Raw genomic sequence first — 144179 nt, 5'->3', positions numbered from 1 at the left:
GTCCAAAACCTACTTTTGCGAACTAGTCCCTGGTTTTTCGCCCGATCGGAACCAAACTAGTCTAGGCCTATTCTCTGGACTCTCTAGATCAATAATTATCGAAAAAAAGTTGAAATTTTGCATTTGGGTGGCTGTAACAGGGTAATTTAAAAAAGGGGCGGGGCAAAATACTCTCAAAAGCCTATAAATCCTAAACGAAAAGTCAAAACTTCACAAAAATTGATGAGCATATGTGTCATAACATGGTGAAGAAGCATGCAAAGTTTCATGGAGATCGGACCATAGGTGGCGCTATAACTGTCAAAAAGGTCTCATTATTATTAGGTGTTCAAGCACGAAGTGCTCAAAACCTATTGTAATTGCTATTTGAAAAAAAAAAAAATCCCCTAAAACGCATCGTGCAGCCCAAACCGTAAGGCCTAGAGACTTGAAACTCGGCCAGATGGTAGGCCACACTTTTGGGGAGAACCTATCAGAGTATGACCCCGATTGGCCCATAGGTGGCGCTACAGCAACCAAAAGTACTAAATTGCTCATAACCCATCGACCGTTGGTCCTAGCCTCAAGCTTTTTACACCACTGTGATCCTTGGCTCAAGACAGACAGAATGTATATCTCCAATTTCGATTTAGGCAAGACAAAATTTCAGCTATGTCGAATTTTGTCCAAAACCTACTTTTGCGAACTAGTCCCTGGTTTTTCGCCCGATCGGAACCAAACTAGTCTAGGCCTATTCTCTGGACTCTCTAGATCAATAATTATCGAAAAAAAGTTGAAATTTTGCATTTGGGTGGCTGTAACAGGGTAATTTAAAAAAGGGGCGGGGCAAAATACTCTCAAAAGCCTATAAATCCTAAACGAAAAGTCAAAACTTCACAAAAATTGATGAGCATATGTGTCATAACATGGTGAAGAAGCATGCAATGTTTCATGTACCCCTTTTCCACAAAAGCGTTTTGAGAGCCGGTTCGGAGCCGGTGCCTGCGCGCGAACCAGTTCTTTGTGTTTCGACAGCCAAAGAACCGGTTCTCGGCCAGGAAAACTGGTTCCAAAGCGGCACCAAGTCTTTGCTGGACTAGAACCAGAGAACCGTTCTTTTACCACGTCATGCTTACGTCGGGGGCTGGGGGCGGGTTTAGATGTGTCCTAAACATCTTTTCTGACCGCAAAGCCAGGAGAAACATTTGCAGAAACACGATGTAGTCCGCCATTGTAATTGTTATGCTTGAAGTTGGCGCAAGCGTTTCTAGCTTTTTTTAAAAAATTTTTATTGAAAACATTATGTAAGAAAAGAAGAAAACAGTCACAAAATAGAACAAATAAACGGAGAGAAAAAAAAGACAAGACAGGTGTACATAACTAATCAGAAAGATTACATATCAAAGGAAAAGATTAAAAGACTTACATATTTCAATTGTTTTTAAAGCCTTCTTGGTTCACGAGTTAGAGATAATCCCAAAGTAATGTTGTACTTGCAAGCGTTTCTAGCTGCGACGTACACAGTGACGTAACGACGTCGTTCGCTGGGCGCTCTAGAAGTGGAAAAACAAACAGGTTCTGAGGAGGTTCGCAAGTTGAACCAACTCCGAACCAACTTTGAACCAGCACCAGTTCCGAACCCGTTCTTTTTTGGTGGAAAAGGGGTAATGGAGATCGGGCCATAGGTGGCGCTATAACTGTCAAAAAGGTCTCATTATTATTAGGTGTTCAAGCACGAAGTGCTCAAAACCTATTGTAATTGCTATTTGAAAAAAAATGTTTTCCCTAAAACGCATCGTGCAGCCCAAACCGTAAGGCCTAGAGACTTGAAACTCGGCCAGATGGTAGGCCACACTTTTGGGGAGAACCTATCAGAGTATGACCCCGATTGGCCCATAGGTGGCGCTACAGCAACCAAAAGTACTAAATTGCTCATAACCCATCGATCGTTGGTCCTAGCCTCAAGCTTTTTACACCACTGTGATCCTTGGCTCAAGACGGACAAAATGTATATCTCCAATTTCGATTTAGGCAAGACAAATTTTCAGCTATGTCGAATTTTGTCCAAAACCTACTTTTGCGAACTAGTCCCTGGTTTTTCGCCCGATCGGAACCAAACTAGTCTAGGCCTATTTTCTGGACTCTCTAGATCAATAATTATCGAAAAAAAGTTGAAATTTTGCATTTGGGTGGCTGTAACAGGGTCATTTAAAAAAGGGGCGGGGCAAAATACTCTCAAAAGCCTATAAATCCTAAACGAAAAGTCAAAACTTCACAAAAATTGATGAGCATATGTGTCATAACATGGTGAAGAAGCATGCAAAGTTTCATGGAGATCGGACCATAGGTGGCGCTTGAACTGTCAAAAAGGTCTCATTATTATTAGGTGTTCAAGCACGAAGTGCTCAAAACCTATTGTAATTGCTATTTGAAAAAAAAAAACTCCCCTAAAACGCATCGTGCAGCCCAAACCGTAAGGCCTAGAGACTTGAAACTCGGCCAGATGGTAGGCCACACTTTTGGGGAGAACCTATCAGAGTATGACCCCGATTGGCCCATAGGTGGCGCTACAGCAACCAAAATTACTAAATTGCTCATAACCCATCGACCGTTGGTCCGAGCCTCAAGCTTTTTACACCACTGTGATCCTTGGCTCAAGACGGACAAAATGTATATCTCCAATTTCGATTTAGGCAAGACAAATTTTCAGCTATGTCGAATTTTGTCCAAAACCTACTTTTGCGAACTAGTCCCTGGTTTTTCGCCCGATCGGAACCAAACTAGTCTAGGCCTATTCTCTGTACTCTCTAGATCAATAATTATCGAAAAAAAGTTGAAAGTTTGCATTTGGGTGGCTGTAACAGGGTAATTTAAAAAAGGGGCGGGGCAAAATACTCTCAAAAGCCTATAAATCCTAAACGAAAAGTCAAAACTTCACAAAAATTGATGAGCATATGTGTCATAACATGGTGAAGAAGCATGCAAAGTTTCATGGAGATCGGACCATAGGTGGCGCTATAACTGTCAAAAAGGTCTCATTATTATTAGGTGTTCAAGCACGAAGTGCTCAAAACCTATTGTAATTGCTATTTGAAAAAAAAAAACTCCCCTAAAACGCATCGTGCAGCCCAAACCGTAAGGCCTAGAGACTTGAAACTCGGCCAGATGGTAGGCCACACTTTTGGGGAGAACCTATCAGAGTATGACCCCGATTGGCCCATAGGTGGCGCTACAGCAACCAAAATTACTAAATTGCTCATAACCCATCGACCGTTGGTCCGAGCCTCAAGCTTTTTACACCACTGTGATCCTTGGCTCAAGACGGACAAAATGTATATCTCCAATTTCGATTTAGGCAAGACAAATTTTCAGCTATGTCGAATTTTGTCCAAAACCTACTTTTACGAACTAGTCCCTGGTTTTTCGCCCGATCGGAACCAAACTAGTCTAGGCCTATTCCCTGTACTCTCTAGATCAATAATTATCGAAAAAAAGTTGAAATTTTGCATTTGGGTGGCTGTAACAGGGTCATTTAAAAAAGGGGCGGGGCAAAATACTCTCAAAAGCCTATAAATCCTAAACGAAAAGTCAAAACTTCACAAAAATTGATGAGCATATGTGTCATAACATGGTGAAGAAGCATGCAAAGTTTCATGGAGATCGGACCATAGGTGGCGCTATAACTGTCAAAAAGGTCTCATTATTATTAGGTGTTCAAGCACGAAGTGCTCAAAACCTATTGTAATTGCTATTTGAAAAAAAAAAACTCCCCTAAAACGCATCGTGCAGCCCAAACCGTAAGGCCTAGAGACTTGAAACTCGGCCAGATGGTAGGCCACACTTTTGGGGAGAACCTATCAGAGTATGACCCCGATTGGCCCATAGGTGGCGCTACAGCAACCAAAATTACTAAATTGCTCATAACCCATCGACCGTTGGTCCGAGCCTCAAGCTTTTTACACCACTGTGATCCTTGGCTCAAGACGGACAGAATGTATATCTATAGGCAAGACAAATTTTCAGCTATGTCGAATTTTGTCCAAAACCTACTTTTGCGAACTAGTGTCAGTCAGGGCCAGAAAGAACGATAGGATTCAAGTGCAATGAACAACTGTTTATTCACAAAAGAATAGAAGTAGTAGGATCAGAAGGAAGTCTCAGTCTCTGGCAGGACACTGGCAACGCAGGGACGCAGATGGGCAGACTCAGGCAATCCAGGCAGGAACAAAGGCGATCCGGGCAAACGATCAGGCAGGAGAAACTGGACGAGAGACACAGGTAAATCCAGAGAGCCTCGACAACGATCTGACAAAGACAGGACAAACTCACACACAATAAATAGAGTGCCGTGATGAGAAACAGCTGACGCTGATCCGCTCATCCGCTCGTCAGCCTCAATCACAAGCCACGCCTATCAATCCACACACAACCATACTCACAGCGCGAGGGCGAGACAGTGAATCCATGAACCGTGACAGTACCCCTCCTCCTAGGAGCGCCTCCTGGCGCTCCCAGAGGAACCTACCTGTTGATTGTAATCATCAATAAGGGAATGATCCAGGATGTCTCTAGCCGGAACCCAACTTCTCTCCTCCGGACCGTAACCTTCCCAGTCCACCAGGTACTGAAATCCGCGTCCCCTCCGTCTTGTGTCCAAAATACGACGAACCGAATAGACTGGTTCCCCATCTACGAGGCGTGGCGGGGGGGGGGGGAACTGGGGCAGGCGGATTAATACGAGAATGAAATACAGGTTTCAATTTGGACACATGGAAAACGGAATGAACCCTCCTGTACGCCGGAGGAAGTTTGAGGCGGACTGCCACAGGGCTAAGAATCTTTGTGACAGAGAACGGGCCAATAAATTTGGGAGCTAGTTTATTACTGACGGAGCGGAGAGGAATGTTTTTAGAAGAAAGCCACACTTTTTGACCAACGACGTATTCGGCAGGCTTCAGTCGGTGGCGATCGGCCTGAGCCTTGGTGCGCGCTCCCACTCGGAGGAGAGTCTCACGGGCTCTTCTCCAAGTGCGGCGGCACCTTTGGACGAAGGCGTGAGCAGAGGGGACCGCGACTTCGGACTCCAGACCAGGAAAAATGGGTGGCTGGTAACCTATACTACACTGAAATGGAGAGAGACCCGTGGATGAGACTGGTAACGAGTTGTGAGCGTACTCAACCCAAGAGATCTGTTGGCTCCAGGAGGAAGGATTCTGGGACACCAAACATCGTAATACCCTTTCAAGATCTTGGTTGGCTCGCTCCGCTTGACCGTTAGTCTGGGGATGGAACCCAGAAGACAAACTGACACTCGCCCCCAACAATCTACAAAACTCTCTCCAAAATTTGGATATAAATTGGGGCCCTCTGTCGGAAACCACGTCTATCGGGAGGCCATGAATGCGAAAGACGTGATTAACCACAGCAACCGCTGTCTCCTTAGCTGAAGGTAATTTGGGTAAGGGAATGAAATGTGCCGCCTTCGAGAACCGGTCCACTACCGTCAAAATGACCGTATTACCCTGAGAAGGTGGAAAACCCGTAACAAAGTCAAGTGCGATGTGGGACCAGGGTCTCGAAGGGACAGGCAGCGGTTGGAGCAACCCATCTGGAGGACGATTGGAAGTCTTGCCACGAGCACAAACCGAGCAAGCCAAAACAAATTCCCGGATATCGCGAGCCATCACGGGCCACCAGAATCGTTGCTTAACCAAAAAACTGGTACGATTAACCCCTGGATGACAAGCCACATTGGAACCATGACCCCACCGTATAACGTCTGACCGGACCCCCTCCGGCACAAATAACCGACCCGGTGGACACTCGGGCGGAGGTGTTACCCCTTCTAAGGCCGTGCGGACCTTCGACTCGACCTCCCATGTGAGTGTAGAGACAACGAGTCTCTCAGGAAGAATGCATCGGGAGTAGCTGGGCGTTCGGATCGGTCAAAAATACGAGACAACGCATCGGGCTTGATGTTCTTAGAACCCGGACGGTACGATAGTAAAAAATCAAAACGACCGAAAAAAAGTGCCCACCGAGCTTGCCTGGAGTTCAGTCGTTTAGCGGATCTGATGTACTCAAGGTTCTTGTGATCGGTCCAAACGATAAAAGGGTTCCCCCGCACCCTCTAACCAGTGGCGCCACTCCTCCAATGCTAATTTGACTGCCAACAACTCTCTGTTACCAATATCATAATTACTTTCGGCAGTCGATAAGCGATGAGAAAAAAACGCGCAAGGGTGCATCTTGTCGTCCGAGGGAGAACGCTGGGATAGAACTGCACCTACCCCCACCTCCGACGCATCAACCTCCACCACAAACTGACGTGAAGGATCAGGGGCTACGAGAATGGGAGCTGAAACGAAGCGGCTCTTGAGGTTGGTAAATGCCGCTTCAGCAGCATTAGACCACCTGAACGTCGTTCTGGTGGAGGTTAAGGCGGTCAGAGGAGCGGCTAGTTGACTGAAATTACGAATGAAACGTCGGTAAAAATTGGCGAATCCCAGAAACCTCTGCAGGGCCTTGCGGGAATCTGGAATTGGCCAATCTACCACAGCCTTAACCTTGTCAGGATCCATGCGTATTCCCTCGGACGAGACGATGTACCCCAAAAATGATACCGACTGTGCATGGAACGCGCACTTCTCCGCCTTGACAAAAAGCCCATTCTCTAACAGCCTCTGGAGTACTCGTCTGACGTGTTGAACGTGTTCCTGGAGAGACGAAGAAAATATCAATATGTCATCCAGGTAATCATAATTGAACTGATCGACCATGTCTCTCAACACGTCATTGACGAGTGCTTGGAAGACGGCGGGGGAGTTGGACAGGCCGAACGGCATAACCAAGTATTCAAAATGCCCCCTGGGGGTATTAAATGCCGTCTTCCACTCATCCCCCCTTCTTATCCGGACCAAGTGGTAAGCGTTGCGCAGATCCAATTTAGTGAAAAGAGACGCTCCCTGCAATCGCTCGAAAGCTGAAGACATCAACGGCAAAGGATAAGTATTCTTTACCGTGATATTGTTCAGCCCCCGATAGTCAATACATGGTCGCAGAGAGCCATCCTTCTTACCCACAAAAAAAACAACCTGCGCCCGCGGGAGATGAAGAAGGACGGATGATCCCGGATGTCAGAGAATCAGAAATATATTTCTCCATGACCTCCCTCTCAGGTACGGAGAGCGAGTATAACTTGTCCTTAGGCGGAGACGTACCTGGCATTAAATCTATAGCACAGTCATAGGGACGATGTGGAGGAAGAGAAGCAGCCCGAGACTTACTGAACACTTCCTTCAGGTCGAGATACTCCGGGGGCACGTTAGACAGATTCACCGACTCCTCCTGCAACAAAGAACCAGAGACAGACGGACACGCAGACACAAGACAAGAGGCATAACAATGACTACTCCAAACCGACACAGAATTCTGACCCCACTCGATCTTAGGTTGATGCCGTACTAGCCACGGATGACCCAAAACCACAGGTGCAAAAGGAGAGTTAGTGAGTAAAAAGGAAGTTCTCTCGGTGTGGTTACCAGAGGTAATGATAGTAAGGACACCGGTCTCCTCAGTAATCCCAGGAAGTATCTGTCCGTTCAGGGCGTTAACGGTGATGCGGTGCTGGAGTCTAACGATGGGAATCTGGAGAAGTCTGGCCAGAGCATAGTCCATCAGATTGCCCTCCGCTCCAGAATCCACCAGGGCCTGGCAGGGGTGGGCCTGGTCTGCCCATTGCAGTCTTACCGGGAGGAGAGTCGCTGACGAGGATTTAATACCTGAAAGCCCACCCGACAGTAACCTCCGTTCTACTGTCGGGCTGGGTCTTTTACCAGACAGTTGACGAGAAAGTGTCCAGCCTTGCCACAATAAATGCACAAACCTCTAGCTCTCCGACGTTCCTTCTCCTCCCGGGAAAGCCGAGCTCGACCAATCTGCATGGGTTCTTGATCGAATGAGTGACTGACCGTGTTCTCCTCTCTGGCGCTGGTGAATTCAGGAAATTCCGGAACCAAACCCCGACGTGAACGATTACCTCCTTGTTGAAGACGTGCGTCCACTCGTAATGCCAAGCTGATAAGTTCATCGAGACTCCTTGGTAACTCTAGGGTGTAAATTTCTCTTTGAACACGGTCAGCCAACCCATGCAGGAATACGTCCCACTGCGCCTCCTCGTTCCAGTGACACTCGGCCGCCAGGGTGCGGAATTCGATGGAATAGTCCGACACGGTTTTGTTGTCTTGACGCAGCTCAGTGAGTCTACGCGCTGCCTCGCGGCCCACGATCGCGCGGTCAAACACTCGTCTCATCTCGTCCGCGAGTGCCTGGAACGAAGAACAGCAGTGATGTTGATTCTCCCACACCGCCGTTCCCCATTGAGCCGCGCGTCCGGACAACAGTGTCATCACTAAGGCCACCTTAGATTGTTCAGTGACGAAGGTAAGAGGCTGAAGAGAGAAAAAAATAGAGCATTTCGTTAGAAAGGCTCTACACAGATTGGGCTCACCCGCATATCTCTCAGGGGTAGGGATGCGCGGCTCGTGCAGATGGAAGTTCGGAGGGTCCTGGGGAACGGTCGGCGGGGGTGGCGCAGGGGACGCTCTCATTTGTTGGATTTGAGTGGTGAGCTCGGACACCTGCGTTACCAGTGCTTGCATGGCACGACCAGTAGCCGTTGCTTGTTCGTCTTGACGATCCATCCGTGCAGCACTGCTCATGAGGAAATTCTGTAGCTCCGTTGTACTTGCTGAATCCATAGTGGTCAGATCGTTCTGTCAGTCAGGGCCAGAAAGAACGATAGGATTCAAGTGCAATGAACAACTGTTTATTCACAAAAGAATAGAAGTAGTAGGATCAGAAGGAAGTCTCAGTCTCTGGCAGGACACTGGCAACGCAGGGACGCAGATGGGCAGACTCAGGCAATCCAGGCAGGAACAAAGGCGATCCGGGCAAACGATCAGGCAGGAGAAACTGGACGAGAGACACAGGTAAATCCAGAGAGCCTCGACAACGATCTGACAAAGACAGGACAAACTCACACACAATAAATAGGGTGCCGTGATGAGAAACAGCTGACGCTGATCCGCTCATCCGCTCGTCAGCCTCAATCACAAGCCAGGCCTATCAATCCACACACAACCATACTCACAGCGCGAGGGCGAGACAGTGAATCCATGAACCGTGACAACTAGTCCCTGGTTTTTCGCCCGATCGGAACCAAACTAGTCTAGGCCTATTCTCTGGACTCTCTAGATCAATAATTATCGAAAAAAAGTTGAAATTTTGCATTTGGGTGGCTGTAACAGGGTCATTTAAAAAAGGGGCGGGGCAAAATACTCTCAAAAGCCTATAAATCCTAAACGAAAAGTCAAAACTTCACAAAAATTGATGAGCATATGTGTCATAACATGGTGAAGAAGCATGCAAAGTTTCATGGAGATCGGACCATAGGTGGCGCTATAACTGTCAAAAAGGTCTCATTATTATTAGGTGTTCAAGCACGAAGTGCTCAAAACCTATTGTAATTGCTATTTGAAAAAAAATGTTTTCCCTAAAACGCATCGTGCAGCCCAAACCGTAAGGCCTAGAGACTTGAAACTCGGCCAGATGGTAGGCCACACTTTTGGGGAGAACCTATCAGAGTATGACCCTGATTGGCCCATAGGTGGCGCTACAGCAACCAAAAGTACTAAATTGCTCATAACCCATCGACCGTTGGTCCTTGCCTCAAGCTTTTTACACCACTGTGATCCTTGGCTCAAGACGGACAGAATGTATATCTCCAATTTCGATTTAGGCAAGACAAATTTTCAGCTATGTCGAATTTTGTCCAAAACCTACTTTTGCGAACTAGTCCCTGGTTTTTCGCCCGATCGGAACCAAACTAGTCTAGGCCTATTCTCTGGACTCTCTAGATCAATAATTATCGAAAAAAAGTTGAAATTTTGCATTTGGGTGGCTGTAACAGGGTCATTTAAAAAAGGGGCGGGGCAAAATACTCTCAAAAGCCTATAAATCCTAAACGAAAAGTCAAAACTTCACAAAAATTGATGAGCATATGTGTCATAACATGGTGAAGAAGCATGCAAAGTTTCATGGAGATCGGACCATAGGTGGCGCTATAACTGTCAAAAAGGTCTCATTATTATTAGGTGTTCAAGCACGAAGTGCTCAAAACCTATTGTAATTGCTATTTGAAAAAAAAAAAATCCCCTAAAACGCATCGTGCAGCCCAAACCGTAAGGCCTAGAGACTTGAAACTCGGCCAGATGGTAGGCCACACTTTTGGGGAGAACCTATCAGAATATGACCCCGATTGGCCCATAGGTGGCGCTACAGCAACCAAAAGTACTAAATTGCTCATAACCCATCGACCGTTGGTCCTAGCCTCAATATTATTACACCACTGTGAGCCTTGGCTCAAGACGGACAAAATGTATATCTCCAATTTTGATGTAGGCAAGAAAAACTTTCAGCTATGTCGAATTTTGTCCAAAACCTACTTTTGCGAACTAGTCCCTGGTTTTTCGCCCGATCGGAACCAAACCAGTCTAGGCCTATTCTCTGGACTCTCTAGATCAATAATTATCGAAAAAAAGTTGAAATTTTGCATTTGGGTGGCTGTAACAGGGTCATTTAAAAAAGGGGCGGGGCAAAATACTCTCAAAAGCCTATAAATCCTAAACGAAAAGTCAAAACTTCACAAAAATTGATGAGCATATGTGTCATAACATGGTGAAGAAGCATGCAAAGTTTTATGGAGATCGGACCATAGGTGGCGCTATAACTGTCAAAAAGGTCTCATTATTATTAGGTGTTCAAGCACGAAGTGCTCAAAACCTATTGTAATTGCTATTTGAAAAAAAAAAATGCCCCTAAAACGCATCGTGCAGCCCAAACCGTAAAGCCTAGAGACTTGAAACTCGGCCAGATGGTAGGCCACACTTTTGGGGAGAACCTATCAGAGTATGACCCCGATTGGCCCATAGATGGCGCTACAGCAACCAAAATTACTAAATTGCTCATAACCCATCGACCGTTGGTCCGAGCCTCAAGCTTTTTATACCACTGTGATCCTTGGCTCAAGACGGACAAAATGTATATCTCCAATTTCGATTTATGCAAGACAAATTTTCAGCTATGTCGAATTTTGTCCAAAACCTACTTTTGCGAACTAGTCCCTGGTTTTTCGCCCGATCGGAACCAAACTAGTCTAGGCCTATTCTCTGGACTCTCTAGATCAATAATTATCGAAAAAAAGTTGAAATTTTGCATTTGGGTGGCTGTAACAGGGTCATTTAAAAAAGGGGCGGGGCAAAATACTCTCAAAAGCCTATAAATCCTAAACGAAAAGTCAAAACTTCACAAAAATTGATGAGCATATGTGTCATAACATGGTGAAGAAGCATGCAAAGTTTCATGGAGATCGGACCATAGGTGGCGCTATAACTGTCAAAAAGGTCTCATTATTATTAGGTGTTCAAGCACGAAGTGCTCAAAACCTATTGTAATTGCTATTTGAAAAAAAATGTTTTCCCTAAAACGCACCGTGCAGCCCAAACCGTAAGGCCTAGAGACTTGAAACTCGGCCAGATGGTACGCCACACTTTTGGGGAGAACCTATCAGAGTATGACCCCGATTGGCCCATAGGTGGCGCTACAGCAACCAAAAGTACTACATTGCTCATAACCCATCGACCGTTGGTCCTAGCCTCAAGCTTTTTACACCACTGTGATCCTTGGCTCAAGACGGACAAAATGTATATCTCCAATTTCGATTTAGGCAAGACACATTTTCAGCTATGTCGAATTTTGTCCAAAACCTACTTTTGCGAACTAGTCCCTGGTTTTTCGCCCGATCGGAACCAAACTAGTCTAGGCCTATTTTCTGGACTCTCTAGATCAATAATTATCGAAAAAAAGTTGAAATTTTGCATTTGGGTGGCTGTAACAGGGTCATTTAAAAAAGGGGCGGGGCAAAATACTCTCAAAAGCCTATAAATCCTAAACGAAAAGTCAAACTTCACAAAAATTGATGAGCATATGTGTCATAACATGGTGAAGAAGCATGCAAAGTTTCATGGAGATCGGACCATAGGTGGCGCTATAACTGTCAAAAAGGTCTCATTATTATTAGGTGTTCAAGCACGAAGTGCTCAAAACCTATTGTAATTGCTATTTGAAAAAAAAAAACTCCCCTAAAACGCATCGTGCAGCCCAAACCGTAAGGCCTAGAGACTTGAAACTCGGCCAGATGGTAGGCCACACTTTTGGGGAGAACCTATCAGAGTATGACCCCGATTGGCCCATAGGTGGCGCTACAGCAACCAAAATTACTAAATTGCTCATAACCCATCGACCGTTGGTCCGAGCCTCAAGCTTTTTATACCACTGTGATCCTTGGCTCAAGACGGACAAAATGTATATCTCCAATTTCGATGTATGCAAGACAAATTTTCAGCTATGTCGAATTTTGTCCAAAACCTACTTTTGCGAACTAGTCCCTGGTTTTTCGCCCGATCGGAACCAAACTAGTCTAGGCCTATTCTCTGGACTCTCTAGATCAATAATTATCGAAAAAAAGTTGAAATTCTGCATTTGGGTGGCTGTAACAGGGTCATTTAAAAAAGGAGCGGGGCAAAATACTCTCAAAAGCCTATAAATCCTAAACGAAAAGTCAAAACTTCACAAAAATTGATGAGCATATGTGTCATAACATGGTGAAGAAGCATGCAAAGTTTCATGGAGATCGGACCATAGGTGGCGCTATAACTGTCAAAAAGGTCTCATTATTATTAGGTGTTCAAGCACGAAGTGCTCAAAACCTATTGTAATTGCTATTTGAAAAAAAATGTTTTCCCTAAAACGCATCGTGCAGCCCAAACCGTAAGGCCTAGAGACTTGAAACTCGGCCAGATGGTAGGCCACACTTTTGGGGAGAACCTATCAGAGTATGACCCCGATTGGCCCATAGGTGGCGCTACAGCAACCAAAAGTACTAAATTGCTCATAACCCATCGACCGTTGGTCCTAGCCTCAAGCTTTTTACACCACTGTGATCCTTGGCTCAAGACGGACAAAATGTATATCTCCAATTTCGATTTAGGCAAGACACATTTTCAGCTATGTCGAATTTTGTCCAAAACCTACTTTTGCGAACTAGTCCCTGGTTTTTCGCCCGATCGGAACCAAACTAGTCTAGGCCTATTTTCTGGACTCTCTAGATCAATAATTATCGAAAAAAAGTTGAAATTTTGCATTTGGGTGGCTGTAACAGGGTAATTTAAAAAAGGGGCGGGGTAAAATACTCTCAAAAGCCCATAAATCCTAAACGAAAAGTCAAACTTCACAAAAATTGATGAGCATATGTGTCATAACATGGTGAAGAAGCATGCAAAGTTTCATGGAGATCGAACCATAGGTGGCGCTATAACTGTCAAAAAGGTCTCATTATTATTAGGTGTTCAAGCACAAAGTGCTCAAAACCTATTGTAATTGCTATTTGAAAAAAAATGTTTTCCCTAAAACGCATCGTGCAGCCCAAACCGTAAGGCCTAGAGACTTGAAACTCGGCCAGATGGTAGGCCACACTTTTGGGGAGAACCTATCAGAGTATGACCCCGATTGGCCCATAGGTGGCGCTACAGCAACCAAAAGTACTAAATTGCTCATAACCCATCGACCGTTGGTCCGAGCCTCAAGCTTTTTATACCACTGTGATCCTTGGCTCAAGACGGACAAAATGTATATCTCCAATTTCGATGTATGCAAGACAAATTTTCAGCTATGTCGAATTTTGTCCAAAACCTACTTTTGCGAACTAGTCCCTGGTTTTTCGCCCGATCGGAACCAAACTAGTCTAGGCCTATTCTCTGGACTCTCTAGATCAATAATTATCGAAAAAAAGTTGAAATTCTGCATTTGGGTGGCTGTAACAGGGTCATTTAAAAAAGGAGCGGGGCAAAATACTCTCAAAAGCCTATAAATCCTAAACGAAAAGTCAAAACTTCACAAAAATTGATGAGCATATGTGTCATAACATGGTGAAGAAGCATGCAAAGTTTCATGGAGATCGGACCATAGGTGGCGCTATAACTGTCAAAAAGGTCTCATTATTATTAGGTGTTCAAGCACGAAGTGCTCAAAACCTATTGTAATTGCTATTTGAAAAAAAATGTTTTCCCTAAAACGCATCGTGCAGCCCAAACCGTAAGGCCTAGAGACTTGAAACTCGGCCAGATGGTAGGCCACACTTTTGGGGAGAACCTATCAGAGTATGACCCCGATTGGCCCATAGGTGGCGCTACAGCAACCAAAAGTACTAAATTGCTCATAACCCATCGACCGTTGGTCCTAGCCTCAAGCTTTTTACACCACTGTGATCCTTGGCTCAAGACGGACAAAATGTATATCTCCAATTTCGATTTAGGCAAGACACATTTTCAGCTATGTCGAATTTTGTCCAAAACCTACTTTTGCGAACTAGTCCCTGGTTTTTCGCCCGATCGGAACCAAACTAGTCTAGGCCTATTTTCTGGACTCTCTAGATCAATAATTATCGAAAAAAAGTTGAAATTTTGCATTTGGGTGGCTGTAACAGGGTAATTTAAAAAAGGGGCGGGGTAAAATACTCTCAAAAGCCCATAAATCCTAAACGAAAAGTCAAACTTCACAAAAATTGATGAGCATATGTGTCATAACATGGTGAAGAAGCATGCAAAGTTTCATGGAGATCGAACCATAGGTGGCGCTATAACTGTCAAAAAGGTCTCATTATTATTAGGTGTTCAAGCACAAAGTGCTCAAAACCTATTGTAATTGCTATTTGAAAAAAAATGTTTTCCCTAAAACGCATCGTGCAGCCCAAACCGTAAGGCCTAGAGACTTGAAACTCGGCCAGATGGTAGGCCACACTTTTGGGGAGAACCTATCAGAGTATGACCCCGATTGGCCCATAGGTGGCGCTACAGCAACCAAAAGTACTAAATTGCTCATAACCCATCGACCGTTGGTCCGAGCCTCAAGCTTTTTACACCACTGTGATCCTTGGCTCAAGACGGACAGAATGTATATCTATAGGCAAGACAAATTTTCAGCTATGTCGAATTTTGTCCAAAACCTACTTTTGCGAACTAGTGTCAGTCAGGGCCAGAAAGAACGATAGGATTCAAGTGCAATGAACAACTGTTTATTCACAAAAGAATAGAAGTAGTAGGATCAGAAGGAAGTCTCAGTCTCTGGCAGGACACTGGCAACGCAGGGACGCAGATGGGCAGACTCAGGCAATCCAGGCAGGAACAAAGGCGATCCGGGCAAACGATCAGGCAGGAGAAACTGGACGAGAGACACAGGTAAATCCAGAGAGCCTCGACAACGATCTGACAAAGACAGGACAAACTCACACACAATAAATAGAGTGCCGTGATGAGAAACAGCTGACGCTGATCCGCTCATCCGCTCGTCAGCCTCAATCACAAGCCACGCCTATCAATCCACACACAACCATACTCACAGCGCGAGGGCGAGACAGTGAATCCATGAACCGTGACAGTACCCCTCCTCCTAGGAGCGCCTCCTGGCGCTCCCAGAGGAACCTACCTGTTGATTGTAATCATCAATAAGGGAATGATCCAGGATGTCTCTAGCCGGAACCCAACTTCTCTCCTCCGGACCGTAACCTTCCCAGTCCACCAGGTACTGAAATCCGCGTCCCCTCCGTCTTGTGTCCAAAATACGACGAACCGAATAGACTGGTTCCCCATCTACGAGGCGTGGCGGGGGGGGGAACTGGGGCAGGCGGATTAATACGAGAATGAAATACAGGTTTCAATTTGGACACATGGAAAACGGAATGAACCCTCCTGTACGCCGGAGGAAGTTTGAGGCGGACTGCCACAGGGCTAAGAATCTTTGTGACAGAGAACGGGCCAATAAATTTGGGAGCTAGTTTATTACTGACGGAGCGGAGAGGAATGTTTTTAGAAGAAAGCCACACTTTTTGACCAACGACGTATTCGGCAGGCTTCAGTCGGTGGCGATCGGCCTGAGCCTTGGTGCGCGCTCCCACTCGGAGGAGAGTCTCACGGGCTCTTCTCCAAGTGCGGCGGCACCTTTGGACGAAGGCGTGAGCAGAGGGGACCGCGACTTCGGACTCCAGACCAGGAAAAATGGGTGGCTGGTAGACTATACTACACTGAAATGGAGAGAGACCTGTGGATGAGACTGGTAACGAGTTGTGAGCGTACTCAACCCAAGAGATCTGTTGGCTCCAGGAGGAAGGATTCTGGGACACCAAACATCGTAATACCCTTTCAAGATCTTGGTTGGCTCGCTCCGCTTGACCGTTAGTCTGGGGATGGAACCCAGAAGACAAACTGACACTCGCCCCCAACAATCTACAAAACTCTCTCCAAAATTTGGATCTAAATTGGGGCCCTCTGTCGGAAACCACGTCTATCGGGAGGCCATGAATGCGAAAGACGTGATTAACCACAGCAACCGCTGTCTCCTTAGCTGAAGGTAATTTGGGTAAGGGAATGAAATGTGCCGCCTTCGAGAACCGGTCCACTACCGTCAAAATGACCGTATTACCCTGAGAAGGTGGAAAACCCGTAACAAAGTCAAGTGCGATGTGGGACCAGGGTCTCGAAGGGACAGGCAGCGGTTGGAGCAACCCATCTGGAGGACGATTGGAAGTCTTGCCACGAGCACAAACCGAGCAAGCCAAAACAAATTCCCGGATATCGCGAGCCATCACGGGCCACCAGAATCGTTGCTTAACCAAAAAACTGGTACGATTAACCCCTGGATGACAAGCCACATTGGAACCATGACCCCACCGTATAACGTCTGACCGGACCCCCTCCGGCACAAATAACCGACCCGGTGGACACTCGGGCGGAGGTGTTACCCCTTCTAAGGCCGTGCGGACCTTCGACTCGACCTCCCATGTGAGTGTAGAGACAACGAGTCTCTCAGGAAGAATGCATCGGGAGTAGCTGGGCGTTCGGATCGGTCAAAAATACGAGACAACGCATCGGGCTTGATGTTCTTAGAACCCGGACGGTACGATAGTAAAAAATCAAAACGACCGAAAAAAAGTGCCCACCGAGCTTGCCTGGAGTTCAGTCGTTTAGCGGATCTGATGTACTCAAGGTTCTTGTGATCGGTCCAAACGATAAAAGGGTTCCCCCGCACCCTCTAACCAGTGGCGCCACTCCTCCAATGCTAATTTGACTGCCAAAACTCTCTGTTACCAATATCATAATTACTTTCGGCAGTCGATAAGCGATGAGAAAAAAACGCGCAAGGGTGAATCTTGTCGTCCGAGGGAGAACGCTGGGATAGAACTGCACCTACCCCCACCTCCGACGCATCAACCTCCACCACAAACTGACGTGAAGGATCAGGGGCTACGAGAATGGGAGCTGAAACGAAGCGGCTCTTGAGGTTGGTAAATGCCGCTTCAGCAGCATTAGACCACCTGAACGTCGTTCTGGTGGAGGTTAAGGCGGTCAGAGGAGCGGCTAGTTGACTGAAATTACGAATGAAACGTCGGTAAAAATTGGCGAATCCCAGAAACCTCTGCAGGGCCTTGCGGGAATCTGGAATTGGCCAATCTACCACAGCCTTAACCTTGTCAGGATCCATGCGTATTCCCTCGGACGAGACGATGTACCCCAAAAATGGAACCGACTGTGCATGGAACGCGCACTTCTCCGCCTTGACAAAAAGCCCATTCTCTAACAGCCTCTGGAGTACTCGTCTGACGTGTTGAACGTGTTCCTGGAGAGACGAAGAAAATATCAATATGTCATCCAGGTAAACATAAATGAACTGATCGACCATGTCTCTCAACACGTCATTGACGAGTGCTTGGAAGACGGCGGGGGAGTTGGACAGGCCGAACGGCATAACCAAGTATTCAAAATGCCCCCTGGGGGTATTAAATGCCGTCTTCCACTCATCCCCCCTTCTTATCCGGACCAAATGGTAAGCGTTGCGCAGATCCAATTTAGTGAAAAGAGACGCTCCCTGCAATCGCTCGAAAGCTGAAGACATCAACGGCAAAGGATAAGTATTCTTTACCGTGATATTGTTCAGCCCCCGATAGTCAATACATGGTCGCAGAGAGCCATCCTTCTTACCCACAAAAAAAAAAAACCTGCGCCCGCGGGAGATGAAGAAGGACGGATGATCCCGGATGTCAGAGAATCAGAAATATATTTCTCCATGACCTCCCTCTCAGGTACGGAGAGCGAGTATAACTTGCCCTTAGGCGGAGACGGACCTGGCATTAAATCTATAGCACAGTCATAGGGACGATGTGGAGGAAGAGAAGCAGCCCGAGACTTACTGAACACTTCCTTCAGGTCGAGATACTCCGGGGGCACGTTAGACAGATTCACCGACTCCTCCTGCAACAAAGAACCAGAGACAGACGGACACGCAGACACAAGACAAGAGGCATAACAATGACTACTCCAAACCGACACAGAATTCTGACCCCACTCGATCTTAGGTTGATGCCGTACTAGCCACGGATGACCCAAAACCACAGGTGCAAAAGGAGAGTTAGTGAGTAAAAAGGAAGTTCTCTCGGTGTGGTTACCAGAGGTAATGATAGTAAGGACACCGGTCTCCTCAGTAATCCCAGGAAGTATATGTCCGTTCAGGGCGTTAACGGTGATGCGGTGCTGGAGTCTAACGATGGGAATCTGGAGAAGTCTGGCCAGAGCATAGTCCATCAGATTGCCCTCCGCTCCAGAATCCACCAGGGCCTGGCAGGGGTGGGCCTGGTCTGCCCATTGCAGTCTTACCGGGAGGAGAGTCGCTGACGAGGATTTAATACCTGAAAGCCCACCCGACAGTAACCTCCGTTCTACTGTCGGGCTGGGTCTTTTACCAGACAGTTGACGAGAAAGTGTCCAGCCTTGCCACAATAAATGCACAAACCTCTAGCTCTCCGACGTTCCTTCTCCTCCCGGGAAAGCCGAGCTCGACCAATCTGCATGGGTTCTTGATCGAATGAGTGACTGACCGTGTTCTCCTCTCTGGCGCTGGTGAATTCAGGAAATTCCGGAACCAAACCCCGACGTGAACGATTACCTCCTTGTTGAAGACGTGCGTCCACTCGTAATGCCAAGCTGATAAGTTCATCGAGACTCCTCGGTAACTCTAGGGTGTAAATTTCTCTTTGAACACGGTCAGCCAACCCATGCAGGAATACGTCCCACTGCGCCTCCTCGTTCCAGTGACACTCGGCCGCCAGGGTGCGGAATTCGATGGAATAGTCCGACACGGTTTTGTTGTCTTGACGCAGCTCAGTGAGTCTACGCGCTGCCTCGCGGCCCACGATCGCGCGGTCAAACACTCGTCTCATCTCGTCCGCGAGTGCCTGGAACGAAGAACAGCAGTGATGTTGATTCTCCCACACCGCCGTTCCCCATTGAGCCGCGCGTCCGGACAACAGTGTCATCACTAAGGCCACCTTAGATTGTTCAGTGACGAAGGTAAGAGGCTGAAGAGAGAAAAATAGAGCATTTCGTTAAAAAGGCTCTACACAGATTGGGCTCACCCGCATATCTCTCAGGGGTAGGGATGCGCGGGTCGTGCAGATGGAAGTTCGGAGGGTCCTGGGGAACGGTCGGCGGGGGTGGCGCAGGGGACGCTCTCATTTGATGGATTTGAGTGGTGAGCTCGGACACCTGCGTTACCAGTGCTTGCATGGCACGACCAGTAGCCGTCTCTTGTTCGTCTTGACGATCCATCCGTGCAGCACTGCTCATGAGGAAATTCTGTAGCTCCGTTGTACTTGCTGAATCCATAGTGGTCAGATCGTTCTGTCAGTCAGGGCCAGAAAGAACGATAGGATTCAAGTGCAATGAACAACTGTTTATTCACAAAAGAATAGAAGTAGTAGGATCAGAAGGAAGTCTCAGTCTCTGGCAGGACACTGGCAACGCAGGGACGCAGATGGGCAGACTCAGGCAATCCAGGCAGGAACAAAGGCGATCCGGGCAAACGATCAGGCAGGAGAAACTGGACGAGAGACACAGGTAAATCCAGAGAGCCTCGACAACGATCTGACAAAGACAGGACAAACTCACACACAATAAATAGGGTGCCGTGATGAGAAACAGCTGACACTGATCCGCTCATCCGCTCGTCAGCCTCAATCACAAGCCAGGCCTATCAATCCACACACAACCATACTCACAGCGCGAGGGCGAGACAGTGAATCCATGAACCGTGACAACTAGTCCCTGGTTTTTCGCCCGATCGGAACCAAACTAGTCTAGGCCTATTCTCTGGACTCTCTAGATCAATAATTATCGAAAAAAAGTTGAAATTTTGCATTTGGGTGGCTGTAACAGGGTCATTTAAAAAAGGGGCGGGGCAAAATACTCTCAAAAGCCTATAAATCCTAAACGAAAAGTCAAAACTTCACAAAAATTGATGAGCATATGTGTCATAACATGGTGAAGAAGCATGCAAAGTTTCATGGAGATCGGACCATAGGTGGCGCTATAACTGTCAAAAAGGTCTCATTATTATTAGGTGTTCAAGCACGAAGTGCTCAAAACCTATTGTAATTGCTATTTGAAAAAAAATGTTTTCCCTAAAACGCATCGTGCAGCCCAAACCGTAAGGCCTAGAGACTTGAAACTCGGCCAGATGATAGGCCACACTTTTGGGGAGAACCTATCAGAGTATGACCCCGATTGGCCCATAGGTGGCGCTACAGCAACCAAAAGTACTAAATTGCTCATAACCCATCGACCGTTGGTCCTAGCCTCAAGCTTTTTACACCACTGTGATCCTTGGCTCAAGACGGACAGAATGTATATCTCCAATTTCGATTTAGGCAAGAAAAATTTTCAGCTATGTCGAATTTTGTCCAAAACCTACTTTTGCGAACTAGTCCCTGGTTTTTCGCCCGATCGGAACCAAACTAGTCTAGGCCTATTCTCTGGACTCTCTAGATCAATAATTATCGAAAAAAAGTTGAAATTTTGCATTTGGGTGGCTGTAACAGGGTCATTTAAAAAAGGGGCGGGGCAAAATACTCTCAAAAGCCTATAAATCCTAAACGAAAAGTCAAAACTTCACAAAAATTGATGAGCATATGTGTCATAACATGGTGAAGAAGCATGCAAAGTTTCATGGAGATCGGACCATAGGTGGCGCTATAACTGTCAAAAAGGTCTCATTATTATTAGGTGTTCAAGCACGAAGTGCTCAAAACCTATTGTAATTGCTATTTGAAAAAAAAAATGCCCCTAAAACGCATCGTGCAGCCCAAACCGTAAGGCCTAGAGACTTGAAACTCGGCCAGATGGTAGGCCACACTTTTGGGGAGAACCTATCAGAGTATGACCCCGATTGGCCCATAGGTGGCGCTACAGCAACCAAAATTACTAAATTGCTCATAACCCATCGACCGTTGGTCCGAGCCTCAAGCTTTTTATACCACTGTGATCCTTGGCTCAAGACGGACAAAATGTATATCTCCAATTTCGATTTATGCAAGACAAATTTTCAGCTATGTCGAATTTTGTCCAAAACCTACTTTTGCGAACTAGTCCCTGGTTTTTCGCCCGATCGGAACCAAACTAGTCTAGGCCTATTCTCTGGACTCTCTAGATCAATAATTATCGAAAAAAAGTTGAAATTTTGCATTTGGGTGGCTGTAACAGGGTCATTTAAAAAAGGGGCGGGGCAAAATACTCTCAAAAGCCTATAAATCCTAAACGAAAAGTCAAACTTCACAAAAATTGATGAGCATATGTGTCATAACATGGTGAAGAAGCATGCAAAGTTTCATGGAGATCGGACCATAGGTGGCGCTATAACTGTCAAAAAGGTCTCATTATTATTAGGTGTTCAAGCACGAAGTGCTCAAAACCTATTGTAATTGCTATTTGAAAATAAAAAATGCCCCTAAAACGCATCGTGCAGCCCAAACCGTAAGGCCTAGAGACTTGAAACTCGGCCAGATGGTAGGCCACACTTTTGGGGAGAACCTATCAGAGTATGACCCCGATTGGCCCATAGGTGGCGCTACAGCAACCAAAATTACTAAATTGCTCATAACCCATCGACCGTTGGTCCGAGCCTCAAGCTTTTTATACCACTGTGATCCTTGGCTCAAGACGGACAAAATGTATATCTCCAATTTCGATTTATGCAAGACAAATTTTCAGCTATGTCGAATTTTGTCCAAACCTACTTTTGCGAACTAGTCCCTGGTTTTTCGCCCGATCGGAACCAAACTAGTCTAGGCCTATTCTCTGGACTCTCTAGATCAATAATTATCGAAAAAAAGTTGAAATTTTGCATTTGGGTGGCTGTAACAGGGTCATTTAAAAAAGGGGCGGGGCAAAATACTCTCAAAAGCCTATAAATCCTAAACGAAAAGTCAAAACTTCACAAAAATTGATGAGCATATGTGTCATAACATGGTGAAGAAGCATGCAAAGTTTCATGGAGATCGGACCATAGGTGGCGCTATAACTGTCAAAAAGGTCTCATTATTATTAGGTGTTCAAGCACGAAGTGCTCAAAACCTATTGTAATTGCTATTTGAAAAAAAATGTTTTCCCTAAAACGCATCGTGCAGCCCAAACCGTAAGGCCTAGAGACTTGAAACTCGGCCAGATGGTAGGCCACACTTTTGGGGAGAACCTATCAGAGTATGACCCCGATTGGCCCATAGGTGGCGCTACAGCAACCAAAAGTACTAAATTGCTCATAACCCATCGACCGTTGGTCCTAGCCTCAAGCTTTTTACACCACTGTGATCCTTGGCTCAAGACGGACAAAATGTATATCTCCAATTTCGATTTAGGCAAGACACATTTTCAGCTATGTCGAATTTTGTCCAAAACCTACTTTTGCGAACTAGTCCCTGGTTTTTCGCCCGATCGGAACCAAACTAGTCTAGGCCTATTTTCTGGACTCTCTAGATCAATAATTATCGAAAAAAAAGTTGAAATTTTGCATTTGGGTGGCTGTAACAGGGTCATTTAAAAAAGGGGCGGGGTAAAATACTCTCAAAAGCCCATAAATCCTAAACGAAAAGTCAAACTTCACAAAAATTGATGAGCATATGTGTCATAACATGGTGAAGAAGCATGCAAAGTTTCATGGAGATCGAACCATAGGTGGCGCTATAACTGTCAAAAAGGTCTCATTATTATTAGGTGTTCAAGCACAAAGTGCTCAAAACCTATTGTAATTGCTATTTGAAAAAAAATGTTTTCCCTAAAACGCATCGTGCAGCCCAAACCGTAAGGCCTAGAGACTTGAAACTCGGCCAGATGGTAGGCCACACTTTTGGGGAGAACCTATCAGAGTATGACCCAGATTGGCCCATAGGTGGCGCTACAGCAACCAAAAGTACTAAATTGCTCATAACCCATCGACCGTTGGTCCTAGCCTCAAGCTTTTTACACCACTGTGATCCTTGGCTCAAGACGGACAAAATGTATATCTCCAATTTCGATTTAGGCAAGACACATTTTCAGCTATGTCGAATTTTGTCCAAAACCTACTTTTGCGAACTAGTCCCTGGTTTTTCGCCCGATCGGAACCAAACTAGTCTAGGCCTATTTTCTGGACTCTCTAGATCAATAATTATCGAAAAAAAGTTGAAATTTTGCATTTGGGTGGCTGTAACAGGGTCATTTAAAAAAGGGGCGGGGTAAAATACTCTCAAAAGCCCATAAATCCTAAACGAAAAGTCAAACTTCACAAAAATTGATGAGCATATGTGTCATAACATGGTGAAGAAGCATGCAAAGTTTCATGGAGATCGAACCATAGGTGGCGCTATAACTGTCAAAAAGGTCTCATTATTATTAGGTGTTCAAGCACAAAGTGCTCAAAACCTATTGTAATTGCTATTTGAAAAAAAAAAAATCCCCTAAAACGCATCGTGCAGCCCAAACCGTAAGGCCTAGAGACTTGAAACTCGGCCAGATGGTAGGCCACACTTTTGGGGAGAACCTATCAGAGTATGACCCCGATTGGCCCATAGGTGGCGCTACAGCAACCAAAAGTACTAAATTGCTCACAACCCATCGACCGTTGGTCCTAGCCTCAATATTTTTACACCACTGTGAGCCTTGGCTCAAGACGGACAAAATGTATATCTCCAATTTCGATGTAGGCAAGAAAAACTTTCAGCTATGTCGAATTTTGTCCAAAACCTACTTTTGCGAACTAGTCCCTGGTTTTTCGCCCGATCGGAACCAAACCAGTCTAGGCCTATTCTCTGGACTCTCTAGATCAATAATTATCGAAAAAAAGTTGAAATTTTGCATTTGGGTGGCTGTAACAGGGTCATTTAAAAAAGGGGCGGGGCAAAATACTCTCAAAAGCCTATAAATCCTAAACGAAAAGTCAAAACTTCACAAAAATTGATGAGCATATGTGTCATAACATGGTGAAGAAGCATGCAAAGTTTCATGGAGATCGGACCATAGGTGGCGCTATAACTGTCAAAAAGGTCTCATTATTATTAGGTGTTCAAGCACGAAGTGCTCAAAACCTATTGTAATTGCTATTTGAAAAAAAAAATGCCCCTAAAACGCATCGTGCAGCCCAAACCGTAAGGCCTAGAGACTTGAAACTCGGCCAGATGGTAGGCCACACTTTTGGGGAGAACCTATCAGAGTATGACCCCGATTGGCCCATAGGTGGCGCTACAGCAACCAAAATTACTAAATTGCTCATAACCCATCGACTGTTGGTCCGAGCCTCAAGCTTTTTATACCACTGTGATCCTTGGCTCAAGACGGACAAAATGTATATCTCCAATTTCGATTTATGCAAGACAAATTTTCAGCTATGTCGAATTTTGTCCAAAACCTACTTTTGCGAACTAGTCCCTGGTTTTTCGCCCGATCGGAACCAAACTAGTCTAGGCCTATTCTCTGGACTCTCTAGATCAATAATTATCGAAAAAAAGTTGAAATTTTGCATTTGGGTGGCTGTAACAGGGTCATTTAAAAAAGGGGCGGGGCAAAATACTCTCAAAAGCCTATAAATCCTAAACGAAAAGTCAAACTTTACAAAAATTGATGAGCATATGTGTCATAACATGGTGAAGAAGCATGCAAAGTTTCATGGAGATCGGACCATAGGTGGCGCTATAACTGTCAAAAAGGTCTCATTATTATTAGGTGTTCAAGCACGAAGTGCTCAAAACCTATTGTAATTGCTATTTGAAAATAAAAAATGCCCCTAAAACGCATCGTGCAGCCCAAACCGTAAGGCCTAGAGACTTGAAACTCGGCCAGATGGTAGGCCACACTTTTGGGGAGAACCTATCAGAGTATGACCCCGATTGGCCCATAGGTGGCGCTACAGCAACCAAAATTACTAAATTGCTCATAACCCATCGACCGTTGGTCCGAGCCTCAAGCTTTTTATACCACTGTGATCCTTGGCTCAAGACGGACAAAATGTATATCTCCAATTTCGATTTATGCAAGACAAATTTTCAGCTATGTCGAATTTTGTCCAAAACCTACTTTTGCGAACTAGTCCCTGGTTTTTCGCCCGATCGGAACCAAACTAGTCTAGGCCTATTCTCTGGACTCTCTAGATCAATAATTATCGAAAAAAAGTTGAAATTTTGCATTTGGGTGGCTGTAACAGGGTCATTTAAAAAAGGGGCGGGGCAAAATACTCTCAAAAGCCTATAAATCCTAAACGAAAAGTCAAAACTTCACAAAAATTGATGAGCATATGTGTCATAACATGGTGAAGAAGCATGCAAAGTTTCATGGAGATCGGACCATAGGTGGCGCTATAACTGTCAAAAAGGTCTCATTATTATTAGGTGTTCAAGCACGAAGTGCTCAAAACCTATTGTAATTGCTATTTGAAAAAAAATGTTTTCCCTAAAACGCATCGTGCAGCCCAAACCGTAAGGCCTAGAGACTTGAAACTCGGCCAGATGGTAGGCCACACTTTTGGGGAGAACCTATCAGAGTATGACCCCGATTGGCCCATAGGTGGCGCTACAGCAACCAAAAGTACTAAATTGCTCATAACCCATCGACCGTTGGTCCTAGCCTCAAGCTTTTTACACCACTGTGATCCTTGGCTCAAGACGGACAAAATGTATATCTCCAATTTCGATTTAGGCAAGACACATTTTCAGCTATGTCGAATTTTGTCCAAAACCTACTTTTGCGAACTAGTCCCTGGTTTTTCGCCCGATCGGAACCAAACTAGTCTAGGCCTATTTTCTGGACTCTCTAGATCAATAATTATCGAAAAAAAAGTTGAAATTTTGCATTTGGGTGGCTGTAACAGGGTCATTTAAAAAAGGGGCGGGGTAAAATACTCTCAAAAGCCCATAAATCCTAAACGAAAAGTCAAACTTCACAAAAATTGATGAGCATATGTGTCATAACATGGTGAAGAAGCATGCAAAGTTTCATGGAGATCGAACCATAGGTGGCGCTATAACTGTCAAAAAGGTCTCATTATTATTAGGTGTTCAAGCACAAAGTGCTCAAAACCTATTGTAATTGCTATTTGAAAAAAAATGTTTTCCCTAAAACGCATCGTGCAGCCCAAACCGTAAGGCCTAGAGACTTGAAACTCGGCCAGATGGTAGGCCACACTTTTGGGGAGAACCTATCAGAGTATGACCCAGATTGGCCCATAGGTGGCGCTACAGCAACCAAAAGTACTAAATTGCTCATAACCCATCGACCGTTGGTCCTAGCCTCAAGCTTTTTACACCACTGTGATCCTTGGCTCAAGACGGACAAAATGTATATCTCCAATTTCGATTTAGGCAAGACACATTTTCAGCTATGTCGAATTTTGTCCAAAACCTACTTTTGCGAACTAGTCCCTGGTTTTTCGCCCGATCGGAACCAAACTAGTCTAGGCCTATTTTCTGGACTCTCTAGATCAATAATTATCGAAAAAAAGTTGAAATTTTGCATTTGGGTGGCTGTAACAGGGTCATTTAAAAAAGGGGCGGGGTAAAATACTCTCAAAAGCCCATAAATCCTAAACGAAAAGTCAAACTTCACAAAAATTGATGAGCATATGTGTCATAACATGGTGAAGAAGCATGCAAAGTTTCATGGAGATCGAACCATAGGTGGCGCTATAACTGTCAAAAAGGTCTCATTATTATTAGGTGTTCAAGCACAAAGTGCTCAAAACCTATTGTAATTGCTATTTGAAAAAAAAAAAATCCCCTAAAACGCATCGTGCAGCCCAAACCGTAAGGCCTAGAGACTTGAAACTCGGCCAGATGGTAGGCCACACTTTTGGGGAGAACCTATCAGAGTATGACCCCGATTGGCCCATAGGTGGCGCTACAGCAACCAAAAGTACTAAATTGCTCACAACCCATCGACCGTTGGTCCTAGCCTCAATATTTTTACACCACTGTGAGCCTTGGCTCAAGACGGACAAAATGTATATCTCCAATTTCGATGTAGGCAAGAAAAACTTTCAGCTATGTCGAATTTTGTCCAAAACCTACTTTTGCGAACTAGTCCCTGGTTTTTCGCCCGATCGGAACCAAACCAGTCTAGGCCTATTCTCTGGACTCTCTAGATCAATAATTATCGAAAAAAAGTTGAAATTTTGCATTTGGGTGGCTGTAACAGGGTCATTTAAAAAAGGGGCGGGGCAAAATACTCTCAAAAGCCTATAAATCCTAAACGAAAAGTCAAAACTTCACAAAAATTGATGAGCTTATGTGTCATAACATGGTGAAGAAGCATGCAAAGTTTCATGGAGATCGGACCATAGGTGGCGCTATAACTGTCAAAAAGGTCTCATTATTATTAGGTGTTCAAGCACGAAGTGCTCAAAACCTATTGTAATTGCTATTTGAAAAAAAAAATGCCCCTAAAACGCATCGTGCAGCCCAAACCGTAAAGCCTAGAGACTTGAAACTCGGCCAGATGGTAGGCCACACTTTTGGGGAGAACCTATCAGAGTATGACCCTGATTGGCCCATAGGTGGCGCTACAGCAACCAAAAGTACTAAATTGCTCATAACCCATCGACCGTTGGTCCTAGCCTCAAGCTTTTTACACCACTGTGATCCTTGGCTCAAGACGGACAAAATGTATATCTCCAATTTCGATTTAGGCAAGACACATTTTCAGCTATGTCGAATTTTGTCCAAAACCTACTTTTGCGAACTAGTCCCTGGCTTTTCGCCCGATCGGAACCAAACTAGTCTAGGCCTATTTTCTGGACTCTCTAGATCAATAATTATCGAAAAAAAGTGGAAATTTTGCATTTGGGTGGCTGTAACAGGGTCATTTAAAAAAGGGGCGGGGTAAAATACTCTCAAAAGCCCATAAATCCTAAACGAAAAGTCAAACTTCACAAAAATTGATGAGCATATGTGTCATAACATGGTGAAGAAGCATGCAAAGTTTCATGGAGATCGAACCATAGGTGGCGCTATAACTGTCAAAAAGGTCTCATTATTATTAGGTGTTCAAGCACAAAGTGCTCAAAACCTATTGTAATTGCTATTTGAAAAAAAATGTTTTCCCTAAAACGCATCGTGCAGCCCAAACCGTAAGGCCTAGAGACTTGAAACTCGGCCAGATGGTAGGCCACACTTTTGGGGAGAACCTATCAGAGTATGACCCCGATTGGCCCATAGGTGGCGCTACAGCAACCAAAAGTACTAAATTGCTCATAACCCATCGACCGTTGGTCCTAGCCTCAAGCTTTTTACACCACTGTGATCCTTGGCTCAAGACGGACAAAATGTATATCTCCAATTTCGATTTAGGCAAGACACATTTTCAGCTATGTCGAATTTTGTCCAAAACCTACTTTTGCGAACTAGTCCCTGGTTTTTCGCCCGATCGGAACCAAACTAGTCTAGGCCTATTTTCTGGACTCTCTAGATCAATAATTATCGAAAAAAAGTTGAAATTTTGCATTTGGGTGGCTGTAACAGGGTCATTTAAAAAAGGGGCGGGGTAAAATACTCTCAAAAGCCCATAAATCCTAAACGAAAAGTCAAACTTCACAAAAATTGATGAGCATATGTGTCATAACATGGTGAAGAAGCATGCAAAGTTTCATGGAGATCGAACCATAGGTGGCGCTATAACTGTCAAAAAGGTCTCATTATTATTAGGTGTTCAAGCACAAAGTGCTCAAAACCTATTGTAATTGCTATTTGAAAAAAAAAAATCCCCTAAAACGCATCGTGCAGCCCAAACCGTAAGGCCTAGAGACTTGAAACTCGGCCAGATGGTAGGCCACACTTTTGGGGAGAACCTATCAGAGTATGACCCTGATTGGCCCATAGGTGGCGCTACAGCAACCAAAAGTACTAAATTGCTCATAACCCATCGACCGTTGGTCCTAGCCTCAAGCTTTTTACACCACTGTGATCCTTGGCTCAAGACGGACAAAATGTATATCTCCAATTTCGATTTAGGCAAGACACATTTTCAGCTATGTCGAATTTTGTCCAAAACCTACTTTTGCGAACTAGTCCCTGGCTTTTCGCCCGATCGGAACCAAACTAGTCTAGGCCTATTTTCTGGACTCTCTAGATCAATAATTATCGAAAAAAAGTGGAAATTTTGCATTTGGGTGGCTGTAACAGGGTCATTTAAAAAAGGGGCGGGGTAAAATACTCTCAAAAGCCCATAAATCCTAAACGAAAAGTCAAACTTCACAAAAATTGATGAGCATATGTGTCATAACATGGTGAAGAAGCATGCAAAGTTTCATGGAGATCGAACCATAGGTGGCGCTATAACTGTCAAAAAGGTCTCATTATTATTAGGTGTTCAAGCACAAAGTGCTCAAAACCTATTGTAATTGCTATTTGAAAAAAAATGTTTTCCCTAAAACGCATCGTGCAGCCCAAACCGTAAGGCCTAGAGACTTGAAACTCGGCCAGATGGTAGGCCACACTTTTGGGGAGAACCTATCAGAGTATGACCCCGATTGGCCCATAGGTGGCGCTACAGCAACCAAAAGTACTAAATTGCTCATAACCCATCGACCGTTGGTCCTAGCCTCAAGCTTTTTACACCACTGTGATCCTTGGCTCAAGACGGACAAAATGTATATCTCCAATTTCGATTTAGGCAAGACACATTTTCAGCTATGTCGAATTTTGTCCAAAACCTACTTTTGCGAACTAGTCCCTGGTTTTTCGCCCGATCGGAACCAAACTAGTCTAGGCCTATTTTCTGGACTCTCTAGATCAATAATTATCGAAAAAAAGTTGAAATTTTGCATTTGGGTGGCTGTAACAGGGTCATTTAAAAAAGGGGCGGGGTAAAATACTCTCAAAAGCCCATAAATCCTAAACGAAAAGTCAAACTTCACAAAAATTGATGAGCATATGTGTCATAACATGGTGAAGAAGCATGCAAAGTTTCATGGAGATCGAACCATAGGTGGCGCTATAACTGTCAAAAAGGTCTCATTATTATTAGGTGTTCAAGCACAAAGTGCTCAAAACCTATTGTAATTGCTATTTGAAAAAAAAAAATCCCCTAAAACGCATCGTGCAGCCCAAACCGTAAGGCCTAGAGACTTGAAACTCGGCCAGATGGTAGGCCACACTTTTGGGGAGAACCTATCAGAGTATGACCCCGATTGGCCCATAGGTGGCGCTACAGCAACCAAAAGTACTAAATTGCTCACAACCCATCGACCGTTGGTCCTAGCCTCAATATTTTTACACCACTGTGAGCCTTGGCTCAAGACGGACAAAATGTATATCTCCAATTTCGATGTAGGCAAGAAAAACTTTCAGCTATGTCGAATTTTGTCCAAAACCTACTTTTGCGAACTAGTCCCTGGTTTTTCGCCCGATCGGAACCAAACCAGTCTAGGCCTATTCTCTGGACTCTCTAGATCAATAATTATCGAAAAAAAGTTGAAATTTTGCATTTGGGTGGCTGTAACAGGGTCATTTAAAAAAGGGGCGGGGCAAAATACTCTCAAAAGCCTATAAATCCTAAACGAAAAGTCAAAACTTCACAAAAATTGATGAGCTTATGTGTCATAACATGGTGAAGAAGCATGCAAAGTTTCATGGAGATCGGACCATAGGTGGCGCTATAACTGTCAAAAAGGTCTCATTATTATTAGGTGTTCAAGCACGAAGTGCTCAAAACCTATTGTAATTGCTATTTGAAAAAAAAAATGCCCCTAAAACGCATCGTGCAGCCCAAACCGTAAAGCCTAGAGACTTGAAACTCGGCCAGATGGTAGGCCACACTTTTGGGGAGAACCTATCAGAGTATGACCCCGATTGGCCCATAGGTGGCGCTACAGCAACCAAAATTACTAAATTGCTCATAACCCATCGACCGTTGGTCCGAGCCTCCAGCTTTTTATACCACTGTGATCCTTGGCTCAAGACGGACAAAATGTATATCTCCAATTTCGATTTAGGCAAGACACATTTTCAGCTATGTCGAATTTTGTCCAAAACCTACTTTTGCGAACTAGTCCCTGGTTTTTCGCCCGATCGGAACCAAACTAGTCTAGGCCTATTTTCTGGACTCTCTAGATCAATAATTATCGAAAAAAAGTTGAAATTTTGCATTTGGGTGGCTGTAACAGGGTCATTTAAAAAAGGGCGGGGCAAAATACTCTCAAAAGCCTATAAATCCTAAACGAAAAGTCAAAACTTCACAAAAATTGATGAGCATATGTGTCATAACATGGTGAAGAAGCATGCAAAGTTTCATGGAGATCGGACCATAGGTGGCGCTATAACTGTCAAAAAGGTCTCATTATTATTAGGTGTTCAAGCACGAAGTGCTCAAAACCTATTGTAATTGCTATTTGAAAAAAAATGTTTTCCCTAAAACGCATCGTGCAGCCCAAACCGTAAGGCCTAGAGACTTGAAACTCGGCCAGATGGTAGGCCACACTTTTGGGGAGAACCTATCAGAGTATGACCCCGATTGGCCCATAGGTGGCGCTACAGCAACCAAAAGTACTAAATTGCTCATAACCCATCGTTCGTTGGTCCTAGCCTCAAGCTTTTTACACCACTGTGATCCTTGGCTCAAGACGGACAAAATGTATATCTCCAATTTCGATTTAGGCAAGACACATTTTCAGCTATGTCGAATTTTGTCCAAAACCTACTTTTGCGAACTAGTCCCTGGTTTTTCGCCCGATCGGAACCAAACTAGTCTAGGCCTATTTTCTGGACTCTCTAGATCAATAATTATCGAAAAAAAGTTAAAATTTTGCATTTGGGTGGCTGTAACAGGGTCATTTAAAAAAGGGGCGGGGCAAAATACTCTCAAAAGCCTATAAATCCTAAACGAAAAGTCAAAACTTCACAAAAATTGATGAGCATATGTGTCATAACATGGTGAAGAAGCATGCAAAGTTTCATGGAGATCGGACCATAGGTGGCGCTATAACTGTCAAAAAGGTCTCATTATTATTAGGTGTTCAAGCACGAAGTGCTCAAAACCTATTGTAATTGCTATTTGAAAAAAAATGTTTTCCCTAAAACGCATCGTGCAGCCCAAACCGTAAGGCCTAGAGACTTGAAACTCGGCCAGATGGTAGGCCACACTTTTGGGGAGAACCTATCAGAGTATGACCCCGATTGGCCCATAGGTGGCGCTACAGCAACCAAAAGTACTAAATTGCTCATAACCCATCGACCGTTGGTCCTAGCCTCAAGCTTTTTACACCACTGTGATCCTTGGCTCAAGACGGACAAAATGTATATCTCCAATTTCGATTTAGGCAAGACAAATTTTCAGCTATGTCGAATTTTGTCCAAAACCTACTTTTGCGAACTAGTCCTTGGTTTTTCGCCCGATCGGAACCAAACTAATCTAGGCCTATTCTCTGGACTCTCTAGATCAACAATTATCGAAAAAAAGTTGAAATTTTGCATTTGGGTGGCTGTAACCAAAATGCAAAATTTTAAATTTAAAAAAGGGGCGGGGTAAAATACTCTCAAAAGCCCATAAATCCTAAACGAAAAGTCAAACTTCACAAAAATTGATGAGCATATGTGTCATAACATGGTGAAGAAGCATGCAAAGTTTCATGGAGATCGAACCATAGGTGGCGCTATAACTGTCAAAAAGGTCTCATTATTATTAGGTGTTCATGCACGAAGTGCTGAAAACCTATTGTAATTGCTATTTGAAAAAAAAAATCCCCATAAAACGCATCGTGCAGCCCAAACCGTATGGCTCAGAGACTTGAAACTCAGCCAGATGGTAGGCCTCAATTTGGGGACAACCTATCAGAGTAGAACCCCAATTGTCCCATAAGTGGCGCTACAGCAAGCAAAAGTACTAAATTGCTGTTAACTCCTCGACCGTTGGTCCTAGCCTCAAGCTTTTTACACCACTGTGAGCCTTGGCTCAAGACGGACAAAATGTATATCTCCAATTTTGATTTAGGCAAGAAAATGTTTCCGCTATGTTGGATTTTGTCCAAAACCTACTTTTGCAAACTAGTCCCTGGTTTTTCGCCCGATCGGAACCAAACCAGTCTAGGCCTATTCTCGGGACTCTCTAGATCAATAATTATCGAAAAAATGTTGAAATTTTGCAATTGGGTGGCTGTAACAGGGTCATTTAGAAAAGGGGCGTGCCAAAATACAGTCAAAAGCCTATAAATCATAAATAAAAACTCAGAACTTCACAAAAAATGATGAGCATATGTGTCATAACATGGTGAAGAAGCATGCAAAGTTTCATGGAGATCGGACCATAGGTGGCGCTATAACTGTCAAAAAGGTCTCATTATTATTAGGTGTTCAAGCACGAAGTGCTCAAAACCTATTGTAATTGCTATTTGAAAAAAAAAAAGCCCCTAAAACGCATCGTGCAGCCCAAACCGTAAGGCCTAGAGACTTGAAACTCGGCCAGATGGTAGGCCACACTTTTGGGGAGAACCTATCAGAGTATGACCCCGATTGGCCCATAGGTGGCGCTACAGCAACCAAAATTACTAAATTGCTCATAACCCATCGACCGTTGGTCCGAGCCTCAAGTTTTTTATACCACTGTGATCCTTGGCTCAAGACGGACAAAATGTATATCTCCAATTTCGATTTATGCAAGACAAATTTTCAGCTATGTCGAATTTTGTCCAAAACCTACTTTTGCGAACTAGTCCCTGGTTTTTTGCCCGATCGGAACCAAACTAGTCTAGGCCTATTCTCTGGACTCTCTAGATCAATAATTATCGAAAAAAAGTTGAAATTTTGCATTTGGGTGGCTGTAACAGGGTCATTTAAAAAAGGGGCGGGGCAAAATACTCTCAAAAGCCTATAAATCCTAAACGAAAAGTCAAAACTTCACAAAAATTGATGAGCATATGTGTCATAACATGGTGAAGAAGCATGCAAAGTTTCATGGAGATCGGACCATAGGTGGCGCTATAACTGTCAAAAAGGTCTCATTATTATTAGGTGTTCAAGCACAAAGTGCTCAAAACCTATTGTAATTGCTATTTGAAAAAAAATGTTTTCCCTAAAACACATCGTGCAGCCCAAACCGTAAGGCCTAGAGACTTGAAACTCGGCCAGATGGTAGGCCACACTTTTGGGGAGAACCTATCAGAGTATGACCCCGATTGGCCCATAGGTGGCGCTACAGCAACCAAAAGTACTAAATTGCTCATAACCCATCGACCGTTGGTCCTAGCCTCAAGCTTTTTACACCACTGTGATCCTTGGCTCAAGACGGACAAAATGTATATCTCCAATTTCGATTTAGGCAAGACACATTTTCAGCTATGTCGAATTTTGTCCAAAACCTACTTTTGCGAACTAGTCCCTGGTTTTTCGCCCGATCGGAACCAAACTAGTCTAGGCCTATTTTCTGGACTCTCTAGATCAATAATTATCGAAAAAAAGTTGAAATTTTGCATTTGGGTGGCTGTAACAGGGTCATTTAAAAAAGGGGCGGGGTAAAATACTCTCAAAAGCCCATAAATCCTAAACGAAAAGTCAAACTTCACAAAAATTGATGAGCATATGTGTCATAACATGGTGAAGAAGCATGCAAAGTTTCATGGAGATCGAACCATAGGTGGCGCTATAACTGTCAAAAAGGTCTCATTATTATTAGGTGTTCAAGCACAAAGTGCTCAAAACCTATTGTAATTGCTATTTGAAAAAAAATGTTTTCCCTAAAACGCATCGTGCAGCCCAAACCGTAAGGCCTAGAGACTTGAAACTCGGCCAGATGGTAGGCCACACTTTTGGGGAGAACCTATCAGAGTATGACCCCGATTGGCCCATAGGTGGCGCTACAGCAACCAAAAGTACTAAATTGCTCACAACCCATCGACCGTTGGTCCTAGCCTCAATATTTTTACATCACTGTGAGCCTTGGCTCAAGACGGACAAAATGTATATCTCCAATTTCGATGTAGGCAAGAAAAACTTTCAGCTATGTCGAATTTTGTCCAAAACCTACTTTTGCGAACTAGTCCCTGGTTTTTCGCCCGATCGGAACCAAACCAGTCTAGGCCTATTCTCTGGACTCTCTAGATCAATAATTATCGAAAAAAAGTTGAAATTTTGCATTTGGGTGGCTGTAACAGGGTCATTTAAAAAAGGGGCGGGGCAAAATACTCTCAAAAGCCTATAAATCCTAAACGAAAAGTCAAAACTTCACAAAAATTGATGAGCTTATGTGTCATAACATGGTGAAGAAGCATGCAAAGTTTCATGGAGATCGGACCATAGGTGGCGCTATAACTGTCAAAAAGGTCTCATTATTATTAGGTGTTCAAGCACGAAGTGCTCAAAACCTATTGTAATTGCTATTTGAAAAAAAAAATGCCCCTAAAACGCATCGTGCAGCCCAAACCGTAAAGCCTAGAGACTTGAAACTCGGCCAGATGGTAGGCCACACTTTTGGGGAGAACCTATCAGAGTATGACCCCGATTGGCCCATAGGTGGCGCTACAGCAACCAAAATTACTAAATTGCTCATAACCCATCGACCGTTGGTCCGAGCCTCCAGCTTTTTATACCACTGTGATCCTTGGCTCAAGACGGACAAAATGTATATCTCCAATTTCGATTTAGGCAAGACACATTTTCAGCTATGTCGAATTTTGTCCAAAACCTACTTTTGCGAACTAGTCCCTGGTTTTTCGCCCGATCGGAACCAAACTAGTCTAGGCCTATTTTCTGGACTCTCTAGATCAATAATTATCGAAAAAAAGTTGAAATTTTGCATTTGGGTGGCTGTAACAGGGTCATTTAAAAAAGGGCGGGGCAAAATACTCTCAAAAGCCTATAAATCCTAAACGAAAAGTCAAAACTTCACAAAAATTGATGAGCATATGTGTCATAACATGGTGAAGAAGCATGCAAAGTTTCATGGAGATCGCACCATAGGTGGCGCTATAACTGTCAAAAAGGTCTCATTATTATTAGGTGTTCAAGCACGAAGTGCTCAAAACCTATTGTAATTGCTATTTGAAAAAAAATGTTTTCCCTAAAACGCATCGTGCAGCCCAAACCGTAAGGCCTAGAGACTTGAAACTCGGCCAGATGGTAGGCCACACTTTTGGGGAGAACCTATCAGAGTATGACCCCGATTGGCCCATAGGTGGCGCTACAGCAACCAAAAGTACTAAATTGCTCATAACCCATCGTTCGTTGGTCCTAGCCTCAAGCTTTTTACACCACTGTGATCCTTGGCTCAAGACGGACAAAATGTATATCTCCAATTTCGATTTAGGCAAGACACATTTTCAGCTATGTCGAATTTTGTCCAAAACCTACTTTTGCGAACTAGTCCCTGGTTTTTCGCCCGATCGGAACCAAACTAGTCTAGGCCTATTTTCTGGACTCTCTAGATCAATAATTATCGAAAAAAAGTTAAAATTTTGCATTTGGGTGGCTGTAACAGGGTCATTTAAAAAAGGGGCGGGGCAAAATACTCTCAAAAGCCTATAAATCCTAAACGAAAAGTCAAAACTTCACAAAAATTGATGAGCATATGTGTCATAACATGGTGAAGAAGCATGCAAAGTTTCATGGAGATCGGACCATAGGTGGCGCTATAACTGTCAAAAAGGTCTCATTATTATTAGGTGTTCAAGCACGAAGTGCTCAAAACCTATTGTAATTGCTATTTGAAAAAAAATGTTTTCCCTAAAACGCATCGTGCAGCCCAAACCGTAAGGCCTAGAGACTTGAAACTCGGCCAGATGGTAGGCCACACTTTTGGGGAGAACCTATCAGAGTATGACCCCGATTGGCCCATAGGTGGCGCTACAGCAACCAAAAGTACTAAATTGCTCATAACCCATCGACCGTTGGTCCTAGCCTCAAGCTTTTTACACCACTGTGATCCTTGGCTCAAGACGGACAAAATGTATATCTCCAATTTCGATTTAGGCAAGACAAATTTTCAGCTATGTCGAATTTTGTCCAAAACCTACTTTTGCGAACTAGTCCTTGGTTTTTCGCCCGATCGGAACCAAACTAATCTAGGCCTATTCTCTGGACTCTCTAGATCAACAATTATCGAAAAAAAGTTGAAATTTTGCATTTGGGTGGCTGTAACCAAAATGCAAAATTTTAAATTTAAAAAAGGGGCGGGGTAAAATACTCTCAAAAGCCCATAAATCCTAAACGAAAAGTCAAACTTCACAAAAATTGATGAGCATATGTGTCATAACATGGTGAAGAAGCATGCAAAGTTTCATGGAGATCGAACCATAGGTGGCGCTATAACTGTCAAAAAGGTCTCATTATTATTAGGTGTTCATGCACGAAGTGCTGAAAACCTATTGTAATTGCTATTTGAAAAAAAAAATCCCCATAAAACGCATCGTGCAGCCCAAACCGTATGGCTCAGAGACTTGAAACTCAGCCAGATGGTAGGCCTCAATTTGGGGACAACCTATCAGAGTAGAACCCCAATTGTCCCATAAGTGGCGCTACAGCAAGCAAAAGTACTAAATTGCTGTTAACTCCTCGACCGTTGGTCCTAGCCTCAAGCTTTTTACACCACTGTGAGCCTTGGCTCAAGACGGACAAAATGTATATCTCCAATTTTGATTTAGGCAAGAAAATGTTTCCGCTATGTTGGATTTTGTCCAAAACCTACTTTTGCAAACTAGTCCCTGGTTTTTCGCCCGATCGGAACCAAACCAGTCTAGGCCTATTCTCGGGACTCTCTAGATCAATAATTATCGAAAAAATGTTGAAATTTTGCAATTGGGTGGCTGTAACAGGGTCATTTAGAAAAGGGGCGTGCCAAAATACAGTCAAAAGCCTATAAATCATAAATAAAAACTCAGAACTTCACAAAAAATGATGAGCATATGTGTCATAACATGGTGAAGAAGCATGCAAAGTTTCATGGAGATCGGACCATAGGTGGCGCTATAACTGTCAAAAAGGTCTCATTATTATTAGGTGTTCAAGCACGAAGTGCTCAAAACCTATTGTAATTGCTATTTGAAAAAAAAAAAGCCCCTAAAACGCATCGTGCAGCCCAAACCGTAAGGCCTAGAGACTTGAAACTCGGCCAGATGGTAGGCCACACTTTTGGGGAGAACCTATCAGAGTATGACCCCGATTGGCCCATAGGTGGCGCTACAGCAACCAAAAGTACTAAATTGCTCATAACCCATCGACCGTTGGTCCTAGCCTCAAGCTTTTTACACCACTGTGATCCTTGGCTCAAGACGGACAAAATGTATATCTCCAATTTCGATTTAGGCAAGACACATTTTCAGCTATGTCGAATTTTGTCCAAAACCTACTTTTGCGAACTAGTCCCTGGTTTTTCGCCCGATCGGAACCAAACTAGTCTAGGCCTATTTTCTGGACTCTCTAGATCAATAATTATCGAAAAAAAGTTGAAATTTTGCATTTGGGTGGCTGTAACAGGGTCATTTAAAAAAGGGGCGGGGCAAAATACTCTCAAAAGCCTATAAATCCTAAACGAAAAGTCAAAACTTCACAAAAATTGATGAGCATATGTGTCATAACATGGTGAAGAAGCATGCAAAGTTTCATGGAGATCGGACCATAGGTGGCGCTTGAACTGTCAAAAAGGTCTCATTATTATTAGGTGTTCAAGCACGAAGTGCTCAAAACCTATTGTAATTGCTATTTGAAAAAAAATGTTTTCCCTAAAACGCATCGTGCAGCCCAAACCGTCAGGCCTAGAGACTTGAAACTCGGCCAGATGGTACGCCACACTTTTGGGGAGAACCTATCAGAGTATGACCCCGATTGGCCCATAGGTGGCGCTACAGCAACCAAAAGTACTAAATTGCTCATAACCCATCGACCGTTGGTCCTAGCCTCAAGCTTTTTACACCACTGTGATCCTTGGCTCAAGACGGACAAAATGTATATCTCCAATTTCGATTTAGGCAAGACACATTTTCAGCTATGTCGAATTTTGTCCAAAACCTACTTTTGCGAACTAGTCCCTGGTTTTTCGCCCGATCGGAACCAAACTAGTCTAGGCCTATTTTCTGGACTCTCTAGATCAATAATTATCGAAAAAAAGTTGAAATTTTGCATTTGGGTGGCTGTAACAGGGTCATTTAAAAAAGGGGCGGGGCAAAATACTCTCAAAAGCCTATAAATCCTAAACGAAAAGTCAAAACTTCACAAAAATTGATGAGCATATGTGTCATAACATGGTGAAGAAGCATGCAAAGTTTCATGGAGATCGGACAATAGGTGGCGCTATAACTGTCAAAAAGGTCTCATTATTATTAGGTGTTCAAGCATGAAGTGCTCAAAACCTATTGTAATTGCTATTTGAAAAAAAATGTTTTCCCTAAAACGCATCGTGCAGCCCAAACCGTAAGGCCTAGAGACTTGAAACTCGGCCAGATGGTAGGCCACACTTTTGGGGAGAACCTATCAGAGTATGACCCCGATTGGCCCATAGGTGGCGCTACAGCAACCAAAAGTACTAAATTGCTCATAACCCATCGACCGTTGGTCCTAGCCTCAAGCTTTTTACACCACTGTGATCCTTGGCTCAAGACGGACAAAATGTATATCTCCAATTTCGATTTAGGCAAGACAAATTTTCAGCTATGTCGAATTTTGTCCAAAACCTACTTTTGCGAACTAGTCCTTGGTTTTTCGCCCGATCGGAACCAAACTAGTCTAGGCCTATCCTCTGGACTCTCTAGATCAACAATTATCGAAAAAAAGTTGAAATTTTGCATTTGGGTGGCTGTAACCAAAATGCAAAATTTTAAATTTAAAAAAGGGGCGGGGTAAAATACTCTCAAAAGCCCATAAATCCTAAACGAAAAGTCAAACTTCACAAAAATTGATGAGCATATGTGTCATAACATGGTGAAGAAGCATGCAAAGTTTCATGGAGATCGAACCATAGGTGGCGCTATAACTGTCAAAAAGGTCTCATTATTATTAGGTGTTCATGCACGAAGTGCTGAAAACCTATTGTAATTGCTATTTGAAAAAAAAAATCCCCATAAAACGCATCGTGCAGCCCAAACCGTATGGCTCAGAGACTTGAAACTCAGCCAGATGGTAGGCCTCAATTTGGGGAGAACCTATCAGAGTAGGACCCCAATTGGCCCATAAGTGGCGCTACAGCAACCAAAAGTACTAAATTGCTGTTAACTCCTCGACCGTTGGTCCTAGCCTCAAGCTTTTTACACCACTGTGAGCCTTGGCTCAAGACGGACAAAATGTATATCTCCAATTTTGATTTAGGCAAGAAAATGTTTCCGCTATGTTGGATTTTGTCCAAAACCTACTTTTGCAAACTAGTCCCTGGTTTTTCTCCCGATCGGAACCAAACCAGTCTAGGCCTATTCTCGGGACTCTCTAGATCAATAATTATCGATATATGTATTATTTTATGTGTAAAAACCGGGAAGAAGCATGCAAAGTTTCCTGGAGATCGGACCATAGGTGGCGCTATAACTGTCAAAAAGGTCTCATTATTATTAGGTGTTCAAGCACGAAGTGCTGCAAACGTATTGTAATTGCTATTTAAAAAAAAAAAAATCCCCCTAAAACACATCGTGCAGCCCAAACCGTAAGGCCTAGAGACTTGAATCTCGGCCAGATGGTAGGCCACACTTTTGGGGAGAACTTATCAGAGTATGACCCCGATTGGCCCATAGGTGGCGCTACAGCAACCAAAATTACTAAATTGCTCATAACCCATCGACCGTTGGTCCTAGCCTCAATGTGGTCCTAGCCTCAAATTTTTTTACACCACTTTGATCCTTGGCTCAAGACGGACGAAATGTATATCTCCAATTTCGATTTAGGCAAGAAAAATTCAGGGTCATTTAGAAAATGGGCGTGTCAAAATACACTCAAATGCCTATAAATCATAAATAAAAAATCAGAACTTCACAAAAATTGGTGAGCAGATGTCTCATAACATGGTGAAGAACCATGCAAAGTTTCATGGAGATCGGACCTTAGGTGGCGCTATAACTGTTAAAAAGCATCAAAACCATGTATTTCCTATGGTAAATTGCCTGTATTAGCTGTAAATGGTCTTTTCAATCTATGATCATATAATGTTCATATCATAATGTTTAAAACCATCATAAATCATTATAGAATGTGGCATATAATGGTAAATCATCCTATAACATGGTAAATCAAGGTAAACTAAGATAAATCATGGTAAACTATGGTGAATCATGCTAGAATCATATTAAATCATACTACAATGTGTTCAATTGTGGTAAACCACACTAGAGCAGTGTAAATCATGGTGAATCATACTAGAACTTGGTATATCATGGTAAACTATGGTAAAGCATGCTAGATTCATGGTAAATCATACTGGAACGTGGTAAATCATGAAAAATCACACTAAAATTTGGTATATCATGGTAAATCATGCTAAAACAAGGTCTATTCCATCTATGATGTCAATGGTTAAATGCTTGCTACATGAAACTTAATGTCTTTTGATGCTTTTGAGCTTAACTGCCTTAACTGCCTTAACTGCTTGAACACCGCTAAATGCTGCTTGCAGCTTTAATATTTATTTGTATTAGGTACATCCGTGCCTCAATGTTAAAAAAACTGAATGTGTGTGAAACCATAGTAAAAAAAAACAATTGGCGTTTTTCTATTTGAAAGTTAAGCTAATAATAATGATATTGCATTCTATACGGCCTGATTATGTCATTTTGTATAGTTACATAGACTGCCTCCAGTTTTCCTCAACCTGACTAATTAAGAGGCGATATTTGACCGGCATATCATCAAAATGTCTGTAAAACGAAACCTCTGCCGGTCACTTTGACCGGCACCATTTTTTTCTAGCGGAAACTCTGGCCTGCCACGTGATGTGCTATAGACCTTCAATTAGTTAATCATATTTATATCAGGTTCAAAGTAGTAGGCCTACAATAGTTCCAAAGTGGTATTTGTAGTAGAAGCATAGTAAAAACAACACTTTACTATACTTTTTACCTCAGTAACCTTAGTTTTACTTTGTTGGCTGTAGTAAAGGACAGTATTAAAAAACTTACCATGCTTTTACCACATTATTAGTAGTTTTAATGTGATATTTGTTGTAAACGCACAGCAACCACAACACTTAGCCTACCATGCTTTTACCACAGTAACTTTAGTTGTACCGTGATATTTGTTGTAAATGCATAGTAACCACAACACTTACCATGTTTTAATGCTTAATAATGTAAAATCCAATATTTGTTAGGTAAATCAGTACTTTTTCCTTTAAATAATCCTATAGTGGCCTATGTTATACATAATGATATTTTCTTTTCTCTTTTTTCAACTGAAAAAAAATCAACTTTCTGACTCAGTCAGCCCATTATTGTTTTAGGAGAAGTAAACGGAGGAGATGGAAAGCCACAAAGGCAAATATTCGCAATGTATGTGTTGGTTTTAATCCTTAATCAAACATTTTATCAAGTATTTGTTGTTTCTTAAAGGGCATCTTGCAGGTAAAAAAAATCTAAATAATACATAACCTTGTATGAAAATACCATATGAGAAGTTAATGCAGAATTTAAAATGTTTTAAAACGACATAAGGGCACCAATTTAGCAAATAAAGTGAGCGTTTTTTTGACTGCTCGTAAAAACAGCTTTTTTTTAGCATCGCGTCATTTTACGTCACGAGAGGGAGTTGTATGTGTGCTCTGCGTCAGCTCAGTGCAGAGTAGGTTGGTTATTTAGTAAGAGCGGTCGTGAGTCAGTGTTTTCGGCAGTTTTTGTATTTTAATTTATTATCGTCATGGTAAATTATTGTGTTTGGGGAGGTTGCAAAAACTCCTGCCTGTCAGGACATCGAGTCCACAGGTTTCTTAACAAAAAAAATGGCGATGCTATCTATCTTTCGTGCCAGGGTGCGGTTTTTGCAGGTGAGGAGACAGAATTTCTCTTCCGCATCGGCTTCGAAAAACACGGTCGTATGTAGTGTTCACTTTAAATCGGAGGATTATCATCCCGGCAATATTATGGAGTTCAACATAGGATGCCGAAGCAAGAACTGCCTCGCATTTCCCACACATGCACCTATGGAACAAAAACTATCTATACTATAAATCTAAACTATAAAAATATCTCTCTGTCTCTCAATGAGAAACCGCTAAATTTAACGTTAGTCTGGACGGATATTAATGAGCATGACATACGCCTGATCAGCTACACATTTCCATGTTATACAATTTAAAAAAGTCATTGCCAAAGAGCTGCATGTACACACAAATCGGATCTGAACAGTTGCTATTAACTGATATACGATGGTAATAATCTGTACAATACTGTGAGCACAGTGTATATCGTTAGCGAACGTGCATATATCTATAAGCTAATACTGGTCTCTCACCAAGACACCTGCCCTGTTCTCCACTGGTTCTCCTCACACACACCTCAGTGTGTCTCCTCTGACCGTTCCTCTGTCTAACATTAATCCTGGCCTGTCCCTGCTCTCTTGGCAGCATAACAGGCTCATAATTGTATGGCTGTGGTCTGTCATACGAGTAAGTATGAACAATTTCCTCAGCGTCCGAAATGTCATTGCGATCCATTGTTTTCATGTTGTTTGAATAGACCGCTCTCCAGACCGTTACATCATGCCCGTCACGCCCATTTTCAAATGCGGATGTAATATTTTCTCACAAAAACGACTGGAGAAGCCAATGTAGCGTATGTATAAGTATATTTTAAAGAAAATCTAGTTCCTACATTATTTTTCTATACATTGACTCGTTGGGTCCTCTAACCTGCAAGATGCCCTTTAAATCATTTTGTACAAAACCCATAGCCCAATCAGTACGAAGATAGTCTCAAAGTCTTAATAATTCACAAGATTTAACAAGTTTTCAAATTTATTCGATAATAGTACGTATGTGATCCTGGACCACAAAACCAGTCACAAGTCGCACAGGTATATATGTGGCAATAGTGGGGGCCCCCAAGGGGTTGCTGTAGCAATGTTCAGGGAAGAAGGAGGCGGGAACCGGCGAACAATAAAATAAACTTTATTTAAAATAAAACAAACAAACCAAAATACCGCCAGCAGCCCCTCGCGGACGGCTGCTGGCTACCGAATATAAATATAACTGCCAGCAGCCCCTCTCGGATGACTGCTGGCTAAAGTAAAATACAAATACAAAAACAAAGCACAACACAACTAAAATACAGGCCTGTTCCTCTCTCGATCATCTACGTCGTCGCTCCTCCTTTATGCTTCCTCTCCTCCGTGGGAGATGCGAGACCAGTGTGCTACACAGGTGTTGCTCATTAGCAATCGCACCACCGGCCTCGCGCCGTTCTCTCACGTCCCTCGGCCGTCCTTCGCCACATACCCCCATCGCCCCTCACAGGCCGGGGGGTACCCACGAGCCTGTGCCTACTCCCCCCCCGGTGGCGATCCCTGGGGGGTATGGACCGACAAGCCAAGGGAAACGGAGACGGAAGCATGAGGAGCGACAGATCGAGAGAAAAAAAAAAAAAAAAATACTTGGTCCGGTTCCCACAACGTGCTGACATCGGGTACCCCACCAGCTGGGCGATCTCCTCTGCGGTGCCTGCCGATGACGCTGGGTAGCCCTCGGTGGACGGTTCGACGCTCCTCCGCCGCCCGGTGGACGGCGACGGCTCCTTGGGCTCTAGGGCACATGGTAGGAGTCCCCCGCTCTCTGCTCCTCCCCTTTTCCTGGTGGACGGCAGCAGGCTCCGGCCCACGGCGAGCGGCGGCGACTCCCCCGCTCCCTCCCGGACGGCAGCCGCCCCTCCAACTCCCAGGCGTCCGGAAGCGAGCTCGACCGTCCCCCCGGCAACACAATCCAGCGCACCGCCTCGAGCGTCCATGGCCGCGAGTCCCCCGCTCCCTGCTCCTCCCCTACCCGGCGGATGGCAGCAGGCTCCGGCCCACGGCGAGCGGCGGCGGCGACTCGCGCACCATGCTCGATGGCACCGCGGATTCCCCACAGCGGCGAGGACTCTCTGACAGCGCGTTCCTCCCTCTTCCCGGGCTTCTGCACCAGTGTAGCAATGTTCAGGGAAGAAGGAGGCGGGAACCGGCAAACAATCAAAGAAACTTTATTTAAAATAAAACAAATAAACCAAAATACCGCCAGCAGCCCCTGGCGGACGACTGCTGGCTACCGAAAATAAATATAACTGCCAGCAGCCCCTCGCGGACAACTGCTGGCTAAAGTAAAATACAAATACAAAAACAAAACACAACACAACTAAAATACAGGCCTGTTCCTCTCTCGATCATCAACGTCGTCGCTCCTCCTTTATGCTTCCGCTCCTCCGTGAGAGATGCGAGTCCGGTGTGCTACACAGGTGTTGCTCATTAGCAATTGCACCACCAGCCTCGCGCCGTTCTCTCACGTCCCTCGGCCGTCCTTCGGTACCCACGAGCCTGTGCCTAATTCAAAATTAATTTGAATACATAATGTAAATTCACAAGTTCATGAAGTGAAATAAAATAAAATGCCATACCCGCTGCAGCCACCAAAAAAAAGATTGTAGATTGATTGGTTATTTGCAGTAGTTACTTATAGTGAAGACATGAATGTATGTTCTAAATTAACTTTTTCTCAGTAAAGTTTTTAAAGTGTTGAATTAACATTACCTAAAATTAACGCTAGCGCTGATAGGCTGCAAAGTTAGTTTACTAGCTATGACTAGTCACACTGTGGTATATCAATTTGCAGAGGATGAAGAGAAAATCAACAAGCATCTCTAACTTTTTAAGAAGAAATGTAGCACAGGGGAGTGTAGGTCTGAGGAAGAAGGCAGGTGTGAGAATACACTTGGAGATAATGTCCAAAATGAGGCAGAGCAGCAAGCCAGTGAGCAGGCAGAGGCTGCTACAGGGGATCTTGCAGAGCACAGCGAGGAACAGGCAGAATCAGTGATGGATCCTGGGCCAGAATCAGTCAGCAGGTGAAGTTAAATAGACAAAACTGTTTAGGTTACCATTGTTAATTAAATAGATGCTATGTCCTGATGTGACTCACCGTGACACACACTCTCTCTCTCACACACACACACACACACACACACACACACACACACACACACACACACACACACACACACACACACACACACACACACACACACACACACACACACACACACACACACACACACACACACATGTAGTGTTTCCATGTTTTATGGGGACTTTCCATAGACATAATGATTTTTATACTGTACAAACTGTATATTCTATTCCCTTACACTAACCCTACCCTAAACCTACCCATCACAGAAAACTTTCTGCATTTTTACATTTTCAAAAAACATCACTTAGTATGATTTATAAGCTGTATTCCTCATGGGGACCAAAAAATGTCCCCACACGAACAAGGATTTCAGATATTGCCATCCTTATGGGGACATTTTGTCCCCATAATGTAGGGTTTACCAGGCCACACACACACACACACACACACACACACACACACACACACACACACACACACACACACACACACACACACACACACACACACACGCACACACCAGAGTTCTCTTCTCTTTCTCTCGAACCTCAGGTGCGATCGAAAGATGGGGCTTCATGAAAGAGTGATACAGTACCCATAAATGCCTGGAATATTCTCAAAGTAAATATGCTTCCTGCCAGCACTTCAGTCTCCCTTCTTCACGTGATTCAGCATTTACATCTGAAGGATTCAGGGACTGGAAGAAAGCAACCTTTAGCGATGGAGGATTTGGTATGCAAAATCAGAATCACATACCAATGCTACGTTAGCCTCGAAAGACTATGAAAAATTGTCAGAAAGCAAATTTTCTCTCTCAGCAACGCAAAATATAGTATACAGGCAAAATAGCAAATAGCAAATATATATACAGAGAGCAAATAATGAAACCGAGGGTGAGAACAAAGGGCAATATTAGGGCTGCGGAACGCCTGGACGCTGCAGCACTTTCTCAGAAAATCATACAGATAATGCAGAACTATGGCCTTGACTACAGAAACAATTTAGTAGGGCAAGCATATGATGGGGCCTCTGTCATGAGTTGTAAAACACAGCCTGTACATTACTATTAGCCTGTACATATTGTTACAAACATATTTTGTAATTTATTTAAATTTAAAGGTTCATATTTACCATTTTTGTTCAGTCGCCCAATAGACAATAGGCAATAATAAGCCTATGCGCATTTTGCGTAATCTCATAGGCTATTTTGACGAAGACAGACATATCAGTTTACAAATCATTTTCTTACTTTTCTTTCTTGAGTCATATTGAGTGTTTGCTAGTTGAATAGCCTGTTATTATGAACATAACAAAATTATGAACACTTGTTTCAACCGTCCTGACAGCGCCTACTGCCAGTTAAAACTGTTTTGCACTTAATGGACACAGTATATAATAATCATTTCAAGTCACCTTCAGTTATATAGTGCTTTTAACAATATAGATTATATATATATATATATATATATATATATATATATATATATATATATATATATATATATATATATATATATATATATATATGGGTTATATATATATATACAGTGGGTACGGAAAGTATTCAGACCCCCATACATTTTTCACTCTTTGTTATATTGCAGCCATTTGCTAAAATCATTTAAGTTCATTTTTTTCCCTCATTATTGTACACACAGCACCCCATATTGACAGAAAAACACAGCATTGTTGACATTTTTGCACATTTATTAAAAAAGAAAAACTGTATCACATGGTCCTAAGTATTCAGACCCTTTGCTGTGACACTCATATATTTAACTCAGGTGCTGTCCATTTCTTCTGATCATCCTTGAGATGGTTCTACACCTTCATTTGAGTCCAGCTGTGTTTGATTATACTGATTGGACTTGATTAGGAACACACCTGTCTATATAAGACCTTACAGCTCACAGTGCATGCCAGAGCAAATGAGAATCATGAGGTCAAAGGAACTGCCTGAAGAGACAGAATTGTGGCAAGGCACAGATCTGGCCAAGGTTACAAAAAAAATGTCTGCTTCACTTAAGGTTCCTAAGAGCACAGTGGCCTCCATAATCCTTAAATGGAAGACGTTTGGGACGACCAGAACCCTTCCTAGAGCTGGCCGTCCGGGCAAACTGAGCTATCGGGGGAGAAGAGCCTTGGTGAGAGACATAAAGAAGAACCCAAAGATCACTGTGGCTGAGCTCCAGAGATGCAGTCGATAGACGGGAGAAAGTTGTAGAAAGTCAGCCATCACTGCAGCCATCCACCAGTCGGGGCTTTATGGCAGAGTGGCCCGACGGAAGCCTCTCCTCAGTGCAAGACACATGAAAGCCCGCATGGAGTTTGCTAAAAAAACACCTGAAGGACTCCAAGATGGTGATAAATAAGATTATCTGGTATGATGAGACCAAGATAGAACTTTTTGGCCTTAATTCTAAGTGGTATGTGTGGAGAAAACCAGGCACTGCTCATCACCTGTCTAATACAGTCTCAACAGTGAAGCATGGTGGTGGCAGCATCATGCTGTGGGGGTGTTTTTCAGCTGCAGGGACAGGACGACTGGTTGCAATCGAGGGAAAGATGAATGCAGTCAAGTTCAGGGATATCCTGGACGAAAACCTTCTCCAGAGTGCTCTGGACCTCAGACTGGGCCGAAAGTTCACCTTCCAACAAGACAATGACCCTAAGCACACCGCTAAAATAACGAAGGAGTGGCTTCACAACAACTCCGTGGCTGTTCTTCAATGGCCCAGCCAGAGCCCTGACTTAAACCTAATTGAGCATCTCTGGAGAGACCTGAAAATGGCTGTCCATCAACGTTTACCATCCAACCTGACCGAACTGGAGAGGATCTGCAAGGAGGAATGGCAGAGGATACCCAAATCCAGATATGAAAAACTTGTTGCATCTTTCCCAAAAAGAATCATGGCTGTATTAGATCAAAAGGATGCTTCTTCTAAATACTGAGCAAAGGGTCTGAATATTTAGGACTATGTGATATTTAAGTTTTTCTTTTTTAATAAATGTGCAAAAATGTCAACAATTCTGTGTTTTTCTGTCAATATGGGGTGCTGTGTGTACAATAATGAGGGGAAAAAATGAACTTAAATGATTTTAGCAAATGGCTAAATTATGATTACATTCCTACTAGTAAGAATCGAATTAGAGAGCTCTCTAATCGTAATTGTTATTAGTAAGAATTGAATTAGAGAGCTCTCTAATTGTAATTGCCAGTAGTAAGAATTGAATTGTAGAGCTCTCTAATTGAATTCTTACTAGTAAAAATGCAATTACGACGAGTAAGGCTGGGTACAATTTAAGCTAAAACGGCTTGCCATAGCTGTTAAAGTAATAACGTTAACGTTACATCACGATGCTGAACTACAGTGAAATGATAGAAAAGACAGATGCCTTATCTGTGTTAGTCAATTCGCCTCATTCGCGCGAACTGGACACGTGAATGAGGCGAATTCGTGTCTACCGCACCGCAGGACCTCTAGACGCGCGTAAACACGTCTTTACATTGACTCAGGGCCGTTACATAGTCAACGCATCGGTACGCATACGCATCTGCAAGGCTACATCGATCATTATGCATCGATGCGTAGCCAAATGTGTCGTCCTAGTTTTTGATACACGATGCGCCGATGCCCGCAATACTATGCGTTGTTGGTGGGGGCGACATTGCAAGTATTGTACTTTAATTAAAGTATATTATGTTAATAGAAGAAGGTTTGAATAGAATGGCGGGCGAAGAGGAAAAATTATGCGAGCTTATACGTATACATCCGCATTTATATGAACAAATTATATTGATCAAATTTTGGCGCCGACATCCTAAAGTACTGGAAATGTCTCTCCTTGTCCAGGCTTCGCATGGGACGCACCAGAGACACAAACTCCTCATCCTGATCTCTTCGGTTTAAAGGGTGAACATACCACCGCCTATCCAACGCTATCTCACGACCAATTCGTACGAATTTGTACGAGTGATTAAAAAGTGGCTAATTCGTATGAATTCGTACAACCTCACTCATACGAATTTGTACGATTTGTCTGAACCACGTGATGGGTAGGTTTAGGGGCGGGGTCAGGGGTAAGTCATTCGTACAAATTCATACGAATTGGGCAACTCGTAAAATATGTACGGTTTAGCAAAAATCATACCAATTCGTACGAGTGAGGTCGTATGAATTCGTACGAATTAGCCACCTCGTAAAATGAGATCGGCATCGAATGAGATCGGGCTGGCCTATCTCTGCGCTGCCTTTGTTGCCGCCAATGTAAAATCAGCAATATGCACTCCTCTTCAGTTGTCATTTTGATCTGAATATGACATAAGAGGCATGATCGACGTGTCTATGGATTGCTGATAATCTCATCTTTTTTGATGTCATCAAGATTCCGGCTAACAAAGACAATCAAAACTAAGGATAATAAGAGTATTTGTCTGTATCGCATGTTTTGATCTGGACATCGGTGACATATTACAGTGTCAGTTGGCCATGCATGCTCACAGACAAGTGATTTGGTCTCATTTTGAATAAAACAACCTAAGGAACGAGCTGATATAGCGTTTGAATAATAGCTCCACACGGACCTTTCAAACAATATCATGTACGTCTAGTTTTGTGCTGCACAAGTTATAGATTTGGGGTTGGTTGGCGCAGAGTTGAACTAGTATACTTAAGTGGCCTTTAATTATTATATTATCTGCATGAACATTTTTCAAAAAGTTTAAAAGTCACTCTTTAAAAGCATGTTATATGTTTGTACATATACTTTATCATATGTCTCCAGCAAACAATAGAATTACAAATATCTACATATAGTTGTGGTCAGAATTATCGGCAGCCCTGGTAAATAGGATCAAAAATGGCTATAAAAATAAATCTGCATTAGTTATCCTTTTTATTTTTTATAAAAAAATTTTGTTGCAAAAATCAAACCTTTCATTGAAGTAAAATAATTGAAAATGGGTGTGGGGAATCACAATAAAAAAATATTTCTCCGAAACACGTTGGCCATATTTATTGGCACCCTTTTATTAAAATAATTTTGCAACCTCCTTTTTCTAAGATAACAGCTATGAGTCTTGCCTGATGAGTTTGGAGAACAACTGACAAGAAATCAGAGACCATTCCTCCATACAGCATCTCTCCAGATCCGTCAGATTCCATGTTGGTGGTGCTTCTCTTCAGTTCACCTCACTCATTTTCTATAGGGTTCAGGTCAGGGGACTGGGATGGACACAGTGACACAATTTGGTGTTGATTTTGATGTTTGCTAAGGTTGCCAATAAAATCCTGTAAATAACCCCAAATTTCCAAGATAATGTTGTAATAGTTTAACATTTATAATGCTGAAAATAATAATTTTAACTAAGTTAGTAAATAAATGTGTTGTTTAATTTTAAGGTTTTTGTTTCAGGCGCAAGGCTTTTTGATGGGGTTCGCATGGTGAGGGAAAACATTTGTCATTACATACTTTAACATACCGGTAAATGTCGTGTTAGCACACTATTGTGACATGATATCAATTATACATTACCGTAAATTAAATAAATATATTTCTAAAGAAACTTACCAGGAATTATGAATAATGCCTCTAATCTTCAATCGTTCTCTTGCTGCTCTGGTCAACTGGATTTCAAATTTGAACGAAGCCCTGCAATCCCATAATGCCACACCACAGTAAGTTATTGTGAACTTTATATGCATAAGCTAAAGTAACAACACATCCTTCTTGTAAATGAATTAAAGTTGACATGGGAATACACTTTTAACAACTGTAAAACGTAATTTGACCCATAATCCATTGCGAAAATTTTAAACAGTAATACTTTGTAAAAATTTGCTGTAAAAACTACAGCAATTTGTTACAGCGCCGCAAAAAAATAAGCCCATAACATTAAAGATCCAGCAGTATATTTAACCGTGGCCAAAAAGGTCTTTTTCAATTTAATCTGACCAATCCGGTACCTTCTGAAGTTCCAGTTGTGTCTGACAACTGAATGCTGGAATTTGTTTTTGGATGAGAGAGGAGGATTGTTCTTGAAACCCTACCAAACATGTGGTGATGGTGATGTTTGATCTTTTATTCTTTCTTACCCCAAGACTTAAATAATCTCTGCAATTCTCCATCTGTGAACCTGGGAGAGTCTTTGGCCACTTGAAATATCCTCCTCACCGTGCATTAAGACAATATAGACAGACATCCTCTTCCAGGCAGATTTGTAACATCTTTATTTGATTGGAACTTCTTAATTATTGCCCAGATGGTGTAAATGGGAATTTTCAATACTTAAGCTATTTTCCACAGTCACTTTCTATTTTGTGATGCTCAACAATCTTTTGATGCACATCATAACTATATTCTTTGGTTTTTACTCATTCTGATGGATGATTAAGGGAATTCGGCTTCTGTGTTTCCTCATATTTAAACTCCTGTGAAACACGAAGTCATAGCTAGACAATTTCATGTTCCTAGTCACCCTGGTGTGCTAAAAACATAAGTATTAATGGGAATATACTTAATATAATATAAATTGAGATATTTTACTCATAAAACATTATAGGGGTGCCAATAATTGTGGACAACGCAACATATTTTGAAGAAAAACATTTCATATTATGATTTTCCCCTGCACTTTCAATTCTTTTAATTCAATGAAAGGTTAGATATTTGCGATTCTTTTTTTTTTTAATGAAAGATCAACATGGTAAACAATGCAGATTTATTTGTACAGCCATCTTTGATCATATTTACCAGGGGTGCCAATAGTTGACCACAACTGTATCTTCACATATAACTATTGTTTTATAAATGGTCATATGGCTATATATTAAGTTTCCGTAGGGGCAATTGCAAATGGACTTTGCATTTCCATTTAAAATTTGGTAGACACGTTACATGGAAAAGAAAATGGAAACACAAATGCAATTGCTTTTGGATTAGTCCTACATCACAATGCGTCCACAATATGAAAATGCAATGGCAAATACAATTTGCAATTGCTTTTGAATATAGTCCGGAATATCATAAAATCCCTCCACTCCTCTTCACCTTCACCTATAGCTATTGTGTGATGAGTGTAGTGGAGCCGTTGCATTGTGGCTGCCATCACATCATCCAGGTCAGGTGGATGCTGCACATTGGTGGTGTTTGAGAAGAGACTATTGTAAAGAGCTCTGAGTGTACAGTGGTATCAAAAATTAATGCTTCATTCATTAATCAATTTGTTAATTCATTTATGTAAGAGTTACATATGTTTCAATTAAGTAGCATTTAGAAGGCTGATTCTGATGTCATCAAACCCTTCTTACAGCAGTTTGACACAGGCAAAGGGGAAGGGTTACATCGATAGTAAAACATTTCTTGTACGGAAATGAAATTTTAATCGTAGTTGTCAAGCAGACAGCACTGACACTGCGTTCTAATTATTGTCCAGTAGGGGGGCCAGGCGTTCTGTTTATGGGTGGCATTTACACATAGTTCCGTCATGCCATCTAGTGGAGAAAAGCTATTTATTTATTATAAAACTCATAGGCCTATTTTAATTCTAACTGCCTTTTCTAGTATACATGTTTTGATTATAAGTCAGTGTAGAGCTTTTCACACCCCATACACACAAGCTATCTGTTTGTTTCTGGTGTCTGGGTTTTTCATTGTGTTATTAAGACCACAATAATGTTATTATAAAGTTATTAAAGTAATACCATATGCTGTAATTTGTGTATCTTTTCTGATCTTTCCCATTTTAATGTGATATGTATGTCCATTCTTGGAATATTCTTAAATTAAATTGATTTCCCATTCTGAAACACTCACTTTCCATTAATTGACAACAATATGTAGGCTACTTTGCTTGTGTTATCACATTACAATTGTTCTACTTAGACCCTTACGTTTGTGTTGTTCCCTCCAGTTTCCCCGCAGCGTGACGCCAGATATGAATCTGTATGCAGAAACTATGTCCTCAAGGTCAGAGCCTAAATGGAGTTGGCATGGCAACAACTGCATTTTTTATACTTGATCAAAAGAAAAATAATTTGCCATCTCCAGTACTCATGCGTACCGGCACTGAGCTGATTAAAGTACATTTACAGCTTAATTTAATTTCTAGCCTGTTTCCACTGATATGACTGTGTTTACATATAGCAACGAGAGATAATCTGGTCTTCCGCCTGTACATTAAGTTTCATCGGATTTAATTGTCCATTGTCTTATTTTTTGGTGCTTTTTATTATGATGAACAGAATCAGGAAAAACACTTCTTTCTAAACACTACATTTTAAGCTTACAATGATAAACAAAACATTTTTCCCTATTGCATGCACTTTATTAAAAAAAAAGTTTGTATAAATTCTACGATGACGGATATATAAAAAACAGAGTTTCAAGCATTTATTTTCCTAATTAGAGGATTCTTTCATAGGCGCTCCATGGGCATGGCGTGACATTTTCTCACTCAAACCACAGCCTGCTGCTGCTTTTGATTGCTTTTAAAGAGGGAAAAGCTGCCCATAACTGCTGGTCCAAGGATAATTTTTCTCCATAATAATAGCATATTGGCGAAATGTATAGGGCAGTTGAGATAGTTCTTTAATGCTGATCTAACCAGCGGAAGACACTAGCCGGGTTTAAATTCCAGTTGCGCAGGTGAGGCACATTGCAACTGCGTTACAATGTGACCCTATTAGAACTCTGCTATTCTATTCTATTATGAATTCTATTGAGAAACCATGAGAAAAAGGTGAATAATGACTGAGAGTCAATGTTCAGAAATTAATTATTATTATGTTTTGAACTATGCTGCATAGCTGTGTTTTGCGGTGTTTGTTGTCAAACTCCAAAAAATATATATTTTTAATTATAAAAAAATGCCATTATTTATATGAAAAAGTTTCATTGTATTTTATTGACAAAATGACGACTGACCGAGATTGATTGTTGAATAAAAAAAAAATTGCTTTTAAAAAATCTTTAATTCTTATTGAGTCAGGATATCGAGATATTTTATTATTTGGCTGGGCTTACATGCGCTTCATGAGGCACATTTGCACACACAAATGTCTCTCGCGCTCTCTGCCGAGCGCGCACTACACGGTTTGGAGCTCGAGATTCCGGGAGATTTTAAACTAAAACGATATAAGCTTAATTTAAAATGGCTTAGGAACTATAGGCTATTTAGAGGTGGATAAACCCAATTTAGAGGTGGATAAACGCACTTTGGAGGTGGGTAAACGTTATTTCCGAATTTTGGGAGGTGCGCAAACGGCGTTTACGTGCGTTTAGCCTCCACTACATCCCTGATGACCTGCAACAATTGAGATGTATACCAGACATCAGGTTCTGCTGGCAGCATTTCTGAGGAATCTTAGCACATTCCTCATGAGCAATGGCCTCCAGTTCAGTAATATTCTTAGGTTTGCGTGCTGCAACACATTTTCTCCAAGTATTTCCAGATACTTCAATGAATTCATCTTGCCTTCCACACGCAGCAGGTTTCCAGTGACAGAGGATGCAAAGCAGCCCCAGGGCATCACTGAGCTACCACCATAAGGTGCTGTCTGAAGAATGACAGCTAGTGGTTGAAATAGGTACTGCAATCCAAGTTCAAAATATCAGAGATCCCCCCCAGCCCAGGAGACTTACACACTTAAAGTTGATAAATCGATTTATCCGGGTTTTAATATGCTCTCGTTCAAAGAGATATCGAGGCTTTTAGGCTGTGTGGAATCTGCAATCTCTGACCCAGTTTTTTTAATCGTTTCCAAGGCTGCAACTGCCAACTGGCATCCCGGGGTGTCGAAATACTAGTCAAGTCAAGTCACCTTTATTTATATTGTGCTTTTTACAATACAGATTGTTTCAAAGCAATGTTGTAATAATATTGTTAAATATAAAATGAAATGTCCCCAACTAAAGCCTAGTTCACACTACAGGATTTTAAGCCCGATTTAAGCCCGATTTGCAAATCGTTGAGCTCGCCTACAGGTCAGGGTGTTATCGCGTGCAAATCGTGGGGGATTAGCGGGCGATGAACGCTCGCCAATCTGTTAGTATGAAAGAGCCAACAACGCATCAAAGACGCTCGCAGACACGTCGCCAAGCCTAGAAAAATATATAGCATGCTATATATCCAGAGCTGTCGCACGACTCAACCTCACTGATGTCATGAGCAGCAGCCAATCACAGCAAGGCATGGGTTGAGGTCACCGGGTAAATACGATTTTTGCCGTCAGCCAAACATAAACATGCAGCTACATCTCCGATGACATAAACATGCTGTACTCACCTCCAACTCTCTCTGTAGCACAGACAATCCCTGCTTTTCGAGTATGCGGATCCACTCTTTCGCCCATACTCTCTTATTTTTTCTTTTTTTGCTTTTTTTTCTCAGAGCAAATCATCGCGCAAACAGTTTGCAGCACTACTTTCTGTCTGACGTCCATATTCGCGGCAGCGTTGTGTTCTTCTTCGCTGGGTATTGGCGCGAATGCTGTTTCGCCTCATTTCCGGTTTGTTTTATCGCGTGATTTTTCGTGACAAAACGTGGTTTGTAGACAAGATAGAATCGTTGGGTGAACAGCTCAACAACTTGAACACTCGTGTAGTGTGAACCCCACAGTTCAGCCCGACGTTTTAAAATCATATAGTGTGAACTAGGCTTAAGCGAGCCAAAAGCCAATGGCGACAAAGGCAACAGTGGCAAGGAACCAAAACTCCATCAGGTGGAGAATGGGGAAAAAAAACCTTGGGAGAACCCAGGATCAGTCATTGGGTGTACTGGCAGTGGGCGAGATCACACAGACCAAAACAAAAACCGGCAGACAACACGGAATGTGAAAAATAATAAGTAAAATAACTGGTTGTAGAAGTGTTTTTCAGGGAAATGAGTATGTGAACTTAGCATGTTTCCTAAATATCGGCAAACATATTATGGTATTTTTATGCTTTAGTAGAGTAAAAAAGTTACATAAAGCACCTTTAACTGTAAGCAGAGTGTTCTTTTCACTCTTCTTCATCTAAACATACTGCTGCTGATTCATAGGGCCAAAGGTTTCAGTTTTGTTTCATCACTCACCAGAATAGAATCGTCTCTGGTTACTCACGTAACCGTAGTTCCCTGAGAGGAGGGAACGAGACATTACGTATGGGGAAATCCATTTTCCTCGAATCATGAAGTCTGATAGAATAACTCTTTTGCTTGCAAATAGCCAATGGTAGTCCCGCCATCACCTGATTGGCTGACACTGCTCAATACAGGTGACGGCGGGCGCCAAAAACCTCAGAATCTTAGCTGAACTAGAGTAAGGAACTGTGAGCCCCTTCCCACGCGGCAGGTTACGTAATGTCTCGTTCCCTCCTCTCAGGGAACTACGGTTACGTGAGTAACCAGAGACGTTCCCTTATCGAGTCGGTCTCTCGACATTACGTATGGGGAGCAATAAAACCCCCGCCGCGTGGGAAAAACCCCGCCCAGCTAGAACGAGCTGAAGATAGCACGAGCGCTAATCCCTATACAGCTCAGGAACCGCCACCGGACCTGGTCGAAACCACCTCTTGGCACAGAGCCAAGTCGGCAACCGCACCAACGTGGCCCCTCCCACACAGTTAAGCAACACTGAACTGAATGAGTGGGGAATTGCAGCAATGTGATTGGTGCTTAGGAATACACTGCCGGCTTATGAATGCGGGCATAATAATAAGGACACAACATAGAGAATAGATAACTTTATATTGCTAATAACTCACGCTTAGTCGGAACCGCGGCTAGAGTGTGCGCCACTAGGGGCATGTCTAGCCTAGTCCAATGACAGCTCAGCTTTCTCTCCCTGTACTGACAGTACATGCGGTGTGAATGAAGGAATATTCAAGTTATAGAATCTCGCAAACGTATTACGCGACGACCAGCCTGCCGCGAAGCAAATGTCCTGGATAGACATACCTCTCGCCCACGCCCATGATGACGCCAAACTCCTAGTGGAGTGGGCGTGCACTCCTATAGGGCAAACAGCTCCCCGAGAAGTATAAGCCAGTCGCACAGCCTCCACTATCCAGTGTGATAGCCTCTGTTTCGACAGCGCGCCGCCTTTCTTGGCACCCGCGAAGCAGACGAAGAGCTGCTCTGAAGTTCGAAAATGGCTAGTTCTGTTCACATAAGCACGCAGGGCACGCACGGGGCACAAAGCGTCCTTCTGAGACTCTGAAATACTGACCACATCGGGGCAAAATGCTGGAATTGTAATCACCTGGGCTCTGAATGGAGTTGAGAGCACTTTAGGCGAGTATCCGCGCTTGGGTAAAAGTCTGACCATGCAATCTTCCGGTCCAAACTGCATACATGTACTGTTCACTGACAGAGCCTGCAAGTCCCCCACCCGCTTACCGCAGGCTAGCGCGAGCAAAAGCGCCGTCTTGAATGAGAGAACTTTGATGTCACTAGACTCAGCTGGTTCGAAAGGCGGGTCAGACAGCGCACTAAGCACTAACGACAGGTCCCACACCGGCACCTGACGAAGGCGGGGGGGGGGGAAAGCCGCCTCGCTCCCCGGAGGAAACCCGTTATCAAAAGGTGTTTCCCCACTGAATGGCCATCTACATTACGACAAGCAGCAATAGCGGCCACGTAAACTTTCAGTGTAGATGGCGAACTGCCAGCATCCAGACGCTCCTATAGGAAGTTCAAAATAATGGCGATATCGCAATTCCTGGGGTCCTCCTTTTTGTCAACACACCAGTTAGCAAACACCCTCCACTTTAGAGCGTATAAGCGCCTCGTTGAAGGGGCTCTAGCCTCCGCTATTGTCTGTAGTACCCGCTGTGATACTCCGTGCTGATCTGCCACACGTGCAGGTCCCACAGCTCCGGGTTGGGGTGCCATATGGTCCCCCTCCGCCTGAGATAGGAGGTCTCTTCTCGGCGGTATCCGCCACGGGGGAAAAAGCGCCATGTTCACTAGCTCCGGGAACCACGGCTGGTTGGGCCATTTCGGCGCTACCAGAACCAACGCACATCTCTCCTCCCTGATCTTTTGCAGCACCAGCGGCATTAACTTGATCGGAGGAAAAGCATACTTCCGCCCCTTCGGCCAGCGGCTCGACAGTGCGTCGACCTTTAGAGGGGCCGTCGTCAATGCAAAGAACAGCGGGCAGTGGGCGTTCTCCTGCTATGCGAAGAGATCGATCTCCGCTTTGCCAAACAGATTCCAGATCATGTTTACCGTCTGCGGATGAAGCCTCCACTCTCCGTGCACAATGCCGTCCCTGGACAGCATGTCCGCGCCGCAATTCAAACTGCCCGGCACATGTACTGCTCGAATCGACAGTAGTACTTTGTCCGTCCATAATAATAGCCGCCTCGCTAGCCCCTGCAGGGATCGCGAACGTAAACCTCCCTAGCGATTTATGTACGCCACCACTGCCGTGTTGTCCGTTCTGATGAGAACATGACGGTCTTTCACAAATGGGAGGAACCCACGCAGCGCTAGATGAACCGCTTCCATCTCCAAGCAGTTTATATGCCAGCGTGTCCGATCTCCTGTTGAGCTATTTCAATTACTTTTGTTAGATTTGTTCATTGCAAACAGCTTAAAGTCTGTAAATTGTTCTAATAAATCAAAAAATATTTGCAATGGATGTTGAATAATTTCAATTACAACTGTATAATAAATTGTAGCCTATATTTTGGAGTATATCAAACAAGTAGCCCTCAGGATTATTTTATCCCTTGAGGGAGCCCTCACTCACAAAAAGGTTGGAGACCCCTGTCTAGAGTGTGCGGACCAAGGGCGTAGGTTTGGTTTTGAGATTGGTGGGGACATTCCCAGAAGCTGAGGAATCAGGAAATTAATATAGGGTTAATGGGATAATATTAAGGTTTTTAGTCTATATTGACCCTAACAATACGTTAATGAATTCTGTAATGTTAATATTAAAGACAAGAAGGGAGTTTTACAGAGAGTTAACTTTACTCCGTTCATAGTGCAATGCAATACTGCGGACCATGCACACATATTTACGCTTTTAATTTTTGTAAGTTTATTTTTTAATTACTTGCGATATGTGCATGAAAAATTATGTGTGCACATTTCAATGCTTTTTTTGTGCTTATACATCAGGCTCCTCATGTTCTTCTTTCACTTTCTTTGTGGGTTTTGAGGAAATTTAATGCAAGTTACAAAGAGTCTGACACTGCGTTTCTGTTCAAATGTTTCTTTCTTTCTTTTTATGTGTTTATTTCAGCACTTTGTGGTGTATGGCTCAACCTAAAAGTCAAACTTGCAATACTGTAAGCAGTCATGTGCGCTTATGTATTGATGATCATCTACAAGATTATAAGCAGGGCTTAACATTAACTTTTTTGCTCACAAGCCACTGTGGCCAGTGGTTTTGCAAAGTTACTAGCCACTTAGCAGTTTCACTGGACTCAATTTTGACATCAATACCATGGGGAATAAATGCAATTTGGCGGGTTGGCAGGTGTGTCAAGCCCCGATTATAAGATTTATAACGTGAAATCGTTTTCTAGCTAAAACCTTAAGTGCTGACATCATTTACAGCTAAATTTATGAAAAGTGTATTCTGTATGCTTTCTCATCTCAAGATAAGATCTTTAGACTGTGTTGGTCTTATTGACTGTATCTTATTCTCTTCTGTTATACATTTTTCATATTATAAACAATCTCTAAAGGGGGATTTTGCTTATAGTTGCATTGACTTTATTTTGTCCTACAATAGCCTACACCCATGAACTGAAAACTCTTACTAATCAGGGACTGTATTACAAAAACATTAATTATTTTAAGATTTGAAAAAGTTCAATTTCTTAAGTGAAATGGCCGTGGTAGGCTATAACTTTAATCAGATAGGATATGATTCTAGCCACAAACATGCAAAGAAAACATCCATATAAATGAATTCTTGGCTTATGAATATATTAAGTAGGATGCTCGCGTTCTTTTCTGGAGGAAAGTCAAAATAATAATTGTGATCCGAGTTAATTCGCCAGCTGACTGGTCATCACGTCTACTTACCGTAATTCGCCAGCTGACTGGCCATCACGTCATCACGTCCAAGCAGTTGGTCACGTTGCGTAAATAATATTCATGAGCTAAGCTTTCGCCGTAGTAGGATTTGAAATTAGTATTCAAGACGGGCAGATTCACTTCCAGGTGCTAGGAGACGCGCGGTCCACTCACAATTCAACACGAACAGCGTTCGGCCTCATAAATGCGCATGCGCAGCAGCGCCTTCCTCTCTGTTTCCTGCGCACATTGCCACGTTATTAGCGGCAGACACAAAATTCAAGCGACACTTCAGACTGTTAAAGGTGAAGGAATACCCAACGCGGTAACAGTCTCCATCACGGTTTCATTATTAGCTGGCACGTTTGGAGGTGATCCGAGATGCTGAAGTTGTTGGTTGTTTGCGCACTGGCCGCTATGATAACGGCTGATATCACCGAGGAGGAGGACGTGCTTGTACTGAAGAAAAGTAACTTCGAGGAGGCGCTCAAAACTTACCCAGATATCCTTGTTGAGTTTTGTAAGTAGTCGCCAGCTTTGTTTGACTTGTTGTTCATTTGTTTTACGACGTTAGTTTGTGCATGAGTAAAATGATAAACGAAACCCGCTGTCAGTGAAATTAACGTTAGTTATGTTTTACTCTTAGTTTTAACTAGCAACCACAATACTTGATCTCTGTTCATGAGTCTGGCTCCTTGTATTAACAGACGTGTGCAACGTAAATCTAACGTAACAGTGCAATTTTGAACGCTTTCACAAAAGCGGACGAAATATTTACAACTGTTAACGTTACTTATTTAAAGACGCCATTGCCAGTCACTCAAACAGTTTTGACAAATAAAAGTGCGAGTTAAACCTTTTACTAATAATGCATTTAATCCAAGTTAGCAGACGTGTAGTTTCAAATACCTATTCAGGGCGATAACAGCCTTGGATCGGAAGCTCTGAATTTCGTTTTTGTTGAAATGGATAAACCCTGATTTGCACTTTCACTTGTTTTTCGACTTTCGATTTCCTGGCCCTTATTTATATTCCACTACTTCATGCAAATCAGAAAAGGCTTGACATGTTATAGGCAAGCATCGCTGAGTTTCTAATCATAAAAGACTTCTCAAACGTGTGTGTATCCGGGCTGTTAGTTTGTGTCTTTACCGGGCTAAATTCATTGGCCGCTCTCAAAGTATATCCTGATGTATGGTCGTGATCGACCTTCAAGTTAACCAATCACTGGTGTCCACGAGTGTTTCGTCATAATGGCAGGCGTGGTAACGTGTAATATGGGCGGGACTTTCCAGGGGCACAGAGCTAGGTTGACGTGTACATCAGGAAAAATAACTTTTCTTGCCAAATGAGAAATTTAAAAACATTTCTCGTGTGAACAGTGGAAAACGTAACAGTGCAGTCTTACATTAGTTCTTTATTTGAAAAGATTTTGAAGGGAGTTTTTGACACTCATACTGATTTTCATCATAAGCATTATGAACTTTGGTCTTATCTCACTACATGGCATGTTAAAGCCATGACGTGTTGAGGGAGCAAGGATTAAGTTTGATTTATTCAGTTATCAGTTTATCTAATTTCACTGCATTTGGACACCCAACTGAATGCTGTTTAGTCATGCACCCGACTAACCTGTTCATTCAGACAAATTACTGCTAATGTAGTTTGAGTAAATGAATGCTTGATGCAAAATCACTAACATTCAGTAAATGTAAGATGTATTGAATCAACCACTTTTTGCTTATTGCAGATGCGCCATGGTGTGGGCACTGCAAGGCCCTGGTTCCCGAATATGCCAAAGCGGCTGGTATGCTGAAAGCTGAAGGCTCTGACATCAGACTAGCTAAGGTAGACGCCACAGAGGAAGCTGAGCTCGCTCAAGAGTTTGGTGTTCGTGGATATCCCACCATCAAGTTCTTTAAGGGAGGAGAGAAGGAGAACCCCAAGGAGTATTCTGGTTAGTGTAATGAGCCGCACACTTACTGTACAATATCTATGGTCCTTTTGGTATATGACCTACCAGATTTTTTTTTGTCTTGTAAAAAATGTACACTACTATTATTTGGATTTCAGGTCTGTGAATAAAACAATAGGCATTCTAAATCCTTAACAATATTTATCTAAAACCAGATAGAATGGTGTCAGTGAGTGTGTATATAAACTGTTCTTTGTTTTGGTTAGAATTGCTAAAGTGCAATTTGACTGTGCTATCGTGCACTGTAAACCATAAGTCAACTTGGACGGGTCAGATGTCTGTGCACGATGAATGTGAATGCCAACTGCTGAGGACGTGCATGTCATTCTGTACGTGGAAGCCCTGCATTCCAGCCTGTGTATAAAGCCCCTCCCCCTTTCCTGCAGCGTGCAGTTTCTCACATTGCCTGTGGGTTGGTTGATGTGGGCTGCTCTCCAAGTCGGTGTTTATTACGGTCTTACTCATGCAGACCAGCCTCAGAAAAAGTTCTAGGACTTTCAGTTGTCAATCTTAAAGCTTGCATATTTTTTTTTGTCAGCTGAGCCTGAACCCCTTAGATTTCAAGTAAATATTTTAAGTACCCCCTGAGATTTTAAGTTAATATTTCAATTTAATGAGACATTTGCATGATCGCATTTGGTCAATGGTCACAATAGCATGTAAACGGGTAAAATATTCAAAAAAATTGATTTAGTTTTATTTTTATTTTAAAATTCCCTTTAACGGTTCACTCTTTACAAGAATTAAGTTAAATGCTAATATTTTTATTTTTTTCAAACATTCAAAACCTCTTTTGAAATGTCAAATCCTCAGCCTTTTATTTTGATGGATTAGTGGTAAAATTCTGTAAACTTTGGCCATTAAATGTTGGAAACCATATATATGTAAACTGAACTTGGCACATTAAATTTACAAATGCATGTTAGACTGGTATGCTTGCAGAGATTGAGTTTATAAGAAGCGGCGTTTAGTTTGAACCAAGCTGCTCTGAAAACATGGTATTATAAGCTGCAGGTTAATAAAGAAAAAAAACATTAGCTCTTCACTTGGAAACAAGCAGCACAACAGACTATATGCTTAAAATCGCAGTTTGATCATCACAATATAAAATAAACCACTATTTTAGCTTTATTTTGAAAAATTGTGCACTCCTATTCACTTATTTTAGTGTTACTTGTGAGTTGATAAAAAGATAATTAAAGGGGTGGTAAAATACATTTTTTCAAAGGCTTGATTGTGTTTGTGGGGTGCACTGTAACGTGTTCATGCTTCGTTTTTAAAAAAAATGCATTTTTCATATATTTTACCTTTATTTGACACTGCTCTGTCCCTGCTTGTAAAAACGGTCAGACGGTTTTCGGGTTCTATGAAGCGAGTCCCTCAAAACTACGCAATGATTGGTTAGCTGGCCCAGTGTTTTGTGATTCGCTAACCTACTAGTGCACGTTTTCCGGAAACGGCACGCCCCGTACCTTTACCGGTAGCCTAGTTTGTGCTTTGGTGTCAATGTCATAAACAATGGCGTCAATAAAACCATACCAAACGTCGACGAAAACAACACTCATATACCACAATAACTCTTCTCCAACGCAATATAAAATGGCCTCGCCCCCCTTATTTCGTATTCTTGGAGGAGGGGTTTATTGGGGTTACTGACGTCAGCAACCCTGGGGGTATGTCGTGTAGTACTGGCTGTTTGCTGTAGTCCTTAGAAATTGATTTCTTTAAAAGCAAATATTTCCGTTTGCTTTGAACTTTGAACGCTGTAACTTTGCAGAGGTTTATGCTCAAAAAGAAACCTTACACACTAACTAAAGTTAGAAAAGTGAAATCGTGTTTTACCACCCCTTTAAATCAAAAAGTCCCCTGCAGTTCCATCACAAAACCCTAGGGGTTTGCGAACACTGTTTGGGAAATCCTGCCTTTTGGGATTGCAGAATTATCTAAAACTGTCTTGGAACAAAAGAATTTCTGAAGTTTAGTCCGTCACTATATCTGTAGCCTTGATCGAAGGACTCCGCTTGGGTTTCTGTACTGCATGATCTCATAAGATCTCAGACATGATCAAATTCTGAACCACTGTGTAATTGCTGATGTATTGCATCAGTCATTCCTGCTGTAACCGGTGGCACTCATTACTGGTATAACAAGAGCAATATTAAGACTACCTTTGAAACTGTGTGATGTGTCATTCAGATTGACATAGCAGTCCTGCCCTGTGGTCATAAATGGATGAGGATATGTGGAAGGAGGACTTGAGTTAGATTTAATCTGTTTCCCAGAGAATGCAGGAACTGATCAAACGTATGCCTTAAAGTCCTCCTGTGATGAATTTGTTTTTAATGTTTGTCTATGTGGTATTTTTTATATGCTTAGACAAACCATGTGCAAATTCATAAGTCAACACCATTGGGGAGCATTTTCTCTTTAAAACTGCAGTGATCTAAAGAAGTCTGAAACGCGGTTTGAAATCACTGGCATTTCTGACGTCACAAACTACCGTGTAACCAATCACTTCAACGTGCCGGCGGTCTTTAGCATATCATTAACTATGACCACTCTGAAGCAGGGAAGTCTCGAAGCCAGGTTATCCCAGTATGTTTTTCTGTTGATATGAAAAATCGGGTAGATTTAGCAAAATAGTGGGTGTATGACGTATATTACGATGTTATGATCAACTATATGCCTTTCTCCAATGCCTTTTGATTTGTTCAGAGCGTTTCTGATGATTGTTAAAACGCAGCTGCCTGACTCTGAGATGGCGAGTGGGAACATGGTTTGTGTAACATTAACTTTGTGTCTGTTTTAAAGAGCTATATCATTGTGCAGCGTTTAGCTCATTAAGTCGCCATCCCTCCGCACCAACGTTTTGACCAATTTTCAAAGCCTCACCCGCCCGCCCATCCACTTTTTTTTTTTAAGGTTTATGGGCGTTGCTGATGTGAGCCGAGAGGCTAGAAAGCTCTTGCCTGTTCTAGAAAGGATACGGATGTACTTTTTGGATGTAGGTAACAATATTTAACAATGTATATCTTTTTTTTTTTTCATTTGATTGGTTCAACCGCCACCTTCCCGAATTTAATTAAAATAATTTTTCGTCACATCTGCCCAATCCGTGTTTTATCCATCTCTAGTACAGAGGTAAAGGAAAGGAGGCCTTCAAAGGGGAGAGACAAGTTGACACTTCAGGACTGCGTTGTCCGCATTGTACTGTTCCGCATTTGTCATTGAGAGCATATGACGTAATTTAGATATATTTTTAAGATGGAAAAATGTGGTTTTACAGATACTAGATGTGACTTTCAAATGAAAGATTGCTATCAAAGAGCACACCCAGGTTCCTAACCAACGACGAAGGCTACCAAACTCGTTCCTGGAGAACTGTCCTGCAGAGTTATAATCCAACTTGCCTCAACACACCTGCCTAGAAGTTTTTAGTATGCCTAGTAAGACCTTTATTATACCCCTTTTCCACCAAGCCAGAGCTGGTGCTGGTTCGGAGCCAGAGCCTAGTTTCAATTCGGTTCTTTGGTTTTCCACACGCAAAGCACCAGCTCCGAACCAGGAAAAGTGGTTCTTAAGTAGCACCAAATAATTGCTGGTCTAGAACAGAGCCAAGTAAGAACCACTTGCGTCAGGGGCTGGGGGCGGGGTTACTGTGACCAACAAGACGAATAGAAACTTGTGACCGCCATTTTTAAATAGCAGCTAGTCGAGCTAATAGCAGCTCGATTATAAATATCCGTCTATGTAAGTTACGGCGAGCTGCACAAACGCGTTGGACTCCGATGTATTTTGTAAACCCATGAGCATCCATAGTATTGCAACGTCCGTTATTGTTGATGGCTTGTTCGAGATGCATCGGAGCGGCGCGGACCGATCGGAGCTGCGGGAGTGTTTGGAGAACATACGACTCCTTGTGCTTTTAGATCGCTATCGCAGCGCTTTGATGTCATGCGGAGATCGATCTGCGAGAAGCCGATGCATCTCGAACAAGCCTGGCGTACTGTTTGGCGCTACCGCACTAGCGTTGCTGGGCAACATGAGACGTATACAGTGACGTAAGATTTGGCTCTGTTGTGGCTCTCTAGCCGGTGGAAAGGCAAATCGGTTCTTATTAAGCTCGTCAGTCGAACCCACTCTGAACCAGCTTTGGCTCTGGCTCTGAACCAGCACCCGGTTCTTGTTGGTGGAAAAGGGGTATCAGCTAGTTCAGGTGTTTAATTGGGGTTGAAGTTAAACTCTGTCAGTGGCCCTCCAGGAGCAGGATTTATTTATTCCTGGAGGAGCAGGATTGAACACCCGACCTTAAATGCAGCACAAGTTGCTTTGGAAAAAATCTGCCAAATGCATTAATGCTAGTGTTTTTATAATCAAGGTCCCAAATTGTAGCTAGTTAGGGGGTTTGGGGGCTTGCCCCCCTCAGAAAATTTACTTCTCTGATCTACATATGTACATTCAGACATTTGAATAATATTGGTTAACAATAGTTTTAAAACCATTTCAGTGGGCAGTAGATTGTCAATACATGCTCTCTCCTCATCTGCATCACTTTCTTTTTCTCTTGGTCTCTTTATCTTGCTCTGTCTCTTCCCCTCCTAAAGCTGACTTTGCCACAGACGAAAATGAAAAGTCTCAGTGAAGAAAGTAAACCGGGTCAACTGTTTTATGAAGACTGAAGTAGCCAGGAAAGCCAAGCAACTAAGTTTATTTAAAGTTTTTGTCCCCTCACATTGACTGTTACTAATTATTACAACTTGAGCCACGTTAATTGAAGTGAAGTGTCAACTAGTCTCTCCACTGTGAAGGCCTCCTTCCCTTTACCTCTGTACAGATGAAACGTTGTCGGGATAATTCCGGTTCACGTGGCTATGCGGAAACGATAAAAAAAAATCTGTATTATAAATTTTTCAAGGCTTATACCTTGGAACCTATTTCATGGTTTGCGTTCTCGAGCCACCAGGCCGTGTTTTGTGCAAATGAGCGGCCGTATCGCATTAAGAGTTTTCTGTTAGAACAGTGTCGTGCAAGCGGCCCCTAAGTTAATAACTAATGATCGTTGCAACGGAAGTGAATCAATCAAAACTAACTTTAGCTAGACAACTTTATTCTAGAGCTGCTTTAAAGCCAAAACAATGTCACTTTAATTTCCTTTATCACTGTAAAGCTGCTTTGAAACAATCTATATTGTTAAGTGTTTATAGATGTGTCTATTTTCAATTTAAAAATGGTGAAACTAGACTAGTTTATTAGTTTGCCTTTTATTGTTGGTCGTTTAACATTTCTATCCTAAAACAGCTGTCAAATATGAAATGTTTAGTTTAGCTACTTGCATCTTATCTCTCACTTTATGACCACTAACTGAAGCGTCGTACTGTGCTGGAAATCGCACTCAGCAGCTTCTGTGAACATTAAACCCGCCTCCTTTGTCACCGCTTGTCAGTGTCAACCTTTTTGATGAACCAATCAAATCAGACCACTGAGGCAGCTCAGATGAGAAGATATTGGTGCTGTGCAATATCCTTGTGGAACTAAAGTGTAGTTAACACTAGGCAAATATTTCACAACCTTTCTTTTATACACCTCGGAAAAATAGAGGTCTGGACCTCAGTGACCTAATAGATGGCTATGGCCATGTGCAAAGGCGTCTTAGTATAAATGTATTTCTGCTTTGTGTTTGCTTGGTGCCACCAGGATCTTTTGTCTTACTATGACATGCTCTGTCTGCAGCTGGTCGACAGGCTGATGACATTGTCAACTGGCTGAAAAAACGAACTGGCCCTGCAGCCACTACTTTGAGTGATGTGACGCAGACAGAGTCTCTTATTGCTGATAATGAGGTTGCAGTAATTGGGTTCTTTAAGGTAAAATTCTTTATTTTCTTTAGGTAATTGAGTTTTTTTTTTTACTTTAGTTTATTACTGTTAATTTTTTTTTCTCTGCAGGATGTTGAATCAGAAGATGCCAAGGCCTTTGTTAAAACCGCAGAGTCTGTGGATGAAATACCCTTTGGCATCACCTCTGATGATGCAGTCTTTTCAAAGTTTGAAGTTGCCAAGGATGGTGTTGTGCTTTTTAAGAAGGTACTCTCTCCACTTTATAATGCTCTTCTGACTAAACCCTTTGACTCCTTTGTTTGCTTATTGCTTGTTTTTAAAGAGGCCATATTATACCCTTTTACAACATCTTGATTGTTTTTGGGTCTACTAGACTAGAGAATGTCAGTGTCACTTTTATTCATATAGCACTATTAAAACAACACATGTTGACCAATGTGCTTTACATCTCAGTAAAAGACAAAATAGTTCAATAATAGAATAAACGCATCGCTACGCTTCGGCCTCCATTATGCGTCGATGCGTAGCCAAATGTGTCGTCCTACTTTTTGATACGCGATGCCCGCAATACTATGCGTTGTGGGTGGGGGCGACATTGCAAGTATTGTATATTATGTTTACAGAAGAAGGTTTGAATACAATGGCGGGCGAAGAGGAAAAATTATGCAAGCTTATACACATCCGCATTTATATGACAGTTCATCGCAATTACACTCCAATAAAATAGCGTTGAGGAGAGTTATGAGTGTGTGTGTACATTCAAATTTTGGCGTCAAATTATGTCTCTCCTCGTCCAGGCTTCAGATGGGAAGCACCAGAGACACAAACTCCCCATCCTGATCTCTTCTTCGGTTTAAAGAGGCGAACATACCACCGCCTATCTCTGCGCTGCCTTAGTTGCCGCCGATGTAAAATCAGCAATATGCACTCCTCTTCAGTTGCCATTTTGATCTGAATATCACGTGACCCGACTCTACTACCCCCTGTTGCGTGAGCGGTGTATTGCATTTCACGCATCGCCCGTGACGCTTGTGTCCACTGTTTAGACTATGAAAGGGAGCCCGTCACTCGCGTTGCTTGCTCGCGTTGACTATGTAACGGCCCTTACAGTGATTCCGTCATTATAATTATAGCCATCCAACGTTACAGTGATTCCGTCATTACAATTGAAAGCTATCAATTTTTTAAACATTTATTAGGCTTCAAAAAAATGTAACACCTTTAATTTAAGTGAACTTCAAACAATTCTCACATAAACCCATAATAGTCATATTTACCTGTGCCCTTCCTGTTTAACAGGTAGGACATATACAGAAATTGAATAAAGTTATCAAACAGTCTGCGCTTTATAAATTATATTTAGATTTAGACTAATCCTTAAAGCTACAAAAGTTCTTTAGTCAAGAGCAGTGGGTAATTTTCTGTTCCCTTTGTTGTTTGATTAACTTTAACAACAGAAGGCTTTATTGGCTGGTGTCTCTTTAAAATGCAGCCACTGCTTACAGAGACGATTCACACATGCCTCATTCTCTCACAACTGTCCATCATAAGACTGCTCTTATGTTATGAAGATACTCGACAAAACGACATTTTGGCATAATGGTGTTATTGTTCGTTCAAGTGCGAAAACTCTATTCTGGCGTGCGGACAGTAAGGACATTCACAGGCAGCTCGTTCTCTTTTCATTTGTCACGCATGAATGGTTTAAAGGCATTCGCATGAATAAGAGCGGGATCATGTAACACTAGCCAAAGGATGACATATGCCGTGTTAATTGCGTTAAGAGCCCTAATTTGTTTATTTCATATAAAATCGCTGCATTTTGCGTCATGTAATCGCAAAATCATATCGCAATGTTAAGCCTATGCGATTACATGACGCAAAATGCAGCGATTTTATAGGAAATAAACAAATTAGGGCTCTTAACGCGGCATATGTCATCCTTTGGCTAGTGTTACATGATCCCGCTCTTATTCATGCGAATGCCTTTAAATCATTCATTTAATTGCACTAGAATAGATGCTTGACTAATACCCTTATATAAATATAAAAGAAGGATTCATGCTTGAATGTTCAAATTCATTTTTACACATTTTATATTTTTGCAGCACAACTTTTGTCAGTAACGCACTGGGCTGCGTTTCCCAAAAGCAACGTAAGCCTAAGTTGATAGTAGAGCAATTGCCACAAATGGTCTCTACAATCAACGTAGGCTAACAATGCTTTTGGGAAACGTAGCCATGTTCTGTTGCCTGTTGCACAAAGCTGGTTTCAGTTACTACCCAGGTAAGTTCGAGATTAGTTTGAGCAAGCTCTGGTTTTTCGGGCTTACGTTGGATTGGTTTTTACCGGTGTTCATTGCCATGGTAACTTGGGCTACACAGCTAACCTCTCCGGAGCAGGTTTTATTCTGGGTTAGAGATGACAAATAAAAACTGAACCAATCAGCTGTGAGCAAAGTGACATGTATCAGATGCAATAAAGCCACGCCCCCTGTATCTCGCTCTAAAGCTGTTTCATTATGCTATTATTTGGAGACAAATGCTCATCTTTTGTTGCTAATTTATTAAATTGATGTTATGTGAATAATTAATGCATATTTTATAATTTGTATATTTTTTTAATTAATTGACAAGTAATATTAAACTGCTTTTAAATTAATATAAATATAATACATGCATTTATATATAATGGTTTTAAACAATGTGCATTTATTTGAGCTCTTTGTGAACCTATAATCATTAGTCCCTTTTCTTTGATTTACATCACGCATTAATATAATCAGATGTTTTCTTTCAGCTACCTTCTCAAACTTTCGCTGCAGCAGTTTTTATTCCTGCCTTGTAAATGCTCTTAATTATTATAATTTTCAAAAACGATCTCAATCTTTAGAAGAGAAGTGAATTGTGCGCTGTCTCTTGAGAAGTGAATCATACTGATGCTCACCATGTTCTGTTTGATTGGCTGTTTGCCGCACATCTCACTTTCAGGTGCACATGCTTCAGAGTTAGGGTGCTTCTCAATTCTTGTGTATCTTTGTTTCCTTTCCTCGCTTCCTTTCCTGGCGTCTCAGCTCCACCCCCTGTAGGATGCGAGGGAAGGACGCAAGGAAAGAAAATAAGGACGGAGGAATCGAATGAAAGCTTTTTTTTATACATTGGAATACTTGATCACTCGAGCGTCACTTCACAGCGTCATCAGCAGCGCTCTATTAATCTGCCCTTATGTTGTTGAAGTTTAAGAAATTCATAATAAAGCAAGATACCCTGTTGAAATATGTGAGGTGTGGTTATATAAACTGCAAAGGTAAAGTATAAATTAAAATGATTGTGACAGATGTGAAGGGGGAGGAATTTATACGTGCGTCACGTTTAGTCAATAAAACACTTCTGCATAGGATACACCTGTGTATCCTCGTTCATGTCTCCTCTGGAAGCCTCCTCGACTCCTCGCCGTGCAATTCGAGAATTGAGATGTCCTTCAAGATGGCTGTGCTTGATTGGTTTCCGGGTCATAGGATGGAGGACAGAGGAGCGAGGAGGGATATTGAGAATTATTCTTTGTGAATTATTTAAACAAGTAATATTTAAATGAGTTTTTTTCTTTTCTTTTTTTTCTTGGAAAGGACACCAACTACATTTGAGACCTTTCAAGAAGTTCAGAAACTGCTTACTGATATAGATAATAACTCTCTTTGGAGTGTATTGTGCTTTGTAACTTTGCAGACTCTTGAATGGGTAGTAGCAGGGCCTCCAATAACTGGAAGTTTAGGCCTGGATCATGAAAGGAGTCCCGGAAAATTATCATTTCAACTGAGGGGCCCGTGATGAAGGTTCCTTAACAGACCCAAGAACTGTTTGTGACCCTGGGTAGTAGCGTTTTAAATAGTACAATAAATAGTTTAATACAAGGGATCAGAACAGTCACATGCTTTCAAACCTTAAAAAATAAATACTCACAAGGGGGTGATAAAATATTATCAGCTAAACATCAAGCTATATTGATTATGAAATAAGTCTATAATTTTTCAAGTAATCAGTACAGCCATGGAAAGGTGATCATGTTGGTCTTTGCTCAGTCGCACATTAAATTTGTTTTTCTGGTTCAAGCTGACCGCAGATCTCCCCCTTGAACTTTAAATTCATTATGTAATAATGAATCGCTGACCCTGATAAACGAGAGCATCATGTCAGCCCATTAATACAATTATGCAGCTTCCAAGAAGAGAAAAACTGATAGTTTGGTAGAAATGTAGGCATTTAGACACTTCACCCATTGACTACAACAGTTGAGCACCACATGAGTGACTTCACTTACAAATGTGCCCATTTTGCCACCTGTTATTTCTGCTTCTGTCAAACAAAAACTATGGTTTTGTCCATCTGTCATGTTACACTACAGTAGTTTGTCTGATTTTGTATTTGAATAGTGGCATAGGCTAGGTGACCTATTGACGTCACCTGAAAAACAGGATCAAATTGACATATCAGATTTTTCGTGATGCGGTTTGTTGTGGAGGTCCAAGATGATCAAATTGGAAATGTGCAAATTACGTACATGATTTCGTTTAAAGTATTCAGTGTTTTTTCATTCAGAAATTGATTGTGCATTAACTCTGAATGGGACACCCTGCTTCTGAGGTAGATCAGCTCCACACAGAGATGAGATCTTGTGGTAATTCAAGCACATTTCTCTCCGATCAGATCACGACTACTTGATGCATGCAATACTACTTGATGCATGTTGTTGAACCTCAGAGTACTGCTGATTAAATATCCACTGATTAAGGATTGGCCTTACATCACCCTACGTTCATTACTCTGATCATGGAAACCCTATGGATTTCTGATGGACAAAAGCTTTCAAATTGTGACTTGGAAATTTCTGTAATTTTTCCCTGTAGTTATGCTTTGGCCCTCTAGGTATAGAGTTCTGGTTTCGAGCAGAGTCTTGTATGGTTTAGTTGCAACCCTGCTCCAACACACATACCTTAAGGACTATATTAGCTTTTATAACATCTGCATTTAATTAGGGTTGAAGCTAAACTCCGCAAGGCTGTGGCTCTCCAGGAGCTGTTTTGCACCCCTGCTCTAAACCGTTTTTTCAAGGCAAGCCTTAATGATATGTGAGTAAACAATTAATTGAAGACTCAATTTGTTAACCAAAGCAGTTTTAAATTTTCAAATTCACTAATGGATCATGAAGCCCGATTTTAAAAATCCTTATCCGGCCATGGAAATCCATTGGTTTAAAATGTGAGAATCCTGAATCCAAATAAAACCGAATTTTTAGACTAAATCACTGTACTTTACAGAAACTAGCTTACAATGATTAATTCTCAGTAGGGTGGATGGATGTGCTCTTGATCTAAAATCAGGAATGAGCTAAACTTCTCCTTGACCCCTGTCTCTAAAGCGGTTTTGAGATTCTTGTCTCTTAGCACCCAAACACACTCTGAAGTTCATTGTCCTTACTGCCTCATTCCAAAATGCAGCTGCTCGCTTAATGCAAGCTATTAATGCCCACTGCATGTGTCTCGACTAGAATATCCGCTCCCCTGTGACCAACAACTGTTTGTAACTATGAATCAATCAGCATAGAAACGTGACTGCATTTCTCTGTGTACACAGCAACACAAACCTGGTGAGCATTATTCAGTGTAAATACTTGATTGATCTCCCCCTCTCTCCCTCCAAGTTTGATGAGGGTCGGAATACTTTTGATGGAGAGATCAGCAAAGAAAATCTGCTGCCCTTCATCAAGGCCAACCAGCTTCCCCTGGTCATTGAGTTCACGGAGCAGGTACACTTTTGACTTTTTATCCACATTTCTGTCTGTTGCTTCATATTGACATTTATAGTTTGAACTGTTGTATACAGGAACCAGGTTGCCATATCTGTATTTTCACTGACTTGAGAAATTTAATGGGCCTCATTTATGAAACGAACGTACAACAGAAAACTGGGTGTTCGTCTATTTCCACGCAAAACTTGACATTTATCAATATGGACATGAGTGGTGGCTACGATCAAATCATACACGTGTCAGCTCGTGTATGCAAATTTTTGAATTGGCGTGAATTTGCGTGCAACATAATAAATCTGGTGGAGAATTGTAATGAGCGTTTTCTTCATTTTAGATTATATTCCTGAAGCTCATCAATTGGTCATTAACTGTTTAACAACTAGATTATCAAATTAAATTATAGATGGGTGTCTGTGTGTGACCCATTAAAAATACCACATGTTATTTCCCCTCAGGGGTTTAGCTTTACATGCACAAATAGCAGCATAAACAGAACATGAGGATTCACACATGGTCACATTATGTACCTGCAGAATAAAAGCTTAATGAATTGAACTATATAAAAAGATACAATAAATAGAACTATATAAAAAGGATACAATAAATAGGACTACACAAAATATATTTCACTTAATTTATTAACAGATTTAACAAAAGAAAAAAAAATCTGCTAGTACAAGCAGGCTCGTTTTTGTGACACTAATGCATTGTATTTGTTTTCTTTATCATTATTTTATTAAAATCAACTGATCATGCTGGCGCCTTAAGCGTGCACAGTTCCGCACATACAAAATATCAGTTCTAGCGTTGCTAACTTTGCACTTTAGTTTGAAGAATGGCTGAAGTGTCATCAAGCAAACATAAGTTACACTGCTCAATTTAAATGGTCCACTGTAAAATCAGTATGCCCAGCACCCAGCCAATCATATTTTTGCACATATGAAGAATGCTGTTCTACATGGATACTGGAACACGAGTGAAGTATTAAGCCTCATTTACATAATGAATAATAGTTTAGCAACCAAGTTACATGGCAGATTTGGAAACGTATTTGGGTTCTTGCCGAATGAGAGGTGGGGCCATCAGCCTAAATTAAGTTTATAATGAATGCTACTATAGCCTTATTTGTGTTTTATTTTATAGTTTAATATATAATTTATAGCTACTTAATTTATCAGTATTTAGAACAGAACAAGAATGAAAAATAAGGATTTGTTGTGGAGTGAAGGGAAAATAGCCTAGTGTATAATGTTTGTAAATGTTTTGTGCCATTTACCAGTATTTAATATACATATTAATTAATATAATTGTTTGCAATTGTGAGTTTAACGGGTGTTTTTTGGAGTAAGATCAATTTCTCTTTCATGAGATAAGCATCTCATGAAATTAGGCGTGATATTCAAATGACACTTGTTTTCAGCTGCCACATTTATCAATGTACGATGGGATTTGCAGCATACGAATGTTTCATAAATAGCATGTGAACCCTGTCATAAGATTTCTGTGCTCGGATGTGCATTTGTTTCTGTTAGATTGATAAATGATGCCCAATGTGTTTAAAGATCGGAGGTTGTGTGGGTGGGGGAAATAAATTGAGATTCTTATTCTTCCATTCCAGACTGCCCCAAAAATCTTTGGAGGTGAAATCAAATCCCACATCCTAATGTTTGTACCTAAAACAGCCAAAGACTTCCAGGACAAGATGGACCAATTTAAGAAAGCAGCAGAGGGTTTCAAAGGCAAAGTGGGTGGCCCTTTATTTAAAAAAAAAAAAAAATCTTCTTTTTTTGTATTTGGATTTAACCTAATTTGCTTTCCCTGCAGATTCTCTTCATCTTTATTGACAGTGATGTGGATGATAACCAGCGAATTCTGGAGTTCTTTGGTCTTAAGAAGGAAGAGTGCCCAGCAATTCGCCTCATCACCCTTGAGGAAGAGATGACCAAATACAGACCAGAAACCTCAGAAATCACAGCAGAGAACATAATCACCTTCTGTACAGCCTTCACAGAGGGGAAACTAAAGGTGGTGGAGAACATAGCTTGGGTTTAAGGTTTTAATGGCTAAATTTAGTAACTTTTAATAAATAGGCTTCTGTATACATTTTTTAAATATACAATAATGATATGAAAATTGTGATATCAAACCTGCAGATTTTGATCATTGGATGGGAATTTGGGCACTTATATTGACTTTAGGTTGGCGTTAATGATGTTAAGAAAATGTGTTCTGTCTCTGGAATGATTTTAATGTCTTTTTTTCTGTAGCCTCATCTGATGAGTCAGGACATTCCTGAAGACTGGGATAAGAACCCTGTCAAGGTCTTGGTTGGCAAAAACTTTGAAGAGGTTGCTTTCAACCCTGCCAAGAATGTCTTTATAGAGTTTTGTAAGTTTTTATTTTTTTTCATATAAAAATATTTGCTTTGATGCAATTTCTCTAGCCTTGAATGTTGCTGGTCCTTGAGTTTCATGTCTGACCAGTTGTTTTGAGATCACTTTTCATGGCAAATTGCCTGTTTTATTTTAAGGCGGCATCTCTTGATTGCCGCGTTTAAAGCCTGGCATCATAAAGGCAAGATTCCTGTCCAGCATACTGCTAATCCTGGCATGGGTACTCACAGGGTGCTCACATAATCTCTTAAACATGCAATAATGGGAAATGCTGAGATCATTTTGGCTCCATAGAAAAAGAAAAGTGCAAAGTTTGGTAAGCAAGTTGCTTTAAATAACTGACTTTCCAACAAATGGGCTTTGTGTCATTTGAGGGCGGGCATTAGGAGTGCCGGTAAATTGAGCATGTTAAAAGTTTGGATTTCCATCTATGCCCAATGTTTAAACAGTGGGTAGGATTTCAGCATGCGTCCAGCTGTCCGAAACAGTGCCTGATGCACAACTGCTTTTTTCCACAACTTTACTCCTATTCTGTTTTGTATTCCTCTGCACCCTGAAACTGTTGTAGGTCCTGTACATTCCTCTTTCTATACCCTTTACCCTGTATTCTTTGCAAGCTTGCCAATTTTAGCCATTATCCAACATTATTTCATGATGGGTCATATCTTTATCACAAATATCAAGTACTTTTATCTGCATAGTTAGTCATTGCTGCCAGTGGGGTTTTGTATATACTCTCGGATTTGTTGCACTTGCCCTACATTTGTAGTCCAATTCAAATAAGTTTACCCAAAATTAAGTTCTGTCATTTACTCACCTTTATGCCTCATCAAACCTGTTTGAGAATTTTTTTCTTGATTCCCTATGCTTTTTTTTTTTCTACCCAGATGCCCCATGGTGTGGTCACTGTAAGCAGCTGGCCCCCATCTGGGATCAATTGGGTGAGAAATTCAAAGACAATGCAAACATCGTTGTGGCCAAGATGGACTCTACAGCCAATGAGATTGAATCTGTCAAAGTGCATAGCTTCCCCACGCTAAAGTTCTTCCCTGCTGGCGATGACCGTAAGGTAAGGCCATGCGAGAGATTGTCTTAGGAGTGTTTTTTTTTTTTTTTTCTTTTATATATATTATTTTAAAAACAGACTTATTTTATAGCAGGCTTATTTTAAAAACATTAATTTTACCGATCCCAAACCTTTGAACGGCAGAGTATATATACACATATTTTTTGGTATGTATGCATGTGTATGTACATTATCTCACGAAAGTGAATACACCCCTCACATTTCAGCAAACAGTTTAGTATATCTTCTCAAGGGACAATACTATAGAAATGAAACTTGGATAGATTTTAGATTAGTCAATGTGCTGCTTGTATAGCAGTATATATTTACTGTCCTCTGAAAATAACTCAACATGAAGCCATTATTGTCAAAATAGCTGGCAGCAAAAGTGAGAACACCCTGAGTGATAATAGCTGTACGTCGTTTAACCATGCCAAGCCACATGTCCTATTCGTCATATTCATGCTTTTGTCTGCTTGACAGGACCATACAAATTTGTGTATCTTGAATTAGAGCAGTTAAAATTTGTGCTTTGAGTGCAATTCTGTCATACGGACCACTGGATATTCAACATGGACCCTCATGGCAAAGAACTCTAATGATTTGAGAATTAGAATTGTTGCTCTCCACAAAGCTGACCTAGGCTATAAGAAGATTGGTAACTCCCTGAAACACCCTGACAGCATTGCTTTAGAGGTTGCAGATGCGTAAGGTCTGCTTGTCAGTGCTCAGACCATACGCCGCACACTGCAACAAGTCGGTTTGCATGGCCGTCGTCCCAGAAGGAAGCTTCTTCTGAAGCTGGCCCACAAGAAAGCCAGCAAACAGTTTGTTGAAAGCAACCTGTCCAAGAGCATGAATTACTGGAACCATGTCCTGTGGTCTGAGACCAAGATAAACTTGTTTGGCTCAGATGGTGTCCAGCATGTGTGGCGACGCACTAGTGAAGAGTACCGAAAACATTGCGTCTTGCCTACAGTCAAGCATGGGGGTGATGGCATCATTGTCTGGGGCTGCATGAGTGCTGCTGCTACTGGGGAACTGTGCTTCATTGAGGGGAAACATGGATTCCAACATGTACTGTGACATTCTGAAGCAGAACGTGATGCCCTCCCTTCAGAAACTGGGCCGAACGGCATAACCACCCTAAACACCGCCAAGATGACAACTGCCTTGCTGAGGAAGGTGATTGAGTGGCCAAGTATGTTTCCAGAACCTTATTAGAACCTTATCTGCATCTTGAGCACCCGTGGTGATCATCAAGCGGAAGGTGAAGCACCATGTGTCTAAAATTCCAGCAGCTCCGTGATGTCATTATGGAGGAGAGGAAGAGGATCCCAGCAACAACCTGTGCAGTTCTGGTGAACTCCATGCCTAGGAGGATTAAGGCAATGCTAGATAACAATGGTGATCACACAAAATATTGACATTTTGGACAGTTTTGACGTTCACTTAGACAATAATGGCTGTATGTTGAGGACAGTAAATGTATACTGCTATACAAGCATCACGTTGACTACTCTTATCAAGGGACAATACCATACAAAATGAAACTCTGATAGATTTTATACTAGAATGTTTGCTGAAATGTGAGGGGTGTACTCAATTTTGTGAGATACTGTGTATAAATCGCTAGCCCGACGTCCCGGGGCTATTGTGTTCCAGTCGGGCTACCAGAATGCATAATCGGCCTGCCCAACGGGCTATCTGAAATGGTGTAATCAAATTCCTCCCTTTATTCACATTAACTAGTTGTCACTCTTGCCTGTCTTCAAAACTTGAGAGCCCTGTATATGTACAATAACAATTTTAGAAAAAAAACAACATTACAATGTCTAGAAATCAATTTAAATAGTAACGTTACATTGGGTTTAATTAGTCTTTTAAGGAGATCTAGAATTTTCATGTGTACTTTTCAAGTACTTGAATTTGACTTTTTGAAGTTTAAGTTCTGGAAAACCCTTGAAAACAGGCATATTGTTGATGAGGTACTTGAAAATTGCTTTAAGTATTAAAAATACGGATGCACCGATACCAGGCTCATGTACTCTAAAAATGCTCCGCAACAACTGATATAGGCCTACCAGGCAGCGTGTGTACAGTGTGTCCAGACAAAGAAACACTCATAACAAAGTATAATGGGGATAAAAAATGAAAGCTGTCTGTGAAGTAAATGTATCTTATTTGTGGAATATTAAACGCAATATAGTAACGCATAGCTGTGGTGCACGAGCTGATAAGGGAAAAAAGCGCAGTGGATTTAGCGCGCAGCGGCACAGACGCGCGAGCTGGTCGAGTACATCCCTTTAAACGGACATCAGTGGAAAGTTTGTAGTTCAGTCGGATTTCAATGGCAAAGAAAATTAAAACGAGTCATCTAGCTTATTAACGTTAACTGACGAGAGAGCGCGCACTTCTTGAATGCTCTTGATTGCATTTATTTGATTTAAAAATGCAACAAGTACAGTAATATTGTGAAATATTACAATTTAAAATAACTTCCATTTTAATATATTTTAAAATGTAATTTATTCCGGTGATGCTAAGCTGAATTTTTAGCATTACTCCAGTCTTCAGTGTCGCATGAACTTTCAGAAATGTTGATTTGCTGCTAATAACGTTGATTTTCTGCTAATAATAGTTACTATATTTATTTTTATTTTTTTATAGAAAGTTCAGAAGAACAGCATTTATCTGAACTAGAAAGCTTTTGTAACATTATACACCGTTAAAAGTTTAGGGTCAGTAAGATTTTTTTTTTAAATGCTTTTATTCAGCAAAGTATTCAATTGATAAATTTACATTAAAGACATATAATGCTACAAAAGATTCCACTTCAAATAAATGAAAGTTGACTTATTTCAGGATTCTTTGAACAGACTTTTTCAACATTAATATAGTGGGGTTTGTTTTGTTTTTAGCATCAAATTAGCATATTAGAATGATTTGTGAAGCATCATGTGACACCTGAAGATTGGAGTAATGCTGAAAATTCAGCTTTGCATCACATAAATTGCATTTTAAAATATATTTAAATGGATGTTGTCATATTTTATAAATAATAAAATGTGTACATGCATGCATGCGTGTATGCAAGACATGCACACTCATACGTGTGTGTGTATATACAAAATATGTATATGTATATTAGGTAGGGGTGTAAAGATATTCGAACCGAAAAACTGCGATACAGAACCCACGATACGAATCGCGATTCTCTCATGGCGTACCGAACACGCCCTGCCCCCTGCTACCCCGCCCAGCCCTGGCTCATCAGACCTCATGTCTTAGGCTACAAAACTGAATTCATTGTGTACACAACCACCATTAACACCATATAATAGCAAGCTCCGTGTTTTGTTACTTTCGATAATAAGCAAGGTGTAACCTTTCAAATTCTGTCTATTTGATCACGAAATTCAAACAATAAATACCGTGTTGGCGCTCTTTGTGGCGTGACAGATCTCTGTACTAGGCTCCTCATTTCAAGCGTCAGCGTGGAGCGCGAGTAAACGCGATCATCTCTTCCTCAGTTAGAATAAACATGAATGGACACCTGAAGGTATGTTGAAAGATACAGTATACTTCATGAAAGTTAGTAATAACTCGTGTAATCGCTCAATCAGTGTTTCAGCAGCAGAAAGACGTCAATAAAACAGCTTAGTTTGTCACATAGCATTATATTTACCCCAGGAGCCAAGTAATCCAAATGAATCTTGCACTAAATAAATGCACTATATTAGCCTATATATTAGGCTATATTTTACTTGACCTGTTAATGATATCTTGATTATTTAATGTTAAAATATCTTTCATGAAAATGACAGCAACTGTGTAAATTATTATATTTCAATAACGAATTACAGTAAAAACACAAGTTAATGCAAAAACTGCCTTATGTTCAGTTTACATGTTTTCATACAATGTGTTGGGTGTTTTATTATTATTATTATTATTATTATATGTAAAATAAATGGCATCTGAATTTAGGCTAAAAGTCTAGGCTGTTAACCTTTAATTTTATAGTGATGTACAAACGTTTATTTGTAATTGAATTAATTTAATGACACTTTTTTTTTTCATTAAACCACCATTTAAAAAACAAACAAAGCTATTTTAGCTTCCTAAACCCCACCAAACCGAGACATCAACACCGTGGGAAGAACCGAACCGTTAGTTTTGTGTATCGTCACACCCCTAATATTTGGGGTTGAACAGACTAGTCTACTTTATGGTCTGCCATGACGCTTTAAGCTCGATGTCGATTAGTCGCTGATCATTTATGGCCTTTAGAGGGTGCAACAGGATAAGAAATCTTTGTCCACTTTATGCTCCGTTTCAGTTAAAATGACAGATAAATGCTTACTCGGTGCACTCAAAGATGTGTTTGATTATACCGTTTATACACAACTTATTGTACAGGAAAGTTATTCGCGTTCTAAACTAGACAGTCTCTCGCATATCACGCGCTCACAGAATCATTTATTAGTGCAGAAATGTATTATAAACTGTTCTGTGATTTATCAATAAAATGGCTTAGAAACTGAAAAGTTCTAGCATATATTTCTTAGTAACTAAAACCCAGAGCGTCACTATTTGTAGAGAGATGCTGCCAGGTGCAATTCACATGCAAGCGCTCTCACACTCATGCATTCATATAAGTGTAATCTCTTCTGTTCTACTTTTATCTATATCTGATTTAGAACGAGCAGAAATCGGAGAAATATAATGACCCATAGACAAAAGAACTGCTAAAAATAAGCTGTTATGTAGGAGCACTGTCATATGCTATAGCTGTGCACAAAGCAATCCGCGTTCAAGTCTCGGCTTGAGGTTTAAACTAGTCGACGTCAACTCTTTCATCACAATTGTAGACTTAAAAAAAAATCTTTCAACCCCTAGTGTGTATGTGTGTGTAAAATATAAAAATGTGTATATAAATATTTAATCTTGACTGATATGATTCGCCTCAACTCTTCTTTGTGGAAGAAAGCAACAGAGGATGCCGCTTCTCCCTGCTCTCCTATTTCTTTCAAGCAATATTAATATTTTAGCCAATAACATATGATTCTGCCGCTGCTGAAGTGTGGCATGTTTAGTCAGTTCATTGTCTTAGCTTAGTGGATAGTATGTTTTGCATGTGGCACACTTGCGTCAGGAAGTTTAAGTCCAGCACTTTAAAAGTGCGCCCCCTATTTTTTTTTTTTTTTACTTTAGTTTTTGCACTGCTCCTGCTCCAGTCAAGTTTGTATTTCTAATTTTGAACAGTGTTTTTGCAACAAACTATTTGCTGGTAATGATTAGCTTCCAGATTTAGAAATGCTGAATTATAGCCTGCCTCACAACACATGTGGTGGAAATGAGACACTCCTGGCCCAGTGAATTCATCACTTTTCTGGGTTCATAGAGAGATAGAAGTACCCAATGGATTTAATTCTAGAATTTAAAAACCTCATCGGTCTAAAATGTGTTTTGAGGAAACGGAGCAGTGACTGGAAGACATGTTAACAATAAAAGACCACTATGGTAAATGAGTGTTGGGTTTACTTTTAAGTTACTGCTAAAATGAATCTTTGCTAGAACCCAGTTTTGCAAGGTTACCCAACTATGACCAACGCCATAAACAAGTTACTAGTGTCTTGGGACATTTTTCTGACTCCCTTGCAAACAAATCCACCCTTTGTTTTACTTTTGAAGGGTGGGTGATGATAAACATAATAGGCTGTTAATAATAATAATTAATTATTGAATGCTTTTTGATTTTTAAACGTTTGTCATGTCTTTTTTCTTTCTGTAGGTAATTGACTACAATGGTGAGAGAACACTAGATGGATTCACAAAGTTTTTGGAGAGTGGAGGAAAGGAAGGTGGAGCACCAGCTGGAGATGAGGATGAAGAATCCGATGTATGTATTGCTTTAAATTTGTTTTTCAGTCATTTAGTTTAACTTTTGAATTTGTTAATTGCAGTAAATTGCTAAATTTGTCATTAGTATTGTCAATATGAGTCAATGCTTCACTAATAGTTGGCATAATATTGGTTGTAAGCTTAAGAGTTTGCTTGTGGAGCTGCAGTTGTTTACTGTCTGTCTCATGGGCATTCCTGGTCTGGTCCTCTGCAGGGGATAAAAGACCCTGCTGCAAATCTGTCAGACAGGCAATTGTCAAGAGCCTGAGGCCCCGTTTACACCTAGTATTTAAGAAGCATTTTCGTCAATCCGATCACAAGTGTGCGACGCCAAATACAGCTGTAAACCTGGTCTCAAATCTTTTGAGCTCGTCCACATTCTACCACTTCCAGAGGGATACATTTGTGGTGTAGACTCTCATGTGGTCAAATGCATTTGAACTAGGCTTGCTGCGGTAGTCTGTTTGCTCATACACTCTTACATTACTTGCCCACCATGGCACAGCCCCCTCTGTCCTTTTTGTTTTGTTTTTTGTGGAAATAAACAAAACATTTAGTGCAGTTGTACAATGGATGCTAGAATTATTAACTGAAAGGGTCTGCTCTGCTCCATGCAGCATCAGTGTCATTGGCAGAAATCTCATCTTGTAAAATGTGGTCAGTACTGCTGCTGCCTATACATGGTCGCAAATTTGACTGATTCGAGTGAGCGCACATTCAAAAGCAATTTAAATACCCCACATAAAGATAGCCGGTACTGGAATTAAACCAGCAACCTTTAGGCTACCAGTCAGACAAGCTAACCATTAGGCCACAACTGCCCCAAAGTGAAAGTGTGCTAACCAGATGGGACTTGTCTCACCATTCCTTATTTCTAACATGCATTCACAGTGTTTGGAGTTCTTGCGGCTATCAGAGCTGAAACGAAAGCTGCTGCTCTGTATATAGTTCATATGTAAATTGTGTGAGCTCATTTTGTCCATTAGATTGAAAGATCAGGAAAAAGCCCATTTACCCATATGTAGATCCCTCTCCTTGAAGAAATCAGGACAGAAGTGGATGAGACTGATTAAAACACCAGGTATAAATGGATGTTTCTCCCTGGTCTACTTGTGATCCGATCGACCAAAACTCATCTTGATACCAGGTGTAAACAGGCCCTAAGTTATGCAGAGTTCCTTTAAGTTGCCCTTCATCAACCTTTAAAGTTGAAGTCTAATTGTAGAACATTATCATTGCCACTAATTCCCAACACAACTGTTATAGCTGTTTACCTTCCAGTCCCACCCCATGATCCCCCTCCCCACCACTTATTACCACAACTCACAGGACTAAGTTAGTCAACGATAGCTAGTCCACATGTTCCAACTACGAGGAAAGGGCTTTGCAACCAGACACTGGTGACAACAGATCTCAGCCCCTGTGAATGTGTCATGTCGGTTGCACTTGTTTTTTTTCTGCAGGGATTACTGGCATGTTTGTGGCAGGGCATATTAGTTTTGATAAATTGAATGCATGTTAGTACAAATGGACTTCTGGTAGAGATGGTCATAATTGGTTGTGAATACTTTTATTATTGCCCATCAAAACAAATGTTTCCATTGCACTAAAACAGCCTTGTTTTTACATGGATTCTAAAAAGAATATCTTGCGCTTTCCACAGGATCTTGATCTGGATGATGCAGAGGAGGATGATTCTGATGTGGAAGAGGGACATGATGAGTTATAAGAGTCAGCAGGAAAAGGCTAGACAAAACCCTTCACCACCACCACCTCCACTTTTAAACCTCCCTGTCTGTGAACACTAAAGCTTTTCCTAACTAATTGTACAGCCACTGGGCGTTACAGGGTCCTTTGTCAGCCAGTACTGTCATTACCACCCCGGCCAACCATCTGTAGTCCAGAGAAGTGCCTCTCTGCCCACAACAACTTTCTCTTCAAAGTGTTTTATTTTACAGGGATTTCTGGCATTATATCTAGTTTTTAGGTTCAGTTGTAATGGTAATCTGTTAAACTTTATCTTTCCCCTAACTCAATTTATGATTTTAAGATTTTGCAGCTTAATGCTGGTAATACTCTGCCCATGAAGGAGGGGGAGGCTAGTTATTCTGCCTTGATTCTCTTATCTGAATGAAAGGATATTTCGGGGTAGATGGGCTGTATGTTGATGTTTATAAGGTGGAAATACAATTATTATAATGGGCTGCTATTATAGTGCATGCAGAACTTAGCTGAGAACAAACTAAGGTACCTTCCCTGTTCCTTTTCTGTCAAACCACATTGTCGTTTTCTATATTTTTCAAAATCTTTAACACCTGCTACTGAATTATTTTTAAAGATGTAAAAGTGGGGAACTTGTTTTATTTAATTTTATATTTCAATGATTTTCTTTTTTATAACCTTGCATACTGAAGGGCCCAGAAACAGCACCTTTTTTCTTTTCTTTTTTTAAGCTGGGGCAGAGTTGGCCCTCTCAGCTTTCTGGTCATCTGGGAGGATGATTTGAAAACTTTTTTGCACTTCATTGAGTGCCATCAGAGATTCCATATCAGTTTTTTTTTTATTACAAAGATTTGTCATCTTGTAAGGACAACTCATCTCCCATACACTTCCTGCTTTCCATCTTTAGTGGAAGATTTCTTCCAATCATTACCGGTTGACAACGTCTGAGTGATCAGCGTGACTGGGAGGAGAAAGTGTGCTTGTAACCAGCTTAATCAGTCTTTTCCCCTCGTGTCAGGGTTATGAGTTTGTGATTCGGTTAACCCTCATGTTGTCTGTCTTTATTTTTCTAGGAGGGGTGAATTTTTGGGGTGACATTTGAAGAAAGGGATGGTTTGGGAATTACATTGGGAGGAATTTGGGTTTTGAAACATGTTTGAGAACAAGCATTCCATTGCATTTAAATTGACTGATAAATTAAACTGGTGGCCAAATAAACAACAAAATGGTGATAAACCTGTTGGGTTGTTTTATTTCTTGTATTTTGTGTTAACTTTTTATTATTTTTTTCTTTTTTAACGGAATTCCTTTCCCTTTACTGCAGCTTTATTTTTTTCATTCAGTTGCAATAATTAAGTTTTTTCTTATGTTCTTAAATATAAGAGCTTTGGCAGAATGAAATATAAATTCATAAAATGATTGAAATTACTGCCTGGTCCTCCCACAAAGGTATTATGTGGGAGCTTTAAGTCTGACAAATCCTTTGGACTACTTTGTTCATGTGTTTTTTGGAGCTTGGCAATCATGGGCATAGTGAACTGTCCTTAAGGGGGTAAAAAAGCTGCCTTAATCTTCTTAATCCATATTGTATTTGTTTTAAATGGAGTTTAGCATGACATGAGGTTGAGTAAATTATTTAATTTATTTTGATTGAGATATCCAGGGTTGCTTTCTGCATTTCATGCAAAATATGCAGAAACTTCTAGGTGCCGAGTAGTAACTTCCAAAAAAGAAAATTGTGTTGTAGACTTAAAGTATATAAACTGCTGTCAGAAATCATGACACAATGTGATTAAACAATCATCTGAAAATAGCCAGCAAAAAAGATGCTCTTGCCAGGGAAACTAATTGTGATCTAAAATATCTAATTGTGACCATCAAAATGTCCTTACCTTCACATTTGGCAGGCAGTACCTATAAACCACTTTTATGCCCTATTCAATGTGTACTAGAAATTGCTGTTGGGTTCCCTGCTGTGTGACAACAGGCAGGGGGAGGAGGAGGGGGAAAGACTTGGTTAAAATGTGGTGCATGAAAACAAGCTAAGGTTACGGGTTCAAATGTGGTGCATGAAAACAAGCTAAGGTTACGGATCTCATTGCTAAGTTGGCTGAGTATCGTTGGGGTGTGACTTCAGATCACACCCACTCATCTTCCAATTCAGTCATCTGAACTATGAGACGACAGCCTCTTAATATAGTCTATAGCAGGGTATATATATAGGGTACACACAGAGTCCTGACTTCAGACCAACTTCTGAACGACTGTCTAGGAAGAATCACTACATTAAGAGACGAACAGAGAGACTGACCAACTGCTATCATCTTCTAGACCATCACCTTGGAAAAAAAAAACTTAAGAAACTTCTTAACCCTATTCTGCTGAACGTTTTAGCCAGATTGAGAATTGGTACAGAATTTCTCATCCTATCTTGGAAAAAAGAATAATAAAGAATGAAGTTCTACCAGTGTCCAGTCACCCACACCATGCGGTTTGAGGGCTGCAATCCAAATGCCACTGGTCCAGTTTCATGCTCTTGTTCTCAGACTTCCATCAAACCTGTTCGCAATGTTCACTTTCCCAATGACATAGTGTTTCAGGATTATGTCCGTCAAGGAGAGCTGGAGAGAATTGGACGCTTCATTAGAACCAGAAAAGTGCGCCTGGACACAATTTACCATTCAGGTAGGAAAACCAACTACTTGTATACTGAGTTAAGTCTGCAAGGGAAAGTGAATCTTTGTTCAGAATCAACTAGATACTCTGCATGAAAGTAATTAAAATGCAATACTGATAACAAAAGCATTCCCTGATCTCAAATAAAGGCTTATCCTATTGCATTAGCAATGCCATTTTTTGTCTAGGCAGCTCATATTCTTGATAACCTAATCGTCAGTGTCTCAAGCTTTAATCCACCGATAATTGTGCTGTCTGAGCCTGTCCTTTAAAATTAACTTCTTGCTTATCGTCCAGGCATGGCAGCCATTCATGAGGCAGTCCTATCTGGAAACCTGGATTGTGTGAAGCTTCTGGTAAAATTTGGGGCTGACATCACCCAGAGAGACGAGGACAGATGGATTCCCCTCCACATGGCCTGCAGTGATGGCTTTCCAGAGATAGCCAAGTAAGTGAACTGCTCAATTTAAAAAAAAAAAAAGTGAAACTGCAGGAAGATTTAAATAAATAGTTTTTGTTTTCAGGTTCTTACTTTCCTTGGGTGCAGACACCGAGGCTGAAAATGACTGTGGGGAGAAGCCTGCTGATCTTATTGAGCCAGACTGCAAAGAGCTGCTTGAACTTTTTGGTGTCGGTGGTGACTGAACTTGCATCCCCTACCTGAAACGGAAGTTCTTCTGATTGCTCTCCTATTTTGTGGCAGTTGCCACATTAAAAGTATGAAGCCATCAAGGGAGTGGAACAGCCACTGTGTATACAGCGGTGCTGTAGTTGAGACACCCTGACAGTGTCTCACATAATTGTCTGGTCCTGTACATTTGGATCAATGACAGCGATTAGAATGTGAGTTGCACTTGCCTCCGCAGGAAGGAACTCTTCCAGTGAGACGATGCAGTGTGTTCTTGCTCTAAGCTAATGTGAATCACAACAGCTTTTATGTCAGTTTGTTTGCTAGTTAATGCTTTCTATTGTGACATTTTTTTAGTAGTAGATCGATGCACTGTTGTGAGAGTTTGATAAATCACCTTGTTATTGTGTATTTTTTTTTTTTCATTTACATGTAAAACCTGCTACTGTACAGAAAGTCTTAGTTTTATACATACCTTGTTTAAAAGTTTTATACATAAAAAATACATATATATATGTCATGTTTACTACTTTACTATGTTTACTACACCCTACTTTTTTCTCTCGAAGAAACCGTTTCACACTCTAAAAAATGCTGGGTTGTTTCAACCCAAATTTGGGTAAAATGTGGACAAACCCAGCCATTGGGTTACATTTTTTAATTTTAATTTTAACCCAACGGTTGGGTTTGTCCATATTTAACCCAAATTTGGGTTAAAACAACCCTGCATTTTTTAGAGTGCAGTCAGATAAACGTCACAACAGGGAAAGTTTAGCTCCTTACACAATATAAATTGTTTTCACTTGTATTTATGCCACTGTTCTTGAATAACATTTGCTATACCTATATAAGGTCTGTTTCTGAAATTACCTCATTTGTATTCTAAAAGGCGCACATATGTAACTGAAGATAAGCTGCTCTGCAGAGCCATGGGTGGAGCGTGAACTCCAGCTCCACCTCTCTAGATGTAATTTAGGCGTGAGGGGTGGAGCTAGAAGGTCCGACCACACCTTTTACTGTCTGTGGTCCCTACCATACTCTATCCCTCCAGAGGGGAAGCTGGTTGAACCATAGGTTGAACGCGGATATGCTCTGGTGAACGAATCGCGAATGTGCTGTAGTAGGGTACTGATGGGAAGCCATTTCCGTAAACTGATTATTTGCTAAACTTGAGAATCGGACCATTACATTTAAGCTAGTGATTCTTTTAAGTGTTCATGAGTCGACGCCATCGCTTGCTTCCAGACATCCCAGCGTGGTAGTATACATTGTTCCAATAAAACAAGTGTTCTGTTTTATGTTTTAATTTGTGTATGTATGTTATTTTTGCGTTTATAACGTTTATAGGTCTGTCTCCAATTTGAGTTTGCAGAATTCAGCTTAGAAAAACAAAGTAAACAATTGAAGTACTAAATTTACATTTCGACCCATCGGTAACATTTCGATTCTTGTCTGTTCAATATTGGTCCTCGGCTCATTAGCTGCTACGCATGTCAGACATGGGTGAAAGAGACGGTTCCTGGTTAAATGTGACAGAGTACTACCATACCACTTCTTTGAATTCAGACCAATTTCTTTGATTCACTGAAAAGGTCCGATTCAACAGATTCGTTCTCCAGTTGTTGTGCGAGACTCCCCTCAACACAGCCGTATACGTTCAGGATCGTTTTTGCTGGAACAAAGGATTTAAACGCCAATTTGTAAGTTCCAAATGCTCATACGTTTTAATCAAATTAATTGTAATATATTAGTTACGTCGAGTCGATCTTGTTTAAACGCTTTTTATGGGGGGGGGGGGGGGGGTATTGATGTTAGCTGCTAAGCTAGTCAGATATTTACGAAAATAGTATGTAGCCTTCCCTTATCGGACAATAAACACATTTGCTATTTCAATTACATGTGGCGGCAAACTAGTGTTTGTTTGTTTGCGAGACTGACCTCAAAATGACAGCACGTAAAAAAGAACAGACCACTGCTCTAAAAGCTATTGCTACTTTGCCAGGTTTAAACTGCCTGCTTTTGTGCTTTGACACTTCCTGGAGAGCAGTTCCCTAAAAAACACAAATAATCAGGTAATTAACTCTGTGTTGTTAATTTAACAATGACGCCTTTCACAGTGGGTCTGACACTTTAGTGTCATAGGATTGATTTAATAAGTGTTAAACTGATGCATGGTGATTTTGACAGTGTTGTGGGCAGCTCTCCACCCTCAAGCATGGTTCAAAATTTTAAGCAGATGTCTGGAGACTGTTCCCCAACCAACACTGAGGAACTACTCACACCAGCTCACGAGGAAAATGTGCGGTTCATACATTACAGTAAGTTGCTTCATAAGAATTTAGGAAATCCTTTCAAAAGTTAGAGATAAAAAAAAAACATAGATAATCAGTGGCCCATCAAAAATAATCTGTCTGTATGTTGTTTGGGAATTAGAGTTTTATATAACATCAACACTTCTTCCAACAGCTTGGCAGCGTGTGATGAGAGAAATGCAGACTTGCCAGGGAAGTGAAAACAATAACCAGGGACCTCAGAAGTATGTGGAAAGGATGCCAAACCCTGCACTGAGCTGTATGTTCAACTGGATGACTTTTGTCCTGGGAATTGTATTTTATTAATTATTTATCCCTCTAAAATGTTCCTTTATCAATAATGTTTGAAATATTTGGCAGAGCTATCTGCTGTTCTCTGATTTTCCTTGCTAGGGGGAATGTGTCTTTTAACAAATGTGTGCATTTTCTTAAAGACTCAACTGAAATAGTATGCATGCATGCTCTCTAACTGTTTGTTTCTACTCTTCAGCTTTTAGACCAGTCGACTTGAATGATGTGAAAAGGAGAAACACACAAGACTCCGAGAAGTCTTTATGAATTTTTAAATCTATCCAGCGTACAGACTGATACAGCCTAAACTTCTTGCCTGCACTGATTTTATTCAGACCGTTTATCTGCTGATCCATATCCATTCAAGTGATAAGCCTTGTTCATTGATGCCTACTTCGTCCAATGTATAAGAACAAATGATTCTCCCTGACATAACGTTTCTATAATCCTAATTGCTTTTTATAGTGCTGCAGACATTATTTTCATGTAGCACTTTTTTTCTTCCAAGAATGTATATTTTTGTAGGCCAAACCAGAAAGTTATCATCACCCTAGTTCCCTAGACAAAAACCCATTAAGATTTTTTCCATTGGCTTTTGGATTGTTGCTGAAAATAAGCTGTGACCAACAAAAGGTTATGATTCTTATGTTTTGTTCAATGTGAATATCTTCACAAATTAACCCAACCTTTATGAATTTTGAAGCCTTAATACCATTGGCAGAAGTAAAAAGCTAAACGTTGGCTATAAACTACACTACAATCTCATGACTTCAATGTCACCACCATTAAGTTTCCAAAAATTTTTATAAAAAAAAATTATTTCCTTGAAAGGCTGTTATAATAGTTTTCAAGAGTGATATTATAAACTCATTTAGGCTGTAAAAGAAAAAGATAGAGTAATTACCTTACTTGTGTGATGACTTTTAATGGTTAACTCTGTAATCCCATTTAACCACATGTTAGCAACTGCCTTTTTCAAGACAATTATTAGATTTTTAAAAAAGCACAAAGGAATATAACTGATGTATTTTATGTCGTGAAATAAAACAGAAATATCTTGAGCTTGTGTTACCTTACTTCAGGCATTTAACCAAAAACCCATTCAAAAAACATATTGATCCTAATTCAGGAAGTGCTAAAATGTTTGGCCTTCAAAAATGAATAATCCCTGCAGCACTCTCTATTAATGCTCATGTAAAGATGCATATAGGGCAAAAAGTATGTCTTTTAGATCTATGATTATCACCCATACAAACCAACAAAATTATTCACAAAACTTACCAAAAAAAATGCTATTTGTCAATGGCTTAATGCCATTTTTCATTAAAATTATTCCATGGCCACATTATTTTTCTTCAAATTTTGCAAGGAAACGGAAAAGATTGGATCATGTGCTCATAGGAAAACGGAACCTGTTATATAAAGAACTGCTATTTTTTTATTTTATTTTACTAAATTCAGGAAGTGCCCAGTATGTTTTATATTTTAATGAAGGGTTTTAAACGCAATTGAAATATTTTCATTTATCCAGGCTTACAATTTTCATTAGCTAGGTTTGTGAAATGAAAACATAGACCCCTGGTTTCACAGACAATTAAGACTTGTCCCAGACTAAAATGGATGCTTGAACTGTTTTAACCGAAAGTAACGTGAACTGGTATCCTTTAAAATCTGTCAGTGCCACTGCTTTGTCAAGATGCACACCAGTAATGTTTTTTTTCTTCCAAAGGCATGTTTATAAAAGCTACTTTATAGTCCTAATTGAACTAAGGCCTAATCCTGGCTTAATCTAAGCTCTGTCTGTGAATCATGGCCTGAAAATACCTAAATTACTGATGTAGTTTTTTTTTTATATAAGAAATGGTGGTTGTAGGGCAATTTGTTCAGTGGTTCAAATTACTTCCAACCATATATTACTCTTCTGTCATATTAAATATTTTCATGTAGCACCTTTTCTCCCAGGAATGTATGTTGTTTCTGAAAACGCAATGAAATACGGTCATTTTATCTCTATTTGAATTCCATTTTTTAAATCCTTTTTGTTTGGTTCCTATTCATATTCACTTTCCACAGATTTTCATGATTACTTTGTTTACATTAGTAAAACTGAAAGTTGCACAAATATTAAAACACTCTGAATACCTTCTTGGTTTACAGATGTCTGTAAGAAGAATACAGCACAAAGATTTGGACTAGATGAATGCATGTTTAGTCTGAATAATTGCATTGTTTTCACTCAACAACAGGGATATGCCAGTGCCACTCTTTTGAAAGTCATATTTCTATGGCTTAATGCTTTCTTATTTCAGTTCCTCACATCCTTCAATATTTCTGCATTAGTTTTTTTCAATACCTTTGTCAGTTGTACAAGTTGTATGTTGGCAGCTTGCATATTATTTGTTATTAGAGTCAATTATTTGGTCAGCCTATAAATATATGATGCATGTCAATATGTAAGAATACACTATTTAAAAATAATTTAGTATACATTCATTAGTGAGCTTCAGAGAGGTGCTTGTTATGAATTATTTTATAAGAATGATTATAATTAAGAATTACCATATGACTTACAGACAATCAAGGCAGATAAAATCTCAATACATCTGGACATATATGCAAGCTACATTTTACAAATTACAAAAATGTTAAGATTTTGAAAATGGTATCAATTTTAAATGGTGGGAGTTTCCTTGTCAGTTATAAGATATGCACAAATGCATACCATTGTCAGTATCCTGTGACATTCTGTACTGTTCATAATTTAAAACGACTGTCTCTTTGACTGCCAATCGCATTCAGCTGTTTTGTACAAAACCATACCAACGATTTTTAAATATGAAAGTAATTTTGTGGGATATTTAATCACAAAAAAAAAAAACATAATAAACAAACAAAAGAAACAATCTGTGGTGCATTTATTTGATCTCCTCAGGAAGTGTCTCCCCTGAATAAAAAAAAGAACATTTATTACTGTGATAGAAGTCATCCAAAGATCACTTTTAAGAACGTATACAGAATTCACACTGAAAATCCAAGAGTCGTGCTGTTGTCTGACAGGTGACCTCACTCTTTAAACTTCCATTCCTGACGGCACATTGGGCACTGCTGCTGTACTTGTTGAGAATTTAGCCACTTCAGGATGCAGTGCATGTGGAAACAGTGAGAGCACTGACCCCAAACCAAAGGGCAGTCATCTCCTGGGACCTTACCTGATAAAGCCAGAGAGTACATTTCATTTTCTTACACTGAATATGTATGGTTCAATTACACAAAACAAATTGCACAAATAAGTATGTGTTGGAACTAAAACAGTAGGATATCATTAGGATTAAAACAAGATTTCATGAGAAAACTGAAAAGGCACAGGTGGAACTGTATACTTTGTCCACGATACACTGAAATCAGGTTACCCACAGTCTGGGCAGCATCCATTGAAAGGCGCTCGACAGATGCCACAGTTCTCATCATTGGCCACCCACAACCAGGACGCCACACCATTCCACTGTTTTATTTTAACCTTCATAACTTCTGGAATTGAAAAAAAAAAACAGAACAGAGTTTTGTTTTTTGCAATTATTTCAAAAACACCTTGATATCACCTTTATACCAATGAATTATCTGAGGCCGGATGCCCAAACACAGCAATTATGTTAAGACAGTGTCTTAAGTTCTAGTATGAACCACTAGCAGTTAGTCAGGAACAGTCAGTCTTTCTTTTCGGTACCAAATTAGGCTAATCTACGTTTTTATGAAACTGATTTAAAAAAAAGCTATGAATAGTCTTAAAGAAAACTTGTAAGACCAGTCTTAGCGGTTTATGCAACTGGCCCCTGGACTTTTCCAGTCCTTTGTGAGTACTGATTGAAAAATGATTTGTAAAAACATTTTGTGGAGACTGCACTCACGAATAATAATTTCACGTCCTTGGATATATATGATGGTACTGGATGAATAACATGTTTATGTACCCAGTTATTTACATGGTAAATAATTCAAAAATACCACAGAATATGTCATGAAAATGCTTCTCATCACAATACTATGTCAAAACATTGTACTGTATGATGTTATTCTTTTTAGTAGTTTTTCTTTTTGCTGACATATCCACCCATGTCAGCTCAGCTATGAGTGAAAACACTAGCCTGATGACACGACCGTATTACGAATCTAAACATGTGGCGTGTCCTTGCATGATCGATGATTAAATTATTAAAATGTTTTAATGATACTGACCCACAAATGTATAAACATTGATCAATCTCTCTACGTCGTTGTTTTCACATCAATATCATCTCATCTCCTCCTATGGTGATGCGCGCGCAATACATGCAGCTTGAGCTCAGCTTTCTGGCTTTCTTCGCGCTCTCTTCTTTTACTATCTATGCTTTCAAGCCAGCTGAAAGCAAGACACCGCCACCTACTGTGTGGGAGATTTTTAGCTTAACAAACCAGATAACGTTAGTAACAAAGCCCGTATTAGACATTCTCTGATAGTAATGAAAATAAACAAATACTTTTAAGAACTTAAAAGTTTTTTTTAAAGTTTTTTATTTCAGATACATGTTTTCACCATCGACTGCAAAAAAGTTTTTTTTACAGCTCGATTTGTCTTCCTTAGCTTTGGCTTAGGACAAAGAAGTACTGTATATGGCTCTGGGACAAAGGAGGAGGAGCGAATCCGGAAGTGTGGCGTCTCCTAGCAACGGTGATTCAAAGTAAACACTGCTGGTCTCGCGCTGCTAAATGGTCACAGCACAGAAATAACATAAAACAATTATTTAACCAGAATAAAATGAATCATTACTTCAGCTGAAAAATTTTGGATGTAGTATTGCTAATTGAACGATTAATATTACATTTGGGGGAAATACTGCTTCATAACAGTTCTCTGCTAACGTTAACGTTACTCAGGAACAAGATACAACGGAAACAGGTGACAAATTAAAATAAAATGACTCTGTCATATCCTGCCTATTTATTATATATACTTATATATGTGTATGTCAATGTTGTATTGCTTTATTTATGACTATGAAGAGATGGAAAGCGGTGAGTGTGATGGAGGTCTGCCAGAGGATCAGACGAACAGACCGGAAGAGGCTCTTGGTGAATTTACTGAGCCTAAAGAGGTCTAAGTCTTACACGAACCTTTATTATTCTAAAGACATTCATCATACAGATGGTATCAGAGTTGATAACAGCCTTTTTTTACTTTAGTTTGTCAATTTTCCCGAAAATCAGGGCAAATAATGTGAACTCAAGTTTTTAAAAAATATTTTAATATGCATATTTTAATGTAGAGTGGTGTTTGTTATTGAATTTATTTATAGGGGGAATCGATGGAGCTTTCAGACAATTATGACAGAGACATCGATCATGCTGGGACCAGTGGATACTTTCAGTTGGACAATTCTGGTATGTTTCATGTAACAACCGTAGGATTACCTATATTGAAGGATTTACTCCTATTACACGTTTTGTTTTGTTTATGTGCAGATATAAACAACAGGTTGACACCTGTTATACCACAGCACACTCTCCAGCTGGAGATCAGTGGCATTGAGGCAGAAAGTAACGTTAGAATTGGAGAGGAATATGAGGAAGAGGAAGAAATTGTGGTGCTGGATCCTGAGCATGTGTGTAAACCTAATGTGTTTTTTTCCCCAAAGCAGTACATTTTTCATATTTTTAAATACATTTTCTGATGCCCCTTGTTCTTTTTTAAAATTTTCAACTCGTTAGCCTTTAATGAGAAGATTCCAGTCTGCATTGAAAAAAACCCTCAGTAATCAGGTGGAGCGATTGCACCTTGAGCACCGCGAGAAGGTAAGAAATCTGTCAAAAAATGATTGGTAGTTTCATCTAAAAGTGATTGATATGGGTATTTCTTCATATAACTACACATGCATACTGGCCAGAAATTACTGATTCTGTTCATCGGGAAATATATGCACACACTTGCATACCAACAGAGGCCAAGGATACTGATCATTATTGCTCTACTTCAGATAGTAGTGGAGAAGGCAGAGGCCCAGAGGCGCCATGAACTAGCTGAAGAGGTATACATGGTCCACAAGATGTTGGCCAGACTCCAGGCCTCTCTGGAGGCAAGTCATGAGTCCAATGCCCAGACTGTTGCTCATCGTAGACAGGCCCAAGACCAGCTGGATGGGGTAAAAAAACAGTACCAAGATATTGCCAGTCAGGCCAAAAAACAACAAATGCAAGGTGAGAACATCTATCAAACTGTGTTATTTTGGTATTAATTATGAACTATTCAAGTTTTTAGAAATTTATTTTTATTTCATTTTTTTTTAGTTCAATTTTAGTTTTTAGTTTTATTTTGTAATTTACACTTATTTCAGTTAGTTGCCAAGGCAACATTTCTAATTTTAGTTTAGTCAATGTTTTTTAATGTAATATTTGTATTTTATTACAAAATTATTACATTAACAAAAATGTTTAGTTTTAGTTAATGATAATAACCCTGCTATTAACAAAAATAGTGAGAACAATTTTTACAGTAGAGAACATTTTCCTCTAAAAAACATCACATTTCAAGATAATTATTTAAATAATTGCGATAATTGAATCTCCAGTTGTTAATTAGTTCTAATCTCTCAAATAAATGAATCTGTGATTGGCAGATTGAAAATTATTTGAAAATCATAATTTTACAATTCTGTTTGTTGACGCCAGTGGTGCAGACAGAAAATCTCTGTAAGTCTTGCCATGATCATGTGCTCTCTTCATAGTCTCGGAATTACAATCTAAAGTGGACAACCTGGCCCTAAAGTTGCTCTACATGCAGGAGGCCAATAGTGGCCTGCGTTCGGACATCAAAGCAGTAATGAATGCTTCACACAAAGTCCAGAAAGAGAGAACTCAGGCAGAAGAGCAAAAATATCAGCAGGTGGAGTTCTACAGCAATATGGCCATTTCATGTGTTTTAGAACATATTAATAACTCTCATATACCTAATTTAAACAGAAAATGATAAAACGACTTCTCCCCATGTTATTTGAAGCTCTAGTAGATGTTTGTTTATACACCTCTCTCTCTTTCTCTCTGTCAGGATCTTTATGTTGAGCGTTTGACCAAGCATGTGGAAAAGCTCTCAGAGCAGATCTCTTTGTATGAGGTTCAGATCATCGCTCAGACTGATCAGGCAAAGGCTGCAAAGGAAGCTCTTTCTGAGGTAAGAAACCTCTGCAACAGATCATGTAAAGCATACACACTCAAATTTGATGAATTTAGTTATGAATTTTAAGCGCTATGAATGCATTTCACTGGATACTGCACGTAACGTTTTAAATTTTAAATAAGGGTCAACAACACCGACTTTTAAAGTAAATTTCCATACTGTTCCATTAGTAAATTTAGTTCCATTAGTAGCATTAATTCTGCCTTTAAATGGAGTCAGATTAGAGTTCATAATTTATATAATAACATTCATCAATAATGAATGCCGGAAGTCCCCAGCGCTCCATTGAAAAAGAATGGGATCATGTCGCTTTGACGCTGCGTGTCACTGGCGGTGTGAACGGGGCTTAAGGCTGCATATCTCGGCTGCCACGTCATCAAACGTCACTGAAGGCCATCTCAATTTTTAAGGATCCCTGGACAACAACCTTCGTTTCACATCTTTGATTCGGCCTGTTTTTAAGGATGCATCAGATGTATCCTCCGTGGCTGTAAATCACCCACAATCCTTTGCAGACATTCCAATTCAGGAAAATAAACTGAAGGAGAACGAGTCGGTGCTGAGCTTGTCTGAGTTTATTATGAAATGTAAGATAAAAATAATGCTTTCGGACATGAAAGCATAGATGTTATCTTTTGTTTTGCTGAAAATTAATCGCTAACACTAAACTGACAATAACTTAAAGGGACTATGTGTAGTTTTTTAGGTATTTTATTATCTAAAATCAATATTTTTATTCATAGATATGTCCTCAACGGTGTTGAGGCAAATACCTCTGCCAATTATCTGACTTATTCTCGTAAACGAAGAATTTATTATCTTTATATACATGTGACGGGTAGGTCCACGGAGGCTTCCATGTCGTTCCGCCATCTTGAAAAACTATAATAGCAGAGAGGGTCAAAAAGTACTAGGCCAACACATTTCCACAACGCGTTTTCGTTCAGAGCCAGCGTCACGTAATTGAAAGCAGCAGAAACGGAGGAGCAGAGCAGTGAGAGGCGCTTGTCACTGCCCCGGCAAGTTTAAAAGGCTGCATTGCACTGTTATTATTCATACTGTAACATTCGTTTGTTCGTTGTGTCACGTTGCAGTTTGTTTTAAATAACAAACCTGTTCACCCGAAGGAAAACTCGACGAAGTGCTATTAGAAGACATCCTGTCATAGCTTTTTGGTACATAACAGCTACCGTAGATGCAACACGCATTTGAAAAAGCGAGGCGCTGGAGCGCACAATTCGTTTGAATACAAAATACAATTTCACCACTAGATGGGAGAAATTCCTACACAATTTCCCTTTAAGCCACTGGGAGACGGCTGTCATTAACTGTATTGCATTAATAAAAAGCCAGTTAATATAAAGATTTGAAATACAGTATTTTTTCAAAATTAAGTTTTAACAGTATTTTCGTGCCGTGACTTTGGGGGCGGGAACATGTGTGACTAGATGTGTTAAATGCTGCTCTCTTTTTGTGGATTACTTGCATGTGGATTTATTAAAGACTGCCTTTCATCTTCATCATCATGTTCGTGTACTTTCTACAACACAGCATTGTGACACATATAAAACCTTCAAATTTTAACACTTTCATAATTCAAAGTTCGTCTTGACAAATCTCTTTTAGTGTATTAAATTGCACTTAGTTTAAGTTCCTTGCTACCTCCATTCAAAATTAATTTTAGATTTAAAAACTTAATTGTAATTTTAAAATGCTTCTAAATTCAGTTCTGAATTGCGCACAACCCCTGCCTGGCACATCTTACAAAAATATGTGCATAAATAAACATTGCCATATGTCACCCATGAACCCGTGTGTGTACAATAGGCGCAGCTGGAACTGGACTCAGTGACTGTTGAGCGTAGGCAGTTGCTCCAGCAATGGAACAGCAGCCTGTTAAGGATGAGGAGGAGGGATGAGGCTTACACTGCAATGCACGAGGAACTGAGGTGAACATGATGCTCATGATGTTTGAGTGTGTATGACCCAGACAACAGTATTGATTTGTATTGACGTCCCTCTTCCAGGCTGGCCAATGATCAGGTGCGCTCTCTGGACACAGAGTTTGAGGGCTATAAAAAGTCCATCACAAAGGTGGAAGAGCAGAATGAGCATCTCACTCTGCGTCTGAACCGAGCCCAGACTGACTCCACCACCTCACGCAAACTCATCACATACTCCCAAAACCACCAGGAAGTCCTACAGGCCCAGTACAGCACATATACGCGAATGCTGCAGGAGACAGAGAAGACCCTCAGCACATTGCGTGGGGTACGTCATTCACATCATTCTACAGTACAAATATTTCAACTGCTTGATGAGCACCAGTCTGAAGGTTATATTTGGGACCTATGTATTTCTTTCTCTTTCAGGACCACGAGGTGCGTCAGTCCGAGTTCAAGGCTCTCAGGAAGCAGATGGAGAAAGAGTCTGCAGTGTGCTTGGACCTGGAGGACCAGATCATGAACAAAATGCAAGAGCAGCTTACTCACAATAATGCAGCAAAGTACTCACGCCGATTGGCTGATAAAACTGTAGGACACAGGAGAGAGAAGGTAGGATGCTGTTAGCTAACCCATAAATACTCACCACTCATTAAATTATTGTCATAATTGCACATTTATTAATATGTAACTACTTTATATAATGTGCCTCTCATATAACCAAACTTCACAGTGCAAAAAAGTTAACTTTCATACATAAGAGCCATTATTGTCGTTGAATCTCACAAATAAACATGTCATATTTCACACCAAAAGAAAAAGAATATGAAATTATATTTTGTAATTTATATATTTTTTTAAATTAAACCTATTTTAGGATCATTACAGGTTTTTTTTACACATTTTTGTGACTTTATGTTCCTAACCCCCCACCCTTAATCTCATTTGTGTTAGGTATCTGTACGTGTTACTTCTCAGTCCACACCTCCCCCATATTACTGTATTACAGTAAAAAAATATTGAGTTTATTTTTCATCATAAATGAATTGTAGTACAACAACTACTACCATGATGTTTAAATACTTAGTCGCTTTGGATAAAAGCGTCAGCTAAATGAATAAATGTAAATGTAAATGTAAATACTTTACAATTTAATCCATCATCATTATATAAATATTAGATTGTAGTAATTACAACTAAGTTGATTAAAGATGTTAACTTTTTCAACATTGCTTCCTTCCTGTTGCCCAATTTGAGAATGGCGCTAGCAATGCCGAACTGATCAAATTTTTTCTTTGAATGCAGTTTAAGTGTCACAAGTTGTTGTAGGCAAAGGAGAGGTTTTAGGTGAGGATCTAAATGCAGCAGTCTTTACTAACCAAAACAAAAAACTCTGGAACTCTAGAATGCAACAGGAGCACAGGAACCAGAAAGTGTTCCTTTGCAGAATAGCAAACCAACCTTGACAGTGACAATAAAGGATTGAGAACTGAACTAGAAAAAGTTCGTCGAGACAAACTTTAAGTTGGCTTGTGAAAGTTTGGACCAGAAAGTTTAAAGAAGTTTAAAGTAGTTTGAAGTTTACATTAGTTTAATATGTAAATTAGTTTAAAGTGTAAATTAGTTTGAAGTTTAAAGTAATTTGAAGTTTTAATTAGTTTATAGTTTTAATTAGTTTAAAGTTTAAATAAGTTTAAATAAGTTTAAATTAGTTTAAAGTTAAAAGTAGTTAGAAGTTTAAATTAGTTTAAAGTTTAAAGTAGTTTGAAGTAGTTTGAAGTTTAAATTAGTTTATAGTTTAAATTAGTTTAAAGTTGAAATTTAGTTTGAATTTTAAAGTAGTTTGAAGTTTATATTAGTTGCTAGGGTGTTCTGGGTGGTTGCTAGGCAGTTGCTATGGTGTTCTAGGGTATTTTGGGTGGTTGCTATGGTGTAGCTAGGGTGATTTAAGGTATTTTGGGTGGTTGCCAGGGTGTTCTGGGTGGTAGCTAGGCAGTTGCTATGGTGTATTGGGTGGTTGCTATGGTGTTGCTAGGGTGTTCTAGGCTTTTTTGGGTGGTTGCTATGGTGTTGCTAGGATGTTTAAAGGCATTTTTGGGGGTTGCTAGGGTGTTCTGGGTGGTTGCTATGGTGTTGCTAGGGTGTTCTAGGGTATTTTGGTTGGTTGCTAGGGTGTTCTAGGGTAGTTTGGTTGGTTACTATGGTGTTGCTAGGGTGATTTAAGGTATTTTGGGTGGTTGCTAGGGTTTTCTGGGTGGTTGCTAGGCAGTTGCTAGGGTGTTCTGGGGGTTGCTATGCAGTTGCTAGGGTGCTCTAGCGAATTTTGGGTGGTTGCTATGGTGTTGCTAGGGTGTTTTAAGGTATTTTGGGTGGTTGTTAGGGTGTTCTGGGTGGTTGCTAGGCAGTTGCTAGGGTGTTCTAGAGTATTTTGGGTGGTTGCTATGGTGTTGCTAGGGTGATTTAAGGTATTTTGGGTGGTTGCTAGGGTGTTCTGGGTGGTTGCTAGGCAGTTGCTAGGGTGTTCTGGTGGTTGCTAGGGTGTTCTAGGGTATTTTTGGGTGGTTGCTATGGTGTTGCTAGGGTGATTTAAGGTATTTTGGGTGGTTGCTAGTGTGTTCTGGGTGGTTGCTAGGCAGTTGCTAGGGTGTTCTGGGGGTTGCCAGGCAGTTGCTAGGGTGTTCTAGGGTATTTTGGGTGGTTGCTATGGTGTTGCTAGGGTGTTTTAAGGTATTTTGGGTGGTTGCTAGGGTGTTATGGGTGGTTGCTATGGTGAACTATTTATGAATTTAAAAGTTCATAAGTGTATGAATTTATGAAAATTCATAAGTGTATGAATTCATGAGTTTATAAGTTTATGAGTTTATGTGTACGAGTTTATGAGTTTACAGTTTATAAGTTTAAATGAGTAAGAGTTCAGAGTTTATTAATTTATGAGTTTGAGTTCATAAGTGTATGAATTCATGAGTTTATAAGTGTATGAGTTTATAAGTGTACGAGTTTATGAGTTTAGAGTTTATAAGTTTAAATGAGTAAGAGTTCAGAGTTTATTCATTCATGAGTTTGAGTTCATAAGTGTATGAATTCATGAGTTCATAAGTGTATGAGTTCATAAGATTATGAATTCATGAGTTCATAAGTGTATGAATTCATGAGTTTATAAGTGTACGAGTTTATGAGTTTAGAGTTTATAAGTTTAAATGAGTAAGAGTTCATGAGTTTATAAGTGTATGAGTTTATAAGTGTACGAGTTTATGAGTTTAGAGTTTATAAGTTTAAATGAGTCTAAGAGTTCAAGTTTAGAGTTTATTAATATATTATGAGTTTAATAGTTTAAGTTGCCAGGGTGTTCCAGGGTATTTTGGGTGGTTGCTATGGTGTTGCTAGGGTGATTTAAGGTATTTTGGGTGGTTGCTAGGGTGTTCTGGTGGTTGCTAGGGCGTTGCTAGGGTGTTCTAGGGTATTTTGGGTGGTTGCTATGGTGTTGCTAGGGTGATTTAAGGTATTTTGGGTGGTTGCTAGGGTGTTCTGGGTGGTTGCTAGGCAGTTGCTAGGGTGATTTAAGGTATTTTGGTTGGTTTCTAGGGTGTTCTGGTGGTTGCTAGGGCGTTGCTAGGGTGTTCTAGGGTATTTTGGGTGGTTGCTATGGTGTTGCTAGGGTGATTTAAGGTATTTTGGGTGGTTGCTAGGGTGTTCTGGGTGGTTGCTAGGCAGTTGCTAGGGTGTTCTGGTGGTTGCTAGGCAGTTGCTAGGGTGTTCTGGTGGTTGCTAGGGTGTTCTAGGGTATTTTGGGTGGTTGCAATGGTGTTGCTAGGGTGATTTAAGGTATTTTGGGTGAATTCATGAGTTCATAAGTGTATGAATTCATGAGTTTATAAGTGTACGAGTTTATGAGTTTAGAGTTTATAAGTTTAAATGAGTAAGAGTTCAGAGTTTATTAATTTATGAGTTTGAGTTCATAAGAGTTTGAATTCATGAGTTTATAAGTGTACGAGTTTATGAGTTTAGAGTTTATAAGTTTAAATGAGTAAGAGTTCATGAGTTTATAAGTGTATGAGTTTATAAGTGTACGAGTTTATGAGTTTAGAGTTTATAAGTTTAAATGAGTCTAAGAGTTCAAGTTTAGAGTTTATTAATTTATTATGAGTTTAATAGTTTAAGTGTTGATAGAAGAGTGTCATAGATAGATTAGTTTATTAGTTTAAATGAGTCTCAATGGCTCATAGTACATAGAATGGCAGTTTGTATAATTTTATTATTAAAAAATAAAATGCCAAATGTGCAATGGCAACTATTAAATAGTTTAGATAGATTATAAATGATAGATAGCAATTTGATTGTGTCTAGGGCTTCAAGGAGTTTATATTTGAATTTTTGACAGTTGGGGTGTTTGATCTGAACATCCATCAATGCACGTCAGTGGGAGATTTTCTGAGTTTTAATAAGGAAAAACGTAAGTCCAATCAGTTAGAAAAGATAGCATGCCTAGTCAGAACAGTTTGAAGGTCTGAGCCGAGTTTGTAGTAGTTAAAGCTCTAGGAGGATATATATTTCTAAATTTAGGGTCAAAATAATAATAATAAAGATAGTAAAGGATTACTTTTTGAGAAAGAAAGAAAGATTAGTTAAGAAAAGAAAGAAAGAACAAAAGAAATAATAGAAAGAAGTAAAGAAAGATTAGTAGAATGAAAGATAGAAGGATTAGTCAGAAAAAAAGAAAGATGGATTTGTTAGAAAGAAAGATAGATAGAAAGATGGATAGATTAGTTAGAAAGAAAGAAAGAAAGAAACAATGATTAGTTAGAAAGAAAGAAAGAATGATTAGTTAGAAAATATACTTGAGAAAGAAAGAAAGATTAAATAGAAAGAAAGAAAGATTAGTTAGAAAGAAAGATAGATTAGCTAGAAAGAAAGAAAGACTAGTTAGGAAGAAAGATAGAAAAAAAGATTAGTTAGAAAGAAAGAAAGAAAGATTAGTTAGAAAGAGAAAGAAAGATGGATTAGTTAGAAAGAAAGATGGATTAGTTAGAAAGAAAGAAAGATTAGTTAGAAACAAAGAAAGATTAGTTAGAAAGAAATATAGATTAGAAAGAAAGATTAGTTAGAAAGAAAGATAGATTAGTTAGAAAGAAAGAAAGATTAGTTAGAAAGAAAGAAAGAAAGAAAGAAAGAAAGATTAGAAAGAAAGAAAGAAAGAAAGAAAGAAAGAAGAAAGATTAGTTAGAAAGAAAGAAAGAAAGAAAGAAAGAAGAAAGATTAGTTAGAAAGAAAGAAAGAAAGAAAGAAAGAAGAAAGATTAGTTAGAAAGAAAGAAAGAAAAAGTAAAAAAGAAAGAAAGAAAGAAAGAAAGAAAGAAGAAAGATTAGTTAGAAAGAAAGAAGAAAGATTAGTTAGAAAGAAAGAAAGCAAGAAAGATTAGTTAGAAAGAAAGAAAGAAGAAAGATTAGTTAGAAAGAAAGAAAGAAAGAAAGAAAGAAATATTAGTTAGAAAGAAAGAAAGAAAGAAAGAAAGAAGAAAGATTAGTTAGAAAGAAAGAAGAAAGATTAGCTAGAAAGAAAGAAAGAAAGAAAGAAGAAAGATTAGTTAGAAAGAAAGAAAGAAATAATTAGTTAGAAAGAAAGATTAGTTAGAAAGAAAGAAAGAAAGAAAGAAGAAAGATTAGTTAGAAAGAAAGAAAGAAAGAAAGAAAGAAAGAAGAAAGATTAGTTAGAAAGAAAGAAAGAAAGAAGAAAGATTAGTTAGAAAGAAAGAAAGAAAGAAAGAAGAAAGATTAGTTAGAAAGAAAGAAAGAAAAAGAAAGAAAGAAAGAAAGAAAGAAGAAAGATTAGTTAGAAAGAAAGAAAGAAAGAAAGAAAGAAAGAAGAAAGATTAGTTAGAAAGAAAGAAAGAAAGAAGAAAGATTAGTTAGAAAGAAAGAAAGAAAGAAAGAAGAAAGATTAGTTAGAAAGAAAGAAGAAAGATTAGCTAGAAAGAAAGAAAGAAAGAAGAAAGATTAGTTAGAAAGAAAGAAAGAAAGAAAGATTAGTTAGAAAGAAAGAAAGAAAGAAAGAAAGAAAGAAAGAAAGAAGAAAGATTAGTTAGAAAGAAAGAAAGAAAGAATTAGTTAGAAAGAAAGATTAGTTAGAAAGAAAGAAAGAAGAAAGAAAGAAAGAAGAAAGATTAGTTAGAAAGAAAGAAGAAAGATTAGCTAGAAAGAAAGAAAGAAATAAGAAAGATTAGTTAGAAAGAAATAAAGAAAGATTAGTTAGAAAGAAAGAAAGAAAGAAAGAAAGAAGAAAGAAGAAAGATTAGTTAGAAAGAAAGAAAGAATTAGTTAGAAAGAAAGATTAGTTAGAAAGAAAGAAAGAAAGAAGAAAGATTAGTTAGAAAGAAAGAAAGAAAGAAAGAAGAAAGATTAGTTAGAAAGAAAGAAAGAAAAAGAAAGAAAGAAAGAAAGATGAGTTAGAAAGAAAGAAAGAAAGAAAGAAAGAAAGAAAGAAAGAAAGAAAGAAAGAAGAAAGATTAGTTAGAAAGAAAGAAAGAAGAAAGATTAGTTAGAAAGAAAGAAGAAAGATTAGCTAGAAAGAAAGAAAGAAGAAAGATTAGTTAGAAAGAAAGAAAGAAAGAATTAAATAAGAAAGAAAGATTAGTTAGAAAGAAAGAAAGAAAGAAAGAAAGATTAGTTAGAAAGAAAGAAAGAAAGAATTAGTTAGAAAGAAAGATTAGTTAGAAAGAAAGAAAGAAGAAAGATTAGTTAGAAAGAAAGAAAGAAAGAAAGAAAGAAGAAAGATTAGTTAGAAAGAAAGAAAGAAAGAATTAGTTAGAAAGAAAGATTAGTTAGAAAGAAAGAAAGAAAGAAAGATTAGTTAGAAAGAAAGAAAGAAAGAAAGAAAGAAAGAAAGAAAGAAGAAAGATTAGTTAGAAAGAAAGAAAGAAATAAAGAAAGAAGAAATATTAGTTAGAAAGAAAGAAAGAAAGAAGAAATATTAGTTAGAAAGAAAGAAAGAAAGAAAGAAAGAAGAAAGATTAGTTAGAAAGAAAGAAAGAAAGAAAGAAGAAATATTAGTTAGAAAGAAAGAAAGAAAGAAGAAAGATTAGTTAGAAAGAAAGAAAGAAAGAAAGAATTAGTTAGAAAGAAAGATTAGTTAGAAAGAAAGAAAGAAAGAAAGAAAGAAAGAAGAAATATTAGTTAGAAAGAAAGAAAGAAAGAAAGAAGAAAGATTAGTTAGAAAGAAAGAAAGAAAGAATTAGTTAGAAAGAAAGATTAGTTAGAAAGAAAGAAAGAAAGAAAGAAAGAAGAAAGATTAGTTAGAAAGAAAGAAAGAAAGAAGAAAGATTAGTTAGAAAGAAAGAAAGAAAGAAAGAAAGAAAGAAGAAAGATTAGTTAGAAAGAAAGAAAGATTAGTTAGAAAGAAAGAAAGATTAGTTAGAAAGAAAGAAGAAAGATTAGTTAGAAAGAAGAAATATTAGTTAGAAAGAAAGAAAGAAGAAATATTAGTTAGAAAGAAAGAAAGAAAGAAGAAAGATTAGTTAGAAAGAAAGAAAGAAAGAAAGAAAGAAAGAAGAAAGATTAGTTAGAAAGAAAGAAAGATTAGTTAGAAAGAAAGAAAGATTAGTTAGAAAGAAAGAAGAAAGATTAGTTAGAAAGAAGAAATATTAGTTAGAAAGAAAGAAAGAAGAAATATTAGTTAGAAAGAAAGAAAGAAAGAAAGAAAGAAAGAAAGAAAGAAAGAAAGAAAGAAAGAAGAAAGATTAGTTAGAAAGAAAGAAAGAAAGAAGAAAGATTAGTTAGAAAGAAAGAAAGATAGATTAGTTAGTAAGAAAAGAAAGAAAGAAAGAAGAAAGATTAGTTAGAAAGAAAGAAAGAAAGAAAGAAAGAAGAAAGATTAGTTAGAAAGAAAGAAAGAAAGAAAGATTAGTTAGAAAGAAAGAAAGAAAGATTAGTTAGAAAGAAAGAAAGAATATTAGTTAGAAAGAAAGAAGAAATATTAGTTAGAAAGAAAGAAAGAAAGAAAGAAAGAAGAAATATTAGTTAGAAAGAAAGAAAGAAAGAAAGAAAGAAAGAAAGAAGAAATATTAGTTAGAAAGAAAGAAAGAAAGAAAGAAAAAGAAAGAAAGAAAGAAAGAAAGAAGAAAGATTAGTTAGAAAGAAAGAAAGAAAGAATTAGTTAGAAAGAAAGATTAGTTAGAAAGAAAGAAAGAAAGAAAGAAAGAAAGAAGAAAGAATAGTTAGAAAGAAAGAAAGAAGAAAGATTAGTTAGAAAGAAAGAAAGAAGAAAGATTAGTTAGAAAGAAAAAGAAAGAAAGAAAGAAAGAAAGAAAGAAAGAAGAAAGATTAGTTAGAAAGAAAGAAAGAAAGAAAGAAAGAAAGAAGAAAGATTAGTTAGAAAGAAAGAAGAAAGATTAGTTAGAAAGAAAGAAGAAAGATTAGTTAGAAAGAAAGAAAGAAAGAAAGAAAGAAAGAAAGAAAGAAAGAAAGAAATAAAGAAAGAAGAAAGATTAGTTAGAAAGAAAGAAAGAAGAAAGATTAGTTAGAAAGAAAGAAAGAAAGATTAGTTAGAAAGAAAGAAAGAAAGAAGAAAGATTAGTTAGAAAGAAAGAAAGAAAGAAGAAAGATTAGTTAGAAAGAAAGAAAGAAAAAGAAAGAAAGAAAAAGAAAGAAAGAAAGAAAGAAAGAAAGAAAGAAAGAAAGAAAGAAAGAAAGAAGAAAGATTAGTTAGAAAGAAAGAAAGATTAGTTAGAAAGAAAGAAAGAAAGAATTAGTTAGAAAGAAAGATTAGTTAGAAAGAAAGAAAGAAAGAAAGAAAGAAAGAAAGAAAGAAGAAAGAATAGTTAGAAAGAAAGAAAGAAGAAAGATTAGTTAGAAAGAAAGAAAGAAAGAAGAAAGATTAGTTAGAAAGAAAGAAAGAAAAAGAAAGAAAGAAAGAAAGAAAGAAGAAAGATTAGTTAGAAAGAAAGAAAGAAAGAAAGAAAGAAAGAAAGAAAGAAAGAAAGAAAGAAAGAAAGAAAGAAGAAAGATTAGTTAGAAAGAAAGAAGAAAGATTAGTTAGAAAGAAAGAAGAAAGATTAGTTCGAAAGAAAGAAGAAAGATTAGTTAGAAAGAAAGAAAGAAAGAAAGAAAGAAAGAAAGAAAGAAAGAAAGAAAGAAGAAAGATTAGTTAGAAAGAAAGAAAGAAGAAAGATTAGTTAGAAAGAAAGAAAGAAAGATTAGTTAGAAAGAAAGAAAGAAAGAAAGAAGAAAGATTAGTTAGAAAGAAAGAAAGAAAGAAGAAAGATTAGTTAGAAAGAAAGAAAGAAAGAAAGAAAGAAAGAAAGAAGAAAGATTAGTTAGAAAGAAAGAAAAAGAAAGAAAGAAAAAGAAAGAAAGAAAGAAAGAAAGAAAGAAAGATTAGTTAGAAAGAAAGAAAGAAAGAAGAAAGAAAGATTAGTTAGAAAGAAAGATTAGTTAGAAAGAAAGAAAGAAGAAATATTAGTTAGAAAGAAAGAAAGAAAGAAAGAAAGAAAGAAAGAAAGAAAGAAAGAAAAAAGAAAGATTAGTTAGAAAGAAAGAAAGAAAGAAGAAAGATTAGTGAGAAAGAAAGAAAGAAAGAAAGAAAGAAAGAAAGAAAGAAAGAAAGATTAGTTAGAAAGAAAGAAAGAAGAAAGATTAGTTAGAAAGAAAGAAAGAAAGATTAGTTAGAAAGAAAGAAAGAAGAAAGATTAGTTAGAAAGAAAGAAAGAAAGAAGAAAGATTAGTTAGAAAGAAAGAAAGAAAGAAAGAAAGAAGAAAGATTAGTTAGAAAGAAAGAAAAAGAAAGAAAGAAAAAGAAAGAAAGAAAGAAAGAAAGAAAGAAAGAAAGAAGAAAGATTAGTTAGAAAGAAAGAAAGAAAGAAGAAAGAAATATTAGTTAGAAAGAAAGATTAGTTAGAAAGAAAGAAAGAAGAAATATTAGTTAGAAAGAAAGAAAGAAAGAAAGAAAGAAAGAAAAAAGAAAGATTAGTTAGAAAGAAAGAAAGAAAGAAGAAAGATTAGTTAGAAAGAAAGAAAGAAAGAAGAAAGATTAGTAAGAAAGAAAGAAAGAAAGAAAGAAGAAAGATTAGTTAGAAAGAAAGAAAGAAAGAAAGAAAGAAAGAAAGAAAGAAAGAAGAAAGATTAGTTAGAAAGAAAGAAGAAAGATTAGTTAGAAAGAAAGAAGAAAGATTAGTTAGAAAGAAAGAAAGAAAGAAAGAAAGAAAGATTAGTTAGAAAGAAAGAAAGAAAGAAAGATTAGTTAGAAAGAAAGAAAGAAAGAAAGAAAGAAGAAAGATTAGTTAGAAAGAAAGAAAGAAAGAAGAAAGATTAGTTAGAAAGAAAGAAAGAAAAAGAAAGAAAGAAAGAAAGAAAGAAAGAAGAAAGATTAGTTAGAAAGAAAGAAAGAAAGAAGAAAGATTAGTTAGAAAGAAAGAAAGAAAGAAAGAAAGAAAGAAAGAAAGAAAGAAAGAAAGAAAGAAAGAAAGAAGAAAGATTAGTTAGAAAGAAAGAAAGATTAGTTAGAAAGAAAGAAAGATTAGTTAGAAAGAAAGAAGAAAGATTAGTTAGAAAGTAGAAATATTAGTTAGAAAGAAAGAAAGAAGAAATATTAGTTAGAAAGAAAGAAAGAAAGAAAGAAAGAAAGAAAGAAAGAAAGAAAGAAGAAAGATTAGTTAGAAAGAAAGAAAGAAAGAAAGAAAGAAGAAAGATTAGTTAGAAAGAAAGAAAGATAGATTAGTTAGTAAGAAAAAAAGAAAAAAGAAATATTAGTTAGAAAGAAAGAAAGACAGAAAGAAAGAAGAAAGATTAGTTAGAAAGAAAGAAGAAAGATTAGTTAGAAAGAAAGAAAGAAAGAAGAAAGATTAGTTAGAAAGAAAGAAAGAAAGAAAGAAAGAAAGAAAGAAGAAAGATTAGTTAGAAAGAAAGAAAGAAAGATAGATTAGTTAGTAAGAAAGAAAGATAGATTAGATAGATAGATAGATAGATAGATAGAAAGAGATAGATAGATAGATAGATAGATAGATAGATAGATAGATAGATAGATAGATAGATAGATAGATAGATAGATAGATAGATAGAAAGAGATAGATAGATAGATAGATGGATAGATGGATAGATGGATAGATAGATAGATAGATAGATAGATAGATAGAAAGAGATAGATAGATAGATAGATAGATAGATAGATAGATAGATAGATAGATAGATAGATAGATAGATAGATAGATAGATAGATGGATAGATAAGTTCATTAGTACATATAGAATGGTAGTTTAATTGAGTCTTGGGCTTCAGGGAGTTTAGATTTGAGTTTTTGTGTTGTACACTGCTGGGCCACCGTAGCCTTGGCTCAATTTGAACTGTTGCAATGAAAGTCAATGGGATTTTTATGATTTTTAATATTAATTTTTAAGAAATCTGAAAGTCAAATCAGTCTGTAAAGATATAGCACACTAAGTCAGAACAGTCTGAAGGTCTGACCCGAGTTTGGAGTTTGTAGAGTTAAAGCTCTAGGAGGAGTAGCAGTCAGAAAATTTTGGTTAAGAAAAAGAAGAAGAAAAAGAATAATAATAAGTTTAAATAGGATTTCAGTAAGTTGGCTTTCACAAGCCAACTTAATAATAAGTTTAAATAGGATTTCAGTAAGTTGGCTTTCACAAGCCAACTTAATAATAAGTTTAAATAGGATTTCAGTAAGTTGGCTTTCACAAGCCAACTTAATAATAAGTTTAAATAGGATTTCAGTAAGTTGGCTTTCACAAGCCAACTTAATAATAAGTTTAAATAGGATTTCAGTAAGTTGGCTTTCACAAGCCAACTTAATAATAAGTTTAAATAGGATTTCAGTAAGTTGGCTTTCACAAGCCAACTTAATAATAAGTTTAAATAGGATTTCAGTAAGTTGGCTTTCACAAGCCAACTTAACTAAACAGGGTATATATATATATATATATATATATATATATATATATATATATATATATATATATATATATATATATATATATATATATATATATGACCATGATTTTGAGGTGTAATACAGTATGACCTGAATGTGTTCTTGACAGGTTTCATAAAATTCAAACCTGCATTGTATGTGATTTCTTAGGAGGCTCAGTTAACTAAAGTGGAGAATGACATCAACACGGTAACGCTAGAGGGGCAAGAGGTGGTGACACATCTGGATGCTCTTGTTGCATTTCAAGCTGAACTTGAGCAAGAAATGAGCCAGCGACACTTGCTGCTGTCTTCTCGCGAGACAGAGATTGCTAAACAAGTCACAGAGATTGAGCGAAAGCAGGCCACGATCAGCATCTACAACAAGAAGATCAAGGATATTGTGTCCAGCACTGGGGTTAGTCCACACATTTCACACTCAGTTCATGTTTTAATGTATGTATGTTTTGAAAAAGACATGGACCTCCCTTTTCTCTGTTGATTACAATAAGTCATAGCATCCATCTAGACTATTGCATTTCATATTGTAGCTACTGTAGATACTGCATATTTACACTGTCAAATGTGTGTGTGAAAGCAGCATGAAGACCTAGGTCCTCTGGAGATCCATGCAGCCACCTTGTCTAAGGAGCTGGAGGAAGTTACTGTTGACATTAAAGAGCAGCAGCAGTTGTGGCTTTGGCAGCAGGGGGAGTTAGTGAGATTCAATCAGGAAAAACAGGCCCACGGCTCTTCTGTACAGATCCTACGAACACAACTCACAACACTGCAACAGAGCAAGATCAGGAAAGAGAGTAGGTACCACTTTACACACATATAACAAACACTTTTATTACACACATGTTCTATAAACTCTGTAAACTATTTCTGCACCGATAGTTGTATTAGTATTAGTATAATAATGATGATGACTATAAGTTTCCTAACAGGTAGTAGTTACATTCTGTGTAGTATCAATCAGTATCAGTATCAGTATCAATAAATAATAACCAGCATAAATCATAATTAAAGGGATAGTGTTAAAAAAACTCACCTTCATGTTATTCCAAACCTTTATTACTTTATTTTGCATAATAATATATATATATAAAAAAAAATCTATAGAGTTAAAGACAGTGGGCTCCAAACCAACATTCAACCCCACTGACTTTCATTGTATGGATAAAAAAATACTGAGACACTAGGACTACAACAAACGGCTGGTAGGGACTACACAACATTCCTCCCGGGTTAGTGACATCAGCAACCCTAAAATGTACATAAACCCCGCCCCCGGGACACGCAGTCCATGTTGAGAAAAGGAAAAGTTGTTGTATAAGAGTACATTTGTGAGTCAGCTCAAACTTTAGCATCCTTCTTTTCACATGCAATAAAAAGTCACTCTGTGTGCATCTCACAACAGTTCCTATACGAGCGATTTATAGATGATCATGACAGAATATGCTAATTAAGATAGTTAACTCCACATCAGCAGCAACATAAATTCATCAACTAACCGTTCAGAGACGTCCTGTTGCATTCTACATGTTGTCACTTCTTCTTGAGTCTCTCCATCTTTGTCTGACTCTGTTTTAACATTAAAGGCAGAACAGTTTCTGTCATTTTAGTGTGTCTGTTTGAGGTAATTGCAGCCTCTACACACAAGAGCTCTTGAAACCCCGCCCTCTGAGGCAGCTCATTTGCATTTAAAGGGCCAGGCACAAAACGGTGGGTTTTTGCTAACCCTCAAAAAGTGACAACTTTAACATGCTATATAAAAATATCTGTGGGGTATTTTGTGCTAAAACTTCACACACACACTCTGGAGACATCAGAAATGTATTTTACATCTTGTGACAAGGACAGTATACCACCCCTTTAATGCCAAAAGAGGATTTGCGCTGACGCAAGCTGTTAGTAAATCTGGAATGGGCAGTTTGCGTTATCAACAACATACAGTAGCACTGTTATTACATAACATTCAGTGGCACGTGTACTGTTCAAATACTGACTACACATTTGAAAAATATTACCGATTTGTAAATATGTTTAATTGATATTTAAAAATCTCTAAATTAGGCTATTTATTTAGGATTTTGTGTCTCAATTACTTCAGTATAGCTGCTCAATTCATCCGTCAGTCACTATTGGAGGTGCCACAACATATGTTCTGCAACATTGGCAGTGGTACAAAATTGGCAATCCATCGGCACGTCACAAGTTTTATTTTCACATGCCACTATCCACTGGCACATGCCACAAGTTTTAGTGGCACATTCCACTATCTACTGGCACTTGCCAATGAAAACTGGTTGTGCCTCTGGATGTGCCACTAAGCACAGTGATTAAGCCAATGATTTCTGTGCATAAAATGCCATGCCACTTAATGTTAATACCACTACTGGCCTTTTCACTTCTAATTCTAATTAGCAGTGTTTGCTTAAATGCTGAGTAATTCATGGTCTGTTGAAAGTACTTTGTTAATGCTTTTTCACTTTTAAGTTTCCTTTTAATGTTCGATGGTTGAAGAGTGAGTAGAATAATGTCACTTCATAGTATCCAGTTTTTTTAAAAAGGTTGATAACTTTAAGTATATCAAGTGCAGACCTTTTTACCATTTGTCTAAAGAGAACAAACAAAGCTCAAAGTAATCAAATGAGTCTGGTGAATAAATACATTATTGATATCATCCTATGCGTATGGTTATATTTATTTATATAAGGTGAGATGGAGCTGGAGCAGCGCGAGCAGACAGATCTGGATAAACAGATCAAAGCTCTCATGGCAGACATGGTAAAACTGAACTCTCTGCTCAGTAAAAACAGCGATCTGAATCAAGCCCTGCAACAGAGCAACAGTCTGATGGAAACAGAGTTCAGACAGAGACTCAAGGTACAACTCTACACACTGTGTAGCTTAATGTGGAAATTCAGGACTTTTCCTTATACACAAATTTTTTCTGTATTCCTCTGTTATTATTCTTTTCATTTTGTCATCTGTATGTAATTTTCCCATGCACGCACCCTACAGTAAGAAAGAACGTCCTGGTTGCGTATGCAGCCCACGGTTCATGAAGGAGGGAACGGAGGACATACGTAGTCTTACATCGACTTAATGGGGATCGCGTCAGAGAGCCAATGTTCTTTGAGTACTATTGAACGAGCCAATGGAATTGCCGTGCGTGATTCACATCACACACTCCATCCCCGCAGCGTGGGTATAAATACTGAAGTGGATGCACGCACTAGTTGCTTTTTCGCGGAGGACCCGAGCGTAACCCGGAGTCAGCGGTGGTCCAGCTGTAGTGGCAAGGGGACTACGTCCTCCGTTCCCTTCTTCAGGGAACGGTGGGATGCATACGCAACCAGGACGTTCCCTTTCAGTCGAGAACGTCAGACGTAGTCTTACGTCGACTGAATGGGGACCAACCTTTGAAAGCGCCACTAAAGCTGCCACCTTCCAGTGCCTAGACAAAAGCCTCCTGATGCCCCCACCCTTTTCAGGCGGGGAAGCACAAGGGCTTAGGCTTGTGATGTCACTGCTGTTCCAAAGGACCACTGGGAAAGCAATCCCTGACATGGAAGGAAGGGATGCTGCGGGAGCCAAACCTACCCGAAGGGAAAAGTGGAGAATACACATATGAACTGTGCGAAGACCGGGCAGTACAACATATGGAAGTCACTCGGGTGGCTCCAGCCTAAGAAGGGGGTAGACTCAGCTGACAGTGACGGCAAAAACTCTGCTGAGGGAAGATACAGGCTCGCCATAGGGAACCGTACCATGGAAGAATACACATGTGGGATCACCGTAGGGATCGCAACATAAGGACCCAGCCTAACACAGGTTCCACACTGCTTACGAGTTGTATTCCTAACACCAGACGTTCTGCCACGTTCCGATGTCGGAGGGGTGCGGAGGAACTCAACAGGGTTCGGAAAGGGGAACTCACTGGAGTTCTGTTAACTCACTCAACTAATCTGTTTGGATTGCTGTTTGGATTGCTGTTCGATTGCTGTACCTGATCCTGATCGATTGCTCCTGTCTGCCTAGCTGCGTTCTGTGTTTTGTTTGCTTAGAGGCTGTAAGCTCCGTCTAAGCCTCGTATTAGCTTTGTATTTCTTTCTGTTTTGAACTATCATTTACCACCATTTCTAGTTGTTTATACTACTAAATACAGCTTAGACAACATCTCAGATTAACCTGACATCGCTAGCTTCCGTTATTGTTAGAACAACACGCTAGTAACTCGCTAGCCTGTTAACGCGCCACCCGTGCGCTCAGTTTTTTTATTTATTTTTCTCTCGCGCGCCCGCGCCTCTGAGTTCTGATAAAAAGCCCAGGTGAGTAAGAATCAGTCAACAAACACGGTGAGTAATGTCTTGTCCTGTTATTGTCACCTGCACTTCATGTTACATGTTTAGCATAGCCTTCCCCGTCGGCAATATAGGGTTTATATGTGATAAATGCAAGGAAACAGTCAGGCTGACGGAGAAGATTTAGAATTAGAAACACGCATCCAAACTTTAATTGAGGATAGTAAGTGTGCTAGAGCTTTAGATTCTACTTTGGATGCGCCTAGCATAGTGAACTCTTTACATGATTCGGTTCCGGCTGAATTATTGCCTGTGCAGCCAGGCAGATTAAGTGAGGGATCGCTCTAGTCACGGATCAAAAAACCACTCTTCCGTTCCGATTACCACAACAAATCGATTTGCCCCACTCAGTGAAACACCCACTGAGAATTCTGTTGATTGTGCCCTGGTGATTGGTGATTCTATTACACGGAACGTGAAAATAGGGACACCAGCCAACATAGTCACATGTTTGCCGGGAGCCAGAGCGCCTGACATCAAAGCAAATTTAAAAGTGCTGGCTAATGCTAATCGTAAATTCTCTAAGATTGTTATTCACGTCGGCACTAATGATGTTCGACTCCGCCAGACGGAGATCACCAAAATTAATATTAAAGAGGTGTTTGAACTCGCAAGTACGATGTCAGGCACTGTAATTTTCTCTGGCCCCCTTCCTGTTCGAAGGAGTGATGAGATACTTAGCAGATTGTCATCACTCAATGGCTGGCTGTCTAAGTGGTGTCCGCAAAATAATATAGAATTCATAGACAATTGGAAAAGTTTTTGGGGCAAACCTGACCTTTTGGAAAGAGATGGTATTCATCCCTCCTGGGATGGTGCTGCTCTTCTCTCTAGTAATTTGGCTCATAGTCTTAGAGACAAAACATGACAATCTGGGGCTTAGGTCCGGAACCAGACAAACTGGCTAAACCGACCGTCTGCTAGCGGCCTCGCGTCACCAAGGTCAGATAAATCCCATCACATAGAGGCTCTTTCACCTAGATATCATCATATAGAGACTGTGTCTGTTCCCCGAATTTGGAAATCCAAAAAACGTCCAAACCGATCTAAGGTTAAAAATGTAATTGATATTCAACAAATAAAAAATAGATATAATACAGATTAGCAAACAATAAAGCTTGGGTTGCTGAATATTCGATCCCTTACTTCAAAAGCACTCATAGTTAATGATATGATTTCAGATTATAACCTAGATGTGCTATGTATGACAGAAACCTGGCTAAAACCAGACGATTACATTACTTTAAATGAGTCCACCCCTCTTGATTACTGTTATAAACATGAACCTCGCCTGAAAGGCAAAGGGGGAGGTGTTGCTGTAATTTATAGTAATATTTTCAAAACCACTAAAAAATCTAGTTTAAAATATATTTCTTTTGAAGTGTTGGTGCTTAATGTAAAAATATATAATGTAAACGATAAATCAAGTTTGAGAATTCTGCTGGCAACTGTATACAGGCCACCAGGGCACCATAAAGATTTTATCAAAGAATTTGCTGACTTTCTATCAGAATCAGTATTGACTGCAGATAAAGTCCTAATTGTTGGTGATTTTAATATACATGTAGATAATGGAAAAGATGCAATGGGATTGGCATTTAAAGACATTCTTAACTCTATTGGAGTTAGACAACACGTGTCAGGACCTACTCATTGTCGTAATCATACTCTAGATCTAATATTATCACATGGAATCAATGTTGATGCTGTTGAAATTCTGCAGCAGAGCGACGACATCTCAGATCATTATCTAGTCTCATGTAAATTACATTTAGCCAAGGCTGCAAAGCCAACTCCGTGTTACAAGTATGTTAGACCTATCACTTCTGCCACTAAAGATTGCTTTATCAATAATCTTCCTAATCAGTTTCATCGTCTCAGCATCCCAGATAGCTTAGAAGAACTTGATATTGCAACAGAAACTTTTAACTCTCTCCTTTCCAGCACTTTAGATACAGTTGCTCCGTTGCGCTTAAAGAAGATTAAAGAAAATAGTCCAATACCGTGGTACAACGAGCACACCCGGGCCCTTAAGAGAGCAGCCAGAAAAATGGAGCGCAACTGTAAGAAAACAAAACTAGAGGTATTTCGGATTTCATGGAAGGAGAGCTCGATTGCTTACAGAGAGGCTTTAAAAGCTGCTAGATCTGCTTATTTTTCAACCCTATTAAAAGAAAATAAACATAATCCAAGGTATTTATTTGAAAAAGTGGCTACACTAACGAAAAAGAAAGCTTCAAGCCCAGAAGTTTCCAAGAAACACAGCAGTAATGACTTTATGAACTTCTTCACTTATAAGATTGATAATATTAGGGACAAAATTATAACTATGCAACCGTCTACTACAGCATCACATCAGGGAGTGCATTATAGTCTCCCCGAGGTAAAATTTGATTCATTTGTTGCCATAGGAGAGGAAGAATTTTGCAAACTCGTTAATTCATCTAAATCGACAACATGTATGTTAGACCCTATACCGACTAAACTACTGAAAGAGATGCTTCCAGAAGTCATAGATCCTCTTCTTAACATCATTAATTCATTTTTGTCTCTAGGATACGTACCAAAAACCTTTAAGCTGGCTATGATTAAACCGCTTGTTAAAAAAACGCAACTTGATCCTACAGAATTAGTCAATTACAGGCCAATCTCAAATCTACCTTTTCTGTCAAAGATACTAGAAAAGGCAGTATCCTCACAACTGTGTTCCTTTCTTAAAAGAAATGGTATCTGCGAGGATTTCCAGTCAGGATTTAGACCGCACCATAGAACTGAGACAGCTCTCATTAGAGTCACAAATGATTTGCTCTTATCATCCGATCGTGGTTGTATCTCTCTATTAGTGTTACTTGATCTTAGTGCTGCATTTGACACCATTGACCACAACATTCTCTTAAATAGACTAGAAAACTATGTTGGCATTAGTGGAATTGCATTAGCATGGTTTAAATCATATTTATCTGACCGCTATCAGTTTGTGGCAGTAAATGAAGAGATGTCTTATCGATCACAAGTTCAGTATGGCGTACCACAAGGCTCAGTACTAGGACCGCTGCTGTTCACTCTGTACATGCTACCTTTAGGAGATATCATTAGGAAACATGGAATTAGCTTTCACTGTTATGCTGATGATACTCAGCTCTATATTTCTTCCAAACCTAACGAAACTCACCAATTCACAAAATTATCGGAATGCATAGTTGATATCAAAAATTGGTTGACTAGTAATTTCCTACTACTAAATTCTGAAAAAACAGAGATTCTAATTATTGGACAAAAAACTTCCACACGTAATAACCTAGAATACCGTCTAACACTTGATGGCTGCTCTGTTAAGTCTTCGTCGTCAGTTAGGAACCTGGGTGTGCTCTTTGATACCAATCTTTCATTTGAAAGTCACGTGTCTAGTGTCTGTAAAACCGCATTTTTCCATCTTAAAAATATATCTAAATTACGTCATATGCTCTCATTGACAAATGCGGAACAACTAGTTCATGCGTTCATGACATCAAGGCTAGATTATTGTAATGCTCTACTGGGTGGTTGCCCTGCACGCTTAATAAACAAACTACAGCTAGTTCAAAACGCAGCCGCTAGAGTTCTTACCAGAACCAGGAAGTACGACCATATTAGCCCGGTTCTGTCAACACTGCATTGGCTCCCTATTAAACATCGTATAAATTTTAAAATATTGCTGATTACTTACAAAGCACTAAATGGTTTAGCTCCCCAGTACTTGAGCGAGCTCTTAACACATTATAGTCCTTCACGTCTATTGCGATCTCAAAACTCCGGCCAGTTGATAATACCTAGAATATATAAATCGACTGCTGGCGGTAGATCCTTTTCCTATTTAGCACCAAAACTTTGGAACAATCTTCCTAACATTGTCCGGGAAGCAGACACAGTCTGTCAGTTCAAAGCTAGACTAAAAACACATCTCTTTGACCTAGCATTCACATAACACTCTTTAGCCTTCTATAATTCAATATTAGGCTGCTTAGATTAGGTCAGCCGGAACTGGGAACACTTCCCTCATATCCTGATGTACTCGTTACATCATAAGAAGAATGGCATCTACGCTAATTTTAGTGTTTTTGTTTATCCCGAGGTTTTCCCGCAGCCTGCTGGATCCAGGCCGTTTCCAGATCTGACGAAGGACTTTCGCCTGGACCCGATGACAATGCAGTGCTGAAGTGCCAACTAGCCTCTCCCTATGGAGGATCCCTATACCACTCTACAGATAAAGCGTTGTGGAATTTTTCGGTTCGCGTACCTACCCAAAGTGATAAGATAAAATAAAAATTCTGCATCAAAATTTATAGACAAGTAGTTTGTTTAGGCATGGTTTGTAAGGAATTACAAACCTGTGCACATATATTCAAATGCACATAACTATAGAATCAATTCTTAATGCGCATGTGAACGCCATCAGCGTCTATCACAGGTTCACGTTTAAAGTCTGTTTAGAGAGAACGGTGTCGTCTCAGCGGCCCCTAATTTAATAACAAATGATCATTTAGACGGAAGTGAATCAATCAAAACTAACTTTAGCTGGAAAAAAGATTTTTCAAGAGCCACTATAAAACCAAACCAATCTCTGTTACCTTAAATTATATGTTTATCTCTGTAAAGCTGCTTTGGAACAATCTACATTGTTAAAAGCGCTATATAAATGAGGATGACTTGACTTGACTTGGAGTAGAAATGGCGCACGTATCCAGTCCATAGGAGGGGAATGGGCACAGCAAGTCGACACTTTGAACCGGGCTCACAGTGAAACTGGCTTCATGAGAAGGGAGCCCACGGAAAGCAGCGGTTCAAGTGATCCCCAATTTCCACCAACTGCGGAACAGCTGCAGATCCGCTCTGGAACGGCGGCAGAGTCAATAGGTTTCCATTAAAGTCAATGTGTGTATTTTCACTGACTGCGGAACGACTGCGTTCCGACTCCGTCCCAGCTCCGCGACCGCAGCCCTCCGGAGCAGATACGCAGAGTTTCAATTTTTGCCGGATGCCGGAGAGCGCCGCAGGAAGTCGAGCACAGAAACAAAACCAAAACATTATTATCACTCATAAGTAAAATTTAAACAAAACAAATTTTGTTTTTATATACTTTTTCCTTTTCCAACAAGAACAATAGTTAACTTTATTTACACAGCCTACTACTTTCCAAATACATTCAAAAAGGAACCCAAAATAAACATTTAGCGTTTTATAAGTTGATCATATAATTAAAAATATTGTACTTACCCATGGTAAAATAACAATAATCTCCACAAAAAAGGGAGATCAGCACAGAGTTGTTCCTCTGTATGGAAACCAACTGTTGCTGGTTTTGTGGTTCTGTTTATAGAAACTACATAACATTACATGTACATTTATTCTTTTAGCTGACGCTTTTATCCAAAGTGACTTACAATTGTTAGATATGTCAGAGGTCGCACGCCTCTGGAGCAACTAGGGGTTAAGTGTCTTGCTCAGGGACACATTGGTGTCTCACAGTGGATTCGAACCCCGGTCTCTCACACCAAAGGCATGTGTCTTATCCATTGCGCCTTCACCACCCCAGTTAAAAAATCTGGGAAAGTACTTTCACCCCAGTGAAAAAATCAGTTAAAAAAAACTACATCCTGTTATATAGGCGCGATCATAAGTAAATTCGCAAGATATCGAGTGTCCTCGTGAATTCAGCTGTCAGTCATGGCCGCAGCTGTTCCGCAACAAATCCGGATCTGGTAGGTATTGAAGGACGGCGGAGCACGGAGCCGACACGCAGTGGAGCCGATCAGCAGCCGTCCCGCAGTTGGTGGAAATCCGGGGTAAGGGTGTCGCCCAGCCCCCAACTCTAGAATATCTGTCAGCGACGCACCTTGTCAACACCTAGGAGGGAGCACACACCCATTTAGAGGAGCTCACCACCTAAGTGGACAGGTACCTCTCGAAATTTTCACCAAGATGAAGGCAGCCACCATTCAGTGGGCCAACCTCGCTTGGAAACAGCCTTTCCTCTCTGCTGATTTCCTAAACAGATATAGAGCTGGTCTGAGGACCGAAGGCTTGCGTTCTGTACACGTCTAACCGCTATGAAGCTGACAGACAGAGAAGCCAGGGCTGGGTCTGCCTCCTCCGGGGCAGCACTTGTAGGCTCACCACCTGGTCCCTTTACGGGAGAGGTAGGAACCTTGGGCACAGTCCAGGCCGGGGTCTCAGCTTGTGAGAGTTAGCCGGCCCGAATTCCAGGCACAACTCGTTGACTGAAAGCGAGCAAGTCCCTACCCTCAAGTAGAGACCATGCGAGCAGGAGAACTGTTATAAACAGATTTTTTAACTCACTGCCTGCAGTGGCTCAGGGGTGGTCTTTGCAGAGCAGCTGCACCAGAGATAAGGCCCAAGATGATAAAGAGGGGCTGAAGGATTTCACCTTTGCTCCCTCAGGTACCTGACGACAAGGACGTGCTTCCCATGCTTCTGCATCGTGATGTGCGTTAAATGGAAAAAGAGGCAACATCATTTTGAGGGTGGAGGAAAACAGCCTACTCCAACCCATCTTGCAGGAAAGAGAGCACTAAAATTACCGAACACTCCCAGGATCTCCTCACAGAGAAGACTCACCAACGAGTAGGTTCTACTTCTATTAAGCATAAGTACCCTACCTCTTTTACATATTCCTGCGATAGTCACCTGAACCTCTGTGTCCAGTGTAGGACCGGCCCGGAATCTCCAGGGGTCAGAACGCGGGTGCCATCGTGCCCCGTCCCTGAAAATGTATTCAGGGGAAGTCAGGAAGGCTGTTGAGGGAAGCTAAGTCTGGTTGGGCCAATAAGGGGCAGCTATCAAGACCTGTTCCCTCCTGACCTGGCATAGTAGGTGCAAGCGACAGGTGCAAAAAAGACAGGAGCATTGTTCAACTCTACGCGTGAAGATCACTGAGCTACAGGAGCATTCCTGCTCAACGCTTGAGTGTGATGAAATCACTGAGCTTCAGGAGCATTTCTGCTCAACACCTGAGTGCGATGAACTTCACACACAAACGAAGACTCCACCCGGCCCTCACCCGGGGGGAGGGAGTGGATCAGTGACCAACTCCTTGGAGCATCCTCATCCATCCCTGGGCGGCCCGCTCCAGAATGCTTTCGCTGTTGCTTGCCACCTGGCTTGGCAGTGTCAGGAGCAGGCTGGGCGTCCTTACTGCGGCTGGCTCCATGCTGAGGCCTGGCTGGAGGCTGCTGCGGAGGCCCAGCGGGAGCGGCAGCCGGGGAACGCCCTCGGCGACGAGCAGGTGAAGGAACTGCCACCGGCGGCTGGGTGGAGGCAGCAGCTGGTCGCCGGGGCAGGATGTGCCGGATGGCCTCCGTCTGCGCTTGGGCGGCAGAGAACTGTTGGACGCAGTTCTTCGCCGCGTCGCCGACCAGCCCAACCTGGGAAATTGGGGAGACCGTCAACCGAACCTTGTCCACATCTGCCATATCAACCGGGCTGAGCCAATGATGCCCCTCAATTGAAGAATTCAATTGTCACTAGTTGAGATGTCTATTCTTGATATCAACAATTGAATTGCTACTAGTAACAATGTTAATTTTTGATATCAATAATTCCATTTTCACTAGTGACAATGTTAATTTCTGATATCATGAATGTGATTGTTACTATTAAGAAAGCCATTTTAGATATCTGACATTATATTGATATCAAAAATACATTTTCAGATATCAAAAATAAAGGTTTTTAGTAGTAAGAATTGTATTTCTGATATGTGAAATTGGAATTACAACTAGTAAGAAATCAATTCTTGATATCAACAATTGATTCTGAATGTCAGCCTATGGTGACATTTCACTAGTGAAAATACAATTACAGATATCAAGAATTATAGTGTTTACTAGTTGTAATTCAATTGTTGATATCAAGAATGATCAAGAATGAACTAGTGTAAATGTTGATATCAAGAATTAGCATTGTTACTAGTGAAAATGTAATTCCTGATATCAAAAATTGCCATTGTTACTAGTAGAAATCTAATTCCTGATATCGATAACTATCATTTTAACTAGTGAAAATGTAGTTGTTGATATCAATAATTCATATTCTGTGAATGATTAAAAGTCAAAAGGACTTGCCTATTTCCATTCCCAGGATATAAATTGTTAATATCAAGAATTATAGTTTTTAATAGTTGAAATTCAATTGTTAATATCAAGAATTGGTTTTTACTAGTTGAAATTCAATTGTTGATATCAAGAATGAACATTTTTACAGTTACTAGTGGAAATGTAATTTCTGATATCAAAAATTGCCATTGTTACTAGTAGAAATCTAATTCCTGATATCAATAACTAATTTTAACTAGTGAAAATTTTATTAATCAAGGATTCATTTCCTGGAAATGAATAAAAGTTAAAGGTGCAGTGTGTGATGTTAGCGGCATCTAGTGGTGAGGTTACGAATTGCAACCATTAAAAGTTACGGTGGCTGACAGGAGATGTACTCGTCTTGAGACAACAGACAGAGACAACAGAGAGTAGCCAGTTAAGTAATAAGGTTTCTTTATTAAGATAAATTAAGAAATTATGTTTACTTTATTATTCAGTAAAACGATATGTTATTGCGAATATTATTGTTACTTGTTCATCATTGTGTCAGTGTTTTATTTGCTGACTTTAGCTAGCTTCTTTGCATGAACGACAACATAGTGACTAAATGCATTTGTCCGTTTAGGGCTACTGTAGAAACATTTCGGCGCAAAATGGCGCATTTCAATGTAAGGGTGCCCGCGATGTATGTAGACAGAAACTGCTTATTCTAAGGTAATAAAACCATAACGGTTCATTAAGTAAGGTCTTTATACATCACTGAAAACATAGTTATGTATATTATATTGCATTTCTGTCTACAGATCCTCCTAAATATTACACAATGCACCTTTAAAAAGGCTTGCCGTTGGGGTCTAAATTTTGCAGCACAGTGAACCTCAGAAGTTAGAGTTGAGAATCCCTGATCTAAACAGACATGTAATTATCACTCACATGATTTATTGTTAATATACATTTTGAACAGTTTTATGTATATCTGTGTTGTGTGTAGGAGGCCGAGAGGGATTCAGTTGAGACTCAGTTGAAGCTGGAGAGGTTAAGCGAAGAGAAAGAGAGACTTATCAACAGCCTTGTGGAGGCAGAGTGAGTCACACACACACACACACACACACACACACACACACACACACACACACACACACACACACACACACACACACACACACACACACACACACACACACACACACACACACATACACTGACTGAGTTTCAAAATCTGGTAACACTTTACAATAAGGTTCCATTTATTAACATTAGTTAACTTCATTATTTAACATGAACTATCAATAACAATACTTCTAAAGAATATATTCATAGTTCATGTAAATTTCAACACTTACTGGTACATTATTAAAATCAAAAGTTGTATCTGTTAATATTATTTAATGGGCTCAAGTTAGCATGAACAGTTTTTTTTATTTGTATTAACTAACATTAACAAAGATGATTAAATACTGTAGCAAATGCATTGCTAGTTAATGGTAGATATGGCATCAACAAATATTAACTAATGGGACCTTATTGTAAAGTGTTACCTGAATTCTAATTAAATGCCTTCCTAGAAAACATTTTTGGGCATCATTGGAGCTGAGTGAGCTGCTTACTCTGAACATGTCTTTTGCCCAAAAATGCTGTTTCGGTAGGCAGCTCACTAGGTTTGAGATACAGCCATACACACACATAAACATTCATGTGAATTCTCCGAGCATTTCCATAATGTATAGAATCAATACTGCAGAGCTGAACAATCAATGTTGTGTAGAGTCAATGAATGGGACTATATATATACTGTTATATATACTGTTTCCACTGTTTTGTGTATGTGTGAAGGCATCAGATCATGCTGTGGGAGAAGAGAACCCAGCTGATGCGAGAGACTCGCTCTGCTATAGATTCAGACATCGGACAGGGAGACATACGAACCATGAGAGCAGAGATTCACCGTATGGAGGTGTGTGTATAACTTAGAAAGATTACAGTTTTTTTTTCAATTGCCACATTTTCAAAACTCATACAGTCTGCATTACCAACATGAATCTTGGCCAAACAGTTAATTTCACCTCCAAAACTCACCCAGACCAACAAAACACATAAAACACAAAATACATGACTCAAAATAAGCTTGTTCCACCATAACTCTGGCAACAATTCTCATTCAGAAAACATACGTCATTCATAACACACTGACCTAAAAAAAACTAACAACTGGGAGCATTACATAAATCATGAACTTTCATTTTTAAAGTTTGAATGATTTTTTTTTTACATAAATATTCATTATATGATAAAAAATAAGATCTTTTAATTTTACTGACATAAAGAATGAATGAGAAATGAAGCAATTTGGTTCTTTATCTTTACATACAGTAATTCACATTAAAAAATAACAAGTTGAAACAACAATAACAAAATCCTGAAACAATGATTAGAAAACAACAACAACAACAAGAAAAAATAAAATAAAATAAAAACATCAAAAAACATGTCTAGGATAATGCCGTATGTGCAGTATTGGATTCGCAGCTGTGCAGGAGGCCTTTCTATGTGGAGTTTGTATATTCTCTCCGTGTTGACGTTATTTTTGCCCGTAGATGTGAGTGTGAATATAAATGTGTATGAGTGTGTCATCCCTGTGATGGATGTCAAGGGTGTTTTCCAGCATACGACCTGAGACGCTGGGAAAGGCTCCAGCCTCCCCACGGCCCTTCAGGAAAAGTAGTTTGGAAAATGGATGGAATGGATGGATGGATGGATGTACAGTACTGTGAGGGTTCTAGTCCTCCCTCTCTCTGCCTCTCTTCTTTCCTCACATGTCTTCTTTGATCCATGTTTCCAAACAAAATCATTATGAAGCCATCCTAATTTACTAAAAGATGACTGAAAAATTGCTTTAATGAATTGTAGCCCCATTTATACTTATTTATAAGTATTACAATTCTATAAAAATGTTTATAAAGACTCATTAAGACCTATACTGAATTATACGAACAGTCATAGTTACATATTATTTAATAATTTTATAGATTAATAATATTTATATTATTTTATAATTACTTATAAGTCATGCATTTGCTTTTTCAATGTGCATGCTCATAATCCATTATGCACTGATTTATAAATGATCAACTATAAAATAGATCAATAGGTTACTGTTCGTAACGTCCTGGTTGCGTATGCAACCCACCGTTCCCTGAAGGAGGGAACGGAGGACGTAGTCGACGCGACTGAAATGGGATCACGCTAGGGAGCCTATCATCTTCGAGTACTATTGAACGAGCCAATGTAATTGGCGTGCGTGATTCGCATCACACACTCCGCCCCCGCGGCGCGGGTATAAATACGGAAGTGGATGCACGCACTAGTTGCTTTTCGCTGAGGAGCCGAGAGTAACCCGGGGGCAGCGGTGGTCCAGTGGTAGTGGCAAGGGGACTACGTCCTCCGTTCCCTCCTTCAGGGAACGGTGGGTTGCATACGCAACCAGGACGTTCCCTTTCAGTCGATAACGTCGGACGTAGTCGACGCGACTGAAATGGGATCAACCATTGAACACGCCACTAACGCTGCCACCTTCCAGTGCCTAAACCAAAGCCTCCTGATGCCCCCGCAAACTTAAGGCGGGGAAGGACAGGGCTTAGGCCAGGGAAGTCACTGCTGTTCCTACAGGACCACTGGGAAAGCGTTCCCCGTACGTTGGAAGGAAGGGACGCTGCGGAAGCCACATCCAACCCGAGGGAGGAAATGTGGAGAATACACATATGAACTGGGCGGAAACCGGGCAGTCTAACATATGGAATGTCACTGGGGTGGCTCCAGCCTAAGACGGGGGGAGACACACCGGACAGTGACGGCAGAGAGACTCTGCCGAGGGAAGACACGGGCTCACCGCAGGGAGCCGTATCGTGGAAGAATACACATATGGGGTCACCGAAGGGACCGCAACATATGGACCCAGCCTAACACAGGTTCCACACTGCTTACGAGTGGTAGGCCTAACACCAGACGTTCCGCACGTCCGACGTCGGAGGGGTGTGGAGGAACTCAACAGGGTTCAAATTTAAGGGAACTCAACTGGAGTAGAAAGGCGCACGTATCCAGTCCATAGGAGGGGAATGGCGCAGCAAGCCGACACTTGAACCGGGCTCACGGTGAAACTGGCTTCATGAGAAGGGAGCCCACGGGAAGCAGCGGTTCAACTAGGTGTCGTCCAGCCCCCAACTCTAGAATCTGTTTAGCAAAGTATATCGTCAACGCCCAGGCGGAGCACTTTACACTCATCATAGAGGAGCTCAACCCTAAGTGGACATGTTGCATCTCGGATCTTTGCCAAAATGAAGGCAAGCACTAAGTGCAACTTTGCATGGAAACAGCCTTCCCTCTCTGCTGAATTCCAACAGATATTTGAAGAGCTGGTCTGAGGTCTATGACTTGCATTCTGTACACGTCCAAGCGAATCGGACAGAGAAGCCAGGGCTGGATCTGCCTCCTCCAGGGCAGCGCTTGCAGGCTCACCACCTGCTCCTATTACGGGAGAGGTAGGAACCTTGGGCACAATCCGAGCCGGGGTCTCAGCTTGTGAGAGTTAGCCGGCCCAGACTCCAGGCACAATACGTTGACCGAAAGCGAGCAAGTCCCTACCCTCTAGTAGAGACCACGCGAGCAGGAGAACTGATATAACAGAATTTTTAACTCACTACCTGCAGTGGCTCAGGGGCGGTCTCTGCAGTGCAGTCGCACCAGGGACAAGGCCCAAGAGGATAAAGAGGGACACAAGGGTTTACAAGACCTTGCTCCTCAGGAACCTGACGATCAGAACGTGCTTCTGCATACTTCTGCAACACGATGAGCGTCGTTTAAACACCGAGGCAACATCATTTTGAGGGTGATTTAGGAAAACAGCCTACTGCAACCCATTTTGCAGGAAAGAGAGCACTGAAGTGATCGAAAGCTTTCAGGATCTCCTCAGGGGAGAAGACGCACTCAACGATTAGGTTCCACTTCTAAAGGCGTAAGCACGCTACCCAATTCTAGGGGGTGCTCGCAGAAGTGATGGTAACTAACACATGTTCTTGTGATAGCCACCTGAACCTCCGCGTTCGGATGTAAGACCGCCCGGAATCTCCGGGGGAAGAACGCGTGTGCCATCGTGCCCCGTCCCCGAATCCAGGGGAAGTCAGGAAGGCTGTTGAAGGGAACCAGGTCTAGTTGGGCCAATGAGGGGCAACTATGAAGACCTGTTCCTCTCCTGACATGGCACGTAGGTGCAAGTGACGGGCGCAAAAGACAGGAGCATTGCTCAACACAACATGTGAAGATCACTGGGCTTCAGGAGCATTTTCTGCTCAGCACTTGGGTGTGACAAGTTCACTGAGCTTCAGGAGCATTCCTGCTCAACACCTGAGTGTGATAAACTCACCGAGCTTCAGGAGCATTTCTGCTCAACACTTGAGTACGAAGAACCTCACTGAGCGACAGGAGCATTTCTGCTCAGCACTTGAGTGTGACAAGTTCACTGAGCTTCAGGAGCATTACTGCTCAACACCTGAGTGTGATAAACTCACTGAGCTTCAGGAGCATTTCTGCTCAACACTTGAGTGCGAGGAACTTCACTGAGCACCAGGAGCATTTCTGCTCAGCACTGCGTGTGATGAATTCACTGAGCTACCTGTGATGGACTCACTGAGCTACAGGAGCATTGCTGCTCAACACCAGAGTGCGATGAACTTCACTGAGTTTCAGGAGCAAATCTGCTCAACATGAAGAGTGATGATTTCACTGACTTGCAGGCGCAAGGCGACCATGAGTCGCAGTCACTTTTAGAAGGCTCACTGGGGTTAAACGCATTTCTGCGGGCCCCTGGGGCCGCTGAGTCCCAGTGTTTGTCCAAGGGTAGTCCGCTCGGTTTACCCAAACACTGGCGGAAAAATAAAACCGGGGGGGCAACTGAGCGGCCCCGGAATGGTCATGACCCAGCCGGACCCAGGGGATGGAGTCTCCACTTGCCCTGGCTATAACTGTCGTGAGGCTCGATGGCGGCACGATTGAGTAAGCGGGAGGAGTGGAATAAGGCGCCCTCAGAAGCGTCTGACTCCAAGGAGGAGGTGACGGGTGAGTTTGTGACATGCAGGGGAAGCTTGCGCAACGGTCGCAATGTCTAACAACTCGAGGCACGAATGCCCGTGTAGTCGGGGGTCGCCCAGGCCCCCGTTAAAACACGCCCTTTGTACATGGCCGCTCTGTTGAAGAGGGTTTGGCAGCAGACCGGGATGAACTATAGTCACACAGGGTGAGCTGCTCTGCCACGGTCACCTCGGGACTCGATCGTGAAGCTAGCGCTGAAGCGGTCACATATGGAGGGAGCCAAAGGCTGCGACTACCATATACCCCAGGAGCCTCTGAAAGTTCTTTCAGTGGGACCCTTTCTCACTTCAACACCAGCTGAACACATTCTCATTGGAGAGACATGTTGGACCGAGTACCTCTCCAAAACTAGAAAAGAGATACTCAGCCCGTGGGCGAGATTACTCTCTTCCAGTTGACCTGAAGACCCAACGGGCTCTGGAGCACTCGAGGGGAAGGACACTGTACTGATACTCCACCCTTAGACGCAACACACAGGATGGCCTGCGGTGCGGGAGGTAGAGATCTGAAGCACATGTCTTTCAGGTCAAAGCTGCAGACCAATCTTGGGCCAAGATGGTCACGACCCACCACCTAGTAGCACGAAGAACGAGTTTACAACTGGCCTTCGTACCGGCTGGAGGAGCGGCTATATCAAATCCTTCGCCAGCAGGATAAGATAAGCACGCACAAGTCAGGAGCACTGCTCAACACTCGGTGTGATGAATATCACTGAATTTTCAGGAGCACGTCTGCTCAACACCTAATGTGATGACTATCACTGACTTGAGCGGGGTAGCCGAGCCTGAGGTGGGGCAGCAAAGTAGAGAGAGTGGTGTTAGTGTGCTGTGCAACACTTACCTGTCTCCACAAGCGGCAGGGGGCGCGTGAGAAGGCGGATGACCGGGTCCTCGAACGCACCAAGCTGCCTGCTGGCGACCAAGGGGGAGCTGAGGGGTGTAAGGCTATACAGGGTCACACCCGCCAGACTGGCCCTCTTGGGACCCAGGAACAGATGAAATTGCTCTCTCTTTGAAGTGTGGGTACCGCTTGCTCCGCTTTTTTTTTTTTTTTTTTAGGGAGCCAGCGGCGGAACAGACACACACACAAACAAAGGCTCCACCCGGCCCTCACCCGGGGGGAGGGAGTGATCGTGCCACTCCAAGAGCATCTCATCCATTCCTGGGCGGCCCGCTCCGGAATGCTTTCGCTGTCGCTTGCCACCTGGCTTGGCAGCGCCTGGAGCGGGCTGGGCGTCTCTACTGCGGCCGGCTCCCTGCTGAGGCCTGGGTGGAGGCTGCTGCGGAGGCCCAGCAGGAGCGGCGGTCAGAGAACGCCCACGGCGACGAGCAGGCGGAGGAGCTGCCACCGGCGGCGGGTGGAGGCAGCAGCTGGCCACCGGGGCAGGATGTGCCGGATGACCTCCGACTGCGCTTGAGCGGCAGAGAACTGTTTGATGCAGTTCTCCACCGCGTCGCCGACCAGCCCAACCTGGGAAATTGGGGAGACCAGGAACCGAACCTTGTCCGCATCCGCCATACCAACCAGGCTGAGCCAACGAAGGCGCTACTGGACCACCAAGGTGGACATCGCCAGACCGATCACGCACGCTACGACACCCGTACCCCGGAGGGTGAGGTCGGATGCAGTGCGGTGCTCACCTATGAGCGCACGGTCTGGATTACCCTCGTGCATGCCATGGGTGCCCTAGCCTGCAGCAACGCCATGGCACGCAAGAGGAAGGGGCTTGCCCACAGGCTTTGTAAGCTCTGCCCGTCGGAACGGACGAAACTCACAGGCCTTAGGGGGGAGACGAGGATCCCCCCAAAAGGCAGCGGCCGCCGGACACAGGTGCACCTGTGTCGACAGACCGCTCCAATGGAGGGACACCTCGCAACCCTTCACCGTTCCTCCATCAAGGGTAATGAGGGGGAAAAGCTATTCAGGCAGTTTCTGGCAGAGAAAGATGCTGTTCACCACCTGATAAGCTCTCCATGCATTTCGGGAAAGAAAGGCACTGGGGCGGCGAGCTGAGAACCAGCGCGGCCCGCCCCAAGATACCAAACTCCAGATTCCAACCGAGACTGAACGGGACACGGTGGAGGTTCCACTCGAGCCCGGCAGCCTCGGCGGCCCGTTTCAGCATAGCTGATAATTCTGGATCCGGCTCGGGCAACATTGAACTCCCGGAGGGAGACAATGCAGCCGAGTCATCATCTCCAGAAGTCAGCTCACCCTCTGATGCTGCAATCGGCGTCCTGTCCTCCAGGGGAGCCCCGAGTGAAACCGCTGGCCCACCCATTACAGATGGACCAGCAGACAACACAGGAGGCTCCAGTGGTTGCAGTGGAAGGGAGGAGTGAGGAGCCCACAGGGAATGGTTACCGGGCGGGACATCCAACACTATCCTCCGGTCACCCATCCCACACAGCACCCGAGGGTGGGGCATGGTAATGGGGACTCGCTCTCCGCGAACGAAGGCGAGTCTCGCCCTCAACACTGCGACAGTCATGTTCCCACAGTGAAAACATGAGCTGTCCACAAAAGCTGTCCCAGCGTGCTGTAAGCCAAACACGTGACACAACAGTTGTGACCATCAGAGAGAGACAGGGAACGACCGCACCCAGAAACGCACGGGCGGAATGACATCTTGAAAAAGACGCAAACGCACCCGTGTTGCTCTTTCAGAAAATAGGACCGTCACCAGTGCCGGAGCACACAGGGAAATGACCGCGGCAACACTGAACAGAGAACTGAAACAGTGAAGCACTCACTTTTCCGCCCTCTAACCAGCCATCAACACACACAAACATTTAGAAATTTGTTGCTGTTAAAACAGCAGTTGAGAGCTCAAAGCTCGCGATCACCGCTGCACTCGCGCTGTAGAACACCAGCACTGGGAGAGTCTTCCTGAAGAACACCGACACACTCGCTCGTTGTAGACAACAGCACTCTCAGAGACATCAAACGATCGGCTCCGAAGCGAAAGGCAACTAGTGCGTGCATCCACTTCCGTATTTATACCCGCGCCGCGGGGGCGGAGTGTGTGATGCGAATCACGCACGCCAATTACATTGGCTCGTTCAATAGTACTCGAAGATGATAGGCTCCCTAGCGTGATCCCATTTCAGTCGCGTCGACTACGTCCGACGTTATCGACTGAAAGGGAACCCTGGTTCTCTGAAACATCGAGTGGAGAGATTAATAACAATATATTCACTTATTTGACAGAAATAAATCTGAATTATTAAAAAGTCATTGTAACTATAATATAATAAAATTATAGCAATGCAGGTTGCATCTTTATAAATACATTCGTGGAACCATAAGATTGATTCACGGTTTGGCCCGCATAGACTTCTGTTTCACTGAATGTGTGGAGAGTTTTGAAAATGTGGCTTCAGTATGACAGATGCTTGTTAGCAATTGAAAAAAACTGTAATATAAAGTTATACTGTACAGTATTACAAGTACAGTAAAAGTAATGTACATTAATAAAAAATTGTGGTTTCAGTCTGAATGGATCTTATGTATGTGCCTAGGTTCGTTATACTCAATTGATGAAGCAGCAGGAGAAATTATTGAGAGACATGGAGTCAGTGGTGGCCAGACGTGAGACTATAGCTGTTCGGAGTGAGGCTCAGGCACGATCCGACCATAAGCAGCCCACACACAGCGACTACCACAACACTCTCCAGAGCCTCCGCCGAAAGATTCTCCAAACTAAGAAGGTGTGTGTGTGTGAATCAAGGTTATTATAGTTTAGACCTTTTATTATACTTTGAATAATTTATTTTATCTATTTATTCATTTTGTTTAATATTTGTTAGTTTTTACATAATTCATTTTAGTTTTTTTCTAGTTTCAGTTTACTTTTACTGCTTTTTTTTGTAGTAGAGCTGCTAAAATTAAAATATTTTCTGAAAATGATTAAATATTTCTGGTATACTTGACTGTATTTGGTCAGTGGTGGCATTCAAAATATAACAAAATATTTTTGCTTAATGACTGGTAAACTAAACAATTGACCATTGTCCCAACCAACTGATTTTCGAGTTTTGAGCACAAATCAATATTTATTGTCAATTTATTTATTAATTAGTAAATAGCAATGTAATAAGTGTGATAATTTCATATATATTCAAAATGTAAAAGAAAAATAATTCATGGATAATTTTATTTAAGTTAATTAATAAAATTTAGCCATGGAAATGTGTTTTTGTCTAGTTTCTTTTTTCCAAATATTTTGGTTTATATTTTTAGTATTTATATATTTAGTTTCAATTAAAATAAAACTGAACACAAAAAAATGTAATTTTAACAAGTAGTTTTTGTGTTCAGTTTTATTTTTTAATCAATAATAACAGTGTAAATTACCTTTTTTTTTAAATATCTCTCACTGTTGTTTATTGTGTGTCTGTGTGTGTGTGTGTGTGTGTGTGGGGCCTGGTAAACCCTACATTATGGAGACAAAATGTCCCCATAAGGATGGCAATATCTGAAATCCTTGTTCGTGTGGGGACATTTTTTGGTCCCAATGAGGAAAACAACTTATAAATCATACTAAGTGATGTTTTTTGAAAATGTAAAAATGCAGAAGTTTTCTGTGATGGGTAGGTTTAGGGGTAGGGTTAGTGTAAGGGAATAGAATATACAGTTTGTACAGTATAAAAATCAATATGTCTATGGAAAGTCCCCATAAAACATGGAAACACTACATGTGTGTTTGTGTGTGTGTGTGTGTGTGTGTTTGTTTGTTCAGCAAGCAGAAGAGTGTGATGGTGCTATAGCTCAGCTGGAGGAGAGGCAGGGCTCTATGACCTCCAGCCTCCGAGACAAACATGTGTATCTCACTGACCTGCAGAATACCAGAGTGGTTCTCATCCAAGACCTACGTGCGCTACAAGAAGCCAAAGAAAGAGTCAGTGCATTCACCAACACAGCTTTATAAGCCAGTTATATTTGGGTTAAATCAACCTATCCAGAGCAATTTTATTCCACATAAAGGTGGTGTCAGAGCGAGTGTGTTTACATAGACTTTACATTTACACAGATAATCAGAATCGCAGAAAACATCATATCACACACTTGAATGTTTATTCAATGCAAAATTTGCAAAAGACATTAACACTTGTGGGCATGGGCTGAACGTACCAAAAGGTTGGGTTGGGGTGGGTTTGCTAATCATGAGACAGGGGTCCACCTACTTCTTCTACAGATGAACTTCCACCTACTCCCTCTCCCGAATTTAGATGTAGGTTTTAGCCGTTTAAGTTCTATTTATGTTTTGTATGCCACTTAAGTGGTGTCACCAACAGATTTCTTCTCTCTCCTGTAGAATATGTCTCGTCTGCCTCTGCTACAGTGTCGGGCGAAATACCTGCAGGCTGTTAAAGAGGGACAGTACACTCCGGTGGCAAGTGGAGACATGGCATTGGAGCTGGCTACACAGAAACATGAAGAGAGATTGAAAATGGTCAGCATAAAATCCACTTAAGATTCTCTGATAAAGTAAATTAAGTAGATCACAAGAATACTGGAAATCAAAAAAAAAACAAAAACAAATATTGTATATCTCATGCAAAGCTGGTATATATACTGTATACCAAGTTCTGTCATGAAACTCTAGATGGCGCAGGGTGATGGGTCCTTTAGGCAACCTGATGCCGCCGTTTACATAGTTAACTATATGGTACGAGCTGATTCCTGTCATATCTGTAGCCAATTAGCTTGCTGCTCAACTTTTAAATAGCTGGTTAGCCTTTGCTTTAGCAGTTTGTAGCGTGCTTTCAGAGTTCCTCTGACATTCAACATTTAGATAAACAAATGTTCTTTTACTCCTAATCTTTACTCCTAATGCATTATTGCGTTTGTAAGCCTTTTATTTTCTAAACTGGCAAACATGTATGTAGCAGGGTTCAAGATGTAGGGAAGGAAGAGGACAGGCTCGGCTTGCGGAGACTGTGAGTGTTTTTTAGAAATAAATAAAAGAACAAAAAACAAAGTCGCGCACACTGCGCTTGCAGCATCAAACTCCCAAAGTCCAATTTCATCCTCGCGATCACCCACAGATTTCCACCTGTATCTCTCTCCCGTAGTCTCGTTTCCCAGTGGCTTTTATCCGGTCTCTCCACACCAATTAATGAAACAAGACACAGGTGTTTGTCAATCACACTTAAAGGGATAGTTCACCCAAAAATGAAAATTATGTCAGTAATTACTCACCCTCATGTTGTTCCAACCCCGTAAGACTTTCGTTCATCTTCGGAACACAAATTAAGTTATTTTTGATTAAATCTGAGAGCTGTCTCACTCCTCCATAGACTTCCAAGGGATTGAAACTTGCCGCCAGCCCCGAAAAGTTATTAAAGACATTGTTAAAATAGTCCAAGTGACTACAGTGGCTAAATCTTAAGTTTTTCAAGCGACGAGAATACTTTTTGTGTGCAAAAATAACAACTTTATTTCAACTATTCATTTCCTTCTCTGTGGGCCTCGGTGAGTTCACGTAGTGAAATAGCGTAGTGCTTCTGTGTTGTACGTCACACGTAGGCCCACTATTGGCCGACACTGGTCATTTGTGTGATGTGTGTGACGTACAAAGAAGCACTACGCTATTGCACTACGTGAACTTCAATCCATTAGAAGCCTATGGAGGAGTGATCCAGCTCTCGTATTTGATTAAAAATATCTTAATTTGTGTTCCAAAGATGAATGAAAGTCTTATGGGGTTGGAACAACATGAGGGTGAGTAATAACTATAACTAATAATAATTTTTGGGTGAACTATCCCTTTAACCCTCTCACCTATCGCATCTCTCCCGGCTCTCTCTCCTGTTGCCGACCTCGCTAAATCATGCCACAATGTACGAGTTCTAAAACCAAATGTCATATTTTTTACTAAGTATTTAAGCAGCAGCATTTACGTTATCATTGTCAATATAACAGCACCAAATTATGTAGTCGATGTGAGAAAACGTTGTCGAAAGCATCACAGGTTTGCGTGGCATTGCGGTTGTATAATCATGAGAAATGGGTAGTGATGCTTAGTGATGCAACAAGATTCATTTCAGCAGTAAAACATTCAAAAAGCTGCCATTAGTACTGTGTTAAGGTTCAGTTCAGTAATAGTGTAAGATTATTAAATTATTAAATTATTTCAATAAATCTATAAATATGCTCTGAAAAAAAAAACGGAACCAGCATACATAGCAAATTTAGTTTCAGCTTGACTAGATGATCCAGAGTAATGAAGCTTGAAAACAATGAAGTAACATTTAATAGAAACTTTGAATCTAACACAGATACAAACCAGCACGTAACAATGCAAGACAATAGCTGAAGAAACGGAAGTACTGGCTTAAATACACACGAGCAATGAGGAACAGGTGAGACTAATCAATAAAACAATAAATCAATGAATAACTATGGCAACCAAGGAAACAGGAACTGTCAGGGAATGGTAAAATAGTCAAGCGAGGATTCAAGTGAAGGAATAAGGATATTTATTAAGTAATAAAGAAACAAAACAAAACTACAAACAAAAACTCCCCGTGGGGGAAAACGAGACAGGCATCTGGCAAAAACGGGAAACACAAGGGAACATAGGAAACACAAGGGAACATAGACAACAAACCACCACAGGACTGCAAACACCAGGAGACTAAATAGGGAAGCAAACAAAAGAGAGTAACGAGGAAGATGGGGCAAATGAATCAATAATCACATAACAAGATGGGAGGGGCTAGACAATTGACAGAAGAGCACATGGCACAAGGAAATACATGACAAGCCATGTGTTCACAACAAACCAGACTATACACAAACACATGACAAGCCCGGAGTGCAGGGCTGGACTGTCCATCGGGCATACCGTGCTCTTTCCCGGTGGGCCGACGTCATTTTTGCGCATAATACTCGTACATCAGCGGCCCATTCGTTTAGTTTTGCTTATTTCGCAGCGCTAGGATCTTTGTGCCGGTGTAATGCATTGGACAAAAAAATGCAGCGTAGGTTTTTTTTTTTTTTTTTAACAGACCAGCCCATGAAACACGTAGATCAGCGACCCATTGGTTATTTTTTGATTGCCACTGGGCTGGTCCAATCACATCTTTAAACCCCTCCCCCTTTGGGCTCTGAGCGAGCGTGCAGTGTCAGTGGGTATCTGTCAAAATAGTCAGAGATGGAGAAGAAACGCAAGGAATGTGCAGAGAAATAGCGTGAAAAAAAGAAACGGGCCCTTCAAGTGTCTGATGAGGATATACATGAATATCAGATGATGTCACCAACGTCTCCTCACTAACGTCACTCAATTCTAAACCTTGTCTTCCACCATCTTGAGTACCTGATTCGGCAAGATCGATACGTCCCCCCCCCCCCCCACTAAAAATGTATTTAGTGCCATATATGGTCCATACGCAACTACGGTGAACTGGCATACACACACATTGAGACAGCTAACACTACAGTGTTTTCTTTACATTCCTTCAAGTGGTGGATCACAACAGTAAGACAATTACCACCACACCACGTAGCTAAAATGAAAAATTGAACTTTACAAACAAACCACAAATACAAACAAGGCCCAGTGCTTAGAATCAACCATTTAATTATGATCAAGAAACACTGGCAGTACAACCAAAACAGAGGTGTAAGTGGAAAGAATAGCCACATAATTGGTTTGTTTTGGTCTTGTACATCCATAAATGTTCCAGCAGATGATGGATAGCTTAGCCAGCAGTTGATGATATTAATCATTGCTATATAAAACTAAATAAGCTATGTATTAATATTAATAATAATAAAAAAATTATTTAAAAAAATTCTCACCATCGGCATTGGCGTGTTCCACCTCTTTAGGTGACGGCTTACAAAAGAAATCTGTCAGCGTTCGTTTCATCTTCTTATGGAGACAATCACACTCGTTGTTCAGGTTCGATAACACAGAACGTGCAGTGCGCTGCGTTTTTTATGTTGCTAGGCAACCACCGAACAGCTGTCCTGTCAGTCAAGTAAACGTCAAATCAGCCTTTTAAATTTTGCGTAGTAGTCAGCACCAAATATATTTTTAGGTCGCACCGATTATATTTCAGGAGCATATGCGACCAAAATGGCTTTGCTTTCGAGCATTGATGTTAATTTCGAGCCCTGATGTTTCTTGTAATGTTATAGCCATAGTTATTTATTTCTTGATTTTGGTGTCTGCGTTTTTTAAAGCCATCTCCCGCGGACGCAGTGACGTTTTTAAGCGCGAACCCAAATCGCCATTGCTAGGAGGGCGCCAGCGCCTCTGCCTCGTGAGTGGATGATAGCCCTGAAGACGCCTAGCACCCGAATCGTCCCGCGAGCTGTTCGTTTAATAGTCAACTCGGAAGAAAGCGAACATTTTAACAAAAATAAAAAGCGAGGCGGAAGAAATTTTGCCATTGCGCACCGCCACAATAAAATAAACATAAAGGAAACACTGCATTGTGGAATAACTCCCCAAATTCCCTGAAATATTACCGATAATATGATGAGCTAGCTGCAGGCGTTTCAGCTAGCTCCGTTCCGGCACTCTGCGGTGGATCTTGTCTTCGACTGGATGAAGATTCAGCAGCTTTGAAATATGCAGTCAATTTAGGAATTTTTTTCAATATATCTTGGTCCCGTTGTTCTCTTAACTTGAGTAATTTACGTTTTTGTGCTCCACTTTCATGCTTTCTTTCAGCCATTCTGCCACTATGCCGTCCAGCAATAGCAGTGACGTAAATGAAAATGATTGACATGATTTGACCACCAGCAGCTGATTGGATAACCAATTCACTTCCACTTAGAGCAATCGCGGAAATACGGAGCCCGGGAAGTCACCTATGGGAAAAAAAAAAAACAATCCGTGGCGACGGTTTTGCAATCCGTTCGCTCAGTTTATAAACCGTACTCAAGAATTCTCAAACTGTTCCCTCGGTTTAACAAATCGTGCCCACGGATTAATAAACCGTACCCACGAGTTTCTAATCCGCGGTCTCAGATTTGTAAACCGTGCCTTCAGTTTTTGCAATCTGTACCCACCAATTCATAAACCGTGCCCACCCTTTCACAATCCGTTCCCACGGGTTTGTAAACTGTACTCACGGATTTGTGGCCTCTCCCCCAGTCTGTGCCGAATGATTCAACCAGGCCTCCTGTTTAGGGATGCTTTTCATTATGTTTAAACTTAATTTTTTTAAATGGATAATTTCTTGAATTTTCTAAAAAAACGACGTATCTTTAAAGTAATTTTTTGGGAGAGGAAAAAGCTCAGTATAATAGAATAAGCAAAAAAATATGACTTCACATATAAAAAATAAATAAGTCACATAAGTTCATTATTTGCATGTGCTAACAAGTAATTCACGTGTTGATGCGCGGTTCTAACGAGCGCTTTTCTGAGCGCGTACACCCGAAGCGCGAATACTGTCAAATACACACAGGGTTTACATGAACAAAGTTGGTTATGTATAAAGTGAAATAAACAGAGAAAATCTGCTTCCTAGCTAATGCCGTCAGTATTGTAGACAGAATTGTAGACAGTACTCGGCAGGTACTCAAGATGGCGGCAGTCAACTGGAAAAAGAGCGGATGACGTAAGAGGTCATGTGACTGATAATGAGTGAGTGTAGAGAACTGCGGTAAGCAGAACTAGGCAACTTTCAGAACACCGAGGCGATGAGTGTTTGAACCCATTACCCAGTTACGCATTATTTACACATCGGCATAGTTGACGTTTACGCATTTTACTAGAATTGTAATGAGACGCGTTTTATCTTGATAAAAGATAATGTGTTTATCTCTTTCAAGCATAGAAATTAGTACAAAACTAATTATGAAAGTTGCTTTTATTTTTCAGTGCATTTGTTTTACAATATATGGCTATTACTGTTATGGAATTAATATTATAACTATTATTATGTAGTAGTAAAATGCAGAAAGACACTATATCACAGCTAAAAGAGTTTTGAGTTTTTCTTTGTTCAATTTGCACACTGATTATGGGTTGGAGCTCTTAATTTTTTAACTCTCAAAGTGCACCAGATTGAAGAATTTAACATTAAAAAGCACAAATGTTTCTTACGGGGGGCTCCCCCTAACCCCCCTAAAGGGACAGAGATCCATTCACCACAGATTTACCAAAAATCCTGTCAAACACTGGTATTGGCATGCCAATGCAGCTTATAGCTTGTTTTAGGATTCATCATTGTGGAGTAGTTCGATTGTATTTTACTATTAGTAATTATTTCATCTATTAACTCTTACTCATTCCTACTCACTCATTAGGCTACATGGCATTAGTGGTTTTAATAGGAGTTAGTATACATATTCAGGGACGTGAAAAGATCAGTTGTGTTTATGATTATATTTATTGGGCCAGTCTGGGCCAAAATGCCCAGGTCGATTTTTAGTCCCAGTCCAGCCCTGCGGGAGTGTCAGAGCTCTGTCACCAAACCAAGATATAAACCAGTCAGAAGTGACAACCCTGACAGGAACCTAAACACACTGGAACTGAACATAGGCAAAGTAAGACAAAAGAATATCAAAATGAAAGTCCATGGATACAGACAGAGAATTTGTGACATTCATATTAAAAGCCGAAAACAGAAGCTTGTGATATCAAAAAACAATAAAAAAACAAAAAACAAATGATGCTAATTAATTCCTGCATTCTTATTTAGGTCAGCTCCATTATCCAGAATTTGGCTGAAGAGTACCCTCAGCACCACAGCGCTCTCCACAGGATCAACCTCACATTGGCAGAACACCTACACAATGGACTTCAGGGCCGTCAGTAACCCTGAAATACGTTACATGAAATAAAAGACATGTATGTACATACATACATGTTTGGCCGCTTTTGTCCTGGTTAGTACAAGGTCTGGTTTATTATAATGACAGTGATATAGAGACTGAATGTCTGTTATGGTAAGAACATTTTTATCAAGAGGTGGGTGAAGGATGTCTTCAGATATAGCAAAACAGTCCATGTTAAACTAAATGTAATGAATCAGTGTAGATACAGTTGCAACCATATTTACTTTAAAAAGCATTGTGATGGAGTATCTTAAATAAAATCTCTTTTGAACAATTTTCCCTAAATTTCTTATCACTTAACCACGATTTATTCAAAAAATCCATATGATATATACATATGATGAGGGTAAAAGAGCATCTACATTAGTGCAATGGCTTCAGAAATAATCCTAAAACAAAACTGAAAGCTAAATTACAATGTTAAGCTCACGCTCAAAAGATTTGTGATATTATCAGTAGCCGAAGTGAAACCAATGAGGCAAAGTGGAGAAAAGCAGAAGCTTGTGATTTCAGAAACCACCAAAAAAAGACTAATGATCCTGGGCGGAGCTAAATTAACAGCTTGATAAATGTACAATATTGTCAGATTCATGAAAGTGCTTTTTTTTTTT

At 40.5% G+C, this 144179-nt stretch overlaps 5 protein-coding genes across 7 annotated transcripts; 4 read left to right on the top strand and 1 right to left on the bottom strand.

Moving 5' to 3' along the window:
* The first annotated feature begins 61595 nt into the window (after positions 1–61595).
* On the top strand, positions 61596–87432 carry p4hb (prolyl 4-hydroxylase, beta polypeptide). Its single transcript, XM_077199043.1, has 11 exons — positions 61596–62011; positions 63242–63448; positions 69197–69330; positions 69412–69549; positions 75001–75105; positions 76727–76852; positions 76933–77133; positions 77376–77496; positions 78389–78570; positions 84365–84472; positions 86138–87432. The coding sequence occupies exons 1-11, from the start codon at positions 61873–61875 to the stop codon at positions 86201–86203; spliced, it is 1527 nt and encodes a 508-aa protein (XP_077055158.1). The 5' UTR covers positions 61596–61872; the 3' UTR covers positions 86204–87432.
* A 971-nt stretch (positions 87433–88403) lies between these two features.
* On the top strand, positions 88404–90803 carry ppp1r27b (protein phosphatase 1, regulatory subunit 27b). Its single transcript, XM_077199044.1, has 3 exons — positions 88404–88881; positions 89170–89320; positions 89397–90803. Exons 1-3 carry the CDS (start codon positions 88650–88652, stop codon positions 89515–89517), a joined length of 504 nt encoding a protein of 167 aa, XP_077055159.1. The 5' UTR covers positions 88404–88649; the 3' UTR covers positions 89518–90803.
* LOC143706768 (mapk-regulated corepressor-interacting protein 1-like) lies at positions 90621–95003 on the top strand. Of its 2 annotated transcripts, XM_077199045.1 has the most exons (5): positions 90621–90758; positions 91093–91200; positions 91688–91818; positions 91967–92071; positions 92303–95003. In XM_077199045.1, the coding sequence occupies exons 1-5, from the start codon at positions 90718–90720 to the stop codon at positions 92368–92370; spliced, it is 453 nt and encodes a 150-aa protein (XP_077055160.1). In that variant the 5' UTR covers positions 90621–90717; the 3' UTR covers positions 92371–95003. The 2 variants fall into 2 exon arrangements, with proteins under 2 accessions (XP_077055160.1, XP_077055161.1); XM_077199046.1 differs by lacking the exon at positions 91093–91200.
* anapc11 (APC11 anaphase promoting complex subunit 11 homolog (yeast)) lies at positions 95002–96471 on the bottom strand. Its single transcript, XM_077199047.1, has 3 exons — positions 96337–96471; positions 95518–95631; positions 95002–95312 (listed from the first exon to the last, which is right to left on the bottom strand). Exons 2-3 carry the CDS (start codon positions 95624–95626, stop codon positions 95167–95169), a joined length of 255 nt encoding a protein of 84 aa, XP_077055162.1. The 5' UTR covers positions 95627–95631; positions 96337–96471; the 3' UTR covers positions 95002–95166.
* A 59-nt stretch (positions 96472–96530) lies between these two features.
* ccdc40 (coiled-coil domain 40 molecular ruler complex subunit) lies at positions 96531–143842 on the top strand. Of its 2 annotated transcripts, none has more exons than XM_077198981.1 (20): positions 96531–97036; positions 97141–97232; positions 97434–97518; positions 97600–97739; positions 97846–97929; positions 98112–98331; positions 98859–99016; positions 99179–99301; positions 101135–101256; positions 101335–101578; positions 101680–101862; positions 113329–113574; positions 113758–113971; positions 115879–116048; positions 126614–126705; positions 127456–127576; positions 135285–135473; positions 136505–136663; positions 137081–137218; positions 143433–143842. In XM_077198981.1, the coding sequence occupies exons 2-20, from the start codon at positions 97143–97145 to the stop codon at positions 143547–143549; spliced, it is 2895 nt and encodes a 964-aa protein (XP_077055096.1). In that variant the 5' UTR covers positions 96531–97036; positions 97141–97142; the 3' UTR covers positions 143550–143842. The 2 variants fall into 2 exon arrangements, with proteins under 2 accessions (XP_077055096.1, XP_077055097.1); XM_077198982.1 differs by having other exon boundaries at positions 96886–97036; positions 97141–97152.
* The last annotated feature ends 337 nt before the right edge of the window (positions 143843–144179 follow it).

Source organism: Siphateles boraxobius, unplaced genomic scaffold (genome assembly GCF_051911475.1).
Source record: "Siphateles boraxobius isolate OS27281-9 unplaced genomic scaffold, OSU_SipBor_1 41, whole genome shotgun sequence".
In the NCBI taxonomy this organism is placed as follows: domain Eukaryota; kingdom Metazoa; phylum Chordata; class Actinopteri; order Cypriniformes; family Leuciscidae; genus Siphateles; species Siphateles boraxobius.
The sequence above is the reverse complement of the archived record's forward strand: the minus strand, read 5'-3'. Positions and strand labels throughout refer to the sequence as shown.

Coding starts and splice junctions, on each gene's coding strand:
- anapc11 (XM_077199047.1), bottom strand. CDS start 95,626: ATGAAGGTTAAAATAAAACAGTGGAATGGTGTGGCGTCCTGGTTGTGG. Junction 95,313..95,517: donor CAATGGATGCTGCCCAGACT/GTGGGTAACCTG, acceptor TGGCTTTATCAG/GTAAGGTCCCAGGAGATGAC.
- p4hb (XM_077199043.1), top strand. CDS start 61,873: ATGCTGAAGTTGTTGGTTGTTTGCGCACTGGCCGCTATGATAACGGCT. Junction 69,331..69,411: donor CAGTAATTGGGTTCTTTAAG/GTAAAATTCTTT, acceptor TTTTCTCTGCAG/GATGTTGAATCAGAAGATGC. Junction 69,550..75,000: donor GTGTTGTGCTTTTTAAGAAG/GTACTCTCTCCA, acceptor TCTCCCTCCAAG/TTTGATGAGGGTCGGAATAC.
- ccdc40 (XM_077198981.1), top strand. CDS start 97,143: ATGGAAAGCGGTGAGTGTGATGGAGGTCTGCCAGAGGATCAGACGAAC. Junction 97,519..97,599: donor CTTTCAGTTGGACAATTCTG/GTATGTTTCATG, acceptor GTTTATGTGCAG/ATATAAACAACAGGTTGACA. Junction 136,664..137,080: donor TACAAGAAGCCAAAGAAAGA/GTCAGTGCATTC, acceptor TCTCTCCTGTAG/AATATGTCTCGTCTGCCTCT.
- LOC143706768 (XM_077199045.1), top strand. CDS start 90,718: ATGAGTCGACGCCATCGCTTGCTTCCAGACATCCCAGCGTG. Junction 91,201..91,687: donor AAGGATTTAAACGCCAATTT/GTAAGTTCCAAA, acceptor TGATTTTGACAG/TGTTGTGGGCAGCTCTCCAC. Junction 92,072..92,302: donor GCCAAACCCTGCACTGAGCT/GTATGTTCAACT, acceptor TCTACTCTTCAG/CTTTTAGACCAGTCGACTTG.
- ppp1r27b (XM_077199044.1), top strand. CDS start 88,650: ATGAAGTTCTACCAGTGTCCAGTCACCCACACCATGCGGTTTGAGGGC. Junction 88,882..89,169: donor GGACACAATTTACCATTCAG/GTAGGAAAACCA, acceptor CTTATCGTCCAG/GCATGGCAGCCATTCATGAG. Junction 89,321..89,396: donor GGCTTTCCAGAGATAGCCAA/GTAAGTGAACTG, acceptor TTTTGTTTTCAG/GTTCTTACTTTCCTTGGGTG.